The 128,860-nt window shown below is 38.2% G+C and overlaps 1 long non-coding RNA gene across 1 annotated transcript; it reads right to left on the reverse strand.

The window, feature by feature from the left end:
- Positions 1 to 2,214: 2,214 nt before the first annotated feature.
- On the reverse strand, positions 2,215 to 84,802 carry LOC110344908 (uncharacterized). Its single transcript, XR_015449702.1, has 4 exons — positions 84,168 to 84,802; positions 35,357 to 35,456; positions 15,921 to 16,052; positions 2,215 to 2,387 (listed from the first exon to the last, which is right to left on the reverse strand). It is a non-coding gene; the product is annotated as an uncharacterized LOC110344908 (long non-coding RNA).
- Positions 84,803 to 128,860: the final 44,058 nt, after the last annotated feature.

Consider the following 128,860-nt stretch of genomic DNA (forward strand, 5'->3'; position numbering starts at 1 on the left):
GATAGATATAGATATGGGTATGAATACACTGCATGTCCACTTAGATGTCTCCTAGGCATCTCACACTGAGCACAGCTGGGAGGCCCGGCCCTTTCTGCATATTCCTGCCACAGGTACAACCTGCTGCTCCCCCGTTCTTTCTGGTCTTTCGTCCGAGTCACTCAGTTACTCAAAATCAGTTTGATTTCCCAGCTTCCCTCACCACGCTTCTGGTGACCACACCTTTCACCCACACGTAGCCATTCAAAAGATCTTGCTGGGTTGCGTTTGTTTTTGCTTTTGCCAAAGTGCATCTCCGTCTCAGCTGCGGTGACTCGGATCAGCTTCCTCTTGAAAATGGTTAACTGTGCACCCCTTCCCCAGGCTGCCTCATTCATTATCGTGCTAAAACAGATATTTTTACAATGTTTGACCTTTAGTCTCTATTTTTCTAGTTAATTTCAAATCATTCTCCTGTAGAAATAGAAAATAAATTTACTATACTTGCTCATCTTCTCCATTACATTGCTCAAATATTTTAAATACTGTTATTCCCTATCACGAACTTTCCCTAATCAAACATATCCCAATGACTCCATATCTTTTTTCATATCTTTCCAATTAAATTTTTAAGGTGATGTGGTCTACCAAATTATACCTTGTAATTATTTTTTTGTTGTTGTTTTGTTTTGTTTTGTTGTTTGGGGGTTTTTTTTGGTACCGGGGATCAAACTCAGATCCCTGTGCTTGTGAGGTGGGTGGTGAAACCACTGAGCTAAATCCCTGGCCCATAACCTTGTAATTATTTTAACTTCTGTTCTCAAGACTGACATAAACTGGTCTCCAAATTATGTTGATTATACCTCCATCGAGCCCCTCAAATTTATCCTGTGGAATAGTGCTAGATATTTAAGAAAAGTTCACTTTGTTCTCACTGGTGGACTCAGCCTTCTTGACATTAGTTTTTCTTGCTAGATCACTGTTCTTGTGCATTTTTTTCTTGCATATGTTTTGTTGAGGTCTGCCACGGGCTATATCCACCACTGTTACTAATTACATGGTATTGATTATGGATCTACAGGATGCTCTTTGGGAAATCTTAGTACTGTGGCATTGCAGGGATTTTTCTTGACTTCTTTGATGAAAGTAGTCAATGTTTAACTTAAATACAGTGATTCTCTGTTTATGGAAGTAAAAATTGAGAAGAAAATAGACGGAATAAGTTTCTAAATGAGGTCTCAGGATGAGGTGCTGAAATGATATCTTTGTTAAACACTTGAGGATAAAAACAAACAAGAACTGCTTTCTAAAAATGCATAATATGGGAAGAAACAAAGGAACAATGCATCCTTGGTTCCTTCTTTTTGGAATCAGGCAACCAGCAGTGATGGCTCACTCTTGATGTGCTGCACTTTTGACCAAGTGGATAGACTAAAGAATAACCCCACGGAGGCAAGGGAATTTAGTGTTACTTGATAAAAAGTGGCTTTGTTGCCACTATTCTCTCTGAACAGCAGGATTATTGAAAATAACAGGCTCCAGCTCTCTTCTTCCCAAGAGGCACCAAAAATAGTTCTTTTGTCATCAGTATTAACGGAGCCAAACAGTTAGTCCTACAGAAATTAAAATCAAAGCTGAAGCTTTAGCAGATATGCAGCTGAAAACAAATGGGCAGTTTCCTTAATCCTGGGCATATATGATGCACAAAACGAGGTGGTGGAAAATGTGGCATCATCCATTTTTAACAAAGAAATAAAAAAGAAACACAAAGAAGGAAGAAAAAATGGAACAAAAGAAACATGGGCTCTTTCTTCCATTCTAAACATGAGTATCACATTTTCCTTCCGTGCTATGGTTTCCTTCTCACTTACCTACATGTCCAGGTAGAAGTAGGAACAATTTAAAGAAATAGAATTTGAGGATTTTAAGTGTTAACGCATTCTGTCTGGGCAGAGAGAAAAGCACTCTAATTCTTCATTTTTTACCCTTGCCTCAGCTGTACTATAAGATGGATAACCTATCTAACATGCACTTTTCTTCTAAGCAGGCTTAAAAATGGAAGTAAAATATAAAAAGGAAAAATTAAAGTGAAGAAAAATTAATTGCCTCAGTGTTTTCACGTATCCAGAAAATTTTCAGCAAAGATTTCACAGAATGAGAAAATTGTGAACAAACAGCACCAGCACAGACTAAGACTGTAGGTTTTTTATTCCACTACATTTTTTCATACTTTTCCCGATATTTCAAAATATTTCCTATAAAAGTCTAATAATTAAGAATTTAAGAGGCAAGAACTTGAATGTGCTTTTTTTTGTTCATTTGATACTCTGTCAGCAGCCTTCCGAGAGACAGAGTGCACCCTCCAACAGGTGCAGTGTACAGCTGGGTCCACCTCCATCTGTCATCTCCTGCAGAAGAGGAAAACATGGGTTTTCATTATTTTACCCAGGAAGGAAACGCATCATGCCCATTTATGTTCCATTGCCAAGACTAATCACATAACATTAATATTATTATGAAATGCAATATTAATATTAAACTTGGCTACTTCACATGGCTGAGCCTTCCTCACAGCACAGTGGCCAGTCCCAGAAACTATTCTTGCTGAGAGGGAGAGAGAGACAGAGACAGGGAGAGACACTGCTCTCAGGGCCTGGGCTCAGAAGTACCACCACTCAATTTTATTCTTGGCTGCCCATGACCAGGCTGTGACCAAGAGGAAGGGCCTGAGACTTCACCTGGTGTTGGAGGTCTGGTCAAGGAATTTGCAGGCCTGTTTTAAAGCCACCGTAGCAGAGGTGAAGAGGTGATTGGACACAGTGTGGACATTTGAAAAGAACAGCATCGAAGCACACACGTATTGCCCACACACTGCCTGTGTTCTGTATCACCAAAGGTGATTCCTGCAGTTAAGGGTGGAATCATTTCCAAATGTTTAAGACTTGAAAGGCTGATGGTTTTCATACGTTTTTCGAACTTCGACATCCGGTCAGATCCCAGTCAAAATGTCTGACGGGGCAGCTGTTCTGGAAGTGGACCACAGGAGTGTGGAGGGGCACCAGACTAGGCATCTAAAGCCCAGAAAAACAAGACTAGTGATGCCACAGCCAGCCAGAGTCAGAATCCCGCGCCAGTTGTGTACCATTTTAACTTTCCCCAAACTTTCCAAATTCGTATCTCTGACAAAAAGCTGATGGAGGTACTGTGACTGGCCATTTTGGCTCCTAGGCTCAGTTTGTCTGCCCACCGCTGAGCAACTCAAAGGAGACCATGTATTTGGGTAAAAACGAAAAAGGGGTCTGTTCAAAGCTGGCTGTGCAGAGTATGAAGGGGCCTTTGGCCTCAAATCATCATCCCCAGTTTACAGGAGGCCAAGGGTCTTGACAGTAAGAACCAGAGGAGTGGGGAACGGACAGAGGATGAGGCCTCCACACTTGCTTTGTCGCTCCCAGTCATCTTTGGTTCTTCTTCTTTCTTTGTTGTGGAACAAAACAGGCATCTGACCTGGGTATGGCATCTTCTTATTCTGTCTTTGCTTTGGGGCTGAGGAGAGGAGAGAGTATTGGCTAGGTGTTCAGCAGAAGGAAGTTCAGAAAAGTGGCTTATCTCTAGAAGAAAGCAAGCCTAACTTGTAGAATTCCATTTTGCAGTGCCAATTGCAGTAGTGAATATTTCTCAAATACAGAAATTCAAAACTATCGACACGAATCACTACTCTGAAATACTGTGCCGCTTTGGAGAAAGCAAGCTGTAAACCGAATGTTTAATAGAAAGAAAATCTTGTAATTGTTCTTTATCTTCAACTGACCCATCTCTCCTTATCTCTTGGCTGGCATCATTGACTCTAGAAAATTGCATTTCATTCTATGTTAATTTAAATTATCTGATTGCACACTTAGCAATTGAACATAAATATATTTAAATCTATTTTAAAACATAAACATATTTAAATATATTTACTGCATAAAGATATCTCATGTAAATATATTTACAATATAGGTGTATTTTAAATATAAATACAAAACCCTCTAATGACTGTTAGTGATCACAAATAATAGATTGAGATGTTATCAAAATGTGTCGATTTCATTAATTTGACAATTTGTGATAATTTTGGAACATTTGACATTCATCAAAAGCTGTGTAGAAATAAAATAAAAATAATATTAGAAATGAAATAAAATTAAATACCTGTAGAGATATAAAACTAAAATAATAGTAGAACTGGATGTCTGAGGGAATAATCTGTTGTAAAAATTATTATTTATCCTGGAAGTGAGTTAGGTAGGCATTTTAGGTAACACTTTTTTATTCAAAATTGAATAAATGCACATAACTGTCCGTTGTTGCCGGGTTCAATGAAAGTGTCAAGATGGGCAAGAATGAAGTGCTTCTATAATTATACATCATTCAAAAATGTATTTGTGATAACATTATTTCAGAAATGAGAACATGAATATTGGTATCTATGTAAAACTTTTTAATCACAGTTTAAGCACTGGCGGAACAGACTCAAGTTTCCCAGACCTTAAATCCGAACATCCCGTGCGCACCAGCTCAGTTTTACAGGTGGAAGTGCAAAGGCAGATGTGTCCTCACTCCATTTGATTCTAAGGAACAGGGGCTTCCCCCTGCCTACTCTTTATTTTGGGAACACCAACAGTAATACAACCAGATGTGTAGCAGAGGAGGCCAATTAATATTGGTTATAGCTTGCAGGGAGATGGCTTTGTAATTTTAATTGCTTTTTTAATTTACTGGTGCATACATAACACATCTTAATTTTTTTACTTCCCCATCCCTCCCCTTCTTCCTTTTAACTACTGTCTGCACAGAAAACCAACGAAATTAAATTGATTTCAATGCCACTAGGTACATATATTCACTCACTGAAAGAATCCTGGGTACCACCAGGTAGCAAAGCCAGGCTCAGGCTTTGAGGAGCTTACAGCCTGATAAGGGAGACAAGAAACTGATGGTTCTAATACAGTATGACCAAGGGTTGTTATAAAATAAGGGAGCCTCCCAGCGTCTAACAAGACTTCATAGAGAACCTCACCTCTAAACTTAGCCTTGGAAGGGGCAACGTGCTTAAGGGCCTCTGGGGAGTCCCGCCAGGGGAGAGCACGCAGTTAGGGCAGGACAGGAGTCAGCAGAAGCGGCTCGGTAGGTAGCGCAGTGCCAGGACTCCAAAGGCGGCCTGAAGGGAGGGGTGCTGTGTCTCTGCCTCCTACTTGCTTGGACCACTTTTTATCCTTTGCTTCATCTCAGTGAATGACGAAGCTTTTAACAAATGAGCACTCTGAGCTCTTGCTATCTGTGTGTTTACTTGCCAGGCTGCAGTGCCCACATACCGGGCCCACTTCGAAATGCAGGTGAACAGGTACCTGTCGCCCTTATGTGCAAATTCATAGACTTTGAGTCAAAAGAAAGACACGAACCCCTTCCTACAACCTTGCCTCCTAGTTTTAAGTTTGGAAAGTACATGTTTACTTAAAAGCACGACACAAAATTTCCACTTTATTCCTGGTCAGAATAGTCTCTGAGGTGTTTTGGGGGATCATTTTCTCCTTTTTGGGGGGCTGGGGGGTCACAGCCTTACTGAAAAGTTAGCAGGTTTCCATTCAAGCAGTCTTGTGACTGTAGCTACGGTGTGGAAAACAGATGAACAACCGGCCTTGGTAGGAAGTGGCATTTAATAAAAGAGACTATTTGTTTAAATTGATTGTGATGTTTTCAGAACATCACAAAAGCATGCAGCATTACAATAGATGCCAGGTTATATTGCCCACTGCTTTATTTTAGTGTCAACATGGAGTTTCTATATAAATCGCAAATTGATGTTTTCTTTTTCTTACCTATACAACAAAGAGTAGCAGGATTCAGATTTTTTTTATATCATAGTGTATACTAGGAATGAAATATTAAATGGCTCCAGGAGAAATGTGGCTTTTGGGGGAAAGCATGACACCCTAAACTCTCTATCACTCTCATCAGTCTTCTGACATGAAAATAATAGAGCTGCAAAACACGATGTCTTTTTCCATCCCAGCATAATGGTTTAGGTGAAAATATAGTGTAGAAGGTTAGTCACTGGAGACGGAGGCTATGCTTCTGGAAGGATGATTGTTTTAATATTTGTATTTGCTAAGCAGCACCCTTTGGTTACTCTTGAAGATACTTTGGCATCTGTCACCTGAAGTGTGGAACGAATCCAGATTCCGACTCAGCAGATTGAAAAAGATTAACCTGCTCTCAAAATATTCATTTCATGGGTGACAAACTCTCTGGATTACCATTTTATTCAACTTTCTGAGGCCCTGAACATATTTTGCAGTCAGAAGGGTAGATTTCAATTATATTCTCATTTTGTTTTCCTTGTTTTTTCCTCTCTGATTTCCCAGAATCCCTGACACTTCCTATGTGATGCTAATACCAACTTCCCCTTCTGGCTGAGAGCATAAAACAATGCTTTGGGGTGTCCCGCAGCAATCCCTGGGTCCATTGAGGTTTCTTCCTCAGTGTGACTGCTGCATAATTCTCACCACGAACACCTGCGACATGTGCCTCACACTGAGGGCCCAGTCTCAGGGCATTGAGGAAAGCATGATGATCCATGAGTGAAGACTCAGATCAATACTGAAACATTCCCATGCATCAAGTTAGTGAAATGCGTAGAAACAGAGGGGAGGAACCGCTTTCAGCAACTCTTCCTTCGGCATGAGGATGGGGCCCTGCGGTAGGAAACGCTAACCTCAGTGTCACCCGGGCAAGACCACTTGTCCTTCCTGAGCTCATCCGCCTCGCAGCTCACCTGCCGATGGGCTCCTGTCTGCACTTCGTGGCATCCTTCTGTTTTTCCCACACGCTGTCAGCTCTTGCGAATTTAGGCAGTCGGGGCCTATTCTCCTAGCTTCCCCAGCCCCGGCTTCTGTTTCTATCTTTGGATACACGAGGAAACAGAGTAATCACCCGGCCTAGAGACACGGGTGTATCAGCCCCAAAGTGAAAGGCGGAGCGAGCATCAAGCTTGGTCTTCGCTGATGTAAGAGAGCAGTCTGATGGCTGAGGTTAGGGACACAGAAGCATTGCTCCTGTCAGCCTCTCTTCACTACTCCCTGCCATGAGCTATGCGGACTTTAGAGAGAAAACTAGAAGCGAAGGGTTCCTCACGAATAAAAATTAAGCAAAGAAAAAGTTGCATCCACCGAACAGAGAAACTGCTTTGTGTCTTATTTCATACAAACATAGACGCTTTCGAAAAGGCTAAAATGGATTTCACGTCCAAAGCCTGAAAAGAACCGGGTGTCACCTCACCCAAGTTCACTTCAGAGGTGTCCAGGTTGACAGTAGGTCCCCCTGTTACATTTGTACAGCTTTCGCATTTGCGTGTAGTATTAAACCTTTTAACATGAATCACAACCCATCTCCAAACGACACCGAACGATCCCTTCCACAGAGTCAGTGTTACTGAACAGGCAAACAAATAAACTGCAGGAAACAGTCACAAAAGCCACCGCGACCTTCCCAGCAGCCCCCAAACTGCTGTGTGGCGCCTGTGGCACTGCACACGGACAATGCTGTCGTGCGCGGCTCCTGTTTCCGCAGCCCGTGTTTCAGAGCCAGCAGGTAAAGGTGAGGACGCCCACGGCTTGGGACTGAGAGGAGGGCTTGCGCCCCCCCCCCCCCCCCCGCCGCCAAGTCGCCCTGGGAACTCCTCTGGGGACGCAGAGGTTCAAAACATTTCTCGTGGGGCCATGATGAGAGCTTGCTTTACATTTCAATCAAGGATTAGAGCAGTTAATCACGCCCTTCTGCCAGTGGTGCTGACCTGTGGCAGGAAACAGCTCAAGAAATTCCTGGAGATGAGATCCCAAGGCTGAAGACAGATTCCCCAAGAGCTGTGGGATTGCAGTGGTCTTCCTTTCAATCCACCAAATTTGCCACTGAATGACTGCTAAACTAAAAATACAGAAAACTTGTTTTTACCCTAAAGAAATGACCACGACGGGACGTATATTTAACCTGATCTAAAGCATTACACAATGCAGACATGTACTGAAATACCGCATAGCCCATTAATACCTGTGGTTTTTATGGACCACTTAAAATAAATTCAATTTGTATAGAAAATTGGAAACTACCAAGATTTACAAACGTGAGTGAGATCAGATCTCCACTTCTGAAAGGTGGTGTCATCAGGTAGCCGGGCTTTTTCCCTCCTTTATGAGTCCTCCTAGCCCTTGAACTTGATGGTCTATTAAACTCCCCAAACTGGGGCATTAATATCATTCTCTTAGATCCATTCATTCTGGCTCATATTTTCTTTTTTTTCCCTAGGAATTGTCTTTCTTTGGCTCTGAATACTCAGTTAACTCTCCACTATTCCCTGAGGTGATAGTTTACTAACATACAAATTTGCAATTACAAAACCACTTTATTTCCATTTAGATTGCTCCTTTCTCCACAGAGATGCCTAAGATTTCAGGTACAACAGGTTGTTTAGCAAAAAGAAAAGAAAAAGCCATTTTCTTTTATATAAATTTAGTTCACTTAATTTATTTAGCTCTGTTCTCACTTTTTTTTCAAACACATTGCTTTGACAAATGTAAACAAAATTATACTTAATCCAGTTCTCTCCACACAGGGATAGCACCAGATCTTTTTGGTGACTAAATTACTGGAAAGAGAAGATTTAAATTTTAATAAACCATTTCAAGAATACAAACATCCAAGGAATAATGTATTTCATTTTATGACCATGCAACAATGTATTCATCTATTCTGCTAATAGATATTCACCATTCACCTTTTGAAAATTACTTTAACATTTCTATATCTTTTATTTGTCATTAAAAATTCTTAAGTGAAATTACTTATTCTTATCCTTCAAGATTATTTCTGCTTTTTTGTTCTCTTCTTTTTATTAGAGAATTAGAGAATTAATTATTCATTCTGTCTACTCTTCTCACTCATAGCTTGATTGTTGTTTTTATTATGGTCAAATATTTGCTATATTAAATTCTATTTATTTGTTGTTTTTCTAGTTTGTATCTTTACTTTATCATTGGATTTAAGTAATATTCTCTCTTTTGGATGTAAAGTGATGTTTTTATAATATATTTTATTTTATAATGTTAAAGTTTTTTAACATTTAGTTCCATAGTAGGTGAAATTTTTTTATGGTATGAGGCAGATATTTGCATTTCAACACGAATGTCTAGTTTTCCAGAATCATCAGAGGAATAGCAAATCTTTTTTGTAATCTGCATAAGGACCTAACAAAGTCCATAGCATAAATCTCATGTTAACTAAATTAAGTTGATTTGTATTGTATTAATCTGTCCAACATTTACAGGAAGGCCGTATAAATCATTAAAGTGCCCCAGGAAGACAAAGACCAAGTCTCCTTCTTTGAGAAATAATACAGGGTGAATTACATTTGTAGTTGCCCCAAAGGACTAGAAATTCTCTAAAGTTTGTATCCCTTACTCAGCACCACTCAGAATGATTTTCCTTAATGTACATATGTCATGGAAAAAAATCATCATTTGTAGCCATTGTTGTCCAAGAGTAACATTTCAATTCATGACGTGAAAGCAACCATTGGGTCTATCGTATTTAGCATTTCTGTGTGACTTGGATTACAGGAGAACCTTCCAAAATATTTACTAAGAGAAAAAATAATCCACAGTGATTTATTTTCCAGCTGTTAGTTCTTGGCATTCTGGAGGTATAGTTTTCCAGGTTATATAGTAGAGAATTAAAATGACTGGAAAATATTCTAAGAAAATATAACTAAGGAAATCTAGAAAATCTCAAGATAAAAGTTTCTAAGGCACAAAATGATGCAAGTTAGGCAGGAATGAAGAGGGTTACCCAGAATAGATATACCCTGAAACTTAAAACCATGCTTTAACGCTTTTTCTAGTGTCTTCATATTTTTATCACAAATAAATGCACCACCTGCAGTGCACACTGGCTGCATTTGCCCCGAGGGGGCGTACATACACGTAGAACATTAACGCCCTTTGGCGCCCTCCTCCTTCCTGTTGGCAAAGCTCTATCTCCATTTTTCCAATTAGTTTTTCATCCCCTGTCCCTCCCCTCCCTCTCCATCCCCTGTCTCTTTTTGCCTTTCCCAATTGAAAGAAGAGCTCCCTACTTCCTATTATCTATCATGTACATTGCTCTTCCTGAATGAAGTAAGGCTCTTTGCAACAAAGTAACAGTAGCGGGCTGCTCCGTGAGACTGTAATGAATATAAACCTAGTCTCCGCGACTATGACCAAGCTGAAGGGAAAGAGATGCCCCATTGATTTTCTGTCCTAGTCTGGGGCCAATGCAAAACTGACATCACTTTGGAAAAGTACTCAACTGTATTAATGTTATGATGAGCTTTGTTCATTAGCAAAATGCCTAAAAAGTACAATTCGAGTGAAAAAACCCCAGAATTTATGGTTGAATCTTTCAAAAGAATCTACACTTTTGAAAACTATGTGTGTATATTATCTGTGATATATAGTGTAATTTTGTACATAATATATCTAGAATATGTGTTTGGTGGTATATTTAGATGTGCATATACAGCAAAAATTCATGTAAGCAAATAATGCAAAATATTCTTTGATTATGGGGACCTGAGTGTCTAACATTTGTTTCTGTTTTGATTGCTACGCCTTTAGCATATTCCAAACTCTGTTCATTGAATTTGTGTTAATTTACTGTGTAAAGATTATTCTTTTGGAGGCAGGAAGGGAGTGAATAGACAAGAAATCCTTTTTTAAATTTTCCAAATATAATACATGCCAAAGTCAAAAGGTGCCCTGCTCCCACCAGTGGTATCACTACCACTCTCAAAGATGCTCAGGCACCTCTGCCCCTACTGTCCATTTCTAGGACTACCGGATACAGTGATTCTGACACTTTTGCTACCAGGAATCTCTCAGATAATTTGTTGGTAAAATTACAAAATCCTGAGCTACATCTCCAGAGAAGCTGAGACTGTGGACCATCAACCTGTACTCTGAGAAACAAGGCCAGGATTATATCTTGATCAAAGTTAATGTAATAAATCCAAAAAAATCTGGACATCACCCTTAGGAACACAAATAGAAAGTAAACTAGGTTTCTTTAAGTATTTAAAAAATTCATTACTTGCCAGCCATGGTGGAACAGGCCTGTAATCCCAGCACTCAGGAGGCTGAGGTAGGAGGATCACTGTAAAGTTGAGACCAGCCTGGGCTACATAGTAAGTTCAAGGCCAGCCTGAACTACATAGTGAGACCCTGTATGAATAAAGCAAGAAAAAGAAATATATTCCTTAGTATATAGTATAGTACATACTAAAAGTATATAGTAAATAATATATATTAAAATAGTATATATTAAATGCATATTAATATATGACAGTATGTATTGTTAATAAAGTACTGATATATTAAGATATTAAGGATATTAGAACACGTACTTTTACATATGTATTTGTATGTCTGTATATATGTAGTTTTATACATTTTATGTGTATAATGTACAGCACAGTGTATATATAGTTTACATATTTCATATGTACATATACTTTTACAAATAGTCCAGCACCTGAAAGGAAGCTCCCCCGCCACCATCCCAAGCTCCTAGGGCATAGAAGGTGAGCCGTGTGGGTGCCAGAAGCACCACCACCACCACTACCACCACTCCCCCCGAGTGGAAATGAGAAGACACATAAACAAGCCTCAAAAACAGACTTCTGGATCACCTACAGCAACCGCAAAGGGAAACAAGACGGAACAATCTGATACTCAACCACCTGGACTCTTTCTGAACTGGCAACAAAAGAGGATCTGGGAAAAATGAAATCAGAAATAATTACTCAGATAACAGCAAAGATTGTGCTCATGGTGTAAGACATGATTAATAAATCTAGAGAGGACACAGATAAAAAAATAGAGGATTTCAGGAACATGATGGAATCCCAACACAGGAAACAAATGGAATCTATAAAACAAATACAAACTGATATCCAAGAGATTAACAACTCCATCGAAAGTCTGCACAGCAGAATGAACCAATGTGAGGACAGAATTTCAGATATAGAAGATAAGATTGCAATTAGTGACCAGGAAAAGAAAAATTGCTTTAAAATTATAAGGGAACATGAGAAATCAATCCAGCAGCTGCTAGACGATGCAAAGAAGAATAACATAAGATTGATTGGAGTCAATGAAGAAAGAGGAGAGAGTGCAGATGACATTAAAAAATCTCCTCACAGAAGTGATGGCAGAAAACTTCCCAAGGAGGGGAAAAGAACTTGACATAGAGATAAGTGAGGCATATAGGACTCCAGCTAGCCTTGATCAAAAAACATCTGCACATAGGCATATAATAGTTAGGATTCCAGAAATCCAACAGAAGAACAAAATTCTACAAGCAGTCAGAGAAAAGAAACAAATCACATACAAAGGAAAGCCCATCAGAATCACAGCAGACTTCTTAATGCAAACCCTCAAGGCAAGAAGAACTTGGAGGGATGTCTTTCAAGCCCTAAAGGAAAACAGCCTCCAACCCAGATTGATGTACCCTGCAAAACTATCTCTCAACATTGATGGAGAAATAAGATACTTTCTTGATAAAGAGCACCTCAGGAACTTCATGAATATCAAACTGGCACTCCAAAAAATTTTAGACAATATCCTAGGAAAAGACAATGAGGATCACAACCCCAGGAAACCCAGCAGAATGAATCCATTGGACGTGACAAATTAAACACAAAGGGGGAGAATCCAAAAAAAGAAAAAGTCATGACAAGGCTTTTATAACTTTTGACTTCATCTCCCTAATGAATGTATAATTCAATCTTATTATTGCACCGATTAGTATTTTTCTGATTCTAGAATTGCACACCATTCCTTGTGCTATACTGGCTATTTATCATCTTATGTCTACATTTTAATTGGGTTGTCTATTAATGAGCTCTAAGAATTCTTTATATATCCTGCTCATAGGTTATATGCATGGTAAATATGGTCTGTTTAAGGACCACTTTTCATTTTAATGATGTCATTTAAAGTTCTAAATTTTGATGGAATCTCATTTATCAATTTTTTTCTTTTATACATCATGTTTTTTGTATCCTAGATAGTTCTTGCCTACCCTGAATTCATAAATATTTTCCCTTATAATTTCTTCTTAAAAGTTTTATACTTTTAGGCTTTCTTATTTAGGTTCATAGATCCCTTCAAGTTATTTTCATGTATGGAAATAAAGGGTTGAGGTTAATTTTTTATATACAGATACCAGGTGTTCTAGTGCCGTTTGCTGAAGACACTATCTCTTCCTTGGCTCTTGAATTGAGTTTATATTCTATAAAATGCTAATGTTAAATAATCTTTCAAAACCTAGTGGACCATATATTTGTGGTTCTATTTCTAGAGTCTCTGTTTTATTCCAATGATCTATATGTCTTTCCTTATACCAACACTGCCTTGATTACTGTAGCTTTAGAAGAAGTCTTAAAATTGGGTGCTAAACATCTTCCAACACTGTTTTTGTTTTTGTTTTTGGCTTTTCTGGGTACTTTCTAATCCTACATATCTTTTAAATTTCAATATCCAGTTCTTCATCTATAGCAAGTATACACTGACCTGAATTTTTATATATACCTTGTGTTTTCTAATCCTGCTAAATTCAAGTACAAGTCCTAGGGGCTCCTAGAGATTTCTTAGTATTTTCTGTGTAGATGATCATTTCATCTACATGTAAAGATTTTACTTCTACCTTGCCAATCCTATCCTGTGTCATTTTATTGCCAGACTATTTTGGTGGGGCCTAGGTTTTAAAGTTTAACGGACAGATAAACTGTAAGCATATCTGCCCTTGTTCCGCATCTTAAGGAGAAAGCATTGTATCTTCTCCATTCATATAAGGCATTCTCGCTGGAAGTATGGAGTACTTGTCTTTGATCTGTTGAGAAGGTTCTGTTCTACTTCTAGTCTCCTGATAGCTTTTACCACGAACGGTTGTGGAATTTAGTCCAATACTCTTTCTCCAACTAGTGACAGGATCATATGGCTTTTTCCTTTCCTCTGTTAAAATGATGACTTTTGGGGGTGGATCTTCCAATGCTGAACCAACACTGCCATCCCTATAACAAAACCACTTTCTACATATTGCCAGGTCTGACTTCTAAGAGTTTGTTTTGTTAAACAAATTTCTATCTATGTTCATATTTTTTCTTCTATTATCTTTATCCAGTTTTAGGATTAGCACAATGTTGATTTTCTAAAATGAGGGGAGAAGTGTTCCTTCTTTTTTCTGCTTTAAATGTTTGATATAATTTATCAGTTAAAATGTTTATGAGCCTGCTGTTGTCATATCGGTAGGTTTTCAAACTAGGACTATACTTTCTTTAATAGGGTATATTCAAATTTTATATTTCCTCCAGAGTAAGTTTCATTAATTTGTCTTCCAAGTTACTTCTTAGAAGCTGTCAAATTTATTTCAAAAAAGATTTTTGTAATATGCTTTCTATACCCTTTTAAATTCTGTAAAATCTGTGTTAATGTCTCCTAGATCTTAATATTGTAATTTAAAAAATGTATAACTGATATTGTGTAACAGGAAGAAAAGTTCTAAAAGAGCAGGGGAATTGGGAGGGGTAGGGGAAGGGAAAAAGAGGGAAAGGAAAGAATACGAGAAAAGGAAAAAAATGGAAACAAGGTCTTTCCAAATAGGGAAGGGTGGTGGGGGTGAAGGGAGGGCAAGGGAAGGGGGAAAAAAAATAAGAACCAAGAGACTCATGTAATGGTACAAGATCCCAATGATGAATGTAACTGTATTTTATACCTAAAATGTACCAATAAAGTTAATGGGGAAAAAATTTAAAATAATTTTAAAGTAAATAAATAAATAAAATAAAATACAAATAGTGCTGCATTTGTAGCTTTTTTAGACAAGATCGGGCGCGTTCAGGGTGATATGGCTGTAGACTGTCACTTTTTTAAATAATAAAACTAACCTGTAACGAATGTCTGCATTTAGCTCTGTAGCTCATAAAACTTTTTCTCATTTTGAAGTTATAGTTTGTTTTAAAAGTCGACACTTTCCAGTTTTATGGTTAGTATTTACTTCAACATTTCGTCAAAGCTGGCTTGATGTAGTGCATTCCTCAGATCTTCAGTCTCAGGAGCAATTTATTTACAGTCAATAAAAGACTGGAAGCCAAATTCCTTTCTCTGATGTACCCAGGACACTTCCTATTGAACTCGATTATATGCGTTTATTTGAAGGAAAAGTTCTGGGAATGTGATAAACGCAGTCTTGCCTTACCTGTAATCAAATTAAAATAGCTACAACCACAGTGACAGTGTAGGAAATAAGTAAGACTGAAAAGAAAACAACCTCTCTGAAAGCAAATCCACTTTACCCCCTGGTCCCTGACAGGGGGGCGGCTGTGGTCCATGGGGCATGTCTTCATCAACCAGCGCTGTTTTGATGCCTGCCTCATTGTTTTCTGAAATGTCATCGGTTACATATTGAAATATTGAAACTTTAGTCCAGGCTGTCTTTATTTCATATTCTTAAATCTTTTTTGAAAATCTAGGATAATTATCTAAAAAATCAGTTCATCCCTCTAATATATGATTCAGAAATACATTGGATAAGGATTTACGAGACCAGCCAGAAATGTGTCATTTGCATAATAACCTACACATAAGCCTGTAACCTGCTACTGAATCTGTTCACCATCTGAGAGTGTGCGGAGCTGCGGAGTGCAGATGGACTTCAGACGCTGTGTTTGTCGTGGTTTGATGCTCTATTTGCTGCAAATGTGCTGTGAGAATCAGATAAGATCAATTTTGTGGAAAGACCATGAGATGAAGCGAGCCTGATTCAAACAGCTGATGCCAGGAACTTTCCAGTGATGCTGCGTTGGAGTAGCTCACCTGCGTTTCAGCTCCCGGTCCTCTCTAGTTGCCTTGTGGAAACATCAGCGTCGAATGCTTCTAACTGGGAAAGCCACAAGGACCGCCTTCAACTGCGCCTCTGCAGAGTGCTCTTCCCAGTGAGCGTTGCATCTAAAAATAAATCATGTCTTTGAGTTGTGCATTTCTTCTAATGGATTAAAGAAGAAGTTGTTACTCTGTTGAGAATTATGAGTTTTTAGAGACAAAAAAAGTGGCTTTGTTTCTGGCCAAGCTTGATGGAATGCTTACTTTATAGGAGGTTGCTTCGGTGACCCGTCCACTGCAGTCAGGCGCCCTGGTTCTCAGGAGGGCTAATAACAAAGCCAGATGAACGTAGGACAGCAGCCGCAAGGGCTGTCTGAGGTGCAGTGGAGGACTCACAGGGCAGAGCGGCCCTCTGTGGATCCCACCAGCTCCACGACCCCCTGCGCTGGGGGCTGCTGGCCGTGACCATCCTCTGTCAAACAGAGCAGCCGAGCCAATACTGTCACCTGGCCCTGCAGCTGGGTCTGGGGCCATCAGCTGGGGAGGGACATGAGTGCGACCCAATGCCTCCTCCTGTTCACATGGGTGGTAAAGATGAGAAGCCAGCACCACACCTAGAGGCAGCAAAGTCTCCCCTCAGAACAGCTGGAGCCCCCCGGCGGGGACCCTCACCCTACCCCGGGAAGTGCATCACGGGGTTAGGAAACACGGCTGGAACTTGGTTCCACAGGGTCAGTAGAGAATAAATATATGTCTCTTCACGTCTGGCTCCTGGGCCAATTTCCATCAAAGGTCGAGGCCCACTAGCCTGGACGGAGCAGTGCAAAGCGATCAGCTACACTGACCAGACCTCACCCAGGACAGGGCGGAGATGGGCCTGGGGAAGGAAAGGCTGGGCGGGTGATAGAAAGACAGCACACCCCTGACATACAGCACACAGCTATTCGCAGCTGTCAGTGGAGGAATCGGGATGTGCCTGAAATGCTGGCGGTTTTGTGAGACCGTTCGCTCTCCGTGCTTCCCTCCCCTGCCCCCGGTCCTATCCTCCCCTGCCTGTCCTTGTCCTGTCCCTCTCCTGTTCTCTCTTCCTTCTCCGGTCCCTTTCTCTGTCTCTCCCTCCTGCCCACTCTCTCTGATGCCCCTGAGTCTTAGCTGACCCTGAGGATCCCTGGACGGGTCTCCCCAGGTGAGGAAGGGCTGCCCGGATCAGGCACGGTGCCCACAGTGAGAACCAGGAGCTGAATGTCGAGGAGAAGGAGAGAGGCGCACTATGGCAGCCAAACTACTTCAGCTGGGGAAAAACATAGGATTTTGCTCATACTGCTCTTGAGAGAACAAAGCATTTTGCAAACAGAAAGTCCAAGGTGGCAGTCACACACCACCTTTTCAGTTACGTAACTAAAAGTGTATCCCAGCCAGAACTGTGTTTTGAAAGTCACTGTAAAACATGTGGCTTTTCAGGAGGCTGTGCTTCTATGCAGCGTTGTGATTTTAATAGCAATAGTCTGTAACCCAGCACTAACCTCCCCTGCTCTGTGTGGCCTGCAAGTGAGGAGGCTGCTCAGCTGAGGGAGCCAAATGAAGACATTCATTAGTGCTGGTGGCTCTGCCTTGTTCCGACCTGGTTTTATTTCCCAGTCTCTCAGAAAACATTGCCCATTGGCAGCTATGTGTCAGAACTACATGTGTGGAGCTCTGGGCAGCTCAGTTGCAGAGACACACACGGCTCCGTCCATGGCCTGCCCATGGGCACACACAGTGGCCTCTCCCGCCCTCTCCTGGGGCTCTGCTCCCAGGACAGCGTGAGCGACACACCACACTGACTGCGTGGAGCACCTGCGGGCTGGCGACAGGCGCTTCGGCTTGGTTCAGTCCGGAGCGTCACAGACTCAGCCTGACAGCCCAGCCGGCCTGACTTTGCTCCCTCCTGGCTGTCACAGCTGACCTGTGCCAGCAGCCCCGTCCAGGTAGACTGTCTCTGATGTCCGTTCATTTGCACATGTACTTCGGCACCGTGGAATGCAACATGTGGAGTAAGCTGGCATCTACGTAGCCCTCAGAATAGACTCGGTCTGGAGAGCAGGACGGCGTGGGGATCCAGGGCGTCAGCAGCCGTGGTAGGACCACGCGTGGACTCTTCCAAAAAGATGCGCTTTCTTCAAGCCTGTGGGGTTTTCTAATAATTGCCACAATATCTTACAAACACCGATCCAAAAGTGTGGAGCTTCAAAGCAGTAACATGCTCAGTGATACGAGGCCTCTTAGCATATTCTCATATTTTCATAGCAATAATTTCTTCCTCTGCCACATATAGGTTTTAATAGTTAAACACTCCAAAGTGTCATTCTAAAGCAGGCTTTTTGAAGAAAAGGCTAAAAGCTCACTTTCCATCATTTAAAACACCCTTTTACCCAGCATCAGCACAAATAAACGTATTACCATAGCCATGTGAATCATCTGCGCACCACTGCACTAGTCTGGCTTCTCTTTCTTTCTGCTTCTTCTTCATGGGATTGTGACCATCAGCCTTGTTTCCAGGGGTTTTGTGTTTCATGCAAACAGAAGTTTACCGACCATTCTGGGGAGCCACACACGACTCTCCAAGGTTCCTTAATCGTCAGGAGAGAGGATCGATTCTTGGTCTTTTTGAGTCCAGTGGTGGGGCACCGGGACCACAGTGAGCAGGCACATGGTGCCCGACACCGCTGTGGAGCCGCCCGCACGGGGCTCGGTCCAGGGATTTCCAGACTCTTACTCCAGGCCTGGCCTTGCACCCTGGGTGGCGTTAGCCTATCCGGTTACAGGCAGGGATCAGCAGGATTCAAACAAATGCCGCCTTCTTGCAGCTCCAGTCAGAGATTCCAGGGGCATAGCCAAGTGACTCCGGCTGGCACTGACAAGGCCCCCAGTACCAGAAGCCCAGGTCCAGCTGGACGTGGCCTGGTTGGAGAGGGATCCCTGTCTGTCTCTTCGGACAGTGCACTGGGCGGGCTGGGCTGGAGCCACAGCCTTCAGTTTCCTCATTGGGTTTTAAACTCCTGTTAAGGAGTCTGTTTGAGGAGCAGATCTGTTTTTATTATAATTGCTTCTCCATCTGTCTTGGTGTTTTCTATAAACAGAGATGAACATCCTGCCTGTTAGCGGGTTTTAATCAGAGCCAGAGTCTTCCTGCAGAGCAGGGGTGGTTGAGCCTGTCCAGAAAGCTGAGCTGATGGCTAACCATTCCAAAGACGGGTTTTAAACAAAAGCTGAAGGAACATCTCACTCGTTATGATGAAATTACATATCGGCTTTTTTTTAGATTAGGAAGGAAAATTATATCATTGCGTGTTTAATGCGGACACTTTTCTTTGGACAGGCTCCCCCTTCGGTGTACAATAATTAAAGAATAATATAAGAATAAGAAACTGGAGAATGATACCATCCTGAACGTTGATTTATTATGCAATCTTAAATAAAATCCTTATGTTCTTTGTTCTTTAATCTTCCTCATAAATAAAATAAGAAGAAAAACTGTGTGAGTTTAGCTGAAAGGTTAATATAAGGTAATGTGAAAGTACATAAAGAATTACCTGAATGTGTTAAATCTTGTTATGCTTAAAGCTAAAAATCTTTTGCTGAAATCTCACCACCACTGCATAAATAAATGGGAATTAAACATTCACCTGCTTCACTAAATCAGCATTTTTTCAATGAACAATTGTGTAGTATATGCCATTGTGATTTTGTTGCAAAGTTGAAGTCACTTGAAATATAAAAAGTGAATACTTCTACCGCTCCTATGAAAAATAATTTCTTTTTCTAAATATAACAATTTCTAACTATAAGTGATAAAGTCAATTTTTCTGTTTCATGGCTTTATTTTTTTGTCCCACACTTTTTTTTAGTTTAGATAAAACATTCCATGAAAGTCACCTTTGGAAGGTATATGCTTCAGTGGGTTTTAGTATATTTGCAAAGTTCTGTGTTTATAATCACCATAATTCCCAAATATATTCATAGCATGTAAAGAAATCCCAGGTTCACTTGTAGTAACTTGGCTTTATCAATTCCCCTTTGCCCCTAGTTAATATTCATCTTGTTTCTGTTTATGGATTTACCTTTTCTAGGTATTTTGTTTTAATGTTTCTAGCTTCTTTTTCTCTACATGTTTTGTAAAGTTCACTCATATTCCACTATGTACCAAAGCTTCATGTATTTTATGACTGGATGACGTTCCATTATATGGTCATATGACATTTTGTTTATACTTTTGTTCATTCGCTCATGGACTTTTCGAGTGCCTGTATTTTAGTAATTCCCAAAATATGCAGCTAAGAGCCTCTCTGTGCACATTTTTGTTGGGACTTGTGTTTTCATTTCTCCTGGGTAAATACCTGGGAGCAGTATGGCAGCATCAGACATCAACTGTAAGTTTAATCACTCCACCAACAGCCAGTCTGTGTTCCAAATTTTTTCCTCTACTCACAAACATTTATTATTTTAGGATTTTTTTATTGTAGCCATCCCAAGGGGTATGAAGTGGCATGTCATTGAAACTTTGATAGAATTTTTCTGTTAACTGTTCTTTATTTATTCGTGTGGATTAGAATTACTGACCAGAGTCTGGAAACATCTTTCTGTCTTTCTTTCTCCTTTGCTTTGGCTTTCACAGACTTAGTATGATGATCCCAAGTGCAATTGTTTGAGTTTATCCTAGTTAGAACTGACTGAACTTATTGAATGTACAGATTAATATGGTCATTAAATTTTTTACTTTATTGGCCATTGTGTATGCAAATGTTCTTTTGGTTCCTTTTTATATTTCTCTCCTCTACTTCTTGGAAGCCCATTATGCATACAAGGTGACTCTTGTTGGTACCCTGTAAGTTTCTGAGGTCAGGGCTATCTTTCTACATTTTTTTTCTGGTACTTATACTGGATGATATGAATGAGTTTATTTTCCAGTCCTTTTTTTCTGCCTCCTCAAAACTCTCTTTTATGTTCTTTTGTGAGTTTCTCATTTTAGTTAATATGTTTCTTGTCTACAGAATTTCTACTTGTTTTTTAAAATGGAATTTCTATTTTTCACAAATATTTTATGCTTAGTGACACATTATTCTAATTAGCCACCATTATCTTTAGTTTTTTGACCATTATATCAGCTTCCTATGTGTGCTGTGCGACCAGCTCAAACTTGATGGCTCACACAGTAGAAGTGTATCTCTTACAGTTGTAGTAGCTCGAAGTCCTAAATCGAAGTATTGGCAAGGCAATGCTCCCTCTGCAGGCTCTAGAGTAGAATCTATTTCTCGTCTTTCTTAGGGTTCCTCACAGCTGTGGGAAATCTCACTGTCCCTTGACTTGCAGCCACCTCCTGGCATCCTGGATCATCTGTCTCCATACAGCTCTCCCTACTGTGTCTCCATCCAGCTTCTCTCTTCTAACAAGGATACCACTCCTTTGGATTAGGATCTACCTCAATTCACTGTGACATCATCCTGTCTAATTATATAGGCAAAGATTTTGTTTTCAAATAAACATTTTGAATTTCTAGATGGATATCAATTTGGGGTATTACTTAACCCAGAAAGTCGTATTTCTGGCAGGTGAATTAAAGTGTCTGTCTACTACATATAATCTCTGGTCTTCTTCAGAAAAGTTTTCCATTGTCTGCTTCTATTCCTTTGTATAAGTTTTGCCTTTCTGTTTCTTTGCATGCCGACAATGTTTTATTGAAAATGGGAATTTAAATCATGTAGTGCATCAACACTAGAAACAAGATTCTCCTCCCTTCCCAGGGTTTACTGTTGCTCCTGCTCATTGATGAATTTAGGAACAAATTCTAGAAATCCTATGTTCTTTGTTATGTGTAGCTGTGAAGTCTCTGAGTGGTAGCTTAGAGGCCAGCTGGTGATTCTAGAGACTGCTGGCACCTTTCACGCGTCTGTGTCTGAGTTCAAGTACATCCCCGAGACACCACCCCAAAGGAGCGATTCTGCCTCACCCCAGGCCTTCTGCTCCACAGCGTTTCAAGGTCATCTAGAGGTGAGGGCGCAGGATCTTCTCTGGCCTTTCCTGAACATGCACACGGCTCCATGCAGCACTTGACTTTCTTCATTCTCCCTTGTCTTCCGAAACACCCTGATTTTTCTTTCTTCTCCTCCCAACCCCGTGAGTTCTGAGCCAGGTCAAATAAAGACACGCCTTGCAGGTAAAGTCTTCTGGGAAACACGACACAGCTGAAACACGGATGACTGAGGCCGAGCACTCTGAAGGAGTCCACACCTGCTCAGCCCCGCCAGTGGCTGCGAGGGCGCTGGTTCCCTGACGACTGTGCTATTTCTCAGGTTCCACAGAGAGGGGGCAGAGTGGGGTAGGGAAGGAATCTTCCTAGAACCCACTGTTCTTAGCAACATTGGGCTATTTTTATCGAATACTCGCGAGCTGGATTATGACACGCCTTTGGTTACTTTCCCGAGTTGTGAGAAGTCAGTTCTGCTCATTTCTACCCCGTTCTCACTGCTTCTGAAGAGTAGAAGGTTTCAGAGGTCCTTTTTCTATCGTTTTCCCTGACACCCATGGCCACGTCTTTTCAGATAGATAAATAATTTCCATAGTTTGCATTTATCAGAATCAGGGACAACAATCCGTATTAAATGTGTGATTAAGTTGACTAAGTGCATCATTCAGAAAATATGCTAAAGACTGAGCCTCTGTGCTTGATCTTGGGAAAGTTATGTTCTTGGCAGTCACTGCTCTTATTCCACTGGGCACAGGCAGGACATGCCACTCCAGGTTGGATTGCAGAAGTACCATTTATCCCCTAGGAGTACTACACAAACAAGAGTAGCCTGCTGGCTTCTATTTCTAGGAGTCATTTAAACCAAAATGATTGGGTTAGTTATTTCTCACAGTAGATTTCTCTTCATATCTTTGAATTCTTGGGTAATATATTTAAATATGAAATTTCAAATTCATAATTGTTAGACTGTTATTATGATGGATCAGAAGAGACCATATTACTCAAACAATCTGTGGGTTCAGATCTATTCAAAGTGAAATCATGGGTATTATAAAATCCCATGGTTGGCCAGGGTGTATGATCTTCTTGACGATCTTCTGTATTGTGCTTGTCAGTATCCTGTTGAGGATTTTTGCATCTATGTTCATTAGGGAGATTGGCCTGTAGTTCTCTTTTTGGGTTGGGTCTTACCCTGGTTTTGAAATCAAAGTCACACTTGCTTCCAGGAATGAGTTTAGAAGCCTTGCTTCCCTTTCAACTTCCTTAATGAGTTTAAAGAGTAATGGCAATAGTTCTTTAAATGTCTTGTAGAATTCAGCAGTGAAACCATCAGGATCTGGGCTTTTCTTTGTTGGTAAAATTTTTATTACATTATCAATTTCACTCATTGTAATTGGGGTGTTTAGAATTAATATATCTTCTTCATTTAACTTTGGGAATTCGTATGTATCTAGGAATCCATCCATTTCTTCTGTGTTTTCCATTTTATTAGAGTACAGGTTCTCAAAGCAGGTATTGATGTTGCTCTGGATTTCTACTGAGTCTGTTGTGACTTTACCTTTTTCATTCTTAATTGCATGAATTTGAGCCTTTTCTTTCCTTTTTTTTGATAAAGTTGGCTAAGGGTTTATCAATTTTATTTATTCTTTCAAAAAACCAACTCTCCCATTCATTGATTTTTTTTGTATCATTCTTTTAGTCTCCATTGCATTGATTTCTGCTCTGATTTTTATAATTTCCTCCCTTGTATGGGCTTTGGGTTTGTTATGCTCTTCTTTTTCTAGGACCTTGAGGTTCTGCATTAGGTTATTTATCTGAGTTCTCTCTATTTTCCTAATATGGGTATTTATTGCTGTGAATTTCCCATGTAGAACTGCTTTCATTGTGTCCCATAGATTCCTGTATGTTGTACTGGCATTTTCATTTACTTGTAGAAACCATCTAATTTCTTCTTTAATTTCCTCTGTGACCCATTGGTTGTTCAGGAGAGTGTTATTTAATTTCCATGTGTTTGTGGGAGTTTTGCAGTTTCTTATGTCATTGATCTCTAATTTTATTGCACTATGGTCTGATAATATACAGGGGGTAACTTCAATTCTTTTACATTTACTTAGACATGTACTATGAGCTAGCATGTGGTCTATTTTGGAGAATGACCCGTGTGCAGAATGTGTATTCTGATTTTGTGGTGTAGAACACTGTAAACATCTATTAAGTCCATTTGTTCAATAGCTTTGTTCAGTTCTAGAATTTCCTTGTTAATTTTTGTCTAGATCATCTGTCTATTTGTGATAGTGGGGTATTGAAGTCCCCCACTACAACTGTATTAGTGCTTAGTTGGTTTTTCATGTCCATTAATATTTGTTTTGTATAGTTGGGTACATTCGTATTTGGTGCATATATATTTAGGATTGTCATCTCTTCCTCTTGGATTGTTCCCTTCCCAAGGATGTAGTGACCATCTTTGTCTCTCTTAATTAGTTTTGGTTTGAAATCTACTTTGTCTGCAAATAAGATTGCTATGCCTGCTTTTTTCTGGGTTCCTGTTGCATTGAGAACTGTTTTACATCCTTTTACTTTCAGTCTATGTATTTCTTTTTGAGTTAGGTGTGTTTCTTGTATACAGCATATTTCTGGATTTTACTTCTTAATCCATTCTGTCAGCCTATTTCTTTTGATTTGTGAATTGAGGCCATTAACATTGATAGTTACAACTGATAGATACTAACTCATCTTTGACATGATATTTTATTATTGTTGGCTTTTTTATTTCTTTTTATCCCCCCCTTTCCCTTTAGTGTCTTACCTTGCCTGGTGGCTTCCCTCTGCTGGGCCTCATGGAGTTGTGACCTTCATTGTCTTTTTCTAGGACATTGCTTAGGATTGTTTGGAGTACTGGTTTGGTGTTCATGAAATTTCTCAGGTGTTCTTTGTTGTGGAAGTATCTAATTTCCCCATCTATTTTGAAAGATAATTTTGCAGGATACAACAGTCTAGGTTGGAAGTACATAAAAAAATGGAAAGACATCCCCCGTTCCTGGGTAGGAAGAGCCAATATAGTGAAAATGGCCATACTTCCAAAACTACTATATAAGTTTAATGCAATGCCAGTTGAAATTCCAACAATATATTTCACAGAACTAGAGAAAACATTCCAAATATTCATTTGGAACTGAACCAGAAGAGACCTAGAATAGCAAAAGAAATTCTAGGCAACAGAGATATGGCTGGGGATATTACAATCTCCAACTTGATACTATACTACAAAGCTACTGTGATAAAAACAGCATGGTGCTGGCAAAGAAACAGACCCAAGGATAAGTGGAACAGATTAGAAAATTCAGAAACAACTACAGATATACTCAGTTACCTCATCTTTGACAAAGGAGCCAGCCACCCTCATTGGAGGAAAGATAGCCTATTTAACAAATGGTGTTAGGAAAACTGCAGTCCAACCTGCCAAAGATTAAAACTAGACCCATACCTATCACCATGCACTAAACTAAGATATAAGTGGATTAAAGATCTAAATATTAAGACAGAAACATTACTTTTGGTAGAAGATAAGTTAGGTAGAACTCTTGAAGACATTGGCATAGGAAAAGACTCTATGAACAAAACCTCAGTAGCATGGGAACTAGCACAAAGAATCAACAACTGGGTACTCATATTATTAAAAAGCTCCTGCACTGCAAAAGAAACCACCAACAGAGCTAACAGACAACCTACAATGTGGGAAAAAATTTTCAGCAGTTGTACCTTAGACAAAGGACTACTATCTAGAATATATAAGGAACTGAAAAAAATTAGACCCCCCAAATTCAAAGACCCAATTCAAAAATGGGCATCTGAAATGAACAGAAATTTTTCAGATAAAGAAGTAAAAGCAGCAACTAAACATATGAAAAACTGTTCAACATCACTGGTCATTTGAGAGATGCAGAAGAAAGCAACACTGAGATTCCACCTCACCCCAGAAAGAATGGCTGCTATCAAGAAGTCATCCAGTAACAAATGCTGATGGGAGTGTAGGGAGAAAGGAACCCTTCTCCATTGTTGGTGGGAGTGTAGACTGCTGAAACCACTGTGGAAATCAGTATGGAGATACCTCAAAGAACTAGGCTTAGAGGTCCCTTTTGATCCAGCTATTCCCTTGCAGGGATCTTCCCCAAAGAATTAAAAGAATCATACCACAGAGATATATGTGCACCCATGTTTATAGCAGCACAGTTTGTAATAGCTAAAGCTTGGAAGCAGCCCAAGTGCCCACCAACTGGAGACTGGATAGAGAAGATGTGTTTTTTTTTTTTAATAAAATGGAGTACTACTGAGCCATAAAGAATGAGAAACTAGAATAATTTATAGCTAAATGGATGCATATTGAGGCCATCCTCTTAAGTGAAATAAATAGGACACACATGTGGAAATACCCAATAGTTTCTCTAGTGTGAGAAACTGAAAGTGTAAATAAGGATTAAAATGATTAAAATGAATAATGGATAATCTGAAATAACAAGAAAATTTCAAAGGGGTAGGGATGGCAGGAGGGGAGAGACCAGAGTTACAGGCTGGAATCTGGAAAGAATCCATACATAGATTGTGTTTAAAACTCTAGGAAGAGATGTAGATAGAGACTAGGCTGGAGCTCATCAGTGGGTTGGGAAGGAAGATTCACTGAGATCAAAGGAGAGAAGGGTGTGTTTCCAGAAGAAGCACATACAACTATGTACAGTACACAGTCCTCGATAGTGTGATAAATGACTGTTACTGCTTTAGGTACTTATCATAACATGCTGTGCTTTTCGTCCTTTAGAGCATAATCCTACTTATATAAAAGAGTTTACTGTAAAACAGTGTGCTGCTATGCCAGTGGTAGCCTCGTGTTTAACTGTGTATTCGGATAATATCAAGGGGCCATCACAGATGACTGACATATACCTTTTCAGTTTGCACTTAGAAGATGACACTCTGTGTGGTACTTTGCCATACACACGGATGAAATTGCCTAATAACATATTTCTCAGATTATATTTCCATCATGTGTCACATGACTGTATTGAAATTTAAATTTTAAAAAATTGGGCCTAAAAAATAAATAAATAAAAATAAATAAATAAAATCCCATGGCTTAATTTGAAATATAAAGTATATTTAAAATTACAACACCAAATGAATACAGGGAAGAAATTTAATCGGGAAAAAAGCGTAGTGTTCTTTTTGGTAACATTCCAAGTGCTCCTCTCTACCATTTACACACATGTCATCTGCTCCTCGTGGCAGTCTTTGGAGGAAATTAATAGATTATACATTTTGCTAAGAAGAGAAGGGAGCTTGCAAATATTATGACTTAGTTTACACAACTGGCAAAGGACAAGAGTCAGACTTTAAAGGTAATTTGTTCATTTGCTTCTTTCATAATAAGTTTAAAATAGTTTCTCCCCTTATGGATATATAGATACCATTTCTCTAGTTGCTTTTTCTTAGGTAAGAGCCAGAGGCAAAATCTTTGTTGTTAATGTCATGCACTATAATTTAATAAAGAATGTACTATCTATTGGAAAAACACGAATCTCAAGAGGGATTATGGACTAAAATTTGAAGGAAAATAATCAACTGACAGGCAATGTCATCAAAATAGAGGTTTCTAATAAATGCATAATGTTTAAATAATATTTAAATGATGCTCGAAACCACAAAAATTTTCTTAGAATATTCTCAGCATTTATGTACATGACATATAACATTTTCCTGACTCATTGCTTTAGTCATTCCTAAAGTTGTATCTCTTGTAGAAATGTTGATTTTTGTACACAAATTTTTCCATCAATTGATATTTCCAGAAATTTTTCATTATTGTATAAAAAAGTGTATTTCAGAATTTAAAATAAAACCAAAATATGCAGCAAGTAATTTTATCACTTTCTCATGAACTGGTCCTAATGCATACCTGCTTGTCATTCTGGCTTATTCTTTCATCTCAGAGTCAATTATATATATAGGATCATTGTTTTTTCCATTCTATCTCCACTTTTTTTACCAAGATCTATAAACTCTTTGCAGTTGAAGCTGTCTGTCTAATGGATACATTAACTGTTGCTCAGAGTATACTCAAGAGTATGACAGTAATTTTCTAACTTTCTAATTGCTTTAATAAAGCAGAGGATACCATTTCTGCTTTAAAACTTAAATATTCATTAAGAAACCCTTGTATGAAGTAGCATATTTAACCGTTTCCACATTTGTGTCCTCGTTTGGCCCCCTTCTTGACCTGCCTGTTTCCGGTGTAAGGTCATCCCTTTAAAGAGGAAATGAAGAGGTGTACACTGATTAGGGTTTTAGCATTCATGTGAGAAGACAGAATAAGAAACTGGTAAACTCTCAAATATATGCTTGGACTTTATATTGGTTCTTGGAAAATGTGAGACTGTTGAAGGGCCTTAACAAAAAGAGTACCAGGAAAATGTATGACCAAAAGACCAAGGGAACTAGGCATGCAAGTGTTTCTCCGAGTGAGGGAGGAAATGTTTTTGGTGAGGAATGAAATCCCTGTTTGACCTTCACATAGACATGTAGTCCAAATTAATACTATTAAAGGATTGTGAAAATCCCAAGCTAACAAATGAAAATACACTTGGAGACAATGAAATATCAGCGGCTCTAGCCAGAGAAAATGCAAAACCGCTTTTGTGTTACACTTCAGACTTGGCCAAAGAAGCTGGCTCCTGCATCTTCAGAACAGTGTCTCACAAACAGCAAATAAATGTAGATAAGATTTCTACACAACTGCCTGGAGGTAGCATAGAGTGAGCAGAAGCAGGAAGACTGGAGGAAAACATTCATTTGGAAGAAAGAGAGGCATGGGGTGATTCTCCTGCTTTCTAAATGACTTTAGCCTGAGAGCAGCTAGTAGTCAGCACTGACAGGGAAAACACTGACAGGAAACTTGGGCCTCCTCTGGCCTAAAGAACTGAAGGACACAGATTTGAACAATCACTACCTCGGAAAGTAAGGGAGATAGAGCCAGAAAGGGGAGCCCCAGATCCCCCCTTGAAAACTGGGCTAATAAACTAGCGCACCTTGAAACGTGCATGCCCAAAGAGGTTCAAACACTGAAATGGATTCTGAGCTGCACCCAGCCCACAATGTCTGTGAGTCCAGAGTGATACCTGCTGAAGCTGGGACAGGCATCACTCCATTTAGAAATGTAACACAATCGAGCCTTTGGGCCTCAGAATACCCAGGGAGCAATACAAACTCAGTAAGTGCAGAAACAGGAATTTAACCTGCGACGAGAAAAACAATGGACACCAGCCCAGTGAGGAACATACATTGAAATCAGCTAAGTATTTAATTTTACTTTAAATTTTTGGTGGAGTGAAGGAAAATATGCTTTCAATAAATAAAATATAGGAAATCTTATCAGAAAAAAGGAAACTAGGAAAAATTTTCAAGTAAGAATTCAAAAATGGAAAAATTAATTATATAAAATTAGTGTTTCCTGATTGGAGTTAACAGCAGACTGCAGCTGATGAAGGAAAGGGTGAGTACATTTGGAGATAGATCAATAGAACATTTTCCATGTGAAGAATACAGATAAAAAGATTGAAAAGAAATTGTGAAGAAAATTTCATAGACCTGTGACATAATGCCTGAGTCACCAACATCTATGTAGTTGGAGTCTCACAGCAGAGCGTAAAGATAATGAGACACATAAACTATTTCAAAAGACAATGACTAAAATTTTTCAATTTGATGAAAGATATAAATATAAAAATTCCAGACACTTAGAAAAGTCCAAGTATAGCATGAACTGAAAAAGCACATCATTAAACAAAATATCTAATACCAAAGAAAAACACTTAAAAGGTGGGAAAAATGAGACATTATTTATATACAAAAATAATCCACATAGCTTATGATTTATCAGAAATGTCGGTGGTGAAAGGCAGTGGAACACATTATAAAGTGCTGAAACAAAAGAACCTGCCAGCTCACCACTCTACATCCAAGACACATGTTCTTCAAACAAGAAAGTAAACGATGACAATCGCAGACGTCCTAATGTATTCTACAGCCATTTAATATGTGTTTAGTTTCATAACTCCATGGATGGAGAGAAATTTGGTTCTAGTATGCATTATACCAAGTGCCTCATTATATGTGGTTGAGATAATTTTGATGATGGGATTTGGAATGTTTTGCAGATGGCAGGACATAAATTTTGGGGTGATAAAATTTTGAGATGGTAGAGAAAATATTTGGGGGTGGTCAAGTCTACTGAATTGAGTAGTAGCCCCCTTAAAAAGTCATGTTTCCCTGGAAACTGAATGTGACCCCATTTAGAAACAAAGATCTTTGCAGCAGTAATCATGAAGCCATAATGGATTGCAACAGTCTTTGATCCGCCGTAAGATGTCCACGCTGTCCTTAGAGGAGGAGAGAAACCTGGACACAAACACAAATGGGAAGTTGCCCATGTAAAGACAGAGATAGAGACTGGAGATTTTGCCTCCACAGATGAAGGAATGCCAAGACTGGAGGCAATCACCAGATGCTAAGAAGAAGAGATACTGGAGTGTCTGCAGAGAGTATCATCTCGTCAACTTAATGTCAGACTTCTGGCTTGCTGAGCTTTGAGAGACTACATTTCTGTTGTATGAAAATCATAGCGTTAAAATCACTTGTTTTAAAATCATAGTTGGTGGCTGCCATCCCAAGCTCCTAGGGCAGAGAAGCTGAGCTGGTCCCAGCACCCAGAAGGAAGCTTCCCTGCCACCAGCCCAAGCTCCTAGGGCAGAGAAGGTGAGCTGCACAGGTACCAGAAGCACCCCTGCCCTAAGTGGAAATGAGAAGACATGTAAACAAGCCACAAAAACAGACTTCTGGATCACCTGCAGCAACCCCAAAGGGAAACGAGATGGAACAATCTGATACTCAACCGCCTGGACTCTTTCTGAACTGGCAACAAAAGAGGATCTGGGAAAAATGAAATCAGAAATACTTACTCAGATAACAGCAAAGATTGTGCTCATGGTGCAAGACATGATTAATAAATCTAGAGAGGACACAGATAAAAAAATAGAGGATCTGAGGAACATGATGGAATCCCAACACAGGAAACAAATGGAATCCATAAAACAGATGTAAACAGATTTCCAGCAGATTAAAAACTCCATCGAAAGTCTATGCAGCAGAATGAACCAGTGTGAGGATAGAATTTCACATATAGAAGATAAGTTTGCAATTAGTGACCAGGAAAAGAAAAATTGCTTTAAAATTGTAAAGAAACACGAGAAATCAATCCAGCAGCTGCTACACGATGCAAAGAAGAATAACATAAGACGGATTGGAGTCAATGAAGAAAGAGGAGAGAGTGCAGATGACATAAAAAAAAATGTTCACAGAAGTGATGGCAGAAAATTTCCCAAGCAGGGGGAAAGAACCTGACATACAGGTAAGTGAGGCATATAGGACTCCAGCTAGCCTTGATCAAAAAAAATCTACACATAGGCATATAATAGTTAGGATTCCAGAAATCCAACAGAAGAACAAAATTCTACAAGCAGTGAAAGAAAAGAAACAAATCACATACAAAGGAAAGCCCATCAGAATCAAAGCAGACTTCTCGATGCAAACCCTCAAGGCAAGAAGAGCTTGGATTGATGTATTTCAAGCCCTAAAGGAAAACAGCCTCCAACCCAGATTGATGTACCCTGAAAAACTATCTTTCAAAATTGATGGAGAAATAAGATACTTTCATGATAAAGAGCACCTCAGGAACTTCATGAATACCAAACCGGCACTCCAAAAAATTTTAGACAATACCCTAGGAAAAGACAACGAGGATCACAACCCCAGGAAACCCAGCAGAATGAATCCATTGGGGTGACAAATTAAATGCAAAGGCACGGGGTGGGGGGGAGAATCCAACAAAAAGAAAAAGCCATGACAAGGCTTTTATAACTTTTGACTTCATCTCCCTAATGAGTATATAATTCAATCTTGTTATTGTACTGATTAGTATTTTTCTGATTCTAGCGTTGCACACCTTTCCTTGTGCTATACTGGCTATTTATCATCTTCTTATGTCTACATTTTAATTGGGTTGTCTATTAATGAGCTCTAAGAATTCTTTATACATTCTGCTCATAGGTTATATGCATTGTAAATATGGTCTGTTTAAGGACTACTTTTCATTTTAATGATGTCATTTGAAGTTCTAAATTTTGATGGAATCTCATTTATCAATTTTTTTCTTTTATACATCGTGTCTTTTGAATCCTAGGTAGTTCTTGCCTACACTGAATTCATAAACATTTTCCCTTATAATTTCTTCTTAAAGTTTTATGCTTTTAGGCTTTCATATTTATGTTCATAGATCCTTCAAGTTATTTTCATGTATGGAAATAAAGGGTTGAGGTTAATTTTTTATATACGGATACCGGGTGTTCTAGTGCCATTTGCTGAAAACACTATCTTTTCCTCGGCTCTTGAATTGAGTTTATATTCTATAAAATGCTAATGTTAAATAATCTTTCAAAACTCAGGGCACCATATATATGTGGTTCTATTTCTAGAGTCTCTGTTTTATTCCAATGATCTATATGTCTTTCCTTATACCAACACTGCCTTGATTACCGTAGCTTTAGAAGAAGTCTTAAAATTAGGTACTAAATGTCTTCTAACACTGTTTTTGTTTTTGTTTTTGTTTTAACTTGTCTAGGTCCTTCATACTCCTACATAACTTTTAAATTTCAATATCCAATTCTTCATTTATAGCAAGTATACACAGACCTGAATTTTTATATATACTTTGTGTTTTCTAATCCTGCTAAATTCAAATACAAGTTCTAGGAGCTCCCAGAGATTTCTTAGTATTTTCTCTGTAGATGATCATTTCATCTACATATAAGGATTTTGCTTCTGCCTTGCCAATCCTATCCTAGTTGTGTCATTTTATTGCCAGACTATTTTGTTGGGGCCTAGGTTTCAAAATTTAATGGACCGATAAAGAGTAAGCATATCTGCCCTTTTTCCCCATCTTAAGGAGAAAGCATTGTATCTTCTCCATTCTTATAAGGCGTTCTCCCTGGAAGTGTGGAGAGCATGGCTTTAATCTGTTGAGAAGGTTCTGTTCTACTTCTAGTCTCCTGATAGCTTTTACCATGAACAGCTGTGGAATTTAGTCCAATACTTTTTCTCCAACTAGTGACAATATCATATGGCTTTTTCCTTTCCTCTGTTAAAATGATGACTTTTGGGGGTGGATCTTCAAATGCTGAACCAACACTCCCATCCCTATAACAAAACCACTTTCTACATATTGCCAGATCTGACTTCTAATAGTTTGTTTGTTAAACAAATTTCTATCTAAGTTCATATTTTTTCTTCTATTATCTTTATCCAGTTTTAGGATTAGCACAATGTTGAGTTCCTAAAATTAGGGAAGAAATGTTCCTTCTTTTTTCTGCTTTAAATGTTTGATATAATTTATCAGTTAAAATGTATATGAGCCTGCTGTTGTCATATAGGTATGTTTTCAAACTAGGACTATACTTTCTTTAATAGGTGCTATTCAAATTTTATATTTCCTCCAGAGTTAGTTTCATTAATTTGTCTTCCAAGGTACTTCTTAGAAGTTGTCAAATTTATTTCAAAAAAGATTTTTGTAATATGCTTTCTATATACTTTTAAATTCTGTAAAATCTGTGGTAATGTCTCCTAGATCTTAATATTGTAATTTTAAACATGAATAATTGATATTGTAAAATAGGAAGAAAAGGTCTAAAGGAGCAGGAGAAGTGGGGGAGGGGGAAGGGAAAAGGAAAAAAGGGAAAAGAAAAAATGTGAGAAAAGGAAAAAAATGGAAACAAATTCTTTGCAAATAAGGAAGGGTGGAGAGGGTGAACGGAGGGCAGGGGAAGGGGAAAAAATAAGAACCAGGATACTCATGTAATAGTACAAGATCCCAATGATGAATGTATTTTATACCTAAAATGTACCAATAAACTTAATGGGGAGAAAAAAGTCATAGTTTTTGATACTTTGTTACAATAGCCAAGGAAACCAAAACAAGAGGAGACAAAGTTATTATTATTGACTGAATAATATTATTATTATTGATTATCCCTCAGGTCATTTAAAAGAGCATGAAGATATTAAAGAAGAAGGGAAATTTAGAGTTTTATGATGTCAGATTAATAGACAAATAGAAATTATTGTATATTAATAAAAATTGTATAATGTAATAATGACAAAGTAATAATACAAAAAAATCTACAATTGGTACCAAAAACTCTGAAGTACCTAGAAATAAGTTTTTATGTTTTAAATGCTCAAAATCATCATAAAAATACATATAAAGTTTAATGAAAGAAAAATGAAACAATGATTATATCTTGTTAATGAAGTTCTAATCAAAATTATAAATACTTTTTACAGAATTTAACAAGTATATCTAAAAACCATTCTAAGAGTAAGAAGAAGCTGGCAGTATTTCAAAAAGATAGGATCCACGCTTTTTTTTTTAAGTAAAATGAGGCTTTATTGTGTCTCAATAACTTTACATTATTTTTTTTTGCTTAAGTTCTTTTATTGGTGCATTTTAAGTATACAATTCATTTACATTTATCATTGGGTGTTTGTACCTGTACATGATGAATCTTGGTTCTTATTTTTTCCCCATTACCTGTGTACCCTTCCCTATTTACATAGACTTTGTTTCCATTTTTTCCTTTTCTCATAATTTTCCCTATCCCTTCACACTTTTTAATATCAAGAATTTCCCTAAGTCTCTATAGAGCTTAATGCTATCACTTGTCTACAAAAGAAAAAGAAAAAAAGCCATAGAGATATAAAAATATATCATAAACAAGAATCTGTAATTTTATCTCATTGTAGATTTGATCATATATATATACATGGAAATAACTTTATTTTGAATCCCTGTTTAGAGCCAATGTAAAGGGATAATTATGCATATAAAGGTCTTTCATCATTCTCTTGTGTTGATTAGATGATGAAAACATCAGGCTGGTAAGATGTTAATTATAGGCCCAAGTAATAATTTAATACATCAGAGAAAAGTGTGGAATTCTGAAAACAAGTTTTGCCATTTCTGGACACCTGAAGTTAAGCACTGCTTTCAGAAGTGCCCGGCACTTTCCTAAGTATATGCTGCGAGCTTAACTGGCAAGATAAGGTAACTAAAGCTGGACCCCTCCCTTGGAACATGGATGGTGCAATGCAGATTCTATCTTTGTCAAGTAAACAGAGCTAACGTGAAAAAGCAAATCACATGGTCCTTTACGGTCAGTAATTCTTTCCTCAATTAAATAAAAAATATATTTGCATATGCTCCATTTACCTCAAGTTCATTTTAATATTAATACCGTGTCAACCTGCAAAAAAATATTTAATGACTTACAACATCAGGCATCCTTCAACATCACAGACACCACTGAGGAGTGTCCTTTCAGAAGCACTGTGAGGCGACATAGATACGCAATTTTCACAGTTGAGGAAACCTGAATGGTCAAAAGAAGAAAGAAGCTTATTCATGGGCTCATGGTGAGGTAGAAGCAAAATCTACATAAGAATAGAAAGTTCCTGAAGAGCTGCACCTGTCTGGACAGTGAAATTGCATCCTCACTTCCATTTGAAAATAATCCCTGCCCCACTGAGGTATGTGGGCTACACATTCATTTTCTCTTACTTGAACTCATTTTGGTTATTATGTGAAAGTTATGAATCCAGTTTTTTTTTTATTTCTTATATTCTAGAACTAAAAGATAAATTAGACAATTTTTCTTCTCCCAGGGAAGGAGGAGAAACCAATAGATATCTTAATTATCTTTAAAACACCTCTCCCCCAAAATGTAATATGTGGAGTCTTTTGTCTGGTTAGGCAAGTTGATTTTTTTTTTTAACCAAAAATGTTGTCAGTAAAAGGAAGAAAATTATTGAACACTACTAACCATGAAATTGAATTCCCTATTTTTCTAAGTTCACATTTCTAATATAAAGACCATTCATAAATATGAATATCTACCTCAAGTCCTATTGAGTATAAAATATCTTAATGCCTGATCTTTTATCTCCTGGAATTAAATAGCATTATCACAAACAGAGTTAACAATTATGTTTACTAATAAATTTTGTTTTATTTGGTAAAAATATACTGAGTAAAAGATGGAGTAGGGAAAGAAAGGTTTCCTTTTAATTATTTTAATATTTTAACTTGTAAGAAACTTGCATGAAAGTAACACAACATATGTATTTACCTGACAGAAATCTTTCACTTTGAGTTTTATGATCATCATGATCAAATATTAACCAGCTCCTCTTTGAAGAGACACAAAGAGGACAGGGAATTTGTCCAAGCAGTTAAGAGACAAGAAAATAATAACTAAGTGAGCAAAGTTTGTTTGTTTTTGTGTATTGGCTTGTTTAGTACTCCCTGCTTGTAAAGTCGAACAGTCAATGAGTAGCTAAAATTGCATACTTATTTCCAGAATGTGAAGTTACAGATTCTCGGGCAGTTCCTCTGAATCAATTATCCCAACACAATATGATCACTAGAATGCTGTTTCTTTGGGTTAAAAGTCATCCCAGGGAGCAGAGTGCTGTGGAGAGAAATATACTTCATGCGAATTGTATTAGTGTATATTTTCAAATATGAAAACCAGTGACAACGTAATAGAAACTTTACAAATCCAAAAAGGATAATGGACAGACATGTACCACAAATGCTTGCTTTGGAATTTATAGGAATAAATCTAAAGCATCTACTCTAGTGCATATTAAACTTTTATCAGTTCATAGTCCCAGCACATGAGGATAAAACTCTTTTTTAACTGGATAATATATGCTAAAATGCACATCGTTCAGGTCAAGGTAGCAATGATCTCCTGGCTTCTGTGCTCTAGTAGACCGATGGGCATTTGTCCATTTTGAACTTAAGCACTAATATTTTGACCACAAAGCAATGTTTTTATCATTCTGAAAATGCAGTATGATACATGCAAGTGTGGGTCATCTTAGCTTTGAGTAAGGATTTGTATTTTTTCTATTTACCATTTATTATGTTGATTGAGATGATCAAATTAGCGAAATACATCTGAAGTAACTTATCTCTTTTGGTCTTGGGTGTTCCTTACTGTTATTTTCTTAGCTCCTTTTTCACCAGGAGGTAACAAATGATCGAACAAATCACCAATACCCGTATATTTGCTCTTCCCTTCGTTAAAATTTTAACCCTCTCTATAATTTGTACTGAAGTAGAGAGGGCTCTGTCATAAACGGGTTGTGCCTGCCTGGTGCCAGGGTTCTTTTGTGATGAGAAGTGAACGACTGAGGTAAAGAAAAGACTCTTAAACCACAGCTAGAGGAGGTGGCAGACACGAAAAGAGAGTGGAGTTTTTCAGCATTTCTGCTCTGTCCCGCGATCTTTACCGTTATTGTCCTTAGCGTAGCTTCCTGGGCTACACATACCTGTAGTGCGAATTACCTACACAATTTCTCTTTTTGTAAGCAGTAAGTCATGAATTTATTATTTTTGAAAGCTTGAATCTCTTCTTTATCCTATATATTTGCCTTACAAATTCTTACTTATTGCCATTGGACTTTAGAGCAGTTTCAGTAATTGTTTTACTTCCTGGAAACTGAAGACTTTATATCATACTTTCAAGAGAGAACACATCACTATATGTAAGATAAACAGTATCTTTAAAAATAAGCATTCAGAACAAAATATTTATTTGACTTCAGGCTTTCAGATATACAAAATATAATTCCTTGGTTCTTAAAGAGAAATTACCATTATGAGGCTGAGAAATCAGTTACATTCAGAATGGGTCATCCTGTCTCCTGAAATCATTTTATTTGGCAATCTTCCAGAACCTCTGATTTTCATCATGAAAAGTGCTTTAGTTGGGCTGAGCACAGCACCCTGGGGAATCCTTAATCAGCGTTACAATCATGGACATGTAATGTAACCATTTTTGGTAGTTGACACATGAATGAGTAACTGAACTACGTTGTAACCTTAATACGCGGCTGAGCAAAAGCTGAAGTCACACTGGGGCGACACGCAAAGACTCTCTCCCTGGTGAGCCATTTTCAGGAAGAGAAGAGCTTACCTGAGTGACTACCTGTCTGTGGGATGCTGCTGCATGTTTCATTGCAGGAAGGAGGAAAATGAGAATGAATGTAGACCCACCCACACCCAGTACTGACTCACACTGTTTGGATTACAAAGAAATAAACCTTACTCATCTTTGAGCATGAGCATTTGCCACAGTGTAAGACTCATGCCAGAGAAATAATCACTGTTTGTTGAGTGAATGATGAATACATGAATGAAATAATGTAAGTTTAACTTAAGGAATTCCTGGCACTCTGTTAGACATTTTGCGTTTGTTTTATGTAGGCAATAATATTTGCAAATGTGCTAGTTTTTTCTTCATAGTACCTTTTTTAAAAAGGAGGAAACAAGGCAGGAGTAGAAAGACAAAGCCAGCTGGGAACTATTTACAATATTTTCAGACATTTCATGTAAATCTTTACCAAGGGATTCTTCACTGGGAGATAAAGTTGGATGGTCAAGGTCACAGGAAGGCCCAGACATGGCAAAGAGTGGAGAGAGACTTGGGCATTTGAGTGGAAAACAGCATCAGTGAAGAGGAGAGAGAGAATTAAAAAATGATTTATTGCTTTTTATCCAAATAATAGATCGATCCAATTTAAAAATCACCTCCATATAGGTAACAACAACAACAAGAAGAGCTGCACATGTATGACTTCGTTTTCTTTCAGCTGCAGGCTGTGCTCAATACAGCAGCACAGAGCAGCATAGATACATAATAAACCAATTGAAATACTAAAAGGGTTGCGTTGGCTGTACTTATCCGGATTTCAATTAAGTATTTCATCGTAAGAAAGACTCTTGTCTGTGGCAATAGCATTGTTTGTTGAGTCTCCTGGTTTCTGGTCTTCAGTGTCTGAGTGCGGTGGAAATAGCATACACTACACCTCTGATCCATTGTGTGATTCCTCCTACCTGTAGTTCATTCATTCTCAGAGCCCAGTGAATGCTGGGTAGTTGTTTTGGAGAAAGAGAAATGGAAGACAAATTCTCTGACTTCAACATTTTTATGGGGATGGGTGACAGAAAGTGATGGTGATGGTGGGAAAGAGAAATCTGTGAACACAGAAAACATGTGGTCAAGATTCAATACATGCCAGAAGAAAAGTAAAGTGGGGGAACCTGACAGTGATCAAAGGCAGAGGTGCTATTGGATATTTTGGATATGCAAGTACGATAAGTCTCCTTGGGGAAGTATATTTACCCATGCTCTGTTGATAGAAGAAAATTCCCGAGGCTAGATACTTATAAAGGAGAGGAATCTGAAATTCCAAGGTTAGGTGGCCACAGGGACGTGGGCTCTGGTGAAGGCCCCGTGGTGGTGTCATGATGGCAGGCACATGAAGGACAAGCACACCTCACCTGGTGAGACTGCTGACCAGAGAGTGGAAGGGGCTCGTCTTGCTCTCTCTTACCAACCTACCTTCTAGGGAGCTAACTCCACCTACTCCACCTAATCCCTTGCATAGTGACATCCCTCTGTGACCTACCTACCTCACACTGACCCCATCTCTGAAAGGCTCCGCTTCATCAACCACATTACCCTGAAGGCCAGGCCTCTGAGAGATAAATCTGTAGGGGCAAACCACATCCAAACCATTGCAGAAACTGACATTTTAACCAAATTGAAAGAAATGGAAACTGAAGACATCTTGGAGGAGTGTATTCTAAACAGGAAACTGCAAGCCCAACAGCCTGAAGCTGGACTGTTGGGGTTTTTTTTAATTAATTTTTTTGGTACATTTTAGGTGTACAACATAATGACATTCATCATTGGAAATTTGCACCTTCACATAATCTCTCTTGGTTCTTATTTTCCCCCTTCCCCTGCCCTCCCGTCAACCCCTCCATCCCTCCCTATTTACAAAGATTTTGTTTCCATTTTCCATTTTCTCGTATTAATTCCATTCCTTTCTTTCCTTTCCCCTGCCCCTCCCATTTTCCCTTCCCCTTTGCCCCTTTTCTTCCTATTTCACATTATCTTTTATACCTTTTAGTCCTTATTTACACTTTCAGTTTCTCACACTAGAGAAACTATTCGGTATTTACACATGTGTGTCCTATTTATTTCACTTAGTAGTGTTGCCTCAATGTACATCCATTTAGCTATTAATGTCTAATTTCTCATTCTTTGTGGCTGAGTAGTACTCCATTCTATATATTAAAAAAAATCATCTTTATCCAATCTCCAGTTGATGGGCCATTTCCAAGCTTTAGCTATAACAAACTGTGCTGCTATGAACATGGGTGCACGTATATCACTGTGGTAGGATTCTTTTAATTCTTTGGGGAAGATACCCAGTAGGGGAATAGCTGGGTCAAATGGGACTTCCAATCCTAGTTCTTTGAGGAATCTCCATACTGATTTCCACAGTGGTTGTACCAGTCTACACTTCTACCAGGAGTGGAGCAGGGTTCCTTTTTCCCCACAAGCTGGACTGTTTTTGAGGTGTTGGAAGAATAACAAAGTATTCAGAAGAAATAGAGGATAGAATAGGAGAAATGGGAGAGGGTCTATTAAAAACGGAGTCAGAGAGATGCAGAGAATGTGGACAACAGAAAACCACGGGCAGGGTGCTGCCTATCTCCCAGCAATAGCTCCTCTTAGGAAGTGTGATAAAATTTCCTGGACAAGTCTTTAAAATTCACTTTCTTGCCCTTTAAAGGCTTCATGAAGTAGGATCCTGAGGCCATCTGTCTTTGCTCAGCTTTCTTTCCTTAAGTAAATAATTAAGTTGCATAGGGTCAGAAGGAAGAGCAGAGTCTTATGAAAAGTGACCTGATGCCTAAAACTGAAAAACAGCCATTATTATTTCAGTTCATCTCTATACTATTCTAGAATAGCACCTAAGAGTGTTCTAGAAATGTAAGTATCTATGGCGAATAATAGAAACAAGAGTGACACGAGGAGACACTTGAAAGACCTCTGGCTTTTTTCAGTCCTATCCATTTCTCTAAGACTCATATAGGTATGATTTCTTACGTAAATTAATCTGGATGTTACTCGTGGCTCTGAGATAATATAATGTTAAATACCTATGTCATCTGTTGGTTTTTATAAATTACATACAGCTCTACCATAGCTCATTAAACCTTCCTCAGTTAGCTGCCTTGGGACCAGTCTCCTCCTACTGTCTGATGGGGGAAGAACCCAACCTTGGGGCCTCAACAGGGAGGAAACACAACCTAGAGAGATCCCCCTTCATGTTCCGCCTTCTTGAAAAGAACAGGCACATTGCTTCTCGGCCTTTTGGCTGTGATCAAGTATAGAATACAGGCAGAGACAGAGAGTGAGAGAAGAAGAGCAGCAATAGCTCCAGACATGAGCTATGTCATGGCCTAAAATACATAGCTGTGCCTGATTCATGAAAAGGTCATGGCCAAATTCAGTTGAGTGCACTCTGGTTTGTAAACAATTGTCTTACGTGTGCTTTTTTGTCAGTCGGTTCGATCTAACCGGTTACAATGCCTACAGCAGTTTTGTGTGAGCTCAACAATTTCTTTTTTTCTTTTTTTCTTTGAGATTTCCATGAAAAACAGCTTGTATGGGTTAAAATATTTGTCTACAATTTAAGTTGGTTTATAGATAAAATAAATGTCATGAAAGTTAAGGATATGCTTCTACCCAGGTTGCAACCCAATCAAAATGATGTTGAGACTGGTTTTACAATGCCTATTGCTGTTTCTGTATAATAACTTGGGAGTCTTTCATGGTCAAAAATAATGTGTTGTTGTCTGGTTCTTAAGAGCAATTTGAAAACTTTGTTAAGCTAACCAATGGGGACCCCTTTGGCTTTGCTGACAAAGTTCTCCTTTGGATGAGTAAAGGAGCAGCTTCCTGGAAACATTTTATTCCACTATTTATTCACTAATGGGACCCCCAATAATTTTCAAGGCCTTATGGAGACACACTCCAATAAACATTGCTAAATATGTTATTTTAATATGTTTACATTGGTTATCATCAAAGGGTCAAGTTCTCTGTGGTTAAAACAATAAAGTTTTCTTATTAAAAGATGCTCTAGATACAAAGCTAAATTAAGGGACAAAGGTTTCTTTTTGGCTATGTCACTCATTATTGCTGATTTCATGGTGTAGTAGATGTATTCATACATTCCTGGTGTACAGGTTCTCAAAAAATGTAAAACTAGGGTTCCTTATCTTAGGTATGCTTATCTTAGATTCAGACATCTGCCTTTCTCATACTTGTGTTCTAGATACCTGTGGTAAGAGGTGCATGTCAAGCCAGCATGAGACCACAAGCCAAATGATAATTTTCTTTTTCAAAACTTATGTGTATGCAATGTATGTGTCTCTACACTTAGAGATGGTCAGGCACTGTGCACTCGGGACAATGTCACATAAAAATTAAAGGTTGGGAATTAGTAACTTATAAGATACATCTATAGACAGGAGCATTCTTCTTCAGTGGCACTTTATTAAAGGATAATACTTTGGGTAAAAGTTTCTTTATGTCATTAGATAAAGATAAGTGACTAACAAGCTATTCTCTACTGGGATGGACATTTTATTGTGTTTCAGAGATAAAAATGTCATGATGATCATCATGTTGGGGTGCTGTGTGGCCCTTGATCATGAGTTTTCTTTTAAAAATATTGTAATTGTTATCTGTTAGAAAAGGACTAAAGCCTATAGTTGAAGGACTACTTAAACAAGGACTGTTATGAGAGGCTCCCATCCCCTGTAATACTCCTATCTGCAGTGGCAAAAAGAGGCCTAATGGATGGAGATGGGGTCTCAGCCTGTGCCTCGCTAGTGAGGCTGTGCTGCCTCTACATTGGGTTGTGCCCCAGTTCTTACACTTTATTGACACAGATTCCAGAGCTGCTTTTCTGTCTTAGATCTTAAAGACGCTTTTTTAGTGTTGTTCCCTTGGTGCCCAAGAATCAGAACCTCTTTGCCTTTGAAAGTCCACTAGTGGGGGTGGGACGAGTGACCTGGACAGCCCTCTCCCAGGGGTCTTGAGGTAGTCCCCATCTTTTGGGCCTAGCCCTAGCACGAGACCTGCTAGAGTGGAAAAAGAGGGCATTATCTGCTTACATGTTATGCATATTATGTAGATGAAGCTTACATATTATGCAGATTATGTAAATGATCTGGTGCTCTGTGGGGATACAGAGACCCAGGTACCAGAGGGAACTGAGTCCCTCCCTAACTTTCTATTCTCCAGAGGTTATAAACTGTCCCAGAAGAAGGCTCAAATCTGCCAGTCCCAGGTCACTTATTTAGGGCTGCTCATTTCTCAGGCCAAAAGGGTGCTAAATTCAGAAAGAATCCAACTCATTCTGGACTTCACTTTTTAAACATATCAAACAACTAAGAGCCTTTCTGGAGGTGACTGGATTTTTATGAAATTTAGATTTCAGGATATGCTAAAAAGACCAGGCCCCTTTACCAGCTTCTTAGGAGACCAAGGCCTTAGACCCAGGCTTTGTGCTGCATCCTAACAGCAGCAAAAGGAAGAACTTGCACAACTGTAAAAGCTAAATGTTATGCTTAAATTCCCAATACTTCTGCTAACATTGCAAAGGCTGTTCAAGATTTAGACAACAGACTGATGCCATGTCAGATTCTGAAGCCCCCCAGACATTTTCCTCACCCTCTCTGTTGGAGGCTCTCACTGGGTCTTCCTGAGGGAAACAACCGTTGGCCACATTAATAACAGTCTTGCTGATCTTATTGTTTGTCCTAAGTATACTTAACCAGTTCTTTGGATTTGTCTTCTCCAGATTTAAAGCTATATGCCTACCCAAGGTGAAAATGCCTGATGCCTACTGCAGGCCTTCAGGTGGACCCACTAGAGAGTATTTCTAACCACTGCTCTGACCATCTCTGGCCAGAAGTAGCTAGAGCAGACATTGCCCTCACACAGTTAGAGTTCCCTCTACTGAAGGAAAATACTACAGGCTGTATATCTAGATAAATTCATGAAATTAACCAATCTTCTCTTGCTGAGTGTTTGAGAACAGAAATCTGGGAGGCCAAAGCTAAAAAGATAACAGGTCAGGAGAACTGCCAACATTTTGGCTCTGCCATTCCAGGGTCAACAACGACTCAGGACATGAGGGGGCATTTCTACAGGGTCCTACAACTTTTGTGAGTCACCCAACTCCTGAGCAAGGAGATTGTTGGACCCCAGGGGAGTGGAGTCAACCAGTGTGCATCATGCTAGGTAGAAGGTCACTGAAGGGAAAATTGTTCCCATGCTTCCAAGGAGCCCCCTGTGGTCTAGCACAGAGCATGACCCATGCTGGCAGATGATACATCTGACAGAAGAAGAACTGAAAGAGCTAAGAGACTCTGACCCTGGCCCCAACAGTAATGCCTGAGGAGACTTAACTGACCTTACTTTATCAGGAGGTAAATTATGATTGAAAAAGGTCTCACCTTAACTTGGTCTTGAACTCCCCACAACAAGAGGACACAGCCAGAGATATGCATTTGTCACAGTGATATAGGCTAGACATACAGAGTCACTGACCTCTACTGACAGTGCTAAGGGCCAGCTGGTTACAGTTGCTCTTCTAACCTTTTAAATGCAGTGTCTGATGTGGCTCCTGCCCCAGTCTGCCTTTCCATTCCATTGCACATGTTTTGGTCATAAGTTTCCTAATCTCTTGGTAAAGTTGTTTATTCTCACCTAGAGGCTGCCAAATGCCAAGCAATCATACAGATGAGACCCACTATGAACGTGCCAGCTTCCCGCAATGCCCATCAGATGAACCTCCCTGCTAGCGACTTCCATCTGCTGCTCCCCAACTATGACTGCATTCAGCTGAAGAAGACAAATTGGTCATCACCCATTTCTCCAACAGCTGTTGGACTGTTGTCTCAGACAGGGGGTGTAGGGACAGGAGGCCCTGTGGATAGGAAAGACAGGATGAAGGGCTCATTGAGCTTTCATAGAAGTTAGTGGACAGCCTTCCTTAGGGCAGCAGGCTCTGCCTCTGTAGATTAAGCACAAGCAATCAGAAAGACAAAGGCAAAGGAACAAAGCTCAGGGAGGTCCCAAATAGTGTGTTCAGCATAGACCCCTTTACTTAATACTTAAAGCTACACTACTTGTCCCTAAGCCCCCACCCAGAATCCTAGCTTCCACCAAACATATGACGGGGAGAAATCCAGACAAAGGACCAAACACAGCTATGGAGCAAATCAGGTTCCAGGACCCCCCAGGGGACAAGGAGTTCAATAAATAGGAGGCCACAGACAAGAGTCTATGAGTCCATGATATTGGATGCTCCCTACTCATCTAGTATAGCTATTTATAATCTCTCTCTCTCTCTTTCTCCTTTTTCTCCACCTTCAAATAAACCATCTTCTCTTAGTTAAAGAAAAAAAAAACTATTGATTATGTAAACAGCACAAAGTGACCAATGTGGAAGAGACTCAAGTTCAGACCTCAAGGTCAAATGGCAGCACAAGTCCATATACACAGAGATGCCTGAAAAACAACAAGAAAGCAAGGAAAATCAACCCTACATCAACTAGATGATGCTAAGAAGACTAAGACCAATTGAAGTTAGAGGAAAAGTTAGACATCTATATGTACTGATAAAAATTTACAGAAATTATACCAGAAAACTTTCAAAGTATGAGGAAAGCACTCAACATACAAGTAAGTGAGGCAAACAAAAATCAAAAAAATTACAAGAGGAGAAGAAACTCTTGGTGTCACATCATAGTCAAAATCCCGGATATTCAACATGAGGACATAATCTTACAGCTGTCAGAGAAAAGCAAAAATCACTTATACACATAAACCCATTCGTATTACATCAGAATTTGACACAAACTTTAAAGGCCAGGAGAGCTTGAAGGGAAGTGTTTCAAGCCCTAAAAGAAAACATCTTTCAATCACAGTGATGTATCCTGAAAAACTGTTTTTTAAAAGTGATGGAAAAACAAAAACATCCTATGACAAAAGACACCTTAAGAAATTCATGACCACCAAAGCAGCCGTCCAAAGGTTCTCAAGTATATCCTAGAAGAAGATGATGGAGTTGACAACGCCAAAAAGTCTGATGAAATGAATACATCAAGCAGGGAAAGAAATTAAATTAAAAGAAGAAAATAAAGAAATCAAAAACAGAAAATAATGTAATGACAGGAATAAATCAATATTTTTACCAACAACTCTCAAGGTAAATGGTCTCAATTCCTCAATTAAAAGACAAACATTGGCAGATTGGGTCAAACAAGACACTTAACAGTATGTCAGATTAGAGAAATATCTAATCCAACAACAAAATCATAGACTAAATATCAAAGGCTAGAAACAATATTTTGTATACCACAACCCCAAAAGCAAACATTTTCATAGAACTCTTTTTACCCAAATCCGTCAATGCATTAGAAATATTTCCCAAGTTTCATGTTACCAAAGGTGGCAATGCTGGTCAACTTTACACTACTAATCAATAGCAATTTTTCCCCAGACTCTAGTTGCCAATTTCTCACGTCATTTTATCCCCTCACCAACAATCTCCTTGAAACCCTTCCTTCTGTATTTTCCCTGACACCTAATCCAGTGCCACCTTTGTCATTTATAGAGGCACTCCCTTCACTCCCGGTACCAGATTCTGCTCTGCTTACCTAAGGGCACATGAAAAGTCACTTCAAGCCATGGATTTAAAACCAAATATTTTCTCACACCTGGATGTGTCAGAAATAAAGGAAGGGCTCACACAGATTGGTCAACTTATCAATGTGGCAGAGGAACTGGGGCTGGCTTTCCCAAATAATGTGTCAACGAGGGCTTGGTGTTGGCTGGACGCTCTGCTGAGCTTTCTGTCCAGGGGCCTCAGCTCTTCTTGCAAGTGGAGCTCTTCACAGGGGTGCTTGGCTTTCTTTGGGAATTCAGTGATGCTGGTTTACCATTAGGTTCTCCAGTAAACAGCAAGGGGACATTCCCATTCTCTTCATGCTTAGTCTTGAAAACTGTCAGAGCTTCACCATCAGAGCACTCCATGAGAAGAGAAGTCAATGATGATCCAGATCCGAGGAGCAAGGATACATTGCTTGATTCTCAGTGAGAGCCCCTTCAAGAGCCTGCAGTCATATTTAATTGCTACCATTACTAGTACAACACTAATGTCCCGCAAAACAACAAAATCATAATCTTTGATCTTATCTCAGTTATCAAACAGAAAGATTTACATCTCTACCAGACAAAAAGAATCTTACATATATATAAGAATCAATATATATTTTCTATAGTTTCTGTCTACTAAGCATTAGCAAATAGCATATTAAACAAGAGAATTAAATAAAACTCAGGTAGGCCTGTTTGACAAAATTCTACTATATTATGGTTATTTAAAGGATACTTAGCTATTATTTTTCATATTTTTAAGTTTTAAAATTTTATGTACTTATTAAGTAACTCGAGAGTAACAGATGCCATTCAGTGTTAATGAACAAGTCACTAACGTATGCACAGGAAACTTCATGTAACATTTTATAACTAGGAGAGATGAGAAGTTCTCCTGGAAGACAAGCAAGGGCACTGGGGTTGAGACCCAGATTCCATCTTCGTGTCACAGAGGTTAAACTCAGCATTTTTAATAAGCTAAATAACTCTGTCTTTATCTAGGAATCAAATATTGATACAATAAGGCTAGTAAGAAACAAAACATAAATAAATGAATAAATGAAAAAATTTTAAAACGTACATTTGAAAAGGCCATATAGATATTCTTTTACTTTTTTTACATTATCGTGTAAAATACAACTGCTTCCTATGGGAAATTTTGGGAAAGTATCATTTAAAATTTAATTTTAAATTTAAATTTTAAAAGTTGGAACTTTATTTCATCAAAAAGAAATTAAACAAATATCTGATATACAAATTACTTTTGGCATGTATTTTAATTTCATCTGTGTGTCCTTACAGAATTCTCAAATATTCCATAATTGATAATAAAACTTTTATATTTTCATATCTGCAAAAGCATTTGCATGTTTTCACACACTTTCCCTGCTGTTTACTGCCCTTTCTCTTCTAGCAAAAGAAACCAGTTTAATCAAAATAACTGCTAAGCATTGGGGTGTAACTTGGTAGTAGATTCCTTGCCTAGGACACACAGGCCCTAGCTCAATCCCCAGAACCTCCTAAAATAAAAATATTTTTAAAATTAATTGAGTTTCATGCACAAAAAGGAAATGGATAGGGCTGGGGATTTAGTTCAGTGGTTCCAGCGCCTGCCTCACAAGTGCAAGATCCCGAGTTCGATCCCCGGTACCAAAAAAAAAAGGAAATGGATAATATTGCCTAAGTCTGAGTTTTGTACCCAGATAAAATACCTATTAAGAATACATATTTTACATTATGTATGGCAAATTTCTACTAATACAATTTTTTAAAGAAATACACACTTTAAAACATAGTAGCAATTCAGAGGTGCAATGTCCTAGAGTGTTCCACCCAAGGCCGATGTGAGAAGCTGCACTGTGTTGTTTAAACTGGGCTGGACTGGGAGTCGGGAACCCTAAGTTTAAGGTTGACAAACCACTTTGCCACTTTCAGATTCTCTATTTGCAAAGTAGAAAAAGTGGCCGCAGCCATCCTTCCAGTTGGAGAAAACAAAAAGCTCAAAGTAGGCTCAAGATACCCAAAGATACCATCAGCCTGGGCTGGGCACCTGGGGCAAAGACCAAGGGGCTGAGTGGAGCAAAACCCATCAAAGAATTCTGGTCGAACAGGAGGACACAGGGTTCCGAGGGAGGACAAACTCACGGACCACATAGTCTGGAGACGTAAGCCCCCAAATGAATCCAATTCAAAGCCTCAATCAGGGAGAGATGGGGAAAGACATTGATGGATCTGCTCAGAGAATGGGACTGTGCCAGGGTGTGGCTGGTCCCTGAGTAACAACCCGACTTTGGATGGACCAACCTAGTTCAGACCCTGGACACGAGTAGCTTCTGAGCCACACATTTCCCTCTAAATGAGATCTGCTACCTTCTTGTTTCACGTGCTTATTGTGGGATGTTCAACATGCCACCGATTCCACAGTTTACATAGCCCTGTACAATTGATTTACATATTGTATGATTGTGTGTGTTGTGGGAAAATCTACTCTGAATCAGCCTGTTAATCGATGCAGTTTCCTAGTTCATTTTGCTAGCATCAGGCTGGCCCCTTTGCAACTGTTATGTCTGGATCGGTTCTGGGAAAGCGTCCATAAAGCAGGCTGGAATTCAGAAATGGTGCCATCACAAGTTGTGAAGTTAAAACAGCTGCTGCTTTATGGGGCTGTAGGTGACATCATTCCATTTTTTTATGAATACTATAAAGATATTAAAATCATATAGAAGAGCACTGCTGGGACATATAATTCTTAAGTCTGGGGTATTTTGTTTGTTTATAACTCTATTAAACGCTCTCATTTTGTTTCTTTGGGTTAGAGGAGATCAATATTCTTCCATAACTGTGGATAAGTATGTAAGAAAGAATAAGCTGCTGAATAAATATGCTTACCACATATACATGCATGTGAACACATCTACATGTATGTTTATGTTTGTGTGTAAACATACGTCTATTTTCACAGCATATAGATATATGGGCATGTATCTAGGATATACAGGGGCATATACTGTATACTATACCATGGATATATAGTAGCTATAGGTATAGGAGCTATAGGTATAGATGTATGTCTATATCTAGATATATATGTGCTATGTATAGATATATCTATACAGCTGTAGATCTAGATGCAGTATAATAAGCATAGATAATAATGTAGATAATATGTTGTTAAAATAGCCATAAATGTACATGAAATAGATGAACTGAGATACAAAACCACTAGTGTTACAGAGCCAGCTAATGACTTAGTGTCAAAGATAAAACAAAAATGCAGAATATCTATGTCTTTGCCCAGTATTCTTTCTTCCTGATAGTATTTATTTCCCTAGGGAATATGGCAAAGAGGATGACTAAAAAAGAGAAAATGGTAAAAGAGGTCAACAAGTCATGAGAAAATTAAAGAGAAAAAGAAAGAAAACGCTTTGGACTCAGTTACAGTTTCTTTTTTCATTGTGTTTTAGTTTTCAGTTCTAAGTGATCTGTGGCCCCTGGAAACCTCCATTCCCTGATATTTTGCTTAATGATTGACCAAAAGTTGACAGAGATTGGGTTCCTGGTTTGGGATGCAATAACTTCTATAATGAGATATGCATTTATTATTGCCAATTATTTTGAAAATCTGAGATTTTTGGTTTAGAAAAATTAGAAAATTACTACTTTGAGTTGATAACTATACTAGGCATTGAGGATACAAAATTAAAACATAATAACTGAGGCAGAGCCAGGCGGGCAGAGTGCCCAGGACTGACTGAGCCCAGTTCTGTCCAGCTGGCTATGCCTACTTGCAACCAAAAACTGGTAAGGACCCCCAGGCAGGCCCACCAGCCACCCATGGAAAAACAGAGTGCCCCCCCAACTCACCACCACCACCTCTGGCCTCTTGGCTGTGCAGCTACCTGGTTCTACACTCCAGAGGCACAGGGGGCATAAAGGCCATTGTCCTGAGCTGCAGAAATGAACACCAGATAGAGAGCCTCTCTCAGGCTCCCTGATGATAACTGAAGCCCACTGGAAAAGTGAAGAGAATCTCTGCAATAAAGGCACTCCAGACCACCGTGCTTGGTAAATTGGAGGGAGCCTCACTTCCCATCAGAACCTGGACTATCTTCAGGGGAAGGGCAGCTGGAACCTGCAGTAGAGCCTTGCAGAGTTCAACCCTACAGGAGGACAGGGAGCTCAGCTTGGGACTTGAAGCCAGAAATCAGCCTGAATCTCACGGGCCTGTGACTGGCTTACTGAGACTCATTGACTTAGAACTGCACACTGCTGCCCATGTTCTCTATTGTGACAGCAGAGACATACCCTGAAGGAGGCCCTTGGTTTTTATCTTTTATTTGTTATTTTCAAAATTACCACTATTTTATTTTGCTCTTATTTTTAATTTTTTTCCTTCTTTTTCTACTCTTTTAAAATTTTTATTTTTCCATTTTTTCTTTGTTTTCTCTTTTCTTTCTCTCTCTCTCTGCCTTGCTCCCTTGCTGTTCCACATTGTTCTTCATCTCCCTTTGTGTTCCTGTTCTTCCCCTAATTCTTATTTCTTCTTTATTTTTCTTTTCTTCTCTTTCCTTCTCTTGCTGGTTTCCTCTGGCCTCACTGCTAACCTTCCCCTATCCTTCTACCAACCTATCCCTCCCTCCTCAACTCCTTCTAACTCCCCATTCCAAAGGATAAAGTTGCTGTATTGAAGAGTTCATTCACTATAAACATATGTTGGGTTGGTCCTTGATCTTGATTTAATTCACACAGTTAAAGGTAATAGATTAATAACTACCAAAAATTGTCATTTTCTAAGAGGTATTGATACTATTGTGTTGCTAATTGTATCAGTTGGGCTAAGGTGTTGTGATTGATCTAATGAGTTGTCTTTCCAGGTATAATGAAAATGAGACAGCCTCGGAGCCATTAGAGACTCAAAACCTAAAGACCAGCTATATCTGGAAGACACCTCTGAGAAGCAATCATTCCATAAGGGTTTAAATACTTCAACAAAGATACTTACAATAAGCAATTTCAAAGTATCAACGTAGGAACTAAACCAAGGACAGTACAAAAAAACAAAAATGAGAAGACATTTAGGTATAGCACCAACTCAGACTTTCACCCCACAAAAGGCAAATTCTTGGGGAAAGGAGGTTGAAAAGTCGGATAATCAACCACCTGGACACTCTGAACTCATAGCACAGGAAGTAACAAAACAGATGACTGATGCTCTAGAAAAATACAAAACAGAAATAATCTCCCAGATAACTGCAGAGATGGTGAGCAGAGTGAAAGACATGATTAGAGGCTCTAGAACAGAAACAGATAAAACAATACATGAACTCAGAAATATGCTGTAAGCCATGAATGCCCAGCATGAGAAAGAAATGGAATCCATGAAACAGATTCAAACAGGTATTCAGGAGATTAAAAACTCCACTGAAAGCATGCAGAGCAGATAAAGGGAATCTGAAGACTGAAGATAGAATATCAGATATAGAAAACAGTATTGCAGTGAAGGACCATGAAAACAGAGATTTCTTAAAAATAGTAAGGGGTCATGAGAAATCAATCCAACAGCTGCTAGATGATGCAAAGAAAAACAACATAAGACTGATAGGAGTCCACAAAAAAACAGGAGAAAGTATAATTGACATTAAAAAAATCTGTTCACAGAAGTAATGGTAGAAAACTTCCCAGACAGAGGTGGAGAATTGGACATACAGATAAGTGAGGCATATAGAACTCCAACTAGCCACAATAAAAAAAAATCTACACCTAGGTGTATAATAGTCAAGATCCCAGAAATCCAACAGAAAAACAAAATTCTACAGGCAGTTAGAAAAAAGAAACAAATCACCTACAAAGGAAAGTCCACCAGAATCACAGCAGACTTCTCAACACAAACCCTCAAATCAAGGTGAGCCTGGAGTGAAGTATTTCAAGCCCTAAAAGAAAATAACTTCCACCCCAGACTGTTGTATCCTGCAAAATTATCTTTCAAAATTGATGGGGAAATTAGATACTTCCACAACAAAGAATTCCTGTGAAATTTCATGAACACCAAACCAGCACTCCAAACAAATCTAAGCAATGTCCTAGAAAAAGACAATGAAGGTCACAACTCCATGAGGCCCAGCAGAGGGAAGCCACCAGGCAAGGTAAGACACTAAAGGGAAAGGGGGGATAAAAAGAAATAAAAAAGCCAACAATAATAAAATATCATGTCAAGGATGAGTCAGTATCTATCAATTATAACTATCAATGTTAATGGCCTCAATTCACAAATCAAAAGAAATAGGCTGACAGAATGGATTAAGAAGCAAAATCCAGAAATATGCTGTATACAAGAAACACACCTAACTCAAAAAGAAATACATAGACTGAAAGTAAAAGGATGGAAAACAATTCTCAATGCAACAGGAACCCAGAAAAAAAAGCAGGCATAGCAATCTTATTTGCAGACAAAGTAGATTTCAAACCAAAACTAATTAAGAGAGACAAAGATGGTCACTACATCCTTGGGAAGGGAACAATCCAAGAGGAAGAGATGACAATCCTAAATATATATGCACCAAATACGAATGTACCCAACTATACAAAACAAATATTAATGGACATGAAAAACCAACTAAGCACTAATACAGTTGTAGTGGGGGACTTCAATACCCCACTATCACAAATAGACAGATGATCTAGACAAAAATTAACAAGGAAATTCTAGAACTGAACAAAGCTATTGAACAAATGGACTTAATAGATGTTTACAGTGTTCTACACCACAAAATCAGAATACACATTCTGCACACGGGTCATTCTCCAAAATAGACCACATGCTAGCTCATAGTACATGTCTAAGTAAATGTAAAAGAACTGAAGTTACCCCCTGTATATTATCAGACCATAGTGCAATAAAATTAGAGATCAATGACATAAGAAACTGCAAAACTCCCACAAACACATGGAAATTAAATAACACTCTCCTGAACAACCAATGGGTCACAGAGGAAATTAAAGAAGAAATTAGATGGTTTCTACAAGTAAATGAAAATGCCAGTACAACATACAGGAATCTATGGGACACAATGAAAGCAGTTCTACGAGGGAAATTCATAGCAGTCAATGCTCATATTCAGAAAACAGAAAGATGGTGCTCGTTTCAGCAGCACATATAGTAAAATAGGAATCTATGAGAAACAATGAAAGCAGTTCTACCAGGGAAATTCACAGCAGTGAATACCCATATTAGGAAAATAGAGAGAACTCAGATAAATAACCTAATGCAGAACCTCAAGGTCCTAGAAAAAGAAGAGCATAACAAACCCAAAGCCCATACAAGGGAGGAAATTATAAAGATCAGAACAGAAATCAGTGCAATGGAGACTAAGAGAATGATATAAAAAATTAATGAATCAAAAAGTTGGTTTTGCACAAGAATAAATAAAATCAATAAACTTTAGCCAACCTTATCAAAAAAAAAAAAGAAAAGGCTCAAATCCATGCAATTAAGAATGAAAAAGGTGAAGTCACAACAGATCCAGCAGAAATCCAGAGGATCATCAATACCTACCTCGAGTACCTGTACTTTAATGAAATGGAAAACAGAAGAAATGGACAGATTCCTAGATACATACAAATTGCCAAAGTTAAATGAAGAAGATGTAGAAATTCTAAGCACCTCAATTTCAATGAGTGAAACTGAAAATGTAATAAAAAAATTTACAAACAAAGAAAACCCAAGATCCTGATGGGTTCACTGCTGAATTCTACATGACATTTAAAGTAGAACTATTGCCATTACTCTTTAAACTCATCAAGGAAATTGAAAGGGAAGCTAGGCTTCCAAAATCATTCCTGGAAGCAAGTGTTACTTTGATTCTATAACCAGGGAAAGCCCCAACCAAAAAAGAGAACTACAGGCCAATCTCCCTAATGAACATAGATGTAAAAATCCTCAACAAGAGACTAGCAAAAAGAATACAGAGGGTTATCAAGAAGATCATTCACCCCGACCAAGTCGGATTTATCCTAGGGATGTAAGGATGGTTCAACATTCATAAATCAATAAATGTAATACACTACATTAACAGAGTCAAGGACAAAAATCAAAAACCATCATCTTAATAGATACAGAAAAGGCATTTGACAAAACCCAGCACCCATTCATGATAAAAACGCTACAGAAATTTGGAGTAGAAGGTCTTTATCTCAACCTGATTAAGGCTGTCTATGAAAAACCAACAGCCAATATCATATTAAATGGTCAAAAACTGAAAACTTTCATGCTAAAATCAAGAACAAGACAACAATGCCCACTATCACCACTCCTGTTCAATATTGTTCTGCAAACATTAGCCACAGCAATTAGAAAAAAGAAAGAAATAAAAGGAATAAAGATAGGAAAGGAAGAAGTTAAATGGTCATTATTTGCTGATGATATGATACTTTACATAGAAGACCCAAAAAACTCAAAAGTCTTCTAGACCTAATTGACAGATTCAGTAGAGCAGCTGGATATAAGGTCAGCACTGAAAAAACAATAGCCTTCTTATACACAAATAGCAGACTCATTGAGAGAGAAATTAGGGAAACAATTCATTTTACAATAGCATCCAAAAAACTGAAATATCTGGGAATCAACCTAACAAAGGACGCAAAAGATCTTTACACTGAAAACTACAACACTCTGAAAAAGGAGATCGAGGAGGATATAAGAAAATGGAAAGATATCCCTTGTCCCTGGGTGGGAAAAGCCAATATAGTGAAAATGGCCATACTTCCAAAACTACTGTATAGATTTAAGGCAATGCTGATTGAAATTCCAGCAATATACTTCACAGAACTAGAGAAAACAATCCAAAAACACATTTGGAACCAGAAAGACCTAGAATAGCAAAAGCAATTCTAGGCAACAGAGACATGGCTTGGGGGTATCACAAACTCTAATTTGAAACTATACTACAAAGCTACTATGATAAAAACAACATGGTACTGGCAAAGCAACAGACCCAAGGATCAGTGGAATAGATTAGAAGATGTAGAAACAACTTCAGACATACTCAGCCAACTCATCTTTGACAAAGGAGCCAACCATCCTCATTGGAGGAAAGATAGCCTCTTTAATAAATGGTGTTTGAAGAACTGGATTTCAAATTCCCAAAGATTAAAACTAGACCCATACCTATCATCATACACTAAACTAAGATCGAAGTGGATTAAAGATCTAAATATTAAGACAGAAACACTTAACTTCCTGGAAGATATGTTAGGTAAAACACTTGATGACATTGGCATAGGAAAAGACTTTATGAACAAAACATCAGTAGCGTGGGAATCAACAAAAAAATCAACAACCTGGATCTCATCTCATTAAAAAGCTTCTGCACTGTAAGAGAAACCACCACAGAGCTAAGAGACAACCTACAATGTGGGAAAAAAATTTTTAGCAGCTGTACCTCAGACAAAGGTCTAATATCTAGAATATATAAAGAATTGAAAAAAATCAGACCCCCCCAAATTCAAAGACCCAATTCAATAATGGGCATCTGAAGTGAACAGAGATTTCTCAGACAAAGAAGTAAAAGCAGCAAATAAATATATGAAAAAATGTTCAACATGTGTGGTCATTTGAAAGATGCAGATGAAAACAACACTGAGATTCTACCTCACCCCAGAAAGAATGGCTGCTATCAAGAAATCAACCAATAACAAATGCTGGTGGGGGTGTGGAGAGAAAGGAACCCTTCTCCATTGTTGGTGGAAGTGCAGACTGGTGCAACCACTGTGGAAATCACTATGGAGATACCTCAAAGAACTAGGACTAGAGGTCCCATTTGACCCAGCTATTCCCCTGCTGGGTATCTTCCTAAAAGAATCATACCACAGTGATATATGTGTATCCATGTTTATAGCGGCACAGTTTGTAATAGCTAAAACTTAGAAACAGCCCAAGTGCCCATCAACTGGAGACTGGATAAAGAAAATGTGGTTTTTTAATAAAATGGAGTATTACTGAGCCATAAAGAACGAGAAACTAGAGACATTTATCACTAAATGGATGCATATTGAAGCCATATTCTTAAGTGAAATAAATAGGACACATGTGTAAATACCAAATAGTTTGTTTAGTGTGAGAAACTGAAAGCTAAATAAGGATTAAAATGATTAAAATGAATAATTGATAATTTGAAACAGGAAAGGTCCAAAGGTGTAGGGGTTGTGGGTGGGGAAGGGGAAAGGAAAGAATGGAAAGGAAAAATTATGAGAAAGGAAAACAGAAATGGAAATGAAGTATGTACATAGGGAAGGGTGGAGGGGGTGAAGGGTGCACAGGTAATGGAGAATAAATAAGAACCAAGATACATCACATACAGGTACATGCACCCAGTGATAAATGTAAACATATTGTATTCCTAAAATATACCAATAGAAGAATTTTTTAAAAAACATACTACTAACCATGACCACAAGAATCCTGTTGCCTAAGAGTGGCAATGTAATTATGAATGTATGTTAAATACTTGATGCCGAGTTAAAGGGTTTGTATTTTTTCTACTAATTAGGAAGAGGCCATGAGAATTGTTAAGAATGAGAAAAGCTGAGCAGATCTGAAATTTGAAAGTATCCCACAGGGCTGGTGATTTGCAGATTTTAGAGACTACAGCAACGAAAGCAGATGAATCCTCCAGAAATGTTTCCACTGTCACTCAGGATGGGACTGCAGTGTTCGTGAGAAACGTGTTTGTTGTTAAAACAGCGAAAATAACTGGTGAGTGTGCTACTAGGGTAGACAGGAGACATTCCCACAGACCTCCCCAGTTTAGTTTAAATAGTTTACCAACAGAATTGGAGAATCTGAATGAAAAGCGTGGCAGACAGTGGGGCAGGTGAAAGCCAAGGGGGCACAGAGAAGCAAAGCACAATGATGACAAATGCGCAAAGTGCAGTTTGCACGGAACAGACCTGAGATAATTCCTCTCAGAGAAACATGAGAATTCTAGGTGAAAAGACATAGTAAGAAAGAAATCTTCAAAGTTCGGGGTGAAGAACAAACGACAGGAATGGTAAATATCTGGGTTAAAGTAATAGAAATTATGTTATTGGTAACCATCTTCAAAATATGCATAATTTTGGGAAACAAGAATCCTAGCCTTCTCTGGACGGGTCGGCAGAAGTAGCTGAGATACGTGCGGCAACTGTACCATAAAGGCGAGGCTAGCTGGTTGACCTGGGGTGCAAGTCCTCGCCTTGTACTCACTGGGTAAAGTATTCACTGATGTTAGGCATGCACATTTTAATCCCTTGGTTGATGACTTGCAAATATGTAGTGAAAAACAATAGATATGTAATCAATATTAAAATGTTTTCAATCTCCGGTACCAAAAAAAAAAAATGTTTTCAAATAATTGAAAAAGAAATCAAGTGTATCACAAACTAGGCAAGATAAACAACAGGTCAACAGGTATTAATCATCTCATGGTTCTGGAGGCTGGAAGTCCATCATCGAGACAGCACTGGGGAGTGGGGCACTGGTCAGAGCGCCTCACATGGGTGCAGCCGTGAGTTCAGCCTTTGGAAGGTGGCGCTGGTGGCTTCTCTGGGGACACAGTGAGAGAGGGTGCTCTTTTCTTCTCTCCTTCTCTTCTCCTAAGAACCCCAGTCCTGGATTTGGGCCCTGCCTTCATGATTTCATGCAAGTGCAATGACTTCATAAAGTCCCTGTCTCCAAATGCAGGCATATGGAGGACTTGGGCCTAAAGATACGAACGGGGCAGGGGGCATTCAGCTCCTAACAGCAAGGAAAAGACAGAGGAAGGAGCCACAAGAGTGACAAATAGAAAATGAAGTAGAATGAACCCCGGGAAATGAGTAATTTTAGTAACTGTAAATGACCTAAATACAGCAAAGAAAAGACAGATATTTTTAAAAACTAAAAGTCTACGGTACAATAATATCATATTTTCAAGAAGTCCAAAAAGAGCAGGAGAAACTATAATAATATTAGGAAAAGTAAGCTTCAAAGAAAGGAAAAGTAAAGCGGTAATGCATGACATTACAAAATGATAAGAAAGTCAGCTCACCAAAATAAACATACAGTCCTAAATGGGTATTAACAATAAGTTTCTACAACAATCAACAAATGGGATCTCTTCTTATTAAAAAGCTTCTGCACAGCAAGAGAAACCACCAGCATTGTGAAGAGACAACCCACAATGTGGGAAAAAAACTTCACCTGCTCTTCCTCAGACAAAGGTCTACTATCTCGAATCTGTAAAGAACTTAAAAAGATCAGACCTCCCAAATTTAAAGACCCAATCCAAAAATGGGCATCTGAAATGAACAGACACTTCTCAGACAAGGAAGTAGAAATAGCAAATAAATACATGAAAAAATGTTCAACATCACTGGTCATTCGAGAGATGCAAATGAAAACAACGCTGAGATTCCACCTCACTCCAGAAAGAATGGCTGCTATCATGAAATCAACCAATAACAAATGCTGGTGGGGCTGTGGGGAAAGAGGAACCCTGCTCCACTGCTGGTGGGAGTGTAGACTGATGCAACCACTGTGGAAATCAGTATGGAGGTACCTCAAAGAACTAGGACTGGAAGTCCCATTTGACCCTGCTATTCCACTGCTGGGGATCTTCCCCAAAGAATTAAAAGAATCATGCCACAGTGATATATGTGCACTCATGTTCATAGCAGCACAGCTTGTAATAGCTAAAACTTGGAAACAGCCCAAATGCCCATCAACTGGAGACTGGATAAAGAAAATGTGGCTTTTTTATAAAATGGAGTACTACTCAGCCATAAAAAATGAGAAATTAGAGACATTTATAGCTAAGTGGATGCACATTGAGGTGATACTCTTAAGTGAAATAAATAGGACACACATGTGTAAATACCGAATAGTTTCTCTGGTGTGAGAAACGGAAAGTGTAAATAAGGACTAAATGTATAATAGGTCATGTGAAATAGGAAGAAAAGGGACAAAGGGGAAGGAAGTGGGAGGGCTAGGGGAAAAGATAGAAGGGAATGGGATTAATATGAGAAAATGGAAAAATAGGAACAAAATCTTTGTAAATAGGGAGGGATGGAGGGGTTGAAGGGAGGGCTGGGCAAGGGTGAAAAATAAGAACCAAGAGAGACTAGGTAAAGGTGCAAATTTCCAATGATGAATGTCATTATATTGTGTACCTAAAATGTACCAATGATTAGAATGAATAATCAATAATGTAAAATAGGAAGAAAAGGTCCAAAGGGGTAGGGGTAGTGGGAGAGGCAGGGGAAAGGAAAGAAGGGAAAGGAAAAATGATGAGAAATGGAAAAAATGGAAATAGTCTTTGTAAATAGGGAAGGGTGGAGGGCGTGAAGGGAGGACTAGGAATGGGGAAAAAATAAGAACCAAGATGTATTATGTAAAGGTACAATTCCCAATGAGAAATGTAATTGTGTTGTATACCTACAATGTACCAATAAAAGAATCTAATACAAAAAAAACACAATGTTTCTAAAATACATAGTTTATACTGTACAATATGGTGATGACTGTCAATAACAACGTATTGCATTCTTTAAAATCTCTGAGTAAATTTTAAGAGTGCTCACTCTAAAATAATGACATGCAAACATATTAATTAGATAACTTTGAGATTCTACACATTTTTCCAAAACATCATGTTACAAACTGTGCATGTAATACAACTTTTGTGAACTAAAAGTATATGAATACATTTTTAAAACACAACTTCTAAAAATGATAAAAGAAAAAAGGCATAGGGACAAATTAACATTATAATTGCAGATTCCAATGCTTTCAGAAATCGATAAAGCAAGTGAAAAGAAATCAGCAAGAACACAGAGGACATAACACCGTCAGTCAGTTACATTTAATTGACAAAATTCCCTTTGCCGATAGCAGAAGCCACATTCTCATTACAAACTGTGGCACATTTGCCAATACTATGCCATTAAACAAATTTTAAAGAATTGAAATCATGCAATTGTTTCCTGGCTGCATTAGAATTAAAGTTGACATAAGTAACAGAAAAAGACAGAAAATATCCACCTACTTCGTGTTAAACAATACAGTATAAATAAGTAAACTATAGACAAATAAAAAAGTTTCAAGGAAATTAAAAATATTTTAAACAGAATGAAAATTAGAGTATAAAAAAGCAAAATTTATGAAATGCAGGCAAAATAGTGTTTTGAAAACAATCATAGTATGAAATGCTTACATTTTAAAAGAATTATCTCAAAAAAAACCTTCAACTTAATGAAATTAATATATCACCATGTAAGTAGAAGAAGAGCAAATTAGGGAAAGATAATGACTGAAATAATAAAGATAGAAGCAGATATCATGTAAATTTTAAAAAATTCAATGAAACCAAGCAGAGTTTCTTTGAAACCATCAATAAAATTTACAACTTTTAACAAAACTATGTAAGAGAGGGAAAAACAAAAGAAATAATTTACCAACATCAGGTGTATAAGAGAGATCCTACTGCAGACCCTACAGACATTAAAAGTTATAATGAGGAAAACCTAGAAACAGCTCTGTCCATCCATTTGACAGGGATCAAGAATGTATGGCATATGGCCCAAATCCAGTCTGCTAACTTTTAATGTAAATATATTCTGTGGAATATAAGCATGACAATGTAATAACATATTTCCCACAGCTACTTCCATTTTCTACCATCAGAATTCAATAGTGAATTATGCTGAATATTAAGGAATAAATAATATCAATTATATACAATTGGTTCCAGGAAACAAAAGAGAAGCAAACACTTCTAAATCCTTTATATGATCACATTACCCTATACCAAAACTAGACAAAGTTATTTCAAATTTTAAATAAAGGCCAGGGCCAGGGATTTAGCTCAGTGGTTCTGCCACCTGCCTTGCAAGCACAAGGACCCGAGTTCAATCCCCAGTACCAAAAAATAAATAAAAATAAAAATAATTAAAAAACATGAAAATAAAAAATAAAGACCAATATCTCTGGTCTATTTATATATGTGAATATAAATATTCTTAATAAAATATAAGCCAATAGTATCCAGCAATACAAAAATGGATAATCCAGTACCAAGTAAATAGGTCTTACCCTGGTAAAGCAAGACTAGTTATACATTCAAAATCAATCCATTGAATTCATAATAGTAAGAGTAAAAGAATAAAATATAATTATTTTAATAGATGCTAAAAATTAAAGCTCTTAGCAAGCTAAGAATACAAAGGAACTACCTTAAATATGTTATTTTTAATCTACAAACTCCACAGTTAATATTAAACAGGAAATTCAATGATTTCTCCTAGGATTGAGAAGAAACAATATTGTTTCTATTCACTGTCACACTAGAATTATTACCCAATACAATAAAGACTGACAAAGAAAAAGAGACAATGAAGAAATAAATGCATTGTGTTAAAAAAAAGAAGCAAGATTCGAAGGCTATAAAATATATGGTTCTACTTACATGTCATTCTGGAAAGAAAAACAATGATACAGACAAACATAGGGCTTTCTACATGTATCACTTCTAGAAGGATTTTTGAAGAGTGAAGAACTCTTTACATCTTAATTGTAGTGGTGATTCCAGAAACATTGCAAGCTCAACCCCATCCTGAGCAAATTACTGAAAATTGAGACACTATCCAGAAAAAAAAACAAAACACAAATGAAAATGAAAGCTGAATATGTAGCTCAATTTAAAGGCTCTAGGTTCAGTCCTCCAATAACATATATACATACATCCATACATAAATACATAAGTTAATTATTTATAAAATTACAATTATATTATAAAATAATAACATATAATAGTTATTAAGATTTTATCCTTTACCTAAGGTGACTCAGAAGAAAAATTCTGATTTTTTTGAGATGGTCAAATTTGTTTTCTTTAAAATATCATTTGCCATGGTTATCTCTTACATGGTTTCTCATTAAAAATTGGATTTGCTCCCTTGGAAACATTGAAAATAAATCATAAAAGAAAATAACTTAAGTCACTACATGTCTGGAATAATATGACCAATTTATGTATTCCATATAGTCCACAATATTTTTATCCATTTTCATATACAAGTTTCTGTTTGGGAGAATCTTGATTGATAGAAGCACAGAATAGCTCATCCTAAGTGAAAGTTGGAAGGAGCAGCTGAGTCTTGGATTTTGAAGCACCTCCCATGTGGTAACTTGTTTAATGGTCTGCTCTTAATGATATCTAGAAGAGACCCCATCATCCATTAATGGGTTTATATGAATCTTTTATTTCTGTAGGCAGTACAGAATCATTGCCATTATTGTCCAAATGCCGGATATGTGCATTTTTCATGTAGCCCACCAGATAGCCGATGCCTGAGAACTCGCAGATCAGTGAGTGGGATGGAAGGAGAAACGATTTTGTTCATGAATGGTGGAATATTCTGGCCTATAGAACTGAGTACATTTTAAAGGAAACAAAAGGTTACTGTACGAGCAAATCCTATCTAGGGGTGAGGATAACATATTTATCTGCTTTCTTGACTTTTTCCCTATTGATCCTCCCAATCATTGCTTCAGCAAAACCCTCCTAAATTTTTACTTGTCAGTTATATTGTTTGTCTGAATTTCAGGAGTATTTAACCAACTGCTGCAAACTTTCAAAGGCCATGTTTTGTGAAGCATGACTTTCCACAACCTGATTTTCAGTCACAACTTAGACTGCTATTCGGGGTTAATATTAAAGATATCTGTAGTGAAATCAAGAAAATTTTCAGATTGTAGAATTTTATCATTAACCCTTAAAGAAAGATAAAGAGCAGTTGCTGAGTGTTTTTACAAGAGCTCATCATACCCTGTGATTCTGGCTCAGGAATGCTAGTTCTGCAGAGCTCTTGTGCCATTGAGAATAGACATAAAATACTGGTATAAAAGAAGTGACACAGGTATATGCATGTATAGCAAGTCCAGGACTACATGTGAATGCTGCCAAGTGGTGTGTAAAATAAATTCAAGGTGTTTATTTTTCAAGAGGAGGTTAATGTCTTCAAAATACAATTGCCAAGCATAAGGCTATGGACTGGGAGGAAGCCGGGTTTATGCACAATTGCACACTCTGATTCCTAAACTGTGTGAGGGTGAGTTGGCGAGGTATTCTGGCACTAACAAACCATCTTTTAAAATGTATCTGCAGGGTTGTGGTCAATTCTGTTACATGATAACCAGACAATTTTATGAGTTTTGCCATGAGCCACAGGGTGAAGATGGTTCAGCAATAAAGAACTTGGAAGGGCTGCTCAGGTTATCTCTGTGAAGACATTCTAGAAAGACACAGGAACTCAAGAAGCATTGTTTTATCACAACCAATGACAAAACTGAGTTTAGCTTTAGTGTGTAAAATTGAGGTGTATAAAAAAAATCAGAGTTGCCATCTCAAGCTCCTAGAGCAGAGAAGGTGAGCCAGTCCCAACACCCAGAAGGAAGATCCCCTGCCGCCATCCCAAGCTCCTAGGACAGAGAAACTGAACTGCACCAGAAGCACCCCCACCCACTCCCTGGAAGTGAGAAGACACATAAACAAGCCTCGAAAACAGACTTCTGGATCACCTGCAGCAACCCCAAAGGGAAATGAGATGGAACAATCTGATACTCAACCACCTGGACTCTCTGAACTGGCAACAAAAGAGGATCTGGGAAAAATGAAATCAGAAATAATTACTCAGATAACAGCAGAGATTGTGTCCATAGTGCAAGACATGATTAATAAATCTAGAGAGGACACCGATAAAAAAATAAAGGATCTGAAGAACACGATGGAATCCCAACACAGGAAACAAATGGAATCCATAAAACAGATGCAAACACATTTCCAGGAGATTAAAATCTCCATAGAAAGTCTGTGCAGCAGAATGAACCAATGTGCGGGTAGAATTTCAGATATAGAAGAAAAGATTGCAATTAGTGACCAGGAAAAGAAAAATTGCTTTAAAATTATAAGGGAACATGAGAAATCAATCCAGCAGCTGCTAGACGATGCAAAGAAGAATAACATAAGATTGATTGGAGTCAATGAAGAAAGAGGAGAGAGTGCAGATGACATTAAAAAATCTCACAGAAGTGATGGCAGAAAACTTCCCAAGGAGGGGAAAAGAACTTGACATAGAGAAAAGTGAGGCATATAGGACTCCAGCTAGCCTTGATCAAAAAAATAATCTACACATAGGCATATAATAGTTAGGATTCCAGAAATCCAACAGAAGAACAAAATTCTACAAGCAGTGAGAGAAAAGAAACAAATCACATACAAAGGAAAGCCCATCAGAATCACAACAGACTTCTCAATGCAAACCCTCAAGGCAAGAAGAGCTTGGAGTGATGTACTTCAAGCCCTAAAGGAAAACAGCCTCCAAACCAGATTGATGTACCCTGAAAAACTATCTTTCAAAATTGATGGAGAAATAAGATATTTTCATGATAAAGAGCACCTCAGGAACTTCATGAATATCAAACCGGCACTCCAAAACATTTCAGACAATACCCTAGGAAAAGACAGTGAGGATCACAGCCCCAGGAAACCCAGCAGAGTGAATCCATGGGGTGTGACAAATTAAACGCAAAGGGGGAGAATCCAACAAAAAGAAAAAGTCATGACAAGGCTTTTATAACTTTTGACTTCATCTCCCTAATGAGTGTATAATTCAATCTTGTTATTGTACTGATTAGTATTTTTCTGATTCTAGAGTTGCACACCTTTCCTTGTGCTATACTGGCTATTTATCATCTTCTTATGTCTACATTTTAATTGGGTTGTCTATTAATGAGCTCTAAGAATTCTTTATACATTCTGCTCATAGGTTATATGCATTGTAGATATGGTCTGTTTAAGGACTACTTTTCATTTTAATGATGTCATTTGAAGTTCTAAATTTTGATGGAATCTCATTTGTCATTTTTTTTCTTTAATACATCATGTTTTCTGTATCCTAGGTAGTTCTTGCTTACCCTGAATTCATAAACATTTTCCCTTATAATTTCTTGTTAAAGTTTTATACTTTTAGGCTTTCATATTTATGTTCATAGATCCTTCAGGTTATTTTCATGTATGGAAATAAAGGGTTGAGGTTAATTTTTTATATGCAGATACCAGGTGTTCTAGTGCCGTTTGCTGAAAACACTATCTCTTCCTTGGCTCTTGAATTGAGTTTATATTCTATAAAATGCTAATGTTAAATAATCTTTCAAAACTCAGTGGACCATATAGGTGTGGTTCTATTTCTAGATTCTCTGTTTTATTCAAATGATCTATATGTCTTTCCTTATACCAACACTGCCCTGATTACTGTAGCTTTAGAAGAAGTCTTAAAATTAGGTACTAAACATCTTCTAACACTGTTTTTGTTTTTGTTTTTGTTTTAACTTCTCTAGGTGCTTTGTACTCCTACATAACTTTTAAATTTCAATATCCAATTCTTCATTTATAGCAAGTATACACAGACCTGAATTTTTATATATACTTTGTGTTTTCTAATCCTGCTAAATTAAAATACAAGTTCTAGGGGCTCCTCGAGATTTCTTAGTATTTTCTCTATAGATGATCATTTCATCTACATATAAAGATTTTGTTTCTGCCTTGCCAATCCTATCTTAATTGTGTCATTTTATTGCCAGACTATTTTGGTGGGGCCTAGGTTTCAAAGTTTAATGCACAGATAAAGAGTAAGCATATCTGCCCTTGTTCCCCACCCTAAGGAGAAAGCATTGTATCTTCTCCATTTATATAAGGCATTCTCGCTGGAAGTATGGAGTACATGTCTTTAATCTGTTGAGAATATTCTGTTCTACTTCTAGTCTCCTGATAGCTTTTACCATGAACAGCTGTAGAATTTAGTCCAACACTTTTTCTCCAACAACTGACAGGATCATATGGCTTTTTCCTTTCCTCTGTTAAAATGATGACTTTTGGGGGTGGATCTTCCAATGCTGAACCAACACTGTCATCCCCATAACAAAACCACTTCCTACATCCTGCCAGATCTGACTTCTAAGAGTTTGTTTTGTTACACAAATTTCTATCTATGTTCATACTTTTTTCTTCTATTACCTTTATCTAGTTTTAGGATTAGCACAATGTTGACTTCCTAAAATGAAGGGAGAAGTGGTCCTTCTTTTTCCTGCTTTAATCGTTTGATATAATTTATCAGTTAAAATGTATATGAGTCTGCTGTTGTCATATAGGTAGGTTTTCAAGCTACGAATATACTTTCTTTAATAGGTGTTATTCAAATTTTATATATCCTCCAGAGCTAGTTTCATTAATTTGTCTTCCAAGGTACTTCTTAGAAGTTGTCAAATTTATTTCAAAAAAGATTTTTCAAATATGCTTTCTATATCCTTTTAAATTCTGTAAAATCTGTGGTAATGTCTCCTAGATCTTGATATTGTAATTTAAAAATGTATAATTGATATTGTGTAACAGGAAGAAAAGGTCTAAAGGAGCAGGGGAAGTGGGAGGGGTAGGGGTAAGGAAAAAAGGGAAAAGAAAAAATATGAGAAAAGGAAAAAAATGGAAACAAATTCTTTGCAAATACGGAAGGGTGGGGGCGGGGTGAAGGGAGGGCCGGGGAAGGGGAAAAACAAGAACCAAGATACATCATGCAATGGTAGAAGATCCTAATGATGACTGTAACTATAATTTACACCAAAAATGTACCAATAAACTTAATGGGAAAAAAATTTGATCCCATAAATAACATAAAATACAAATGCAACAATAAAAAAAAAATTCACTGAGTGAGACTAGCTGGGAATCCGCTCCCCAATTGGATATTTGATGATGTTAGGACTTGATCACTTTTAGGTGTAAAAATGGTGCTACAGTTTTAATTTATAAAATGTCTTATCTTTGTAATACATATTGCTCATAGTTGCTATGTATGTGGAAGTTTTTCAAAGTAATCCAGGAAATGGGAAAGAAAAAGTGGGAACTAAAGATAAAAGATTCAGATGACTCTGAATTGATGTGAAATTACGTGATGAATACGTGAAGGTCCGTGAAACCTGAGGTTCTGCTTCATACACCTTTGACCTTTTCCACAATGAGCTAAATGTAGTTCGGGATGAACCCTTAGTGCATGCCTAATTAACCCTGCATGTTTTAAACTCATATTTGTTTTGGCAAAATAGACTCATAATGGCATCTGGAGACTCAGTCTTGGTAAAGGGTCTGCGTTTTTTGTGTGATTTTGTTGCTATTGCTGTTTTTGTGCGATGCTTTGTTTTGTTTTGCTTTTGCCAATGATTTGAAAAAGAGGTTATTTATTTTAAAATTTAAAGTTTATTTTTTCTGACAGTATTTGCCAATTCTCTTTCCTTTTCGCAGGTTCCTGCTCTCTCTTTTTTTCTGTCTCCTCTTCCTCCTCTAGGCTCGTGTTCTACCTAGTATTTTTAGCTCTTTTCTGTGGGAGGACCGGTCCGGGTGACTCACCTATCACACCACTGGAAACAGAAGTCTCCTCAGCAATGTATATTTAAGGATCGCTCATCTGGTAATGATATCAAAGCAGACATATGTGCTAGTGACACCATGCAGGAGGGACAAAAAAGTAGAAAACTATAAAATTTCAGGAAGTGAAGATTAACATTCTCCTCAGTAATACATAGAAGCACATTTTTAAAAAATCAGAATAACAGATAAGGATCCTACATTTGCTAATCTACCTCCAAGCTACACAGACATTTGAAACACATTAGAATGAATGTTCCTTACTCTCCTCCATCACAGAGAACAGGCAAAGTTTCTTTCTTTTTTTTTACCATACCATAGAGAGCAAAGCGTTCAAATGGGTTAGGAACCCAGGAGAGGGGAAAATATCAATGTTGGATAGGGCTGATCTAATCTGTAGTATCCATGGAAAGAGTATGAACTTAGGATAAATAAATTTTGAGTTCAAATTCTATATCTGCTATTTATTAATGTGCAAATTTGGATCAATAGTTCAACATCTCTGAATACTCTTTCCTCAAAAGGAGATTGGAAAATGCAATATCTTATCTGTAAATTATCTTAAGGACTAAATTGAATGAAAAATGTAGTTGCCTAACATTCTGCCAAAATGTGAAATATTAACTCACCATTAAATATTAATTCATTCATCTTTATAAAATTCTTAATTATATCCAGCATAGAATAGGACAGTTCTAAAATAATTGATGGGATTAAATGCTATTTTTCCTAAATTCAGGAAGATAAACTGTGTATCTTTCCAGCCTCCTGTTTCCTTCGTATTTCCTAAAGAGAATCTAAAGGATTTCACTTCTTACATCTAAGGGACATAAAAGGAAATTCCAGCATCCTGAAGAGTTTCCTTACATAGTCAACCTGTGGTGAGAATAAAATAGGAGTGGGTGTAAGAAAGGACTCTGACTCAGAATAATCTGTAGACTCTGCAATTCCTTCACCATGTTTGACACTTGTCAGCTCGCATGTGAAGCAGGTCAGCCACACCTTTTCTGAGAACTTAGAAGTCCTGATGTGGCAATCAACTTGGTTATAAAAGCCATAAAGTATCACGTGGGCACACAATATAAAATTGTAGTGTATTATGGACCACATCCTTATGGTGCATGTAGGCCTCTTAAGAAAAGCCTGGAAAATGGGCCTTCTGACTCACCGGATTCCCTCCAGTTCCTTCACTGCACCCTAAGGTGGAATCCTGCCCACAGCACCAACCTGTTTGGAAACATTGTGACCATTCTGCCTCAGGTTTACCTGGGGAAGAAACGCTGCCTTGCATCACATGGGGATTACATGGGATTTCCATACCTTTTGTCAAGTCTGGTCAAACAAAACCAGGGTCATTAAACGTAGCCAGGGATGGGCTAACCAAATGGGATTTCATGAAATTGAGTTGATGTTGACAGCCACCTGGCCAGAATCCGGAAGAGAAGCATCTGGCAGAATGGGGTCTGAAGAGTACAGCAGCAAGATACTCCGTGCAGGGTGTTGCCAGGCATTTCATGCTGGCGAGGGACAAGCAATTAATGTGGAGATTAACAGTGAGACTCAGAGGGACAGCAGAGCCAGGACAAAGTTAATTTGAGTCTTGTGGAAACAACTGCAGAGACACTGCAGATGGCCAAACACAGTGATGCAATGTTGGGAGAATAAGTGGATTAGAAATTGAAAGACCTGGGCATGGCACCCACACCTGTAACCCCAGCACTCCCCAGGCTGAGGCGGGAGGATCAATGCCAGTTTGAGGCCAGCCTGGGCTATATAGTGAGTTCGAGGCCAGCCTGGGCTACATGGCAAGACCCTGTCTCCAAAAACAAAAAGAACAAAAGGAAAAGGAAAAGAAATTGGAAGGGAGATTAAATGCAGACCATGTGGATTCAATATAAATTTTCAGTTTTCTACAAAAATTCTTGGTTTTGAAGATATGTGATGAAGTAATAAAAGACGCATCTAATAAATGATACTCAAAAGAGATTGTCATGATTCGGTCAGATCTGATATTAACCACAAGGCACCCAAGTTACTAAGGACTCAGGATAACAGAGAGTCTGCTGATTGTATGGGCATGCTCCTCCCCAGGAAGTGACAGGCCACGTTCAGACCTGCTGTAGGATTTTGATCCCCGCAGAAACAGAATGGAGAAGACACACCTGTGGCTCTGAGTAAAACCTTGAGACCTTCAGTTGAAACCCTAAATGCTGTAAAGTGGAAAACAGCAGTAATTGGCCAAAGGTCCGTGTTAAACATGAAAGAGGGTGTGTGTTCCATAACACTGCAGATGAGGGAGATGTCCAAATTTTAATGTTGTCCTCAAATTTACCTTCATCTTTCATTAACAAATAACCTAGTTATTTGTGTTAACAATTTTTCTTTAATATTAATCTGAGGGTAGTATTTTATTTGGGGTATAGTGAAAACAATTTTGAGTACAGTCAAAAAATGTAAAGTTCACATTGATGATTGTAAATCAAAATATTACCTAGGAGATAGACAAGGAATATAGCGATGATTTAAATATATTTTACTGCCATGAAAAATCATATTGTGTTTAAGCCCATTGGCATATTACATGATAATACAATAAGAAAAATCTTATTTTTTATGACAGAGTTGTGTAATTTAGAAATGAGAGACATGAGTTAAACATATCTGGAACATTCAACTCCACTGGCTTGATTTACGAGCTAGAAATACAAAGTTGTAGAGTGGAAAACGCATCCTTTCCCCTTCATCACTAATGAGACCCTCAGAACCTCAGAAAACCGTGACTGAAGTAACAGTTTGGTAGCACCCAGTTTAAAAGTCTGTGAACCAAGGATCTGTCTTCAACACTGATTTCCAGTGGTCACTTCGGCCCTGTTACCCTGAAGGTCGGAGGCCGGGAGTGGCTGTCTACACTGTGAGAGTTGCAAGGTCTCTCACCCTCAAGTCACCTCCCAGGCCAGGCGGAGGCCTCACGAGGCAGTGAGAACATTAAAATGTGTGATTTAAAATTACTCTGGCTTATGTTAATGTCTGCGCCATGTTTTTTCCATCAAAAGCATTCTGAAACAAATAAAGATATTGATTTTTCAAACTTTTTAACCAGTTTTATTCTTAGTACCCTACAAAAACAAGAGGTTATATATATTTTATATATATATATATAAATTCTCTGGTCAGTACTTTGACAGAACGCTACCCCAAGTGCTGTGCTGTGGACTGGGTTTTTAGTATACGTGAGCTACACTGCCTGGCTCTGCACTGTGCTTTGGGTCAACCAGGGAAAGGTAGATACATGAGTAGGATATTTTAGCATTGGGCCCTCTTTCCATTCTGCTACTGGGCATGGAGGCTACGTGGAGGAGGAGGAAGGGAACTGGAGGTCGCTCTGAGCCCAGCTGTGCTCGGAGCGCTGAGCACCCCCCGCGGATCTGCAGGCCGAGGCCAGCAGGTCAGTATCTAAGCCCGCTGACAGCTGGGCTGGGCCGGATGCTGGATGAGCTGAGCGCCAGTTATTACATCCGCAAGGTGTCCAAGCTCTTACGGATTCTGCCACTCTTTCAAGTGGGCCGGGGGTTTAGCTCAGTGGTGCTGCCTCCTCCTTACAAGCGCAAGGTCCTGAGTTTGAGTCCCGGTACCAAAAGAAAAAACAATAAAGAGGGAACCTGCCTTACGGGTGACTAATTTGCATCTCCTCCTCCAGTATACTGTGCTGTCCTTTGCTGTTGCTGTTGAGTGTGCAGTTTGGGAGCATAGCATCTTTGTCTGGGAGTAGAGAGAGTTTCCTGACCAAGCCTGCCTGTGAAGGGTTACTGTGAGGTTTGCAGAACAGCAGGCTGAGCCTGGACCCAGGCAGAAAGCACAGGAAAGCATTGGGGCATGAGGTCCTGCCGTCCCCCTGGGGTCAGCCTCAGCAGGAGCTAACCCTAATCTTATTTAGACTATGGCTCTGGATAAGAACCTAGGTGCCGTCCTTGATCCAGTTGGAGTCACAAAGAAAAAACACTACCAAAGCTGACAAGAAACCAAAGCCTGGCAAGGCTGGTAGCTGAACATGGCTCACATGGCAGGTGAGAGGGTACTGAACACTGAGCCCCAGAGCCGTCTGCAGCACCCCAGCTCCAGGCAGGCCCACGCTGATCCAAGGAGGCAGAGGGCCAGCAAAACATGTGTGGGAAAATACTTGCCATCTGCAGGCAGGTTGTCCCAAAGTGACGAGAATGTGCTGGCAAAGTACAGCCAGTTTCCTCCTCCTCCAGGTTCACTGACGTCAGCAGTCACTGGGGTGGTCGTCCTGGGCCCTGTGCTCAGGACCCACAGATGGGACCTGCAGTTGCTCGCAGTTGCTGCGCTGAAGTTCATAATTTTATGTTGGATTTGTAAGAGCAGTCTAAGGAGACAAGGGAGCATAGCACTGGGACTTAAGAGTCGCGTGCGGGTCACACACCTGGGGGCTCCATTTCTGCACCTCCCTGTCCCTGAGAGGAACCTGGTACACACTACCCTGCTCCTGGACACCAGACACAGGCCCAGCAAGGCCCTCACCACCCGCTGCCTTGGAGAGCCTCTGCTCATGTGTCTTCTGCCAGGCCTGGCAGTGTCGGTACCTTCCCTGAAGGGACCACGTGCTGGGTGACCCCGGAGAGGCCTGATGCTGGCACGTAGGTCACAACCCCAGGGGTGACTCCTGCTGTGGACCAGGAAGTGGCCTAACCTTCGCCCTTCCTGGGTGTGTGCTGGGCCTTGTCACTTACAAAACAGAACAGGGAACCTGACGTGAGGAGCCGTCCAGGGACGGCAAGGCAGGGTGTAGGGCACTGCTTCTGTATGACACCTGACACCCGCCCTGTGGCCCAGGAGCATGGTATTAAATAGCAAACTGAGATCAATGCGATGGGTCTGTGGAGGGGACTGCGGGAGAAAAGTTCTCTCTAGTCTCATCTTTAACAGCCATTTTTCCTGCCTCTGGAACAGGAGAACAGCACATAAAAATATCAAAAAGATTCTGAAAAACAATTCGCTTTTCATTCATCTGCTCACTGTGTGACTAGTCGTGTGGCTACACGAGGGGCTGGAGAGGAGCTAGGGATGTCACACTCACGATTCGCCCTCCGTGCGGAAGAAGATGTCAGCAGTTTCTACGGAGCCTCCAAGCCCCAAACCACAGATTTTACCCTTAAACTTCAGATTTAACCACTTTCCTACTGTCAACCATCACTGTGGCCGTGTCTTTCTGCCAAAGAGGTCGGTGGCTTAGCAGGCAGTCCTGCTCCTTTAGCGAGCATCTGCCCCAGAGAGCTGCTATGGTTCAGACTGAAAACCGCGCCGTGAGGCACGGTGGCGGACCCGTAGAAGGGAAGCGGATCGCGAGGCTTCTGACCTTATCGAGGGGACACTGACCAGATCCTGATCCGATGGCGTCACAGGGAAGTAACGGAAATAAGCAGGGGAGCTGAGGTAAAGGGAACGAAAGAGCTGTCTCCTCCCTGGCTCTGCTCACCAGATGCCCTGCTGTGAGCTGCGGTGGTCTTCGATGATGTTCCGCCCAACCACAGCCCTTATCAATAGACGGAAATCTCCCAAATCATGAGCCAAATAAACCTTTCCTCCTCTAAGTTATTTTTCTCAGGCCTTTTGCTACAGTAATGAAAAGCAACTAACCCAGGAACATTGAGAGGTCTCCTACAACCACAGCTATAAAGTGTTCATTTTTCACCCAAAAGATATTAAAGCAGGTCAAAACTTTTAATCAACTAAATTTATCTTGAAATCCTCTCTAAACAAGCCTGAAAACTTACCTCCTACTCCATTTTGTATCTCACGTCTGTCCACACAAATTGTCAGTATAGCTGCTAGAGGTTGCTTCTACGATGTAATTCAATCACGACTTCATTGGATTCAAAAATAAAAAGGCAGATGTAGAGGTGCCCCAAATGTGAAAGTCAGGATCTTCTCTTTCTCAAATGTCCAGGGAGAAATTCAAGTTCAGAGGTTAAAATTTCCTTGCAAGTTCAAAAAAATTAAATCCAAAGATAAAATAGCCAAAGGAATTAAATATCAAAATCTCTTTTCCCTTTTGCATTCAAAGAAATGGAGGAAAAATGCATTTTCCTGTCTTCTTATTTGCTAAGCCTGAACTAAAGGATTTCTTGTTGCCTCTATAGTTCAGAGATATCTCAGAGCTGTATTGATTTAAAGTAAAGCATCAAATACATTTTGATTTTTAAGAGTGAAAGAAGGAAAATAGAGTGAAGTAATTTGCCAATATCCCAGCACTGATTCCCTTGACTAAATCCAGAAAACAATCACCAGCCCTGAGGAATCCATCAGGTTGACATAGGCTCGTATATGGACTTGCCTGTGGCTGGTTTTCTTCTGGGTTTACAAACAACTGTCTTCTAATTGTGTTCATAGATGAGAGAGAGAAAGAGAGAGAGAGAGGGAGAGAGAGAGAAAGAGAGAGAGAGGGAGAGAGAGAGGGAGAGAGAGAGAGGGAGAGGGAGAGAGAGAGGGAGGGAGAGGAGAGAGGGAGAGAGGGAGAGGGAGAGAGAGGGAGAGAGAGAGAGAGCACCCTATTCCATCTATGAAGCCTCCACCTTAATGACCTACTTCACAAAAGTCTCAACTGCAGATACATTATCTTGGGATGTAGGCTTGAACATATGAATGTTTTTTAGGGAGAATATAAATATTCAGTCCATAGAATGAGCAACGAATGACCGTCACCACACAGAATGAAGTGGTCAGTGAGGCACTTGCATAAAGCCCCAACACATAATAAGGAGGACAATAGAGTGAGACTGGAACCTCTGTGGGAATATGCACTAGTTTAGGAAATGCATAGAGCTTTCTGCAAGATAGTAAATTGAGGGTAAGACAAAACTTTCTATGTTGTTGTTGCTGTCTAAACTGCAGACAAACTTACCCAGGAGGTCCAGAATACAATGTAAATGAGGAATCGTGAAAAGACAAAGTTATCTGTAACTTGGTGGTTAAATGGGCTCACTAGTAGGAAACAAAATAAATTTTGGACTAATCTCTACATTTGTTGTTGTTGTTTTGGGGGGTTTTTGTTTGTTTTGTTTTGTTTTCCCATACCAGGGATTGAACTCAGGACCTCACACTTGCCAGGCAGCTTTGCCACTGCTGAGCTACATCCCCAGTCTCTACAATCTTTGTCGAGGGCAATTTGGGAAGTGTTTTCTGAGGTACCCAGTGAGATTGGCATCTGGTTGGAGCCCACATCAGAATTGCTGACTTTATCAAATCCAAGCAAACCATGAGTAAAAAATGAGCAACATGTCATAAAGTGATGAGGAAAGCTCATTGTCTTACTTAACACTTGCTTAACAATGTCAACTGAAGGAGAAAAAATAATGAAATACACACAATTCTTTCAGTCAAAAGCAGAAAAATCACGCTATCAGTTTTTTCCACACTTACAAATGAATTCTGTATGAGTTTCAATTGTGATAACTGCCAATAATTTCTACAGACCTGTGTGGATCACTCGGTGTTACCAGACGGTTGTCAGATTACTGAGTCTGGCAGTTATCAGCGCTGCCTCCTTCCGTTCATTCTAGATCTGCCTTTGTTTCCTCTCTTCTCTGTCATGCCCCCAATGTTATAGGCTCTCTCATGAAACCATTTCCAACTGAGATTGGAGAGTACAGTATCAACCCAGTAATTCGGACCTCCCAGTATTGGCTGGGTGGTCTTTCCAAATTATACAACTTGTGACAAAGCTTTGTGACATGCTGCCCCCACCATACCTACAACTGCCCAGTGCCTTCAAGATGGAAACTTTTGTTTTTGTTTTTTTGAGACGGGGTCTTGCTAGGCAGTGCAGACTGTCCTTGAGTTCTCTACATTGCTCAGGCTGGCCTCAAACTCTCGGTGATTCAAGATGCAAACTTTAAATATTGAGCAGATATCCAACTACTAGTGCCCAACAGGACTCTCACTGCCTTCCCTCATGACCTGTCACCTTGAATATTACACCCCAGTCACTTGTAACTGTGAGCTGCTGTCTTACATGGCCATATCTCTGAGGAGACCACATCTTCTGTGCTGCTGATTTCTCCCACTAAAGGTCCTTTCTATGGCCTCCTGAATATTCCCAAAGTGACCTCTATGGGCCATCACCTCCAGGAAATTCTCCACAATACTGATTTCCCTCAAGTCTGAATGAAGAGCACGCCTTTGAGTCGCTGTGTCACCCATGCCTAGCACAGTACATGGAACTTGTGTTTGTGCACTGCCCTTCATGACCACACTTAGATTGTATCTTTAAAGGAGAGGACAGAGTTTAGAAAGAGGACATCTTAAAAGAAATTCATGAACTTCAGTGTCCATTCTTGGTCAGAGCTGCTAAGGAAAGAGCTCCAGAATGTGAGTAGGGGACTTGATTTCCATTTCCGATCTCCACAGGTCAGCTTTGTGACTGTAGAAATCTTATCCTTTCTAGTCTGGGGACTTAGCTCAGTGGTTCTGCTGCCTGCCTTGCAAGCACAAGGTCCTGAGTTCGATCCCAAAAGAAAAAAAAAAAGAAATCTCATTCTTTCTATATTATTGGAGGAAATTGAAATGGGATAGAATATAAAGTTTTCTCAGAAAATAACTATTCATGAGATTTCTTGACTTTGAAATATCTGCCTTTTTTTTTCCAGAATATGGTATGGTAATCTATAGCAATATATAGGAAAATAAAAAGTGGGGCAAAATCCCTTTGAAAGACATCCGAAGTTTCTTGATGAAGCAGTTGGAAGCTATGCAATGCTACTTTAATAACAGAAATGAGCTGACTCATACTCAATTACTTACCCTAAGTTATAAAAGGGACAAAACAATGAGAAACCTGCATTCATGATACAGAGCACAGTAAAGCTCTGCAGATGCAGGCCATTCAGTAGACTGGTTTACTTTTTAAATTATTTTATTGAGAGCCCTGTTTATTACTAGATTATTTAATAATGTGTTTTAAGAGACATTTACTACCAACATATATCATGTATTGTGAAACATGCTGGTACAAAACTATTAAAAAGAGAGAGTGTTTATGCTCTAGAGTTCCACAATCTGCGGCTGGAGACAGATAATACCTGAGCTGAGCTTGGGAGACAAAACATATCTATGTTTTAGAATCTACTGTCTGATCATTTATCAGTTTAATACTATTGCAAAGAGACCAGCGATGTCTGACAATTTCTGTGAAATATTGGTATTAGAGAGTATTACCTGAAAGCTCGTGGGTCCATAGGACCTACAGAAAACTGAATCTAATCCTGCCACCTACAGGTGGCGACTGCTGTAGTAGATCATTCACCCTAAATTTAACACAGTATGTGTGTAATCTTTGGTATATGATATTCAGAATCATTAACCATAAAGGAAAACTTAATCTTTTTTGGTTCCAAGATTAACAGTTTTTAAACATTTTTGTGGAAATATGTGAAATGAGGACTACATATGTTCTGTATGTTGTAGAATTCTAAGTTGTCTTAAATCTGAATACATGAGGTACAAAGAAATAAAAATCAGAAAATATCTTTCATCTTTGCTAAGATTCAATAATTCAAATCAATGTTTAAGTGTATAGGAAGGTAATATTCTAATTTCTTTTCTTTTCTTTCTCTCTTTCTTTTTTTTTTTTTTTTTTTTTTTTTGCAGTGTACTATTGAACCCAGCACTTCTTGCATGCCGAACAAATGGTCTACCCTAAAGCTACATCCTCTGTCCCGATATGCTTATCCTTGATCTCAGATCTGTTAGGATTTGAAGAAAACTAATGCGTCTCGCCCACCCGTGCCTGGCACTGCCTAAGAATCAGGCACAGAAGTTTGGTGGAGATAAAAATATCAGCTTCGTCACTGCCAAGCAGGAAGATGCAGCTGATTGTAGCACGCTGGGTGTCTGAAGAGAAGACGCCAACCTTCCCCACCCCCAGGAGCCTGCAGTGTCACAGGACGCTCCCCCCGGTGGACCAGGCTCCTAATACAAATGCAGGGAGCCAAAAGCCCGCAAAGACATTTGGGAGAAAAGCAGGCTCCGCAGACAGGAGAAAGGGACCTGTGCCGGTGTGCACACAGCTTTCTCCCCAGTCACCACTCAGCCACCCTCTTTTTTCCAGGCTGAGATGTTAACAGAATGTAGAGAAAGGCCAGGAATTCTGGGAACATGAATCCCAAGGAGAGGACGCTCTTTCTCCCACAGCAGTCACTGTCAGCCGCTTTCTGGGCCCTCATTCTTGAGGGAGTGTTTGTTGCTTTACTCCTGAAATCGTGATATTCTCCCAGAACATATAACTATTGCTAATAGATGTTTAATGATACCATTATGTGCAATCTAATAAGAACCAATAGCATTGAACATAGTGTAGGCAAATACAATACTGAACAGACACTTAATTTAAAGAAGATTGATCAGGAAAAAGGTACCAACATATTTCCAAGTAACTAACTCTCAGACTTAGTTACTACTTGGGATGTGATGGGGGTGAGGAAATTTTGTGCAGGGCCTAGGGACTTGCTGTGTAGGTGGATATGCTTCAATACTTTCAGGGGAATGGCTGTGGAGAAAACCATTGCTAACTCTGTATAACAGATTTCTGAGTTGCATCTGGAAAGAAAAACTAAATAGGCTTTTAACAGCTATTGCCTGAACAAAAATACTTACAGCTAAACTTATTACAGACATCTGTATCTATCTATCTATCTATCTATCTATCTATCTATCTATCTATCTATCTTGAAGTTTATCTTCATAAATGTCAAGGAGATTGAAAAGTAAAATATCTGAAAGTTAAAAATAAATAGATTTGAGTGCAAAACCTAATGTCTTCATCTTTGGTGTATTAAAAACAAAGATGAGTATATTTAAAAGCTAACTAAAATTTAAATTAAAATACACTAAAATGTAGAGTCTGAAATAAATGACAAAATTACCAGGGAAGCATGTTAACAAACTAGGAAGTATACTTGTGCATCTTATCTTAGGTAAATATTAATGTTTTATTTAATTTCTAAGCAAAACTACCAAGCCTCCAAATGAATATTTGCAAAAGATACAAAATGCATTTCTCATAAATCAGAATACTACTGGATTACATACATACGAAATCTTTTTATTTTGGAAGAAATATAAAATCCAATAGGAATTTCAGTATAAATTCCAACAACTTTAAAATGTGATTTTTTAGTAACAAATTAATAAAATTATGTTAATGGATAAAACATTATTCCAGTCAACTCTTTTTTTTTTTAGGTACCGGGAATTGAACTCGAGTCCTTTCATTTGCGAGGCAGGCAGTGTAACCACAGAGCTAAATCCCTGGCCCTATTCCAGTCAACTTTTACAGTTCTTAAAAGTTTTGCTTTTAAAATCCATTGGTACACCAAATAATATTATCACATCCTTTGGCCTTGATATTTGTATGATAAGAAATATACCCTACAGAAGCAAGTATATGATAGTGGAGAACAAGAATTCTGGATCTGAATCCATGAGTTCAAATTTTAGTCCTTTTTGTTTTTATGAACTACAAATAGTAAAGAATAAATGTTTCTTGAACAATAAAGTTTACTAAGGATATTACTGAACAATCATAAAGTAATTTCATAAGCACAATACAGTACTCAAATATGATACAGCCAATCATAATAATCATTAAAAAGGCTTTGTCAAGGGCCAGGGATTTAGTTCAGTGGTGCTGCTGCCTGCCTTGCAAACACAAGGTCCTGAGTTCGATCTCCAGTACAAAAAAAAAGGCTTTATCAAAACATTATAATAATACAGTATTGAATGGAAGTAGCATGTCGGAGAGAAAATGCATGTACCTAATGAGCAGCACAATATAAAATGTGTACATTCATAAAATGACTTGAATTAGATTGAATTTTGAATTTTATATTTATGAACTCTGGATGTTTCTTATATATGTACAAAATATAAGTGACAGAATTTTATGTTACAGACAAATAGGGAATTTATTTAACAACTGTTGAATGTTTCTTGTTCATTCATTGCCTGATAATAAGGATAGAAAATGGATCTTTGCTTTTAGGTTTCCTTGATTCACAGAATCAGATAGATGTTCCAACAGAACTACTAAGCTGAAAGGCTTTTAAATAGTGTTGTTGTTGTCATTGAAATTTGAATTAAGAAATATTGGGAAATGAATTTGAAGATAAAGACTAGTGAATGACACTAACTGGAGGCGACCCCTTTCAGAGGGACATGAATGCAAATGATAGGCCCAGCACTTCTTAGGGCAAATAATGACAGTAAAGAAAAACTGAAACATCTTCAAAGTAATTTAAAAAGAGAGAGGGAGAACAAAGTTTTGAGAAAAGAGTATTGTATTATATTGTATTGTAATGGTTTTATTGTCCTAAATTCAATGCAAGTTTTGTATCATCTTATAAACAATATAACCAGTATCTCTATTAAATGTGATGCACTAGACACTGGGAATGAAGCACCGAACCAACAAAATTCTGAAGCTGCTTCTGGAATTTTCTGCTGCTCAACTGGAAGGTCACTAAGACAGCTCATCCGAGAGAAGATTTAGTTTCATCTTGAATTTTTAGTGGAAGAAACAAAAAAGGTTGCAGATCTAAAACATCCCAAAAGACCAAAAGCTATAGAGCTACTATGCAAATGAGAGACACATTATCCTGAGTTAATTAATGACCACTGCTGACATATAATAGGAAGCACTGGGAAAACACTTTTTTTAAGTAGGATTAGTGAAAAGGCCTATATTTAAAATCTAAACTTCACACATTTTGTAAATGAGGCCACATAGCTGCAAGTTTTTGCACACTATAGTATAAAGATCATTCTACAGAAAAATACACACTGAGATGAGACAAGAATTGTACAGACAAGAATTAGAAGAAAGCACACATAGAAAGTAAACAGAGTGTGAGCACTACCAGAGGAGTAGAAATCAGCTATCAAGCCAGAGACACCCCCTAAGCCAGCATTTCCAGAGTCTGTGGCATTTTAGTCCAAACGATCTATGTGAGCAACACACTGTGAAATTATATATTAAACAACTATGATCAGATTTCTTTCTTCTTAACATTTTGATGACTAACATATATGGAGCCCAACAGTAAGAGAGAACAGAATGAGATGTGCGTCCCAATTTATTTAAACACAAGCCCCATTTCTATAGAGCAGCTTATAAGACTAATATGTCATGAGATACACTGGGAAATACATTGACAAGATAAACCAAGAGATTGTACAAATTCTTAGGGAGGTACAATTGAAAATGAACACTAGAATTTTGCCATTTTTAACTTGATATATCATTCAGTTAACAAAAAAAGTTCTGATTTTAGAAAAGTTATTTGAGTAAGTCACTCTCTATTAGAAAACCTCATCCAATATGTCATTGTTAGAGAGGGCAAACCAGGACAGCTGTGGCACTCATTTGAGGATAACAACTCAAGAAGAAGGATACTTTTTACATTGTATTCAATATGCACATTTCTTTGTGAGATGTAGCTATACACTATAAGGATTTCAATAAAATAGCAGCATACACTATTATGGGCACCCCGTGTGTGAAGAATGAGATTATATTTCAGTAACGCTGCATCTTGAATCCCTCCACCTCAACTACAAATATTTTATCTGGAAAAGCTATTAGAATCAGGAATGTAAACCATATACACCAACTATATGTGACCATACTTTGCAGAAAGAACTACCTTCTAAAGAAGAAATCCAAATCAATATAATCTAAACAACATAAAAGTAGAAAATACCTCCAAAATTTCTTTTAGGAGACTCAGTGTTGTTGCTATACAAGCAATCCAAGAAAAACAACCAGACAAACACTGACTAGCAAATAAGCCTTTGCTCTACATTGCAAGCTCAAGTCATAAGCCACCAGCTAGGTTACATTGGCAGATAGTGAGCTCATGAGACAAACAGAACATGAGCTCATTCAGTAAACAAGACAGGCTGAAAAACTAGTTCTACAGCCACTGTCTCCACCACTCCTGAGTCACAAGCTTGCATTCAGGTGTGGTTAGCTAATTGCTTCTCTGTAAAAAGGCCAGTCATTTTTTCACAATCTCCAAATAGGTCAGAAAAGCATTTCTGAGTATTACTTGTATCCAGTCTCCTGAGAGCAAACATCTGGTATTCATGGCTGTGCATAGGTACATCTCAACTTATGTCTCAGAAATGTGTCTGCAGCATAGTTTATGAAGCTTTTTCACCATTTAAAGCACAGTTTTAAATATACAAGACTTGTATTGGAAAATCTTACTGCAAATTATTATTTCTAATGGGAGACAAGTTTTGAAGACAATCACTTTCCTGGCCTTTGGCTGTGTAAAACAGGATACACATGGAGTGATCAAAATACAGTGTTTAAATTTTTAAAATGGATTAAGAAGCATTGCCATTAAATCTCCTCGATGGGCCAGGGATTTAGCTCAGTGGTTTCGCCACCTGCTGCCCAAGCGCAAGGACCTGAGTTCGATCCCTGGTACCAAAAAAAAAAGTCATATAAATTTCCTCGAAATACCCCACTCACTTTAATGGTACTTGTCCCATCATTGTCTGGAGAGTTCTGGAAGTCCTCTTTTGTGAGTGTCTTTATAAGCATGATCAAAAATACAGTGAATGCTGCTGCCAAAGGCCGTCCAATGGAAAGTCAGGCTCATAAAAATAGGACAGTGCACCCTCACCCATCTTGTTTTCCAGGTCTGGCATCAGGAAGCTTCCAGCTCTTCCAAAGAGCCAAAAAGACCATGAAAGGTAAATGTTTTAAACTGATTCAGGACACTGAGGTAGCCAGGACAGCACAACTGAAGACACCCACAAAAGAGGACTCCAGAGCTGCTGCAGAAAGTAGCAAGAACAATGGGACATGTTTGAAGTGAGGAGGACTATTTTAAAGGTGATTAATGGCAGGGTGTCTTTTAATGTATTTTTTTAAGTTAAACATTCACTCATAATTTTAGATCACACCTTGGATGGGTCTCTCAATAGCAATCTATACAATGGGGCAGCCAGTAGCACTTGCTATACAAAAATAATTATGAGAGATGAAAGACATTTAAGTGAGGGACTACTATGATTTTCCCATAGAATATAAATTTTAAAGAAGTACTTAACACGTCTTATTTATCTTTAGGTAACTTTTGTGCTTCCTGGCAATGTAGACCGAAATGTTCATTAAATGAGTGAATGACAAAAAGGAAAGTCCTGGGCCAGGGATTTAGCTCAGTGGTCCCTCTGCCGCCTGCCTCGCAAGCTCAAGGACCTGAGTTCGATCCCTGGTACCAAAAAAAGAAAAAAAAACCAGAAAAAAAGAGAAAGTCCTTTTCCCAGAGACATAATTAGTCGGTTAAACTGAAACAATAATCGATTTACGGGCCAGCAGATACCTTCTTTAACCACCCTGGTGTCTCATTTTGTTGAGACTGCGCCTGTCCTGGTGAGGAGCAAGCCTAGACTGGAAATGAAATGGTCAAAATTCTCTCCAGCGCCACTGTTGCTGGCAGCAGCTCGTCAGCGCCTCCACCCACAATCCAGCGCTCTCTGCTTTCTTCAGCCAGGGTTGGAGTTGTTATTAAATCTCAATCAGGTTTCCTCCCATTGATTTGGGGCCTAGATCTTTCCAATTATTTTAAAAATAGACAGACCAAATCCCATAATAGAGAACATTATAAGTTCAATTCTCCTTTCTTTATATTTTCAAAAAGAAGAGAGTTTTCATTTAGGTTGTCTTTGTTTACAGAAGTTTCTAATCGAAGCTCCTCTCTATTTGAAGTGATTTGAGAGAATTTACTAATAAAAATATATTTGTCTTAGGATATTATGTGATACATTTTTGAGTCCCACATTGAAATTGACAGTAATTGTGTATATCTCCAGAAGTTTGAAAAAAGACCGAAACCCAAAATGATATTTAACCAAATAAGTAACAACAGTGAACATTTGGACTCAGAGAGAGAAGAATAAAAATTCTTACATTGCTTCTGAGCTTTCCATAAATCACACAGTAGTCGATATTTAGGCTCCACGAAGGCTCTTTCGAAGTACAAATGACTGTCCATATGGTTGTCTTTGCCCTAGATAATATCTAACCCATATTTACTTTAAAGTTCAAGGTCTAACTCTTTGGTAGTCTGTCTTTCTTTATTATATTGTGTGGTTTTTTGCTCTGTAGTTTGACAGTGTAATTCTCATTATGACTCATTCTGACATTAGATCAACCTATAGGCCTTTATATCTGTATCATTGCAAAGGTGACTCACAAATTTAAACAAGCCATATGTATATTTCTCAATATTTCCAAATATGTTAGTATCTGTACTTAATAGAAATCCCTGAATACACTATGCTAACACAGGACTTTGCTTCAATTTAGCTTTTTGTTTAAACATGTACTTTTAATAAAACCATGGAAATATATCTACTATGGACTAAGTAGGAAAGTAAAAAGTTAAACTTTTTATTATTTAGCTACTTCATCTTCCAAGTTTAAAAGTCTGGTGTTACATTAACCAAAGTTGACTTTTGAGATACATTAAACTTAACTACTCTTCCGAGAGCAGTTATAGTAAAGGATTTTATTTTGTGAGTGGCATTAAATTAGAAATGTTAATGTTATTGATTTTCAGTAAATTACAGGATTTTTAAAAATAAATTTCAAAAATTTTACATTTCTTATATTTAGAAAATCTCTGGATTTCCAGTTTAATTTTATAATTCCAAATTCATAATTGCTATGGTATATACTATAAAATATGTATACTTTAATTTTTCTTTATGTATTTTAAATACAACAACTCAAAAACCAGAGAAACATTTGAAGATGATAAACTCTAGGATAGTAATTTAGATGAATCCTAAGTATTTGGCAAAAATTGTTCTCATTGAATTTAACTATGTGTTTTTATCCAATCCAAAAGTTGTTGAGTTCAAACAGAGTATAAGGATTTTAAAGGTAGTAAACAGTTCATAAATGCATGTGAATCACCTTTTATTAAAAAGTTATTAGTCTTTATTTGTTTAAAGTTAATGTTTTTGTTGATAATTAAAAGTTTTTATATCTGTTATTTAGAAATAGTGTTAGCATGAAAACAAAAAATAAATAGATGTTTCCATTCCATATATTGCCTTTATATTTGGGGTACATGTTCAAATATCTGTCTCTCTTTTTCAGAGCTATTTAATAACCACGCAAACATCCAGATAATATGTCTCAGTCAGTGTCCATCCTGAAGAGTCTGCCTAAAACAAACAGCGGTGAATATAGGTCCAAAGTGTATTTCACCATTGACACTGGAAACATAAATGTAAGTACTACTGTAAGCACATTCATGAAATAAAACATCAATATTGAAGTCATTATAAAACTGAAAAGGTCAAATATTCTACTCAGTCAAAGAATAAGAGAAAAGTTTTGATCACTGTTTAGCTCCCATCATTAAAACCCAGCTTCTACTCCGTCTGGAAAATGCCACGCAGATTTGCCATATGAAAGCAGCACCTTCATGTCTTTCTTGGTCCATCCTCTTTCTCTGTATGGCGTGCCTGGTGCTGGACACTTTATACACAACAGAGGCTTGTTTATTTCACAGTTGTGAGGCCTAAGAGAAGGGCAGTAACATCTGCTTGGCTCTGGTGAGGGACGACCTGGTTACATCATGGCGGGGCAGGTGGCGTCATGCTGGGAGCACGTGTGACAGGGAGAAACCACATGGGTAGGCAGGAAGGAAGAGCTTGTGAGAGGCCAGGCTCATGCTGTTTATAACCACTTTTTCTTCTGGCAACTAATTCACTCTGGCCACATCCAACACACTCCGCAAGATTAGGACTATCCATTGATGATGACAGAACCCTCAGGGATTTAATTACCTTCCTCTGCACCCCTTATTTTTAAAATTCTACCACCTCAACACCATCACACTGGAAACCAAGCCTCCCCAAGTGAACCTTCGGAGGGCACACTCAGACCACGTCCAAAGCAGCAGTTCCCAAGCATCTGCCCTTCTGGTGATGAAGATGGAGCTTATAGGTAAAATGCTGTGCAAGTTCAGGGTTAGCTTGTTCAAACTTCTCTGTGGGCATTTGGTACCCTAAAGAGAGAATTGGCCCTCCGCAGACCCCTTGGATACAGGTCCAAAGCCCAAGGTCATGAGTTCCTATCAATCCCAAGATAAACCAGAGTTAGGTCTGGTGCTTTCCCAGCCATGAATACCAGTGAACCACCTTCTCCATGAGTTTGCCCTGACATAGAACTAAAATAACTGCACTTGACCTCCAGTCCCCAGGTGCCTCCCTACATTGTTCCAGGAGAGGGACCCTGGCACTCTCTGCTAAGTTTAACTTGTCAGAATGGATCAGAATTAAGGCTCTGGAAAGTTCTTGCCTCTGTATCCATATTTTCAATACCTCATAATCCAGGGATAAACAAACTTTTCCATGAAAAATAGCACTGTGAACTTCCCCAGAATAAACAAGCATCTGCCACTCTTCTGTCACCCCAAGGATGCTGTTTCAATAGGCCTATTGTGGATGCTACTCATCCACTTGTGTTATGGTTTATTCTGGACATCCACAAAAGCCTCAGGCTCTCAGAGGCAGGGCTTTGTAGAAGGTGTTTGGAGTATGGAGGCACTAGAGCTAGCTTGGTGTTGGAGGGAGGGCCTTATTGAAAGAGAATGGATACTGCTTGATGCTTTTAGCCAGTTTTATACTGAAAATCAAGGCCAAAAGCCCATTTAAAAAGTTTTCAGTTTCCTCAGAAAAGGAAGTACTGTACTGTGAAGATGGAGCAGAGGAGAGCCTGGCTGCTGAAAAGATTACCATTAAAACAAAGCCAAGTTCTATGGATCAAGGCAATAGGAAAAATGTCTTGAGGGGATGTCAAGAATCGGCAAGACCCTGCCCTTTGAAAGCTCAAAGGTACAAGACTGAAAGACTTTACTGTAAGACTAGAGCACTATACTTAAGAATGGTCACTGAAAGAACTGATTCTTCTAGATTTGGTTCATGATGCTCAGCTATCCAGGTACTCAGAGCCCTCTGCAGCCATGATTCAAGGGTCCCTGGCTACTGCTGAAACTGGTGGCACACCTTTGAATAGACTTCTATGTGGTGCTAGTTTTACAAGCAGAATACAAAATTTGTAGGGTCAGGGAAGTTTCCACCCAGATTTCAAATGCTCTTGGAGTCCAGGCAGTGTGTGCCTGAGATGGCAGTGCATGAAGCTCCTAGAGTGAAGTTGGAGTACAGTGGAGACCCAGGAAGTTGGAGAAGACAGGAATGTGGCACATTTGAGGAGAGCCAGGAGTGAGTGAAGCCAGCTCAGAATTGAAGCCACGAGGTCTACAACCACCAGAAATACTATAGGGATAGGGCCACCCAAGTCCTGTAGCATTTATGCCTCACAGTCACAACTTGCCATCAGTGCTGGACACAGAACTATGTGACTTAATGTTTGCCCTGCAGTGTTTTGTCCTTGCTTTGGCTCCACCTCTTTCTATCTGCCTATTCTTCCCTTTTGGAATGAAAATTTTTATCCTGGGCCACTGTGTGTTGACATTGTTTACCTTCCTTTTTTAGTGTTTCAAGGTTCACAGCTGTGTGTGCCTTATATTCCAGAGAAGACTTCGGACTTAGACTTTTCAGCAGTGCTGAAACTGTTAAGACTTCAGAAGCGTTTAGAGATGAACTAAATGTATTTTGTATAAAGAGACATGCATGAGTCTTTCAGGGGGACAGGCGTGGAGTGTTATGATTTCTGTCTGGAGGTCTCTCCAAAGCCTATTGCATTCAGAGGTGGGGGGTTGTCGAAAGTGATTCGATTACGGGGTCACTGGAGCTGGCATGGTGTTGGATGGCAGGGGCTGGTAGGAAGAGGCAGATCCCTGGAGTCATGACAAGGAAGGGCAAGCCTCCTTCCCTGACCTCTCCTTTTGTTTGCTACTTCTCAGTTATCATGAGGTGAGTAACTTTTCCTCTGCCAGGCCCCTCTGTTATGCTTCCCTACTTGGAGGCAGCCAAGTATGAAGTGAACCCTCTACAAACTATGAGCCCACATGAACCTCTCCTCCTTTAAGATGTGGCTTCTAACTGAGACAACTTGTCACGTGACAGTCTCTCAGAGCACTGTCTTATTATTATTTGTGGAAATTTAGTAATTCCAGAAATCTTAACAAGAAGTCTGGCTCTGCTAAAATGTCACATTCAGCTGCCCTACGGAAGAGTAGGAACTGTGTACCTCTTTTAAGTTCTCCCTTCCACTTGGGACTCTGCAAAGCAACTTCTGTACATATTTCTACCTTCCAGGACACGCTTTTCCTACAATTATTCTTCAAGTTTTTGTTTTTTTGAAATATGACCCATCTCTCTCTCTTTTTTTTTTTTTTTTTGGTGCCAGGGATCGAACTCAGGACCCTGTGCTTGTGAGGCAGACGGCAGAACCACTGAGCTACATCCCCGGCCCCTGACCCATCTCTTTAAATTGTCTCACTTCATTCCTCTCAGAATTAGTAAGAAAGTCTGTTTGAAGTATGGTGTATTTTCTAAGGCAGATTATACCTAATATACTGTACAAATTTGATGAAAACATACAAACTTTCCAGTGATTTGGCAATAGGTGGACTGAAATTTATGCATTTTACTCATTTATTTTATCTTTTGTTATTGGCCTATTATCGAGACTGAGTTTAAGAATATAAAAGTAATGCACTTCCACAAAGTTTAGCATCTAAAAATCTCATACCTGAAGTCAGGGTCTTATATCTGTCATGCAGCAGTCTGTGTAAACTTGGGAATGGAGACTGATTCCCTCCCACTGCCTAGGAAGGGGACAGTGAGGGCCAAAGAGAAGAAAGCCCACAGAGACGTGGGTAGTTTCCAAGTATGGGGCCGGGGTCGGTGCCTCCGAGCGGTCGGGGACCAGGGCTCTCGGAGCCGCTGTTTACTGGGTGCGCGGTACCCGGAGGGAGCCTGGGTGCCCTACGGGGGGTGATCTGTCTGACCCCGGGTCCGTGCGAGCCGAGCCGAGAGCCCAGCTCGTGCTGCTGAGGGCGGAAAGGAGAGCGTCCGGGGTAAGCTGGCATCGAGATAGGAGATACGAGGTCCTATGAGATAGGAGATCCTCCCCAGGCGAAGCCTTCCTCTGTGAGCAGAGCCAAACGGAGTTGTTTCCGCAGGCGCAGCCGGTGCTCGGCCTCGGACAGCCAATGTCAGATTTTAAGTGTGAGGTGATTTCCCAAGTTCATGCAGAAACTCCCGACACACACGTAATAAAAAAGCATTATTTTCCAGAATAAGAAAACCTTACCATCTAAGACTTCTCTCTTGTTCTCCCAAGATTGATAGGCCCTTTCTAATCCAAAGACATTTGTAATGATGACTGAATACAATGATAACTATAGAAATTTTATACAGGAAGAATCAAAACTCGGGTTATTCGTGCCTGTTATTTAATTAAAGGACTTCTAAAAGGTCAATTTCATACAAATATTCCACACCTGAATATTGAGTCATAAACTTTTTGTATGAACAATAATATTATTAAAGCAGTGAATTGAAAGAGCCACTGTTAGGTTGTAAATGTTTTACCTGGAGGCACAGTGCACAATGCCATCTGCATCTACTGCTGCAGCCACTGGTTACTGACGGGCAATACCAGGAAAGAGCTGAGGAGCAGCCAGCACGGGTGGTGTTAGAGGGAGCCTCCGAAAAGCTCTGAATTCAAGAAGACTTTGGACAAAAGTCCAGGTTAAGATTGGAATTTAAAGAGATTTGGAAAGGTGGGAAGGAAACTAAGAAAATCTTGGACCACTTTACAATTTTTGGGACTGCAGAACAGTTCCACTGGGGCCAAAAAGCAGTCTGGAAACTCAATGAAAGGCAGGCTACCTAAAGTCTGAGCACATAACTTCCACCAGAGAGAGACAGACACAGAGAGAGATTCTCATTCTGCCATTTTCCATTGATTTAGTGTCTTTCACACAATCATTCAGTGTAATAAAAGTATGGCTGCAATTTAGACCTTTTGTTATTTAATATATTTCCTGTTCTGTTTCTTTTTGACATTTGAATCTTTAACGCCTCAGACACTGGTAAGCTAAGCTGCCAAGGCAGTACTAGGTGTCTAAGAGAAAGGGGCTAATTCCAAGTCTAAAACTTACTGTCAGTTCAAAGATAAGAATATGTTTCAAGTCACCCTAAGTGCTAATATCAGCTAATGTTTGCTTAAAAGAATTTGTAAAATTTTTACCAAAAGTATAGTATTTTTCAAAGACGTCATATATGTTCCACAGATTTTGTATGCAATTTGCCCGTAAATGTATTTCCATTGGTCTTAAGTTTTCAAATGCTCTCTAATTTGTTTGATGTTTTCAACAAACTCTTTTCAAGGGAAGCTCACTAATATTTATCAAAAATGCTATAATTTTGAATGCCAAAATAAAATAGATTTAAAAATTTTTAAGTAGTTTCAGTAGTTACAAAATACCATATTTGACAAATTTGGAAATTAATTACACTGAATACATCAAGAAACTTGGCAAACACACTAAAATGAGAGCTATTACTAATATGTTTTACATATAATCTTTCATAGTGAGGTGTAGAATTGTTTAATCTATACCTTTCACTAATCAATTATCTATATCAAAATATATTGTTCAAAAGAAATAAAATCAGAGAAAATTTTAAATTTTCAAGCAGCCATATTAACAAAGGAAAAACAAACTATGCTTCAATCTATATTAATGTACTCAAAAATTATCATTTCAATATGCAATCAATATAAAAATTGTGAATGAAATATATTACATCATTTTACTTATGCTATGCCTTTGAAATCTGTGTTTTATGTTATAACACATTTTAGGATTAGCCATGTCTTAAAAGCTTATAATCACATGAACCTGGTTCATTCATTTTAAGATCAATATAATTATTATGTTTCTTAAAAACATTATAGGCTTTCTTCCCTACAGTCTGTAATATATCACTTTTTGCTTCATAAGCAACATGTCACTTATTGCTTACAAATGGTGATGCTAGTTATACATCTTTATGAATGAAAAGAATAACTGATTCATTTGGCCCATTAAGCTAGGAAATTTCTAGTCTATTGATTGTTAAAATTTTTTTTCATGGTGTAAGAAACTGGCAGTTTCTCAGTCATGTGCTTCTTATAAGTAATTTAGAAATATTATACTGATTTTTCCTCAGCACTGGTTTGAAGTTTGATTTCATATGCTGTTATGAAGACTATAGACATCAGGAGTTTTTTTAGTATAATTTTTCTACAGCATGTGTCACATAATGACTCTGGTCAGTGACGGGCCACCTAGCACAGTGGTCCCATAAAACTATAGTGGTTTTGAAATCTTCATATCACCTAGTGACATCTTAGCCTTCAGACCACATTGCAATGCATTATTCTTGGTTGGTGGTGATCCCACTGAAAAAAAACCCACTGAGCTGACAGTTGTACAAAAGCATGATATGTACAATTATGCAGAGTACATAGTACTTGGTAATGATAATAATGGATTGTTACTGGTTTATGTATGTATAATGTTCTACTTTTAATCATTTTTAGCATGTTCTTCCTACTTACAAAAAGCTTTGCTGCTAAATAGTTCCTTGCTACACCAGCAGCAGGGTCATATATCCTGTAGACACAAGATTCCATCGAGAGCAGTGGAGTGATTGATCTCTAGGCTTGTGTAAGTACACGCTGTGATATCCGCAGTGTCAAAATCACCAGCCGACGCATTTCTCAGAACATGTCCAATTATTAAACGATGCATGGTCATGTTTTTTAAAACTGCTGTATTATGATTTCCACCTTCATAGAACTAAAATATAAACTTAGCTATATTGACCTTGAATATATTTCATTAAATTTTAATTTTACTTTTTTTTCCTGTACCAGCGATTGACCTTATGCTTGTGAGGCAGGCATGGCACCACTAAGCTAAATCTCTAACCCCTTGAATATATTTTTGTATATGTATCAATATGTATCAATATTAACGGCAGAGATTATTAAAAAGTTCTCATTACAATATTATGGTGAAGACAACATAATTATTTGACTCATAATTTGAACAAATGCTTCCTCATATTTGTAAATATAAATCAATACTAGAGTTTTATCCTACTCACTACCTTATATTTGGAACACAGAATGATATTTATCAATACTTGTGATCAGTCCAAAAATAGCAGATTCTAGGGCCAGGGATGTGGCTCAGTGGCACAATACCTGCCTGGCAAGCATGGGGCCCTCAGTTCAATTTCTGACACCAAAAAAAAGCAGATACTAGATACATTCAGGTTTAGATTTTCGTGAAGCAAAAAAGTATTACTTGATAAGCGTGTATTTGTTTGAAACTATGCTAGTGGCTTACAAAGTTCTTGGCAGTAAGATGACAGTAAATATTTGCTTAAACAAATGAAAAAACAGCCATTTAAAGATGCCTTTGTTTTATTAAATTTGTAAGTAACATCACCTTCATTAGGTATAAAAAACTGTATGATGAGGAGTCCTGGAAGGTTTGAAAGTAGAAAAGAGTGTTTTGTTTTCTGTCTTGAGAGTAACGATTTATAATTAAACTACATGTTAGTACTAGGTCATCTCTCTCCTGAAAACATTTAATATCATTTTAGGCACAAAGTTTTCAAATTTGGAATATAGTTAGTATATTTGAGTAATACATATATACAATATGAGAAAATAGTATTTAAAAGCTTAGGTTAAGAGGTAAACATGTTTTAAAAATCTTAACTGAAATTTCTTCAAGGATAAACCCAATTAGCATTGTAGAATCTTCCTCTAAATTTTAAAGTTCACACATAAACAGATTTTTGCCATTTGGAAAAATTGAGATGAAAGAAAATTAAGTGAAAATCAGCCATTCTTAAATATATAATGTGCCTTCCAGGGAAATATAAAACATAATGAAAGAATGAAAACACAATACCAGACATTTTAAACCAACTAGGAATTCTTTCTTTCCTCTTCTTTATTCTTCTTTATTGTGGAAGAACCTTCCAAAATTGACCTTCTTTTATTATATTTAATTATCGATAATTTAAGTCTTTATTCCAGGTAAACTATTGATGGTCATAATATGATTGTCACCTTTGGAACCAGTTGGCTTATTTCTATTTCTTGGAATTTAAGTGCCATTTTGGATTTATTATGTAAGTGAATGTTTTATGTTAAGTGTTACACATGAAACATCTTTTCTTTTCAAATAAAACCATGCCCACATAATATAGTAAAGGATTGTAACAATTTTTTGTTCCCATTATTTTGAAGAACAATAGGCTACCACACAATTATTTAACAATTCTTTCACTAGGGTTGAAAGAGCTAAGTCAACAGTTGTTTTACACCAAAAATGGCAACTGTTGGGATTCATAAACTATTTGCACAAAAATAACTCATGACACTCCTGAGGCTGGTTCACATCTATGTTCTCTAACAATGGTCTTGGAACTTTTTGGAACTGTTTACACTTGAGTTTAGAAGACTCCAAAGAGCTTTTTGATAATATAATATCTATCTATTGTAGGCTAATATAGACATATATAATATATAATAATATATCTATAGTCCACATATTCAAAAGTATAATTGAGAAAAATTTAAATCATAATACATTAGTTCATTTTAAAATAAAAATAAATGCATAGACTTAATATATTTTTGAATAAGAATAACTACATGTTCTAAACACTTTTTAAAAAGTGAAAAGAGATGCATTTTTATCTTTGTAAAAATTTTTTAATGTCTGACTTCTTAGAATGTAACTTTATTCTCTGAATCTAAGTATCTAACATTATGCCTAAAAAGTATTTGTATAAATGTATGGATTAATAAATGAAGCATTAGCTTAAACTGACATTATAAAATTTTAATACAGTTTGTGGGTCTTTAAATCCTTTAATTTTCCATCTTTAACATCCCATACATGCACATGCACAAGCCCCAACATGTTATGGAAAATCCAACATAGACTATAGTGATTCTGATGACCATCCTTAAATCAGTTATTTTTTCCTTTTCTCTTTTCTTTTTTTTAATGATGGAATTCTTTATGTGGGCACTGCAACTCCTTGTTACAGATAAAGCCAAACACAAAATGTAATAGCATTCCTATAGTTTGTCACAAAACCAAAAACTTGAGGATATTGTATTCCGTATATCATCCCTAAAATTTGATAAGAAGAGATTACTTTATGTCTTAGTTACTTTTATCATTGCTGAGCCAACATATTTGACACCCAAAGTTAAAGGAGGAAAGGTTTATTTGGCTCACAATTTGTAGAGGTTTCAGTTCACAGCTGCCTGGCTTCAGGCTTGGTAGCATGGCAGAGGGGCAACACAGAGGAGAAACATTTCATGGCAGGCAGAAGGTGGCAGAGCAGCAAGCAGCAAGTGACAAGCAACAGGCAGTGACCTTCTGTCTGTCCCTTATAACCTAGGATATAAGGGTAACCTACTCATGGTGGGTAGTATTCACATCCCGGATGAGACAGACCAGCCACCTCAAAAAGCCCCACCTATGACCACATGAGGCTTTGGGGGGGACATCTAGATATAATCCATATCATTTTATATTCTACCATTTTAAACATTTTTATTTTGTGTGGAAAATTCCTTAGTCACCCCACAAATTTTTGCAGATGTACTTTCTTCACTAAGAATCAAAACATTTTGCATATACAGTATTTTGGAACCATTGTCTACCCTCTGGTCTTCATATGGCATCTTTTCATCTTTAGGACAATTTCTCCCATTTCTTTTGAATTAGTCACAGTATCAACTTCTTTTGGTTTATTATTTAAAATAATTTAGGAAGGAGGTGAACACATAAAGTCGTAAATTTAAAACTAGAAACTTTCTAATAAAAGGCAAACTTTCTAATAAAAGGTCACAATCATGACCCTAGAAATAAAATTATCTGAAATATAATTTTAAAGAACATTTTTGCTACAGTTAAAGCAATCAGTTTTGAATGTATTTTATATGACATCATGTATTAACTTCCTGACTATCCATTATTTCTAGCAAAAATATGATAGGGCATGACAAATGTGTATCAAAGACAGAGTCAAGCATCAGGAGCCATGAAAAATAAGAAGGAGCTTTATTGGCCTGGATATCTGAATATGTGTGCTTTATGTATGCATGCATGCTATAAATCACAAATTCAATTAGGCAGTAGGACTTCTTCAAACAGGTGTGTCTCAGGAACTTTAGCTACTGGTGACTGGATAAAGAAGATGTGGTTTTTTCATAAAATGGAGTACTACTCAGCCATAAAGAATGAGAAACTAGACACATTTATAGCTAAGCGGATGCATATCAAGGCTATACTCTTAAGCAAAATAAATAGGACACACATGTGTAAATACCAAATAGTTTCTCTAGTATAAGAAACTGAAAGTACAAATGAAGATCAAAATGTATAATAGATAATGTGAAATAAGAAGAAAGGATCCAAAGGGGAAAGGGAAGTGGGAGGGGTAGGAGAAAGAATATGAAGAAAAGGAAAGAATGCTAAAAAAAGAAACAATGGAAACAAAGTCTTCATAAATAGGAAGGGGTGGAGGGGTTGAAGGGAGGGCAGGAGAAGGGGGAAAAAAATAAGAACCAAGATATATTATGTAAAGGTACAGATTCCCAATGATGAATGTCATCATATTGTAGACATAAAATGTACCAATAAACTTAATGAATTAAAAAAAATGGACAGTGTTCCTCAAGATAAGAGTGCTTTTATGAAAAGGACTGCTTCTGTTCTTGAAAATCAAATATATGCGAGAAGTACCTACATCTACTTTAGAAGGACTTCAGAGAATCATTCATATTTTGCTTAATACTCGTGTGTTACAGATTTCTGTTCCAAATTCCCATTCTATATCTAAGCAACTCATCTTCCTGTAACATCTAATTATTACTAAATGATTTTGCCAGAATAAATTTCTCCACATCCTCCTGCTGTAAATAACGTATAAATGAAATCCACTTTTTTTTCTGTTTGGTCAAGCATATAAATATTTGTGACAAAATAAGTTAATGATTAGAAAGTTCTTTCTCATTTCCCCCATATTTTACTGCTGCCTTCTTTCTAATTGTCACATTGGCCCAACCTACTCCTAAAATGGGATGCCCCTAAATATTTATCATCTTGTCTCTTTTTTTTATTTACCTGTAACTCTTCTACTCACAAAATATTAACCCAATTATTATCCTACAATTTTAAATGCTATCAAATTTAGTTTGCAAAGTACTTCCTGGCTAAGCAAATAGAAAAGCATTCATTTAGCTGTAATGGATTCAGGATATATTCCAATCATTAACATTAAGTTGAGCTCTCTTAAGAAATGAAATAAGCTCATATAAATGCAACTATCTGCAAATCAGTCAATTTTCTTTGCATAAAATTTTTATCATTCTATTAACTTATAACTAAATATTTCTAGGTAGACAAGGCACTTACATAGAGATTTGTAATTGTACCATGAAATTTGTTTTCTTTTGGAAATTAAAAACAGCATCAGTACTTGAGGTTTTATTTTCCTGAAGAATGGTATAAAACCCTGCAAATATGAAGTGGAGAGAATATCTGTGCATGGAAAAGTCACTATAAGCATTAACACAAAAGTATGTATACCTCTAATACATATTCTTGTATTTAGTGAATCTTATCAGCATGCTACCTGATTATAATGATAATATAATTAAAATGAATTGATATATTAACCATTCTCATCCATGGATAAAGAATGATGACTAGTAAAAATGAGTCAGTACAAACATTTTCCATGTGTTTCCTGGAGTTTATAATTGCTTCTTTTATAATTCCAAGAAATGTTTTTAAATTTCCAAGAAAGCCAGTACATCTCACTAGTTTAAACTTCAATTGCTTCTCTGATTTGTATTTGTTAGAAAATCAGAATAAAAACTTCATTTTTCTGTTTTAAAAAGTCTCATGACTCTCATCCTAATAAACAATGTTTATTTAGAGATGATTAACTATAATAAATGGAATAAAAATTACTATATAATTCAAAATGTTTTCTTTTTTTAAAATTCTTTTATTGGCACATTGTAGGTATACAACATATTTATATTTCTCATTGGAAACTTGTACCTTTACATGATGCATCTTGGTTCTTATTTTTTCCCCATTCCTAGTCCTCCCTTCACGCCCTCCACCCTTCCCTATTTACAAAGACTTTATTTCCATTTTTTCCACTTCTCATCATTTTTTCCTTTCTCTTCTTTCCTTTCCCCTGCCCCTCCCACTACCCCTACCCCTTTGGACCTTTTCTTCCTATTTTGCCTTATCGATTATTCATTCTAAACATTGGTACATTTTAGGTATACAATATAATGACATTCATCATTGGAGATTTGCACCTTTACATAGTCTCTCTTGGTTCTTATTTTTCACCCTTGCCCAGCCCTCCCTTCAACCCCTCCAGTCCTCCCTATTTGCAAAGATTTTGTTCCTATTTTTCCATTTTCTCATATTAATCCCATTCCCTTCTAACCTTTCCCCTAGCCCTCCCACTTCCTTCCCCTTTGCCCCTTTTCTTCCTATTTCACATTACCTATTATACATTTAGTCCTTATTTACATTTTCAGTTTCTCACACCAGAGAAACTATTCAGTATTTATACATGTGTGTCCTATTTATTTCACTTAAGAGTATTGCCTCAATATGCATCCACGTAGCTATAAATGTCTCTAATTTCTCATTTTTTATGGCTGAGTAGTACTCCATTTTATAAAAAAAAAACCACACTTTCTTTATCCAGTCTCCAGTTGATGGGCATTTGGGCTGTTTCCAAGTTTTAGCTATTACAAACTGTGCTGCTATGAACATGGACACACAAATATCACTGTGGTATGATTCTTTTAATTCTTTGGGGAAGATGCCCAGCAGTGGAATAGTGAGGTCAAATGGGACTTCCAGTCCTAGTTCTTTGAGGTATCTCCATACTGATTTTCACAGTGGTTGCACCAGCCTGCACTCCCACCAGCAGTGGAGCAGGGTTCCTCTTTCCCCACAGCCCCACCAGCATTTGTTATTGGTTGATTTCATGATAGCAGCCATTCTTTCTGGTGTGAAGTGGAATCTCAGCCTTGTTTTCATTTGCATCTCTCAAATGACCAGTGATGTTGAACATTTTTTCGTGTATTTATTTGCTATTTCTACTTCTTTGTCTGAGAAATGTCTGTTTATTTCAGATGCCCATTTTTGGATTGGGTCTTTAAATTTAGGAGGTCTAATCTTTTTCAGTTCTTTATAGATTTGAGATAGTAGACCTTTGTCTGAGGAAGAGCAGGTGAAGATTTTTTCCCACATTGTGGGTTGTCTTTTCACACTGCTGGTGGTTTCTCTTGCTATGCAGAAGCTTTTTAATAAGAAGAGATCCCACTTGTTGATTGTTTGTGCTAGTTCACGGGCAACTGAGGTTTTGTTCATAAAAGCTTTTCCTACACCAATGTCTTCAGGAATTCTACCTAACCTCTGTTCCAACTGGTTCAGAGTTTCTATTTTAATATTTAGATCTTTAATCCATTTTGATTTTAGTTTACTGCATGGTGAGAGATAGAGGTCTAGTTTTAATCTTTGGCAAATTGAAGCCCATTTTTTCCAGCACCATTTATTAAAGAGGCTATCTTTCCTCCAGTGAGAATGTTTGGCTCCTTTATCAAAGATGAGATGGCTGAGTGTGTCTGGCGGTGTTTCTGCATCTTCTAATCTGTTCCACTGGTCCTCAAGTCTGTTTCTTTCCCAGTACCATGTTGTTTTTATCACAGTAGCTTTGTAGTATAGTTGCAGGTTGGGGATTGTGATACCCCCTGCCATGTCTCTGTTACCTAGAATTGCTTTTGCTATTCTGGGTCTCTTCTTGTTCCAAATGAATTTTTGGATTGTTTTCTCCAGGTCTATGAAGTATGCTGCTGGGACCTCAATTGGGATTGCATTGAATCTATATAGAAGTTTTGGAAGTATGGCCATTTTCACTATATTAATCCTTCCTACCCAGGAGCAGGGGATGTCTGTCCATTTTCTGATATCATCTTCAATCTCTCTTTTCAGAGTGCTATAGTTTTCAGAGAAGAGGTCATTGATTTCTTTCATTAGGTTGATTCCTAGGTATTTCAGTTTTTTGAATGCTATTGTGAAAGGAATTGTTTTGCCCTATTTCTCGCTCAGTGAGTCTGTCATTTGTGTAGAGGAAAGCTATTGATTTTTGTGTGTTGACCTTGTAACCAGCTACTTGACTGAATTTGGTTATTAAGTCTAGAAGACTTCTGGTGGAGTTCTTGGGGTCTTCTATATACAGTATCATATCATCTGCAAATAACACTTTGACTTCTTCATTTCCTATCTTTATTCCTTTTATTTATTTCTCTTGTCTAATTGCCAGGGCTAATGTTTCTAAAACTATATTGAACAAGAGTGGTGACAGTGGGCATCCTTGTCTTCTTCCTGATTTTAGTGTGAAGGATTTCAGTTTTTGACCATTTAGTATGATATTGGCTGTTGGTTTTTCATAGATGGCTTTTATCAGTTTGAGGTAGAGACCATCTATTCCAATTTTTTGTAGGATTTTTATCATAAATGCATGTTAGATTTTGTCAAATGCTTTTTCTGCATCTATGGAGATAATCATATGGTTTTTGTCCTTGACTCTATTGATATAGTGTAATACATTGATGATGACTTTGACATTGGACATTTGAGCCAAAGTTTCTGTAACAGTGAAACAGAGCAAGAATTGACTGATACAGAAAAGGGGAATGAAGACTTCTTTGATTCAGATGAAAAAGAAACCAGTAATGTTGAGTACATATTTAACTAGTTTAAATGCAACAAAATGGTCACACATCCCTGAATGAGCCAATGTTAGAACTAGGTCCAAAAGTATAATTAAGTTTCTTGAAAGGTGTGAAACTTATTGGATGAAATGCCAGCACTGGGATTCAGTGTTGGAAATTGTTTGTAACAGACGGTATGCTACAACCTTTTGTGAAATACACAAATGATGAAATATAAGTAAAACATTCTGTATGCACAATAGTCATACCTGAAAATGTGTTCATTATGACACCTCATTGTATGAACTGAAAGCATTCATAGATCTGCTGTACTTAGCAGGGCTTTCTCATGTTAATTGTAGGAATGTAAGATTTCTGGAGAAGTGATGGGTGTGGGCTTGAGGTTTATAGAATAACAATAACACTGAGGAGATTTGGTTTCCTTCAAAATTGCCTGAGGTTTCATGACAAAACCACCCACCAAGAAAGAAAAAGACTGATAATCTGGCTGCTGTCCACTCACTGTTTGAATGCTTTGTTTCAAAATGTCAAGCAGTGTATACACCATCTGAACACATGACTATGGATGAACAGCTTACAGCATTTTGTGATCAGTGTAGCTTTAGCTGGTATTTCCCAAATAAGTCTTCAAAATACTGTATTAAAATATATATCCTGGTAAATGCAAAGACATATTATACTTTCAATTTAGAAATTTATCCTGGAACTTAGCCACCAAGTCTTTATTCACACAGTAGTTAACCAAATATTGTAAACAGACTTGTTGCTCCTATCTCCCAAACTAAGCAGAATGTGATATTCAACAATTGGTTAACCAGTTACCCATTGATGTTACATTTGCTAACAGAGCATAAGTTTGTGATAGCCGACCTGACTCCATTTGTGTAAAGTTGAGTAATTCTGGGTGGTTGCCTTCCCTTTCCCCCATGGGTGTCCCCTCAGTTAATGAATGACAAACCTCTGCATCCGTGGGAGTTTGCAACTATGTTATCTTTACTACTTTGTAAGCAGAAGACTCCTCACTTGCGTGATATTTTGTTTTAATTAAACTGCGTGAAACTTCCCTGACCCCCACTAACTTAGCAAAGTTCTGCACCTGTAAAATTCCACTTGTGCTCTCCCTCTCCCTGGGACCTCCCCAAATAGAAGGGTCCTTAAAAGGACCCTGCAAACTGCCTTTCCTTTGTCCAGAGTTTTTCTGGCAAGAGCCACGCTGGAACACTCGCTGTGATGACAAAGGCCTCAATTTAATCCAGAGTGTGGCTCATCTCTGTAGTTCCAACTCGCCTGGTCCTAAGCACACGTGCTGTCAGTATAAGCAAGACTTGAACATGGAACATGCAGTTGCCATGTATGAAGACTGCCTTGGATGTGACAAGTGAAGCAAAGATTTATTTCTGTGGTAGACTGTTTGCATTTTCATTGTAGTTCATGTAGGAATTTATTTCTATTGTTGTTTGTTTAGATTTTGTAAACAAACTCTTGATATTGAAAATGTTGATGTTTATTCTAAATGCACAATACATATTAAGAATTTAATACTGCGGGCCAGGGATTTAGCTCTGTGGCACTGTGCCTGCCTCATAAGTGCAAGGTCCTGAGTTTGATCCCCAGTACCAAAAAACAGAATTTAATACTTTATTTTACTGATATTTTATGTTCCTGTTAACTACATATTGTATAATATAATAAGAGCCTCCTTACAAAACAGCAAGACCAGAAAGATATCAATTATGTCCTACAAAAAAGACAAGAAAGCAAAACACATGGGCTATCAATGAGAGCAATACATGGAACATACTGTTTCCCTGTGTGAAGACTGTCTTAGGTGTGCTAATTGAAGTAAAGATTATTTTTGTTGTAAAGTTATATTGGTATTTTCATATAGGAATTTATTTCTGTTGTTATTTTTAGACTTTGTAAATTTTAAAAACAGTTGATGTTCAAAATTTGATGCTTATTTATAAATACAATAAATATTAAAAATTCAATACTTTATTTTTTGATATTTTTCTTTTTAAGTACACATTGTTTAATAAAACTCATGAAAATAATAATCCATCAATAGAAATACTTCTAAAAAATAAACATGGGTGTTATACACCGTGATGATGCTCCTTTCACCCAAAATTGATATGATTCTCCAAGTGTAAGAGCAATTGTTTCATGACATCATATAGCTTACATGTTCTTGTCTCCTCCCTCTCAGAAATAATGAACCCCACTCATACATTCAGCTCTATTCCAAACTTAGATTCACTCTTCAGGGAAACATTGTAGTTTAAAACTCAGTGAACCCAACAGAAAGCAAAACTTCTTCTATGCCTTCACCTCTCCTCTCCTCTTCTTAATCTTCCTCTTATTTTCTCCTTACCCTACTTCACCCACTTCATTTCCTCCACTTTCTTCTTTGCTACTTTCATGTTATCCTTAAAGTATCTATGACCATGTTCTCTTCTATGTTCTATAAGCACGAACTTCAGGAAAAAGCTTTGCATTTGAAACCATACCACTTTTCAATTGATGTGTTATGAATTAATATCTCTACTCTTATTTCATGAGCATCTCACAATTGTATTTCACACCTACATAGACCTATTCAGCAATATGTGCAAATAATACACATGCATCTATGGATGTGTTTTCTTATCTTCTAACTTTATCATTCAGTCACCGAAATTTATGAGGTACTCAAGTATGACTAAGCCTGTTACAAGTATAATACAGAAGATATGGTATGGAGATGCTTGCCATTGAGGATTAAAATGAAATAATTATAATGATGACAGCTAATATTGGGTTTTAGCCATAATCTAAAAAGGTTCAAGCTAAATGCCATAATCCCAAACATTGAAGATTTGAAAGGTCAAAATCCTTAAGGCTTAAAAATCTTTAAAGTGTAAAATCTTGAAAGATTAAAATGTCTAAAAAAATGCTAACTCTAGAAAAATAATTTTAAGATATTTAAGTACATTTTAAATGAGATTTATTTTTAAAGTATAAAAATAGCATAGAACACTTCCTAGACCACTGTGAACAGTAAAATAGGTAATAATAACATTTGTAGGCATAAATATTCAGATATACCAACAATAGGTACCCTGGTATAACAGTGACATCCAAACTATATTCCTAAAAAAATGGGTCAAACATGAAATGTATGATGTCTTAGCCACTTTCGAGTGGCGGAGAGAAAATATCTGACACCCACAGTTTAAGAAAAGAGGTTAATTTTGGCCTTTGTGCCAATCCATAGTTAGCTGATTCTGATGCAAGTCTGTGTGGCCCAGGAAAAGCTATTCGGATCAGGTAGCTGAAGAGAAGTCAAGGAGTACTAGGAGGATAAGTCCTTCCAGGCCACGCCCCAGGGACCCCCCTCTTCTGACCATAATCCTTTCAACAGTTAGGCCTATGAGCTCATTTACATCTAAAAGTCCTATTTCCCAGAATTTGGCTTTCCCTTATAAAGCCTTTTTTTTTTCTTTTTAGTGTGAATTGTGGTTTGGGGAATTTAAGCTTTCGAGATTTCAACACTGGGGATTTTAATCTTTTGAGATTACGATTCTTTACAATTTCACACCTAAGGGATTTTGATCTTTCATGACTTAAACAATCAAGATGGCCTTCAGGATTGTGTCTTCAGGTATCTGATCAGCAATGCTAATGTATGCAACACTTGCTACATAGCAGAAACTGTTGTACATACTTTGCATATGGTATTCATACAACCTGTGAAGTTGATCTATTTATCACAGTTTCTATTCTGCATGATGGAAAGTGAGGTCTCCCAAAAAATGTCTATATAATTTTCCCCAGATTACACATATTTGTGAGTGAAGAAAGCCAGGTTGGATCTTAAGAAATTTGACTCTGGATCTAGACTCAAACTTGCTGACATGACTGGGGAGAGAAGCAAGAATATTGGAGAAAAATTGAAGAATAAAATAGTTCATTATCAAGGGCTAAATGGCTGGGCAAAAATAGTGCATTAGCTATTGTATAATGAGGTGTTAATTGTGTGGCAGGAAAAAGGAACTTGAGAAAATAAAGATCTTCTCAGAAAAAACAGATCAACAAATTCTCCGTGGAGAATATGTTAATATACACAAAAGAAGCACCAAGACCTTCCTTGTAATGGGGCAGTAGAAAAAATATTACCTTTAGATCACTAATGTCCATTTTATATTTGTATATTCCCAAAAAACATCCATTTTCACTATTAACAATGTCAATTTGGCAGAGAAAATGTAAACAAGCTATAGCATTTTATATATTTTTAATGGTTGTCCATTCTAGAGAAAATTCTGATTCCCTGATAATTGTTAGAGGTGAGTATTGAGGAAGTTTTCACAAGAATAGTTACTGACACATGTTAAAATTCTAGGATGATATAACCTCAAGAACCAGCTTAGCTACAATGTATTAATTGCGCTTGACAGTATAAAATTAAAACCAAGCACACAACCTATGACTTGGTTTATTTCCCAGCAAGAGAAGTGGCTCATCCACTCTTATTGGAAATTAATGTCCATACCATCAGTAAGTTTGATTCTATGAATTTCTGGAGGCTTCCAGTCTCTTTCACATTCTAAGCAACAGCTGAGTTCTCAGATGCAGATGTTAACTGTTTCTTTGTTTTTCACATCCACAAAGAATATTGATAAAAGTCAGAATGACTGCAGAAAGGTCAAAACATGAGAGCAAAGTTTTTTCTAGGCTCAGAGACCTACTAACAGGTGGACGATTTCCCCACCGACATCATGTCCACAATGGACTGACTCAGCCAGAGGGGACAACTTGCCAGAAGCTAACTGCACTTCCCAAGGCTGGAGAAATACCAGGGTGATCAGCTCTGTCTCTTGACCTGGGTGTGCCAATGGATTCACAAATTTATGAACACCTTCCTTCAGACACTTTCCAACTTCCAGATTTGTCAAAAGCCCAAGCCCACCTTCCTTTGGGGAAAGGCTAGTTTGGTCTAGCTGAACCTCTGTTTCCCCATTTGCAAATTTATTCTACCAGAATAAAACTGTCTGAATTTACTTTAACCTCACTTATGATTTCCTGGTTTATGTGTCTTCCATTCCATGGAATAGCTTTAAGCCCTTTATTGAAATTTTATTTTGGTTACAATTTGCCAATAGCAGAGGCAATTACATAATAAATATTCCTGAGACATTTGCTTTCCATTTGCACAATATTCTTTTCTGTTAACTTTGACAGACAGAGGAATCCAATTAAAAGAATCATTCTAGTTCATTATCAAGTACATTAGTAATTTATCACTAATTATAATGACTTAAAAAGAAAAAATACAAACAACAACACAATCTTCTATGTCTGGTATACCATTTGACCTTGGATTATTATGGCCCTATTCTTATAGATCAATCTGCTAGTATTAATAATTTTTGGAAATCTTACAACAGTAATTGATTTTTGTTAGGAAGAAAATGCAATATTTGATAGGTTTTTATTTTAGCAAATTTATTTAGCAAATTTTGAATCAGTGTGAGAAAACTATCATGATTTTAAAGGTGTTGGTAAAAGCATCAACTTTTGTTTTACTGAAAGTTCAGATTACTATACTCTGACAGAAAAAAAAATGAAAAAGTTCATATCTTGTGACTTGTGTGCATAAAGCAGTACATTCAAACCCGGCACAGTTATATTGAGTTTTGATTCCACCCAATATATTCTCTTCTGCTCCTTACTTCAAAGAAAGACCCCTTAATTATCCAAGCCATACCTCAATCGTTTGATAGTGGGATCTTCTCCCAAACTTATGTGAGAGCAGCTTTCTGAAGTTTTCAAAACACCTAATATGGAACCCCTTTTCCTTTTGATAAGATAGCTAAGTAGTAAATAGAATATTTTACATTTTTTAATTTATTAATTTTATCTCTATTTTCATTCCAATTTATCTTGTTTCATTAAAATTTTCAGTTTGGTCATGTTTACCTCTCTTAGTAACATGGGTTTGTTCTAAATGCTAGTATACCTTAAATTCAGATCAACTTGGATAGGCTGACATCCTCTGTCTTTTCATTTAGAAATATAATTCATTTGCAGAGTTGAAAATATTTCCACATATATGGTCTACTCAGTTTTTCCCTTTTGTGTATATGCATGTATTGACTTGTTTTTAATTTAAGAACTTCATTGTAATAGTTACATATGAATAGTTGCTTTGCCTATTATTATAATTTTTGTTATATTCTTCTATCGACAAAGGAAGACCACTGATTTAAGTTTTGGCAAAACTCTTGCAAGGTTTCCAGCTGGAAAAGAAGAGGGAAGAAAAACAATGTCTATTTGGCTTTAATATCTGGTTGGTCTGATATGATTACAAAGACAGGATGATCAAAAATATTGCAGTTGGAGCACCCAGAAGGAAGCTCCCCGACCACCATTCCATGCTCCTAGGGCAGACAAGGTGAGCAACATGAGTGCCAGAAGCACACCCTCACCCCCATGGAAATGAGAAGACGCACAAACAAGCCTCAGAAGTACACTTCTGGATCACCTACAGCAACCCCAAAGGGAAACGAAATGGAACAATCTGATACTCAACCACCTGGACTCTCTGAACTGGCAACGAAAGAGGATCTGGGAAAAATGAAATCAGAAATAATTACTCAGATAACAGCGAAGATTGTGCTCATAGTGCAAGACATGGTTAATAAATCTAGAGAGGACACAGATAAAAAAAAAAATAGAGGATCTGAGGAACATGATGGAATTCCAACACAGGAAACAAATGGAATTCATAAAACAGATGCAAACGCATTTCCAGGAGATTAAAAACTCCACTGATAGTCTGCATAGTAGAATGAACCAATGTGAGGATAGAATTTCAGATATAGAACATAAGATTGCAATTAGTGACCTGGAAAAGAAATATTGCTTTAAAATTGGAAGGGAAAATGAAAAATCAATTCAGCAGCTCCTAGATGATGCAAAGAAGAATAACATAAGACTGATCAGAGTCAATGAAGCAAGAGGAGAGACTGCAGATGACATAAAAAAAACTGTTCACAGAAGTGATGCCAGAAAACTTCCCAAGGAGGGGAAAAGAACTTGACATAGAGATGAGTGAGGCATATAGGACTCCAGCTATCCTTGATCAAAAAAAATCTACACATAAGCATATAATAGTTAGGATTCCAGAAATCCAACAGAAGAACAAAATTCTACAAGCAGTGAGAGAAAAGAAACAAATCACATACAAAGGAAAGCCCATCAGAATCACAGCAGACTTCTCAATGCAAACCCTCAAGGCAAGAAGAGCTTGGAGGGATGTCTTTCAAGCCCTAAAGAAAAACAGCCTCCAACCCAGATTGATGTACCCTGAAAAACTATCTTTCAAAACTGATGGAGAAATAAGATACTTTCATGATAAAGAGCACCTCAGGAACTTCATGAATACCAAACCAGCACTCCAAAAAATTTTAGACAATATCCTAGGAAAAGACAATGAGGATCACATCCCCAGGAAACCCCGCAGAATGAATCCATTGGGTGTGACAAATTAAACGCAAAGGGGGAGAATCCAAAAAAAAGGAAAAGTCATGACAAGGCTTTTAAAACTTTTAACTTCATCTCCCTAATGAGTGTCTAATTCAATCTTGTTATTGTACTGATTAGTATTTTTCTGATTCTAGAGTTGCACACCTTTCCTTGTGCTGTACTGGCTATTTATCATCTTCTTATGTCTACTTTTTAATTGGGTTGTCTATTAATGAGCTGTAAGAGTTCTTTGTATATTCTGGTCATAGGTTATATGCATTATAAATATGGTCTGTTTAAGGACTACTTTTTATTTTAATAATGTCATTTAAAGTTCTAAATTTTGATGGAATCTCATTTATCAATTTTTTTCTTTTATACATCATGTCTTTTGTGTCCTAGGTAGTTCTTGCCTACCCTAAATTCATAAACATTTTCCCTTATAATTTCTTCTTAAAGTTTTATACTTCTAGGCTTTCTTATTTAGGTTCATAGATCCCTTCAAGTTATTTTCATGTATGGAAATAAAGGGGTGAGGTTAATTTTTTATATATGGATACCAGGTGTTCTAGTGTCATTTGCTGAAAACACTATCTTTTCCTCGGCTCTTGAATTGAGTTTATAGTCTATAAGATGCTAATGTTAAATAATCTTTCAAAGCTCAGTGGACCATATATGTGTGGTTCTATTTCTAGATTCTCTGCTTTATTTAAGTGAACTCTATGTCTTTCCTTACACCAACACTGCCCTGATTACTGTAGCTTTAGAAGAAGTCTTAAAATTAGGTACTAAACATCTTCCAACACTGTTTTTTTAAACTTTTCTAGGTCCTTTGTACTCCTACATAACTTTTAAATTTCAATATCCAATTCTTCATTTATAGCAAGTATACACAGACCTGAATTTTTATATATACCTTGTGTTTTCTAATCCTGCTAAATTCAAGTACAAGTCCTAGGGGCTCCTAGAGCTTTCTTAGTATTTTCTCTGTAGATGATCATTTAGTCTACGTATAAAGATTTTGCTTCTGCCATGCCAATCCTATCCTAGTTGTGTCATTTTATTGCCAGACTATTTTGGTGGAGCCTAGGTTTCAAAGTTTAATGGACAGATAAAGAGTAAGCATATCTGCCCTTGTTCCCCACCTTAGGGAGAAAGCACTGTATCTTCTCCACTCATATAAGGCATTCTCGCTGGAAGTATGGAGTACATGTCTTTGATCTGTTGAGAAGGTTCTGTTCTACTTCTAGTCTCCTGAGAGCTTTTCCTATGAACAGCTGTAGAATTTAGTCCAATACTTTTTCTCCAACTAGTGACAGGATCATATGGCTTTTTCCTTTCCTCTGTTAAAAAGATGATTTTGGGGGGTGAATCTTCCAATGCTGAACCAACACTGCCATCCCTATAACAAAACCACTTTCTCCATCCTGCCAGATCTGACTTCTAATAGTTTGTTTTGTTACACAAATTTCTATCTATGTTCATACTTTTTTCTTCTATTATCTTTATCCAGTTTTAGGATTAGCACAATGTTGATTTCCTAAAATGAGGGGAGAAGTGCTCCTTCTTTTTTCTGCTTTAATTGTTTGATAAAATTTACCAGTTAAAATGTATATGAGCCTGCGGTTGTCATATAGGTAGGTTTTCAAGCTAGAAATATACTTTCTTTAATAGGTGCTATCAACTTTTATATTTCCTCCAGAGTTAGTTTCATTAATTTGTCTTCCAAGGTGTTTCTTAGAAGTTGTCAAATTCATTTCAAAACAGATTTTTGAAATATGCTTTCTATATCCTTTTAAATTCTGTAAAGTCTGTGGTAATGTCTCCTAGGTCTTGATATTTTAATTTTAAAAATGTGTCATTGATATTGTGTAATAGGAAGAAAAGGTCTAGGGGGGTGGGGGAGGTGGGAGGAGAAGGGAAAGGAAAGAAGGGAAAAGAAAAAAATATGAGAAAAGGAAAAAAATGGAAACAAGGTCTTTGCAAACAGGGAAGGTTGGAGGGGGTGAAGGGAAGGCAGGGAAGGGGAAAAAAATAAGAACCAAGATACATGTGTAATGGTACAAGATCCCAATGATGAATGTAACTGTATTGTATACCTAAAATGGACCAATAAACTTAATGGAAAAAAAAAAGAAATATTGCAGTTTGAAAAGGTAGGAAATCATAAGTTTTGCAAAAACTCTGATAACGTTTAAAATCTTTAGTTGCACAAATAACAGTTGATCAATAGAATTCTATGATCTTGCCAATTGGCCAATATAATGTCACTGGTGGCAGTGATTCAAGTTCCTGGAATGTGTCATATGAATAAATCCCCCTTCATTCAATCCACAAAGATGTTTCTTGACCAGAAATAAAGCAGTTAGTTCCTCCAGTCAAACCATACAATGATTGGGCAAAAACTTGAAGTCAGAGTTGCAATCCTGCAGAGGAGCGGGATTAGTTTTTGCTTCCTCTTTCCTGTCTTCCTCCTGTATTAATTCCATCAACCATTGCTTAGAGTGACTCCATGATTAGAGATGACACATGATTTCCATCTAGGTGTATCACTTTATGAAGATGCCAACTAAAATGTTAATGGTGATTAACTACTTTTATTTTAGAGAAATTTTTAAAATATTATATAAAAATCACAGGTATATTGTATCCTGATAATAGTCACATCATAAGGACAATACCTAAGAACTACAAATATAAAAGGTCAAATATTAAGAAGGGCAGCATGATTTCTGAAGCAGCGTGCAGTATTCTGCCTGTAGCTGTTGAGCAAATCTTTCTGATGGGGTCAGTTAGGAGGATGAGGAAAGCCCGATTGGATTGTCAGTTTTAATTGAGCATCAGATGCTGTGGCCCCTACAGGGAGGCACACACTGGCTCTAGGGCTTGTCTCTTGCACAGAGCTCCCATCTGCTGGGAGTCTTTCTTCATCATTCAAGTCAAAGGCATCGGAGGGCTGTGAAGGAACATCTCACCAAATCCTCCCTTCCTCCTCCTTCAATGGGAGCAATACCAAGGACAGATGAGTTCCAGGCTTCTGACACGGGCATCACGGGTCCTCATGAGGACTCAGGCACAACAGCAGCGAGCGGCGGGCTTGGGAACAGAGAGCAGTGTGTGGCGTTCAGCACACTAGAATCTGGTCTCTGCTGCGGCATTCTGCAGTGTCAGTTTACTCACAGTCCCTCTTCCATCAGATGGAGGAAAGTGCCTTGCTCAATTATTTCCTTCTTCATTTTTTGTTTTCTAACTGGTAGAGATAACGAAGCATGTTCAAAACTCCCAGAAGCTGAACAGTGTGGAGAGGAATTTACGCCCACCCAGAAACTCAGAACGTGATCTCATGGGGAAATGGGATCTTTGTAGATGGAACTGAGGTATGAATCCGAATGAGATTAACTAGATTGGGGTGAGCCCTAAACCAGTGACATCAAAAAGCTCAGACATAGGCAGCGATTTCAGCCATGCGGCCACAGCCAAGGGACCTGCAGAGCCCTCGGAAGCTGGAAAAGGCAAGGAAGATCCCCTCTAAGGCTAAGGGGGCAAAGGCCGCCGACACCCAATTTCAGACTTCCAGCCCTAGAACTGTGGGAAAATGAGTTAATATTGGTTTAAGACAGTGAATTTGTGATCATGTGTTACCGGAAGCTAATACATACCATTAATCTATAGTAATTAATTAATTGCTATAAGTAATTAATTGCTTTAAGTAATATGCTTTCTTTGGACTCTATCACTGTGTTTGGTCAAGACTGACAAAAATAGGTGGCAGCTAATCTAGAGCTTTCTTGGCTTTGAAACATTGCATTAACTGGGAGAAAGCTTTCTTAAATCACCCATTGTCTGAACCAACTATACTCCTTTCAAAGATTTTAGCCTCATTTATTACCTTCTGTCTTTTATTGTTCTAGTGGTGTCACCTCTTTCATTGTTGATAGCTCTTCTTCCACTAGGGATCGGTGCTGTCCATAAAACATTGGGTTAAATTGATTCTGCAGTTAGAAAAGAAGGGTGACAAAGAGCATCACTGAATTTCTAGTTGAAAACCTTTAGCTCATCCAGTTTGATGGAAACTTTTTCCTTTAATACCTAAAAGAATTTTGAAACACTTTGTATTCCTTCACACAATGTAGCAACTATAAGTTGCAACTATAAATTTTTGTCATAAATTAAAATATTTGTAGAGTAAAATTTGTGGAGTAACAAATATTACAATTTTAAAGATAAAAGTGCTATCTAAAAATCAGGTACATTCTTTTAAAGTTACCTAATGATAGAAATTCCACATAATTTTGTATCACATTAACTATTGAAAAACATACTGAATAAGCACAAATAACATTTTACAATGTTTTTTCTCCTTAAATGTAAGTTTCATTCCATAGCTCACACAGAATTTTATGTTAATGTAAATTATTTTGGCTTTAAATCCTCTATTGATCACTGTGTTATTTCGTTACTATAAAAATATATCTCTGGCCACAAGACTGTAAGGGTTAAAACTCTTTTGGGTGGATTTTTCATTACAGTGATTTGTGGATACAAAATTAAGCAAACAACATAAATACTATCATCAAAACAAATTAATACATAGATACACAAATAATCAAATGAAATAAATATAGATGTAGTAGGAAATCCAGAATTCATCAAACCACATAAGTACTGCTGCACAGGACTGCCAAGCTGAGCAAGCCTCTGACCCCGGGTGTTGAGGCTGCAGCTGTGATCTCAACCAGTTTCTATGCCCTGACCATCTTCGGGTGACTCTGCCATTATGGCCCAGGGCCCCATAGACAAGCTTATCAACTAGTGCGCTAAAGGGCTTAGACCACCACCTTCAATAAGCTGAGAAGACATTGGCATCATTAATGTGCTCTGTGCTCTGATTCTATATATTCAAGTACTGTGCCACTTCTTCTATAACCAAGAATAGCTGTAGACACAGGGGAAATACTCCAGTTGAAGACTGAGGAGAAATTGCCTTAAAAAGAACAGAAAACAGGCCTTGAAATCCCCAAAGGCTCCCTAACTCCCCTAATCAGTTATCTAACCTCTGGCACTATGATAATAAAAGAATATGAGACGTTTCAGTATTATTTAAATCAAGTTAGCATATTGTTTACATTTCTAGACCGAATAGAATATTTTATTAAATGACCAGATAAGAGGTTTAGTATCAGAAAAGTCAAAAGATTAAAATATTGAGCACTTGGTTCTGCCGCCTGCCTCACAAGTGGAAGGACCCGAGTTCCATCCCAGGTACCAAAAAACCCCAAACAAATAAAATATTGAGCACTTTGGAAGAAGAAAGAAACTAAATCATTGCCTAATGCATTTGAATGGCCTAAGTAATATTTTGATTCTCTAAAAAAATTGAAAATGTACTTATTAATTGTGTTATTTGTTGGGATATCAGGAAATTTTTACGTTTCCCATAGTAGAAAGGTTTATTATATTCAATTTGAGAGTCAAGTTATGACCACATCTTTCACCTAAGAAAGCATTTTTACGTCTCTTATTAAACAGGCTCTTCACTCCCTATTATATGTAACTTTTCTTCTTTTCTCCTCGCTTCTGAAAAAACAAACAAAAACTCACGTGCTTTCAGCCAAAGTATATGGATGTGTGAAGAAAATTAAACTCTTTCCAAATGCATGTGTCCTGACATTTACATTAAAAGATGAGAAAATGGCAAATAAAACCTTGAATGAGTATAGGTGCATTAAGAAAAGTAATTCTACACTAAAATTAATTGTCTGGAATTATACAGAATTTTTTTATAGAATGAGCTAAAGGTGCTGATATTTACTATTGTTAGTTAAATGTGTTGGCATAAATCTTCCTCTTACTATCAGCAAGACATTCTTAGGAGATAAATACAGAACTTAAATTATTGAACTACTATTTGTTATTCAATATTTAGTATATCTTATTTTAAACAAAACCATATTTGTAAATGATAGCTTATATAAGAGAAGCTACTAAATAAAACATATCTCAACTAAGAGAAATTTCACCAAGTACCTCAGTATGATTCTGTAGTATATTAAAACCTTTGAACATCTATATTGATGCGTTAAAAATATTCAAATATGAATAAAGTGGTCAATTTATTTCTAGGAATCTATAAATGAATTTAGAACTTTTATTTTTATTATAAATTGGAAAACTCAATGATACTTGAAATTGCTTAATTTAAAATGTGGAGAATATGAAGAAATAAAAGGACATGAAGTAATATTTTCCTAAACACTTGAAAAGCCAGCATATCATTTCTGAATCTTAAGAATCACAGACTAATCTACTTCCTAAACTTTATTACATGAACATATACCAGGGTTCATGTTGGTATTCCAATTTTAAACTAAAGACCATAGGTACTATGAATACAACTATCATTTAAAAAAATAAATTAAAATTTTCAACCATTCCACATCCTTCTCTATCAAAATCATTCTAAGTCCTGAAAGAGGATTAAAAGCACAAAGACAGTATTATTAAGCAGTTCCCACATGTTCACACTTTAGCCTACTGGATCAGATTTTCTTGAATTACGAGCAGATTGGCATTAATCGATAGTCCCCAGGCCTGCTTGGTAGGTCCCGGGACGCCACTCTTCCCAGGCGCAGGTGCTGATCAGACAGCTGAGCTGCACAAAGGGCGTTCTGCTTCTCTCGCCTCCTGAAGACTGCGCTGTGGGCACAGCAGACGTCCCACGTGCCAGACTGGACCGTCAGGACCGTGAGCACATTTTGCTGTCTCTTCTCCCTAGGTGCTCGCAGAGCACGAGAGCGATGTGAGTGTGTGGCCCTTCCTCGGTGGTGAGATTTGGCCATGTACCTTGCTGTGGAGGATGCAATGAAGTAGATACGAAAGCCGTTAGCACTCCGCGCAGATCTACTGAACCGTATTGCACACTTCTTGCTGCTGTCGAGAGATCTTGCAAGTAGTCAGCGATCGTCAGAAAGAGAAGGCCTGTGGACCAGCCTGAAACTGAACACCAGCCTGGAGCCTCTGCTCCGATTCTGGTCTCAGATTGGCCAGTTGAGTTGAAACTCCCTATGGTCCTGTGAGAAGGGATGCTTGTTCTTTGCTTCATGTCATTGTGGGCTTCAGGGCGATGTTGCAGCAATGGTCTATTATTGCAGCCCATTATCCATGATACCTTTTGGTCCTCATTTACATTCTCAGTTTCTCACACTAGAGAAACTATTCGGTACCTGCACATGTGTGTCCTGTTTATTCCACGTAAGAGTACGGCCTCAACATGCATCCACTTAGCTATAAATCTCTCTAATTTCTCATTCTTTATGGATGAGTAGTACTCCATTTTATTTTTTAAAAACCCCATATCTTCTTTATGTAATCACTAATGTGAAATAGGAAGCAAAGGTTCAAATTGGAAGGGGAAGCAGGGGGGAGGAAAGAAAGGAAAGAAAAAAATATGAGAAAAGGAAAAAAGGGAAACAAAGCTTTTGTAAATAAGGAAGGGTGGAGGCATGAAAGGGAGGGGAGGGAATGGGGAAAAATAAGAACTAAGATATGTCACGAACAGGTACAAATTCCCAGTGATGAATGTGATCACAGTGTAGACCTAAAAGGTACCAATAAAGTTAATTTAAAATAAATAAATAAAAAATAACATTCAGGCCAGATATTTTTCAGTTTTAAGAAAATTGTTATGAGGATTCCAACTTTCAAACACTAATAAGAATCCCTTTTTCTTGACTATACGGACATTAGTTGTCAGTTCTTAATTCTGCCGGGAATCAATAATTGGCAATTGCAGGTTTGTGGAAGAAATCATTTAGAAGTCTCTTAGCATTTCTATAAAAGATCTTAATCCACTCAAATGTTCTACTTCCTCATATAATATTTTGCTGATAAAGGGCACATGTGCTTATTGGGGGGGTACACATATGCTTAGGATGGCAGGTTTTGAAATTATTCAAAATTGGCTTTAAATTGCTTTCCTGCCCTCATTAACATGTAACACTGATAAGTTCCTTACTTTCCACAAGCCTTATTGTTTCAACATCATTCAAATGGAGATAGTAAATAACTGACCTAATTCCTACGATTAAGGAAAGATTAAGTAAGATAATAATAAATCATTTGATGCAATCCAATTCATATGAAACACTCATTATGTATAAAATATTATGTTTAGCAGCACTATTGCTCTAGAAAATTATTATTAATGTAACAGAATTAATTCTAAATATGCCCCTGACCGTGATAGAGTAATTTTTGTGTACTAATCTACCATCACCATCCAACCTAAAACTACACTGCATGTCCATAAAGTGCCCATTTCCGGGCATGGGAGCCATGGGTCACCCTGTTCCCTCCAGGGTGTACTCACTTCCTGAACACAGGGCCGAAGCCCTCACCCAAGCTGAAAGGCAGAAAAGCGCCACTGCAACCAGGTGCAAATGCAGAGATCACAGGACAGAGCAGCTGAGACTTACAGAAACTGTGTAGCTAACAGTAGGGCGTTGTGGGCATTGCGAGGTCCCTGCAGTGACCCCCTCTGATATCTTACCGTGAAGCTGCTGCAGCCAGCGGGAGGGATGCTCAGCGGTGCTGAAGTGTTCTGGGACTCCAGCTCACTGAGCTCAAGGGAGAACTGCTCTGCCATCTCCTTACCAAGGCTAACACATCTGAAGGGCTTCACGCAAGTCCAAAAGTCACGCCCCAGAGTCATTTCTACTCCAGCCCCATCTTGACAAACATGTCTGAAAATCTGTAACAAACCTTCACAGGAAAGAGACTCTGGGGATTGAGTAGACCAAGTTAGAGGGCCCAGGGACACTGTGGCTTCTCCACAGTTCAGCAATGACAGAGACACAAATACAGGGTAATTGGGTAGTGACTACACTGCCCACTAACAGGATAAAAACTTTATTCAGGGGCTGTACAGGGTGTCTTCTACAGTTTTTAGGACACAGTAAGAAAAAAATGGATATATATGAAGAAATAAGTAAATATGGACCACAGTGGAAACAAAAAAGCTATAGACATTCCTGTTACAGCAAATATTGAATCTATAAAACTATTATAACACTTTCACATAATTAAAGGAATATATGGTCTTAATGAATAAACAGATATGAAATCTCAACAAAGGAAAATTTAACAAAGAACCAAATGGAAAGTTCTATAATTCAAAATGTTATTATTGAGATAGAAAATGTATTGAATAGGCTTAGCAGAAGGAAGTAAGCAAATAAAAATATTAATAGAAATTATCCAGTCTGAAGTATAAAAAACAAAAATAAAGTCTCAGAAGATAAACTGAGTCTCTGGTTTCTTCCAAAAAAATATTAAACAGAATAGTATATATGTATTTTTATTTCCAGAAGGATAAGGAATAGGTAGGAAAAAGGTGGGTTTCTTTCTCTTTTTTTGTTCTGCTTTGTTTGTTCTTTGTCTTGTTCAGTACTGAGGATTGAACCCAGCACCCACGCACTGAGCTATACCACCAATGGTTTTTGAATCCAGATCTCACTAAGTCACTAAGTTGCCCTGGCTGAGCTCAAATTTATGAGCCTCCTGCCCCAGCCTGCCCAGGGTGCTGGGATTACAGGTGTGTGCCAACATGCCTGGGTTCAAGGTCTTATAAACATCAACTTACATAACCAAGCAGGATAAATTTAAGAAGCACCAAGCCATATCATTACCCAAGGTAAAGAAAGCAGTTAGAAAAAAAGATACATTGCAGGGGGTGGAGGGGCACCTAGTTCAGTGGTAGAAAATACCTACACTCACATAGCATGTGTAAGGTCCTGGGTTCAATTCTCAGCATCAGAAGGAAACAATGAAGACAGGATAAATTATTCAAATTGACTATTAAATTATATCAGAAATAAAAGAGGACATGGTGGCAACTGACTTGATGAAGATACTCAGAGCTGACACTGGACAATGCAGGTCAAACCCATCAGTAGGACACAATCTTTGCCCTCATGTACTAAATTAAGCCCCAAACAGTGCACATTTTGACTGGGATTGCTATGCACTCAATGGCCACAGGCTTAGGACTTTAAAAGAGTGTGATATCTTAAGAAAAATACTACAAGAAAGAAATGGAGGAGTAAATCTATTTCAGTCCTTGGGAAAAACCCAGTTCCTTAAGGTGTCAGAACTGTGGCTTTCTCACACTCGAGTGCTACATACTATCCCTTCTTGGGTTTACCCGAACCACAACAGAAAAAGGGATTCCAGGATACTCTGGACAAGAAAATGAGGCCATAGTGGCACATGCCTATAATACCAGCAACCTGGAAGGCTGAAGCAGGGGACTGCAAGCACAAGGCCCACCTGGATAGCTTAGCAAGACCTTGTCTTTTAAAGTGGAGGAGGAGATGGAGCTCAATGAGAGTGGGGTTGCCTAGCACCCAGGAAGCCCTGGGCTGAGTCCCTGGAAGCACACCAAAAAAGCCGAAGAAGACATCAAGAGGCGCCCTGAGGACCACTTGGCAGGGAAGGCAGGTGGGGCTTTTGGTCAGAAGTGAATTCAAAGTGGCGACTCGCATTTTGTGCCAAGTGACGTGGCATTTGTCTTAGAAAATATGAAAGACCAGTTGTTTGGTTGAGATTTAATTTCTTCTTTAACTGGCAATCTGTGTGTTGTCTTATCACGGAGAGGCTGATTGTGTAACTACTGAGATACCAAAATGTTCTTATTCGATTGTCGATGTCTTAACTCATCTTCCTAAATTGGGTAAATTCCCGAGGTTTACAGTGTCAAAATTTCAGGTGCCCTTCCTGTAGTTTCTCAGTAAAGGAACTTCTGAAAGGGCATACAGCAGAGACGTTGTCAGCTGAGAGATCCACAGGGACGAACGGCTGAACATAAATTCGCTGCTAGCCACACCCATGGTGTTGTGTTAAACATTTAGTGCCTCTATCAAAGGACATTCCAGAAGTGCTTTCTCAGCATTCAAAAGTCATGTCCATCACACCAAAGGGTTGTTGTAGTGTTCAGTGAAGGAAAAGATACCTTGTAGGTATCTGGTACCCCAGGAGTCTGCCCTTCAATGCCACACAGAACACCTCAGTCCTATGGGCCTCTCTTTCCCGGGAGACTTTCACTTGACTCCATCCGCCATGGAGCTGGGATGGAAGACACAGGGTAGGAGTAACACACTGGTGTGTCATTTCCTCTGAGCTGACAGGAAAGGCAGAGGGCATCGACCCTGAGGTGAAGCAGAGTACAGTATCGGTCATTTCCCAAAACACATCACTTGCAATGTGGGTGAGTTTAGGTTAGAAGGACATGCTTCACCTCCTCCACTCTCGTTTGTGAGAGTCTCATGCATATTTAAACACAAGAGGCATTTATATGGCAAGAGTAACTTCCGTAGGCAGGTGGATATATTTCATGCTTGCTGAAATTAAAGGCAGTAAGAACAAGTTGAATGCAGCTGAAAGGGGCCACCCCGGTGGATCCGAGAAGGGGCTATGCCTGTTCTGCAGAGTGGGTAAACTGTTAGGTTCAGTGGTTTTTGAAAACGATTTGCAAAAATGCTGTAGGGATGGATAAGTAAATGTTGATTGATTCATTGAAAAATGCTGGCTGCATCTGGAGTAATGCCTGGAAAGGTGCATGTTGGAGCTCCATATCTTGTTCCACACCTAATTTGCTGCTCTGAGGCAAGCTACTTCAATTCAGCACGCCTCTGATTTCTCCTTCTGTGTATTTCACCTCATTTGTTAGTGAAGCTTAAGCTGGCTGAAACACAATCTACTTAAGAACAAGGTGATATTGGCAAGGGGCTGGAAAAAAATTGATAAAGAGGTCAAGTGAACAATAGCAGTAAAAGCTGTCCATGCTGGCGGCAGTGCTAAGAGCTGCAGATTGATTGCTCTGTGCATAAAAATCCCAGAGCATAAAAGTCCCAGGCCTCTGCCCGAAGTTTCCTCTAGGACCAAGGTCTTGCTCATCTTGTTGAACATGAATAAACTTTCTAATAGCACAATGCTCTACTTTTAGTTTATTAGGAGATGAACACAGAGGTCAGACTTTAGTATCTCGGTCAGCAGAATCAAATTTGTTCTGGCAAAGACACCGTATCCTTAGCTACAGTATGATTTAGATTTTAGTTTACCCAAATCTTACCCACTTACTCAAAAGAATTTCTAAGTTGTCCATGAAAGATGTCAGTCCTCACAGCATGAATTACCCGGGCAATAGGATCTGATAGACTCAACTGGGTATAAAAGAAGTAGTGAAAAATTTAGGTTCAAAAACACATTCAAGATATATTCATCTGCAGAAGAAAAATACCAATACATGTTGCACTATAGATGAACCTTGAAGACAGCATGCTAAGGGAAATATGCCAGTCATGAAAGGACACATTCCAAATGATTCCATTTGAGTGAGGTGCCTGGAACCATCCAAAGGATGGAGACAGAACAGAGGGGATTACTGGGCTGGGGGGCGCAGAGCATGTGTTTAGGAGAAAAGTAGAGCACAGCGTGTGCTTAGAAACGGTGGCCATGGAGATTGCACAGCCGTGGAAGGTACTCCTGCCCCTGAGCTTTACTCTTAAGCATAGTTCAAACTGCATGTTTTCATGCGTGTTTTGCCACAGGGACCCTAAAGAAGTGCCTCTGGGCTGCCTTCCAGGCTCCACACCGCTGACGTTTCTTCTCACTATGGCATTACTCTCCCAGTCCAATCAACTGACTGGCTACACCACTGAGGCTTTGAAACTACCATGGGTTATGATTCCAGGGTCCCATTTACAGCCTGATAATGGGGGTCTTACGTCAAAAGCCACTCAACAGTGGGCTGGCCGTCAGCACGTCTACCTAATGGCCCTCTGTGCTGCCAGCCAGCCACCAGCACCTGGTGTGGTCAAGTGAGCAACATTCTTTCTGACTCTGCCTCCCTTGCTTCCTTCTGGCCCGTGCCCTTGGCAAGGCAGGCTGGGCACTGAATGAATTACTCCCAGAATAGTATGGTCAGCCTTGCAGGAAACGATCGGGAATAAGAGGGACACAGATACCACTTTAACACTGAGCTTCCACCCTGACTATCCTCAGTGTGATGTCTCTTCCTCTCCCTGATAGCCTCCCCAGAACAGTCTGGCTGGTACAACTTTGGGTGGCAGCCTGACCGAACTTATTAAAGGAATCAAACTCATTTCTCATTTCTGGTCTAGCCATCTGGGTTCTGTGTTGATTGGGATGTGCTACACATGGAATTGTGTCCCCCAGAAATACATTGAATTTTGTTGTGGATATTTGAAGATGGGGCCTCGGGGGCATTAGGCCTAGCCGAGGTCATGAACACAGGGACCTCATGAGGGGATCAGTGCTCCTAGAAGAGGAGGCACCATAGAAACCCCTCTCTCCACTCTGAGGAAACTGACCCTGCTGCTATCTTTTATCTGACTTCAAGCCCCAAAACTGTGAAAAAAATTAAAAATCTTTTTTTAAACTATCCAGCCTCTGGTATTTTGTCATAGCAACACAAGCAGTGTGAGACACAATCCCATATTACAGGACAATGATTTATTTTAATATATGTCTGCTAATTCCTCTGCAATGTTCAAAGGAAACAAAGGAAAGAAAATGAAGCAAAAGAAAGCAAGCAATGAGCTCTAGAAGTTTTATTCAAACACCTTTGTCCTTCTTGTACCTGACCCCTTCCTAAGAAAAGTTCTCGATGTAAGTAGGGAATGTCTCAATGAAAGGTGAAGTTATGGTTTCTGGAATGGGACACACTGAGTTAATAGCCATGAAAAGAACAACCATAAGGCAAATGGGAGTGGAATACTTTAGACCCCAGAGCTACAAGAAGCAGGACAATAGTGGTCTTTCTCTTTCCCCAATGTGGTTCTCCCAAATCGTAGCAAACAACTTAAATTATTTAACTGACTGCTGGTAGGCTGTTCACAAATCAGGGCCTCTGTCTGCAATTTGACTGCTTTTCCATTTGGCTTCGTAAGTCCACTGAGTCTTCAGGAAAGAATCCCAGCCGCTGCACTCCCAGAACTCAGGTGGCACCTCCATGTGATTTCCACACTTTCGTTTCTGTGCCTGTCTCTCCATCGTTCTGCAGGGCAGGCATTGCTGCCTGGCTGAGGCATGGGCAAGTATGGCTGTTCGATGCCCTTGGTGGACTCTGAAATCAAGGGTCAGACTCAGTCATTAGTACTGGGCCAGGGGCCAGGTTGACGGCACTGTCAATCTGTACCCTCAGTTAGTTAATGTAGATTCCAGTGGATGTCTTACCAAAGAAAAATGGCACTTTCGTCCTTGGGGTATCATGTGAACCCCCAGGACTGTGCTTGTGTGGAATTTAGGCATTTGCTTGCCTCCCCCAAATCATGGTGGGTTTCATGGTAGGGGCTGTCATAGAAAACCTTCAAGTATTGAAGGAAACTCCAGGTAGGCCTCGGGTGACTTCAGAAATGTCTCAAACATGGTGGTTTCCTTGGCAACTCAGGGGAGCTTCACAGGAATACTTTTATTTCTATTTATCCTGAAAGTCATTATCCCAATAGTCGAAGTCATCTGATCAGAACAGGTGCTAAGAAAGCCCCCTTGTCTGTAGCTCAAGTAATCAGTGACACAGCTAACACCCAGAAGGGCGTGAGGACTGGCCTAGACTTACTGGCCAGAGTTGTGACAGATGACAGCACAAAACTGCATGCCTTCCTTGTGGCCAAGCCAGAGCCTGTGCAGTCACTAGTGCACCCTGCACTTCCAGCACAAATTCCTCAGTGCGTGTGTGAATATCCACATGGAAATCTAGCACGGAGATGCCCAGCATTCTACTGTAGAACGTAAGGCTTAGGTCTGGACGGCCAATGTTTCCTGTAAAGTTAGCCAGCAATGACTCCAGGCTTTGCGCCCAGGAGGACACTGCAGCAGCCTTGCCGCAGGAGCGTGAGGAGTAGGTGGAGTCTTAAGGAACACTTCTGTGAAGGAGTGGCTTAGGGGATGGCGTACCAACTCCTCGTTCAGCTGACTGGATCCAAGACGGGGGTGGATGCAGTAGGCTTCTTCTAATGACTTGAACCCTACTGCTGGCAGCAAAAATTGGGTGGTGTTGGAGGCAAACTGAGCAGATGTGTCTCCTGCCTGTTAGCTTTTCAGAGCAGCCAAAAGAGAGGTTTGCTCCCTGGAAAACTGCACCATGGTTGTGGGAGACAATTGTACACTTGTCTCACATTTCTGTACATCCTGAGAGCAGAAGCAGTGACTGCCATGACCACATCTTCTTCAGAGCATGTGAACAGCACAGAGTCCAGAAGAGCTCCTGATGAAGAAGAACCCTTTGATGTCTCCTAGAGCCAACAGCACATGTACTGCCTGCCCATCATAAAAGAGACCTGAAGTCTGAGCATCCAGTTCTACAACACTTCTCCCACATGTGCTATCCACACCTCCATCCAGACCGGCGCCACCCTCCTGTGGCAATGAGGGCACAAGTGGTCTGCCTGGCTACCACATGATGGGTAGCACTGTCCTCTACTGCTAGTCCCCGGTTCCCACTGGCACCCATGACACTGTGCCAGCCCGACACATTTTCTGCCAGTCGAGCTGCCAGGCCTCTCACAGCTCTGACAGCCCTCGTAGGGGCCGTGCTATGTCTGTGTGTGTGTGCAACAGCCACACCCACCGCTGGATGTAAATGAGCTCAATCAACAGTGGAGTTTGAGACGTTCAGATGGATGAATGTCTTCATAAAAATGTGAGTTGATGTTATGCATTTCGGTGCTGGGCACATTAGGAATCCTTCATTTTTAAAATCAGTGTCTTCACATGCTAAGTGAAAAATCACCCACATCATCCAAAAGGCAATTCAGGGAGGGCTCAAAATATACGAATAATATTCCCACCATAATTTTGTTTTATTGTGATGTGTGAACTAATCCAATAGTCACATAGGTATTAATATTCCTTGGAGAGGAGAGAGAGAGAATATATATATGTTCTGAATGAAGAAAGTTGATAGCACGGCAGGAGCAGGACATTAACTTTTGTCGCTGTAGAGTTTTTCTCTCCTTTCAATAACCTCAAATGCAGTTACTCTGCCATTTCATATCATTATTTTTATTCTGGGTAGAATATTCATCTAATAAATCAATTAGTTTGACTAATCATTAATTTTCATAGCATTTGATTCGGTTGAAGTTAGTCAGAAGTTCACTGGCCAATCTCTCTTTGCAATCTTTTATTCTTTCACCCTTCTTTGTATTCATCGTTTTCTCAATAACTTCCCTGGGATCCACAAAGCAAGTTATTGGGCAGCATACTTCATTAGAAAAGAGTTTTGCATGAAAGTAAATGTTTTATTTAAGATTTGAAATTTGCGACTGTTTTTAGAGCATTTGTGCTGCACAACTACACTAAGAACGTTAAAGTCAGTGACTCGATGAGAATGCAATACATTTAACACAAAAATCTATGCTCTAGGTTGGGAGCCACAAGAAGCAAAGGGGCTTCAGCAACAGTGTGCCAACTAAATCACGCTTCGAAGATGCTCCAAATAAAAGTCCGAGTAAATCCATGCATGAAGTTTTTCATGCAAACACAACACCGTAACACTTCTGCTACATCTTTCCTTTATAAAATTGCCACCTGAGGTCTCTTCTTCTTCAAAGTTATGGCACTGTCACTACAGCTGTCTGGTACTGAGAGACTGAATTACAAAATGATAACAGCTATACCACATACAAGAATAGAAATTTGATGAACAAAGTCTCCTACAATCAGTCCTAAATAGATACGACTTGATTAATAATTGGAAATTTCTCTATTTTTCCCTAAATTTGCCTTCACTTCCCACTTAGGACCAAACGAAAAAAGCCAAATATGCTTCCCTGACCAATCACATAGGATACCCAATTCTAGCTGGCTCATATCCCATGCAGCCACAAAACTGTGGCAGCCACATGCGCTGGTTATGGCCTTTCAAAGCCCTTAACAGTCTCAAAAGGGAGCACACGGTGTGCGGATCTTCCTTGCAGCAACACACTCTGATCAGATCACCCCCGACGCTTGCTTTTTCCCACTCACAGTCCCCGACCCGCCTTTGAGTCTTTGTCAAACGCTAGTGGCCAGGACCGATTCCTTTGCTGCAGTACATTCAGAATTAATAGCCTTTGGTTTTCTCATTTGGTTGGTCTCCACTTACTATTTACACACAATGTAGAAGGAAGAATCTATGAGCTACTAGTGGCTTCATAATAAAACCCCTCACTAACTGAGGTCTGGGTGGTGGCATTGCTTGAAATGCAGGTTGTTACAAATTAGTAAAAGTCAGTATTTTTTTCCATTGGATTGTATATTTGTATTGGCATTTATAGCATAAAAGTAAAGACCAGGAAAATCATGGTTGAACCCACAGAGTCAGTACAGACTGAGAATGTCCCATTCCAGTCTCAAGGTGCATGTTCTGCCCCAGATAAGAACTTCTCTCCACTTAAGAAAAAGGACTTTTGCAGAGGTTGGGAGCCAAGTGTTCAGATGTCCCATCTGAATCCTCATTATTGTACAAAAAGGTCACCAGGATACACTCTGTATTTTTCTTCAAGGCTATACAGGTTCACAAGACTTATCCATAATTCTTAGATTCAAATTGCAAGGGAAACAGAAAGATTTTCATACCTCATTTAAGTACAGCTCCTGACCTACGCTAAAGAAAAGCTATTTACCACTACTTACTGGCATACCAGTAGCCACAGAGTCCTTAATGTGTTTGATTATACAGAATTACCCCATATATTGCTGGGGAAATATAATACTCTCTATTTGTGGTGCATTACCTTTTTAAACTCTAAGACAAATATTTAAGTCATACTTTTGAAACACATCAGACACAACATATTTTGGATAAGGTCTTGGGGACCCACCCACTGGCTGGCTGGGCCCTAGGGACGTCAACATAGCATCACATAGAGAATACCTGGATTTCACAGCCCAATCTTTCCCATTCTGATTGGGGAAAATGAAACCTAAATTAGTTCACACAATATTCTCCCCACATTTTTGTATGTCACAATCTATAAACTTGGAAATGTGTCGATTCGTCAGCAAGGGTAGACATTAAAAAAAAAGTAATGACTAGTTAGTCATAATTGGCAGGCAATAGTATGAAATAATTCTGCATTCAAAAAGTTCAAAATATTCAGATGGTTCATATTATGAAAATCATCAAAAATAAAAGGCTACCCTAAACATTGTTTAAAACTTATTGTCTGCAAAAATGAATAGGAAACTTTAGAGCATTAATTCCATCTTTAAATAAGATTGTTCCCAAGAGGATGTTTTGCTAGCATTTTGTCTAGGATATTTTCTAATGAAGTAAGCATCAGGAAACTCATGCCACCTAACACACCATTTCTAATTCAAATAGTTACTCCAAATAAAATTTCTTTTACCAAACTTTTCTATAATGTTGTTGAATATATTTAACACAGTTATTCATGCAGGGATCTCAAAATAAAATCAGAGAAATTTTGCTACTTCCTTTATTTGGAATAATATGGTAAAATCACCAAATGTTACACCCCAGAAGGCTCTAAAAGAACATCTGATTTGCCCATTTATTTTGATGAGTAAACCAAGGCCTGGACATTCAGTTCTTTATTAACTGTCCTTCTGCTCAAGAGTTGCAGGGCTGAAAACTGGACGGCCATTTTGCTGCATTCTAATGGTCATAAAAATAATAATAATTATTTGAGCCAAGCAATGGCAAAGTTCTTTATCTGCATTTTCTCATTTAATCTTGCTTCTAAAATACCTATCCTAACATATTGCCTTTGTTCAAATTTTAATTTGGTTAAATGATGACAATGCTCTTGGAAATTTTATCTCCAGAGACTTTCAAAGGAAACCATATTTTGACATATTTTTTAAAATTCTATGAAATAGCTCATTTTTCCCAATTAAAACCTTTGAATGTAGTTCATCTTGTATTTCCTAATGATATATTGAAGGTCATTTCATTGTTAAACTGCTATCCCCTGTTTCATGGCTGAATAGAACATATCTTCTATGGATAAGATGCAAGTCCAGATAGAACGTATAGGGTATTTTGCTTTTTCAGAAATACTATTTTTCCTCATCTTTGTAACAAATGCTTATAATTTGTTATTTTAAGTATAAATTATCATTGATGGTCCTTAAAATAGTTTTCATGCTATTTGGAAACACTGCTGAGAAGAAATAATGCAAATTACAAAACAAAATAATTTCTAAAGTCCATGTATGTCATTAGGGATTTTTTTTTATTTTAGTTTGTCAATTAAAGTGATTATTTTTGGTGCATTGTGTGTTCTTTTTTAACTCAAGCTTTCATTCTCTTCCTTCTCTATACTGTAATAGTGTAGTGTAGTGACAACGTCTATTTTTCAATAGCAGCATACATTACCATTAACCTCCCAGCAACAGAATGGAAACTAGGTCCCTTAGTGATTTCTGTTAGCATGATGCTGAATCTGTAGAAAACATCTTCATACTATGAACCAAATGTGTGAGAAAAATCTTCTCCCTCTACTGCAGAGTTAGGCAGAGGCTCAAGAGGATCTGTTTGGCCAGATGGCTTGCTGAGTCACGGGTGGAAACTCCGACACAGTGGGGGATCCCATTCCCCCCGAAATGCCATCATCCATCCGGAAAGACGAATGCTTTCCCAGCAGAAGTGAGGAATTCCCTAAGATAAAGACTGGCTGAAAAATACTGTCTTTAATGATTGTATATCCCCAAATTTTGACAACCGGACTCAGAACGGAATTAGGCTGAGGAACAATGTTGTTGAATCCACCAGTGACTCATTAAATGGGTGGCCAGGGCTCTCCTGAAGATCTTACCCTGCTGAGGATTTAAGTTTAAGGTCAAGAACTTCAGTTTCCTCAGCCACAGAAAAAGAATTTGGACCAGAAATCCCTAAAGTCCCTTTTAGTGTAAAAAGTTGATGTCATGTATGATAGTACTATTATTACTCTAACACAATTATTACAGTTTCCATGATTATAATTTAAATGTTATCATTAAAATTGTTATTTTTTCGGTACATTAAGAATTAATAAGCAAAGAAAAAAATGTCATCTTCAGTTTTTTCTGGTAGTGCTAAGTATAAAATAGGTTGTTGCGCCACCTGTTGGTAGTTCTGAGATCCTCTAGCTAGGAGACTGATTTCTGTCATTTTTTAATGGCATATTTCATTTTTTCCTTCTGTTTTCCCTTAAAGCTTTTAAGATTTTTTTCCTGATCTCCATGTAAAGCATATAAATGCCAATAGGTAGTTAACATGGTTTAAAATAATGTGAAAGTGTGCGATTTAAGATGTGCGTTTTGGTTCTGTTTCTTCAAAGAAGTGCTGATACGTATGTTTTTAAATAAGTCGTCCCCACTGAATTTGAGAATGTAAATAAGTGGAGCATTTACCCACTGACAACATAGCATTTAAAATGGAATTCCGTTCTCATCTCCAGACTCACTCCAGAAAGCTAAAGGCTGCAAAATAAACCAGCTTCCCTGGCTGCAGTAATCTCGCCTTCCTTCTCCCTCGGCATACTAACAGAGTCATTGCTAAAATGACACTCACGATATGTCATGCATATGCATGGCTTCATTGTGCCAAGGAGCAGGAAACAGCGTGAGTAGTTCTGTGAAAGGGATAATGTGATTCAAAGTTATGATGAATAAAACTACGTTAATGAACAAAGAGTGTGTCTTCTTGTAAAAAAAAAAAAAATTGGTGCCCTTTTTAGTAGAATATCAAAGAAATAAATAAAAGACTGCTTCATTATTCAACACCTTAAAAGTACCCTAAATTATGCATCTTTCTACAACCTACATGTGCATTTGAAGCTGCTGTGTTTCTGGAAAGGGAAGAATGTTTATCTCTTTTAGGGTAAATAAAAAGGTAATATAGTTTCAGTGAATTTTTATAGTCTTAATATTCAGGAAAACCGTATTCTTCTGTTATCCTGCACATGAGGCAGGCTTGCAAAAAGTCCCGTGGAAATGTGCGGATTGCAGAGACTGCTCAACTGCGACATCCGGATGTGTGGGCAGAGTCCATGGAACGTGCTGTGAGAACCGGAAGCTATCTCTAAGCTAGGAAGTCCAAAATCTGCGCTGAATATTTGCAGGACATAATGAACTCCAAATTCTATAAATGTGGAGTAATATTTGGAAATGATCTGACAGCTAAACATTGGAATTGTTGATAAATATGATGGTGAAAAGCGTATATAAAGTGCAAGGCACAAGTGGTTTGAATTGAATGCACCTTATTTTGGTCTGGTAAGAACCTGAGAGGC

The sequence above is a fragment of the Heterocephalus glaber genome, unplaced genomic scaffold, assembly GCF_053883595.1.
Source record: "Heterocephalus glaber isolate CG9 unplaced genomic scaffold, H.glaber_assembly_v1.0 deba00000768, whole genome shotgun sequence".
NCBI classification, from domain to species: Eukaryota; Metazoa; Chordata; class Mammalia; order Rodentia; family Bathyergidae; genus Heterocephalus; species Heterocephalus glaber.